Source organism: Aotus nancymaae, unplaced genomic scaffold (genome assembly GCF_030222135.1).
Source record: "Aotus nancymaae isolate 86718 unplaced genomic scaffold, 86718_ANA_hifiasm-v0.15.2.pri h1tg000124l, whole genome shotgun sequence".
In the NCBI taxonomy this organism is placed as follows: domain Eukaryota; kingdom Metazoa; phylum Chordata; class Mammalia; order Primates; family Aotidae; genus Aotus; species Aotus nancymaae.
This window is the reverse complement of record NW_026988539.1, coordinates 2,241,701-2,382,620: the sequence shown is the minus strand read 5'-3', so window position 1 is coordinate 2,382,620 and position 140,920 is coordinate 2,241,701. Positions and strand designations below refer to the sequence as shown.

Here is a 140,920-nt window from a genome sequence, read left to right as displayed (position 1 = left end):
GTTAAAAAATATACAAACTATATATATTTGTACTCTGTTATTAAAAATATACACTCTGTACTCTGTTATAAAAAATATACACAATCTGTTTGTACTCTGTTATGAAAAATACAGAAACTCTATTTGTGTTCTGTTATAAAAAATTACAAGCTCTCAAAATACTGTTATAAAAATATACAAACTCTCAAAATACTCTTTTATAAAAAATATCCAAACTCTCAAAATACTGTTATAAGAAATATACAAACTCTATTTGTACTCTGTTATAAAAAATACACAAACATTATCTGTACTCTGTTATAAAAAATATACAAACTCTCAAAATACTCTGTTATAAAAAATATAAAACTCTTTGTACTGTTATAAAAAATATACTAACTCTATTTGTACTCTGTTATAAAAATTACACAAACTCTCAAAATACCCTGTAAGAAAAAATATACAAACTCTCAAAATACTCTGTTATGAAAAATACACAAACTCTATTTGTACTCTGTTATAAAAAAATATAGATTTTTGTAGAAATTTGTCAGCTGATTCCAAAATTAGATGGAAAGTCAATAGACTAAGACTAGCCAAAAGAATTTTGAGAAGGCTGGGCATGGTGGCTCATGCCTGTCATCCCAGCACTTTGGGAGGCTGAGGTGGGTGGATCAGCAGGTCAAGAGATCGAGATCATCCTGGCCAACATGGTGAAACCCCATCTCTACTAAAAATACAAAAATTAGCTGGGTGTGGTGGCACATGCCTGTAGTCCCAGCTACTCGGGAGGCTGAGGCAGGAGAATTGCTTGAACCTGGGAGGCAGAGGTTGCGGTGAGCCGAGATCGCACCACTGCACTCCAGCCTGGCACCTGGTGACAGAGCAAGACTCTGTCTCAAAAAAAAAAAAAAAAGAATTTTGAGAAAGAATTATAATAGCAATGTTGAAGAATTCACAATACCCAATTTCAATACTACAGTAATTAAGATGGTGTACTGCTGATTAAAAAAATGCAGACACATAAATCAGAGACAGTCCAGATGTAGACCCAAAAATTTTAATATAATCAAATGGAGAAAGGGTAGTTTTTTACAAATACTGCTGGGATAATTGTAAATCCCTATTTTTAAAAAGCTAATCTTGATCCATATATCACACCATATAGAAAGTAATTTGACATTGTCTCATAAAGTTAGACACATACTTACAACAATCTAGGTAATTACCCAAACAAAGGGAAGATTGTGACAAACACAAAAGATGATATACTGTATTATTTCACTAATATGAAATTCTGGAAAAGGTAAACCCATCGTGGCTGAAACTAGATACATGGTTGCCTAGAACTGGGAACTGGAGGAAGGCACTCGCTGCACAGGGCCGTGAGGAACTCCTGGCCATGTTCTATATCTTGATCATGGTCACGGATACATGACTGCATGTAAATTCCAAAGCTTACTAAATGTTACACTTAAAATAGGTAAATTTACTGAATGTAAATTATTCCTCAATCAAACTAGGGAAAGTGAATTGGCTTAATTATTCATCAACCTTCCTTGAATCCAGTTTGACTTACGTGAGTCACTTCTGGCTAAGAGTCATCCATGTCCACCCTTCTTCATGCAGTACTGTTTCCTGTATCATCAACCGTTGTTCAGTGTTCATTAAGAGTGCACCACTTACACTGTTGGTGGGAGTGTAAATTAGTTCAACCACTGTGGAAGACAGTGTGGTGCTTCCTCAAGGACCTAGGAATAGAAATTCCTTTTGACCCAGCAATCCCATTACTGGGCATATATCCAAAGGATTATAAATCGTTCTACTATAAGGTCACATGCACATGAATGTTCATTGCAGCACTGTTTACAATAGCAAAGACTTGGAACCAACCCAAATGCCCATCGATGATAGACTGGACAGGGAAAATGTGGCACATATACACCATGGAATATTATGCAGCCATCAGAAACAATGAGTTCGTGTCCTTTGTACGGACATGGATGTACCTGGAAACCATCATTCTCAGCAAACTGACACAAGAACACAAAATCAAACATCGCATGTTCTCACTCATAGGCGGGTGTTGAACAATGAGAACACATGGACACAGGAAGGGGAGCACTATACACGGGGGTCTGTTGGGGGGAAATGGGGAGGACAGTGGGGGGTGGGGAGTTGGGGAGAGATAGCATGGGGAGAAATGCCACATATAGGTGAAGGGGAGGAAGGCAGCAAATCACACTGCCATGTGTGCACCTATGCAACAATCTTGCATGTTTTTCACATGTACCCCCAAACCTAAATGCAATTTTAAAAAATGCAAAAAAAAAGGAGTGCACCACTATTTTCTCCAGAATTTTCTCCCATGCCTCTCACACCCATTCCACAAGTTTTGATGTAAATGTTCAAGCAACTATGATCATATTACTTTTGCTGCTTACCTGACTATAAGATGCCTTCTGACTTCAGGTATATTAAGATGTGAAAAAAAAATGTACATCTTAGAATGGAAATGTGATAGAAGGAAACAAGGTTTAAATCTGGTGAAATGAACTTTTAATTATTATGTAATAATCTCTTTATCTTCAGTAATGCTTTTCGGTTGTCAATGTTACCTGATATAAATAAAACTAAGATGACATTCTTTTGACTTTGCTGGTATATCTTTTCCCCACCTTTTTACTTTGAGAGATCAACCTTGCCTTTACAATTAAGGGGCGCTAGAGAGCTAGTGCTGGTGGTCAGCAGTGTCTGTGATGTCCGGTGGAGGTAGACATTTGACAGAGCAGTAACAGTACCTTTACAATAAGACTTGTTTATAAGTAAACAGGATACACCTCCAGGGATCCCCAGAAATACTTGAGGAACATTGCAGAAGTGGCTAATGTCCTCTGCAAGCATGTGGAGCAAAAGCCACTGACATCTGAGTATTCATGTCATCATGATTCCCGTCTCTGTCCTCAGTTGACTTTATTCAGAATACATAAACATACAAAAATGTACTTAAAAGCCAGGAAAAATTCTACTAACATGTTAGCCTGGGTTATCACAAATCATCAAATCTGTATGCCCTATTTCACTACAAATAACACATATTACCTTTGGAATATTTATAACACTAAAAGTAAAATGAGAGAAATATAAGAGAACCCTTCTAAAATATAATGGAAAGACTGGGCAATAGGCAGACTGGATAAGAAGGCCTCTAAATCTGGCAAGAAAGAAGTCACTGATGGGCTCAGGAAAGACATTTATAGTAAAGTCCAAGGACCAGGAGCCATGTTAAAGGGAAATCAGTGAAAATCAATTACTCTCAACAATATGTTTGAGGACTTTGGGGCCAAAGGGTAGTTGCATGTTTCTTTTGAATCAGTCCATATCCAAAATCTAAGGCTTAGGACCGCCCAACTAAACGGCCTCATGCTGATTTCTTTCTGTATATCACGTTCAGTTTTTACATTGTCATCTCTTTTTATCAGATTGTTTTCACAATCTGATAAAGGGTCAAGAGAGTCCTATCAAACAACATGGTCCAGATACTCACTTTGACACCCACTGACCATGTGGCCTTAACTGCTCTGACCATCCATTTTCCCTGTCCTGGCCCCTGCCACCTCTCCAGCAACCTCAACACCCCGCTCTGGGTTCTTCCAGGAACATCATTCAGGCATTCACTCACTCATTCATTTTTTCAAGCAGTGAATATAACTGAGCACCTGCTGTGAGCCTGAGGTTGGAAAAACAGCAGTGACCACTGTATAACGTTATCTCTGTTTCTCCCGACAGCCTTGCTCGAGCAGCTCCTTGTGTCTGGAATGCTCTTTTCTGGCTAACTCCCACCAACCCTCAGGTACCATCTCTCCCAGGAAGGACACCTCCCCACCGCCATCCCCAGATGTGGCCAATAACTGAAGGCAGAGCTATAGAAGTTTAACCACAGACCTGTAAGCAAGAAATAACTGCTAGTGTAAGCTGCTGAGAGTTGGGGGGCTATTTGTTACACAGCATCATTGAGCAAAAGCTGACTGATACAAACAGGCAAGTTCTAGCTTCAAGCTTCAGAACTGGGACATTGTGAATCAACACTTAAGTGTTTTTAGCCAAGGTGGGCCAATGCTAAGCAGATGTTCTCAGAAGAGACAAAGTCTGAGATTGAGGGAGACCTGGGTGTGGGTCCCTGCTTTGTCATGCAGGGATAGTAAAAAACCTAGTTATTAAAAAAACACATTCTCTGGAATCAAGCTGTTTGGGTGCAAATCCCAGTGCTGCCACTTACAAACCATGTAACCTGGGACTAGTTCCTTAACTTTTGGGCCTCAGTTTCCTCATCTGTGAAATGGAAATGATTCTAGTACCAGCCTCACAGGCATTATGTTGAATCAGTGAGCTAATATATGTGGTGTGCTATGAGCTGCTACTTTTCAGTCATTGTAGGTGAGCTTGGCTTGGCAACTTTACTTCCAGAACCTTGTCAGGTATCCAGTCCACTTTGTGTCCTTTGGATTATTAGCAACTCTAGCTGGCATGTTGTAGCTTTCTAGGTACCAAAACCTTCTTGTGCTGTCTCCATAGCAACTGCAAGTGTAGACTCTGGAGTTGGACACACTCAAGTTCTAATCTGGTGACCTTGGGCAACTGATTTAACTCTTTGCTCATCTGTAAAATGACAGCAGTAACTTCACATGCCTGTGAGGGTATGGTGAAAATCGAATGAAATAGAGTATTTTTTACAGAAGCACTCAGCACAGCCTCTGGCTCATAGACAGTATTATTGGCTCTTCTTGGAGAGAGGTGACCTATTGGAGAGCCATCTGCTTCTGGGGATAAGCCTTCAGGGTGTGACCAGAGCACTCCACTCTTGCCACTAGGACCCTTTGAGCCTTTTTGCCCAAGGATGGCAAAAGCCAGGCACGGAGCATCAGCAAAGCCCACCTAGTACCTCCTTCTCCTCTATCTCCTGGCTGTCTGGCTTGATCCAGAAGACTCATGAGGGCCCCCTTCTTGTGCAGAAACTCCTGGTTAAAACCATCTGTACAATGGCCCCATCTGCCAGCACCGTGATCCAATCAGCCTGGGGCAGGATGTGGAGTGAGTGGGTCATGAGAATCTGTGTCTGGGCAGGGAAGGGTTAGATGTTAACACACATGTGGCCACGTTCCATGGCTCATGCCTGTAATCCCAGCACTTTGGGAGGCCAAGCCAGGTGCGAGTTCAAAACCAGCCAGGTCACCATGGCTAAGCCCTGTCTCTACTAAAAATACTAAAAGGAGCTCGGTATGGTGGCACACACCTGTAGTCACAGCTACTTGGGAAACTGAGGCATGAGAATACTTGAAACTGGGAGATGGAGGTTGCAGTGAGCTGAAATTGCACCACTGCATTCCATCCTAGGTGATGGAGCAAGACTCCATCAAAAAGAAGAAAAGAAGGGAGGGAGAGAGGGAGAGAGAGGAAAAGGGAGGGAGGGGAAGTGAAAGAGGAATGAAGGGAAGGGGAAAGAAAGTAAGAAAAGAAAATGTATACACATGTGCTTGGCCAGCCTCTGGAGCAGGGGGTAGGGTTGGAGTATTGTACCTGGACTCAGAGTAGGGAGAGCTCCCCTTCTTGCACTCCTGCCATCTTTCTTGAAAATAGCATTTTCAAATAGAGAAACAGAGGGGACTCCTTCAACCTATCTCAAGAAGACAAGGAGTCCATCTGACCCAGACCAATCATCCAAGGCAGAGCTGTAGTAGGTAAACCACAGACACAGAAGCAGGAAACAGCTGCTGTTGTAAGCTGATGGAATCTGAGGGGTTGTTTGTTATGTAGCATCATCACAGCAAAAGCTGACCAATACAAAGAGGAAAATTGGACTCAAGTGGAAGGGGGCGGTGAGAGAAACTTGGGTTAGGACTGGATGCTAAGGGCATCCTCTGCCTTTGTCCTGTGCCCTCTGACACATGTTCACAAACTTACTGTTCCGTGGAGTAGCCCACCAGGCCCAATGACCTGGATGAAGATGTGCTGGCCGATGTGGGTGCCCAAAGCCACCAGGGGGTCATCCAGCAGGTACACAGCTGCCTTTCTGTACACAACCCAGGTGAGGCTCAGCTGCTGCTTCTGGCCCCTGAGAGATTCATGCCTTGTGACCACAAAAGGAACAGTGTCCTGAGTCTGCATCTACAGGGTGAGACTGGGGAGCCCAGGCAGGAGCAGGTTGGGGTGAGGTGTAGCTCCCCATGTCTGTCCCCTGGGCACATGCTCAGCTTCAAAGGCACTCACACCCAAGCCAGCATCCCCTCCAACCTCCCCTTCCCAGCACACTTCCTGGAGGAGTTACCTGTGCTTCCCAAGCTACTCTGTCTCCTACTCGCTCTCTGTAACCATTTGAGTCCAACTTCTGTTCCTGTCTCCACTGAGACCACCTTTAATGAGGACACCATTCATTTCCCTATTCCATGATCCAGTGGCAACTTTTCAGTCCTTTTTTTATTTTAAATTTTAATTGATTTATTTTAGTTTTTATTGATATGTAATAGTTGTGCCTATCTGAGGGGCACAGGTGATATTTTGAGACCTGTAGAGCAGCGGCCCCCCCCAATATTTTTGGCACCAGGGATCGGTTTTGTAGAAGACAACTTCTCCATGGACCTGGGGCAGGGGGTTGGTTTTGGGTGATTCAAGCATATTACATTTATTGTGCACTTTGCTTCTATTATTATTACTTATTGAGATGGAGTTTTGCTCTTGTCACCCAGGCTGGAGTGGAATGGCATGATCTTGGCTCACTGCAACCTCTGCCTGCTGGGTTCAAGCAATTCTCCTGCCTCAGCCTCCCAAGTAGCTGGGATTACAGGGGCCTGCCACCACAACTGGCTGGTTTTTTGTATTTTTAGTAGAGATGGCTTTTCACCATGTTGGCCAGGCTGGTCTCTATCTCCTGACCTCAGGTTACCTGCCCATCTCACTGAAAGTGCTGGGATGATAGGCATGAGCCATTGTGCCTGGCCTGCTTCTATCATTATTACATTGTAAAATATCATGAAATACTTACACAACTCACCCTAATGTGGAATCAGTGAGAGCCTCAGCTAGTTTTGCTGAAACTAGATGGTCCCTCTGGCTGCAATGGGAGACTGTGATAGATCATCAGGCATTAGATTTTCATAAGAAACATGCAGCTGCAGGGCACGGTGGTTCACACTTGCAATCCCAGCACTTTGGGAGGCCAAAGCAGGTGGATCATGAGGTCAGGAGTTTGATACCAGCCTGGCCAACATGGTAAAACCCCGTCTTTACTAAAAAAATACAAAACTTAGCCATGCATGGTGGTATGTGTCTGTAATCCCAGCTGCTCAGGAGACTGAGGCAGGAGAATGGCTTCAACCCAAAAAGCAGAGATTGCAGTGAGCTGAGAACACACCACTGTACTCCAACCTGTCAAAGAGTGAGACTGCATCTCAAAAAAGAAGAAAAGAAGAAGAAGAAGAAGAAGAAGAAGAAGAAGAAGAAGAAGAAGAAGAAGAAGAAGAAGAAGAAGACGAAGAAGAAGGAAGAAGAAGAAGAAGAAGAAGAAGAAGAAGAAGAAGAAGAAGCCGCCGCCGAGATCCCTCGCATGTGCTGTTTACAGTAGGGTTTGCGCTCCTCTGAGAATCTAACACTGCCACTGATCTGGAGGTGGAGCTTAAGTGGTGATGTGAACAATAAGGAGTGGCTGTAAACACAGATGAAGCCTCACACGCCTGCCTGCTGCTCACCTGCTGTGCTGCCTGTCCAGGTCCTAACAGGCCTCAGACTGGTACTGATACATAGCCAGGGGGTGTGGGGATCCCTGATGCAGACAGTATGTAATGATCATATCAGGGTAACTGAGAGAGTCATCACCTCAAATATTTATCTTTTGTATTGAGAACACGACAATCCTTGTCTTCTAGCTATCTTGAAATTTACAAATAAATTCTCATTCACTATGATTTCCCTTGTGTACTGTTGATTACTATCACTTATTCCTTCTATCTAGGCCTTCTTGCCTTTCATGCATTCTTTTTTAAAATTATTTTTATTTATTTTTGAGACAGAGTCTCGCTCTTTCATCCAGGCTGGAGTGCAGTGGCATGATCTCGACTCACTCCAACCTCCACCTCCTGGGTTCAATCGATTCTCCTGCCTCAGCCTCCCGTGTAGCTGGGATTACAGGTGCACCACCATGCCTGGCTAATTTTTGTATTTTTAGTAGAGATCGAGTTTCACCATGTTGGCCAGGTTGGTCTCGAGCTTCTGACTTCAAGCAATCCACTCACCTTGGCCTCCCAAAGGGCTGGGACTAGAGGCATGAGCCACCGCACCCGGCCATTCATTCATTCTTTTTTTTTTTCTCTGTAATCTAGACTCAGATAATACATTCATTCATTCTTACATTAATTCATTCCACTAATAACTACTGCCTGGTTATCATATCCCCATCAGGATTCTAGGCTTTGGGGAGACAGCAATGAATGAAACAAAGTTTCTGCTATCTGAATGGATCTGTCATGCTAATGAGGGAGAGACAGGCAACCCATAAACAAACCAGTAACACACACAGCACATCGGGTGGAAAGCTCTATGAAGAATAAATACTAAAGCAGGTGCAGCCAGGTGCTGTGGCTCATGCCTGCAATCTCAGCACCTTGGGAGGCCGAGGTGAGTGGATCACTTGAGGTTAGGAGTTCGAGATCAGCCTGGCCAACATGGTGAAACTCCATTTTTACTAAAAGTACAAAAATGGTGGCACCTGCTTATAATCCTAGCTACTCAGAGGCTGAGGTGGGAGGATTGCTTGAACTTGGGAGGTGGAGGTTGAAGTGAGCTGAGATTGCACAACTGCACTCCAGCATGGGGAACACAGCAAGATTCTGTCTCGAGAGAAAAAAGGAAAAGAAAAAGGAAAGGAAAGGAAGGAAAAGCAGGTGTAGGTGGAAGGCACACTAGCATGAGCAGGGTTGTGGTGGTCGTGGTGGATAAAGTAATCAGGGAACGCTTCTCTGTGAATGTGACAGAAGTGAGGGATGAGCCCTGGGAACTACCGGGGAGAGATTTCCAACAGTGGGAACAGCAGGTGCAAAGGCCCTGGAGACAGTGTGTGCTCCGGGGGATCAGAGAACATCACAGAGACTCTGGAGGCTGGAGTGAAGCCAGGAGATGATGATGAGAGATGGGGATGATGGACACCAGAGCAAGGTGACAGGGACCTTGCCAGGGATCATCATGACTTGGGCTTCAACTCTGAGGGAAATGGGATGGCCTGAGGTCAGGAGCTCGAGATGAGCCTGGCCAACATGGTGAAACACTGTCTCTACTAAAAATATAAAAATTAGCCAGGTGTGGTGGCACATGCCTATAATCCCAGCTACTCAGGAGGCTGAGGAGGGAGAATTTCTTGAATTTGGGAGGGGAGGTTGCAGTGAGCCAATATTGCACCACTGCACTCCAGCCTGTGCAACAGAGTGAGACTCCATCTCAAACACACACACAAATGGAGGGATGGATTTGGCCTGGGGGTCACAGTTTGCAAGCTCCTGCCGAAGCCATAGCTCCAGATGTATATATCCTGTGTCTTGGACATCTCTGTCCAGACCTTTGGTGAGGCCCAGAGAGGGGAAGCAATTAGATCAATGTCACCCAGCAAGGCAGGACAGAGTAAGACAGGAGCCTAGTCATCTCACCCTCAGTTGTCAGACAGACCCTCACAGCCAATCCCTACCACAACTCCTTGCCTCTCTCTCTGTCTCCATTTCTATTTATTGGTTAATGATTATTTATTGAGCACCTCATATGTGCTTGACCCTGAGCTGAGCCCTTCTCCCCCACTTCCCTGACCAAGGGACCCAAATGACCCCCGACTGCAATGCCTCCCTGACCCAGAAGACCCAAGACTCTCACCTGCTCCCCAGTTGAAGTGTGGACTCCTGCAGGGAAGCTGTCCACATGTAGCCGCAGGGCACAGGCCTCTAGGACTCTCTCCGGCCAGGCTGGGTCCAGCTCCTGCCCGAGGCACACTTTCTCCACCACAGAGGTGTTCTGCACCCAGGCCTCCCGGAGCATGTAGGCCACCGAACACTTAAACACAACTTACTTTGGTCACAGAAGGATGAGGGGCACAGAGGTATGACAGGTTTAGAGGAGCAGTGGGAGCTGGGCTCTCGGTGGGTGGCGGGTGGAGAGAATGAATGAAAGTGAGCTTGGCTGGGATGGGGAGGGCTGGGAAGGCAGCGAGGAAGGGGGCTTTCAGGATGATGGGGACATCCTAGCAGGCAGAGGGTGGCCTCACTTTGATGCTCACAAACCCCTCCACATTTGACAGCTCCCCAAAGAGGACGGACAGCAGGGAGGATTCCCTGTCCCCACTGGACCGACTACAGCCAGGAAACAGCCCTGGGGCATGGTGAGGTTTATTCTTTTAATGCAAGAAAGGAGACATGACCTTGGTTAGGGCCCAGCCCCCATCTTTGGGAAGGGTGAGCCCCAGATGGAGCCGAGCGTTCCTGCTCCGGGAGTCTAAGGGCACCTGTGAGGCTGTTCTTTTCCCAGTCCTTGTCTGGCTATTTGAGCAACCATCCTCTGCACATCTGTGCATGTGCACACACATACACACACACAAAGCATGCACACACACATGCACATTTGCACACTCATACAAGCATGCTAGCGTGCACAGCAACACACAATGTGGGCACACAGCCACACACAAGCACATGCGCATACCCAAGCAATCCATGCTCACACACATACATGTGTGCACACACACACACACCATGCACACACATGCATGCATGTCCACCCACTTGCACACACAGAGTTGGCAGCAGCCTGAGGGTTTCACCAGCCTGGCCTCCTGCCTTGGCTCTTGCAATAAATAGGCTCTGTCCTCCCCTCCCTGCCCCTGCTCTTGGTCCCGCCCCACTCCTGTCCCTGTCCCACAGCCCATCCTCCAGCCCGTGACTGGAGGGATTTGTTAAAACCCAAATTGGCAGTGGCTCACACCTGTAATCCCAGTACTTTGGGAGGCTGTGGTGGGCGAATCACCTGAGGTTGGGAGTCCGAGACCAGCCTGACCAATATGGAGAAACTTCATCTCTATTAAAAATACAAAACTTAGCTAGGTGTGGTAACGGGTGCCTGTAGTCCCAGCTACTTGGGAGGCTGAGGCAGGAGGATCGCTTGAACTGGGAAGTGGAAGTTGCAGTGAGCTGAGATCGCAGCACTTCACTCCAGCCTGGCAACAGAGTGAGACTCCATCTCAAAAAACAAACAAACAAACAAAAAACCCAAGTCAGCTCTTAACGCTTCCCAGCTGAACCCGTCAGCACTCCCATTTCACTCAGGGTCAAAGCCTAAGTCCTGATGATCGTGACCGACATCCCGGCTCTGTCCACTCCGTGCCTCAGCTGCCCTTTCTTGGCCACACTCACCTCCTTGCTGTTTCTTGAACACAGTCGGCCAGTGGTTCTCAAATGGGGATGACTGCATCCCCCAAGAGTCATCTGGCAAGATCTAGAGATATTTTTGGATGTCACAACTGGTAGGGGGTGCTGCTGGCATCTAGTGGGTAGAGAATGGGGGTCCGCTAAACATCCCACAGTGCACAGGACAGAACCCGACAACGAAGTTTCAGCCCAAAATACCAACCATGCTGAGGTTGGAAAACCCAAGTCCAGGCATACCCCTGACCCAGGACCTTTGCATATGCCATTCCCACTGCCTAGAAGGCTCTTCTCCCACACCAGGCATGGTGGCTCATCCCTGTAATCCCAGCACTTTGGGAGATGAGGCAGGTGGATCACTTGAGGTTCGGAGTTGGAGACCAGCACGACCAACATAGTGAAACCCCATCTCTACTAAAAATACAAAAATGAGCTGGGTGTGGTGGTGTGAGCCTGTGATCCCAGCTACTGAGGAGGCTGAGGCAGGAGAATCGCTTGAACCTAGGAGGTGGAGGTTGCAGTGAGCCGAGATCACGCCACTGCACTCCAGCCTGGATGACAGAGTGAGACTCTGTTTCAAAAAAATAAAAAAGCTCTTCTGCCAGACACCTGCACGGCTCACTCTTTCCTTATGATCTCGGCTTGAATGCCAAGCCTTCCCTCACTAGGCATGCCATCACGCTCTGTCCCCCTGCCCTGGCTTCCTGTTTGGGCCTCACCTCTACCAGCACATCACCCCAAGAGAGCCAGGCCCTTGTCTGTTTCTTTCACCCAATCCCCAGTACCTAGAACAGAGCATGACCCACAGCAAGCGCTCCATCAATGACGTGAGTGAATGACGACCAATACAAATACTGCCCAGGACATATCCTCTCCCTCTTATGGAGTTTCAGGGCTGGCTGAGATTTTTGGCCACAAAGACCAAGCCGTGGAATTGGGGGCTGTAGACGATAATGATCTGGGACTGACATATGCGGCACACAAGTGAGCAAAGCCGACGAGGCTGAACCGTGGAGCTCCTCAGCCAGCCCCACCTTGGCAATGTCTTGGCCAGTCTGGGAGCAGAGGGGTGTCTCTCCCTGATGGGGGACACTCAGATGGCCTGGTCCCCATCTGCAGGAGGTACAGGAGCATCCTGGGAACCTTCCAGGCAGAGCCCCAGCCCAACCTAACCCCCCCATCCCAGGCTGGAAACCTGCCCCACCCCTCAGGTGGAAGGCGGCAGGAGCCCCAGGCAGCTTCTCCCTAAAAACATGAGGCTGGTTTCCATGGGTGTCATTCTGTACCTGTGGAGGCAGGGAGGGCTTTCCTGGAACCAGGCGAAGGTGGCACCGTGTATCATGATGCAATCCTTACCGGCAGCTGTGGGGCACAAGAGGCCAGTTTCAGGAGCCCCCTGACCTGGCCAGCCTCTGCATCAGAGAGGCCAGAGGCAGAAGCTGCAGCAGGAAATCTCTCCCACTGAACAAACTATCCTGCTACTCACTGGCTTGTGTGCGACCCTGCAGGGGTCTTGTTCTTTCCATGTCCCATGGCTAATAATCCAGGGGAAGGCAGACCGTGGCCCAGAGACCAAATCCTGCCTACTGCCTACTCTTACCAATAAAGTTTCATTGGAACACAGCCAAATCCATTCATTTCTATATTTCATGTTTTGAGCAGCTGTGACAGAAACTGGCCCATTCCTAAAATATGCACAATCTGGTCATTTATGAAAAAGTTAATGAACACCTAATCCCAGTCTTCCCAGAGAGTGAAGGGGGTGTGATTAATTTCACTGTGGCCGGGCGCGGTGTCTCACGCCTGTAATCCCAGCTCTCTGGGAAGCCAAGGTGGGTGGATCACTTGAGGTCAGGAGTTTCAGACCAGCCTGGCCAACATGGCAAAACCCCATCTCTACCAAAAAGTATGAAAATTAGCCAGGTGTGGTGGCAGGCGCCTGTAATCACAGCTATTTGAGAAGCTAAGGCAGGAGAATTGCTTGAACCTGGGAGGTTGCAGTGAGCCGGGATTGTGCCATTCACTGCACTCCAGCCTGGAAGACAGAGCGAGACTCCTTCTCAAATAATAGTAACTACTTATTAGAATATATATTATATATTTACTTTTAATTATATAACTATAATAATTATCATAACCATTATAATCAATATTAAATATTTCACTGTGACAAGTGTAATTAGATTAGTGGTTCTTGATCCTTAACACATAGTTAGAATCTCCTGAAAGATTTTCTAAAATCAAAGCTCTCATGGCTCAGCCCAGATCCATCACATCCATTCTCACAATCAGCTGCTGTGACGACGATACGCCCATTTTGCAGATGGAAACACGGAGGCTGAGATGATCTACTCGTCAGGATCAACCAGCTAGTCAGTGCTGGGGCTGGGATTTGCACCTGGGCAGTCCAACGCCATCGGCTGGCTTTTTACCACTAGGTGAGTGTTTTTCAGGTACACAGTTTTCCCAGGTTCTTCAGTACAGCAAGGGGGCGGGTGTCGTGGTCCGTGGGGTGACAAAAGCATGGGGTGGAGGGGCAAGCCCAGGTAACGAGTTTGGAGAGTCTCATCGTGCAGTAATGCTTGCAGTGATGCTATTTTCTTTTTTCCTTTCTTTTTTTTTCCTGAGATGGAATCTTACTCTGTAGCCCAGGCTGGAGTGTAGTGTCATGACCTTGGCTCAGTGCAACCTCCACTTCCCAGGTTCAAGTGATTCTCCTGCCTTAGCGTCCTGAGTAGCTGGGATTATAGCACACACTATCACACCTGGCTAATACTTGTATTTTAGTAGAGACGGTGTTTCACTATGTTGGCCAGGCTAGTCTCAAACTCCTGACCTCATGATCCACCCACCTCGGCCTCCCAAAGTGCTGGGATTACAGGAATGAGTCACCGTGCCCGGCTCGCAATGATACGTTTTTGTAGCTTGACCAAAATGTTGCCATGCTTATCATCTGGGCTTTCTGCATGAGGACAGGAACCTGGTCTGTTAGAGCAGGAGTCCCCACCCCCGCAGCTCACAGACCGGTACCAGTCTGCAGCCTCTCAGGACCTGGACCATACAGCAGGAGGTGAGAGGAGGACTGGCAAGCGTGGCGTCACCTGTGTTTATAGCCACTCCCCATCACGTGCATCACCGCTTGAACTCCGCCTCCTGTCAGACCAGCAGCGGCATTAGATCCTCACAGAAGCATGAACCCTACTGTGAACTGCACATGCGAGGGATCTGGGCTGCATGCTCCTTATGAGAATCTCATGTCTGGTGATCTGTCCCTGTCACCCATCACCCCCAGGTGGGACTATCTAGCTGCAGGAAGACAATCTGAAATCATTATTTCATTACATACCACAGTGTAATGATAATAAATGTACAATAAATGTAATGTGTTTCAATCATCCCAAATCCATGCACCCCACCCCGGGCCATAGAAAAACTGCCTTCCAGAAAACCAGTTCCCGGTGCCGAAAAGCTTGCAGACCACTGTGTTAGCATGTTCCCGACAGCACCTTGAGGTATTCAGCTCAACCACCAGCACCTCTAACTTTCACAGAGATGGGAGGGAGGCTGAAATTTCAAATCCTCTAATAACAAGGTTGGGGTTTCTTTGGCAACCAGCCCCACTGAGGCTGTCCATGTGCCTCCAGCCATCAGTCATCTCATTAGCACACAAAGACACAGCACTTCATACATTCCAAAGGCTTAGCGCTCTGCCTCAGGACACTGGGGCGGAGACCACACACAAACTCTTATTATATTCCAGTAACCCACAGAATGTAAGAAAAAATCTGCACAGTAGACACTCCGTAAGTGTCTGTTATCCAGAATGTATAAATCACTTTTACAACTCCACAACAAAACAACCCCATCTACAAACTAACAAAGCACTGTAACACACACTTCACCAGCAAGCACTTGAGAGATGCTGGACATCATTAGTCATCATTAAAACCAGAAAGAGACACCCCTTCACTCACACTAGAATAGTTACACTAAAACAAACAAGTGTTGACAAAGGTGTGCGGAAACTGGAACTGTTAAACACTGCTGCGACGATATGAAATGCTGCAGCATAGGTGTCAAATAACTTGGAGTTTTTCAAACAGTTACAAATAGATTTACCATGTGACTCAGTGATTCCATTCCTAGGTATATCCCCTAAAGACGTGAAAACAGGTGTTCAAACAAAAACTGGTATGCTCTTTAAATGTGTCAAGATCATAAATATGCAGGAAAGTCTTGGGAACAGCGCCAGGAAAACTGGATCAGAATGAGAAAACACATTACACTCCCAGGCGGGGCAGGAGGTAAAAGTGAAATGAGCTTGTGAACTGAATTATCACGTAGGAACCGTGCTGATTTCCCGATCGAGGGGTTATGCGGCGGTAACCTGGGAGAGTGTCCGCGATTTGGGTAAAATATACCGGAGTATTTTGTGGGACGCTGCAAATCTGGTGCAGCCATAAGTGCTGGGGACTCTAGGAAAAGAAACAGGTTCTATTTTGCACTGCTACTGGAAGGTTCCTAGAAGTATGACATTGTTACAAACTAAATTACTTTTTAAAACAACCATATCAATACTATGCCAGAAAAGCAGAGACATCACCAAAATCCACTATAGAGGCTACGCTTCGTTCAAAGCTGTGAACGCTTATAAAAGCCTCAATGTCAACAGACTCCCCTTAGTAGACACTGTTATATACATTAGTATTAGCGGCTACTGTGTGGACACATTAGTGTTACGGTACAGTGTGGTTATCAGTGTTAGGGCACGGTGCACATATCACACTGGTGTCGGAGAACAGTGAGGATACCACATTAGCATTAGGGCACCGTGTGGATAGCATCACATCAGTATTAGAAGCAACGGTGTGGATATCAGATTAGCGTTAGAGTACGGTGTGGATATCACACTGGTGTTAGGGCACGGTGCACATATCACACTGGTGTCGGAGAACAGTGCGGATACCACATTAGCATTAGGGCACCGTGTGGATAGCATCACATTAGTATTAGAAGCAACGGTGCGGATATCAGATTAGCGTTAGAGTACGGTGTGGATATCACACTGGTGTTAGGGCACGGTGCACATATCACACTGGTGTCGGAGAACAGTGCGGATACCACATTAGCATTAGGGCACCGTGTGGATAGCATCACATCAGTATTAGAAGCAACGGTGCGGATATCAGATTAGCGTTAGAGTACGGTGTGGATATCACACTGGTGTTAGGGCACGGTGCACATATCACACTGGTGTCGGAGAACAGTGAGGATATCACATTAGCATTAGGGCACCGTGTGGATAGTATTACATTAGTATTAGAAGCAACGGTGTGGATATCAGATTAGCGTTAGAGTATGCTGTGGATATCACACTGGTGTTAGGGCACGGCATGGATATCATAGTAACGTCAGTGCACGGTGTGATTATTACATCAGAGGCCACTGTGAGAACACATCTTAGCAGCCACCGTGTCTGGGACGTTGGCAATGACATCAGGGTGTAGTCGTAAGGATGGGATTTGGGGATTTCATTTTTCTAGATGACTTTCTTCCTTTGCTGAGTACTCTGAAGACTCTCTTCTCTGCACTCAGGCCCGTGGAAAGGAAGCTTTTTACTCACCAATGAACAACACCTAGTTGACACGACCCTCGTGCTGCCCTGAGGAAGTCGAAGCTCCTCGCTGCCTCTGGCACCTCAGAGGGAAGTTGGTCAGGGGTGGGTTCGCGCGCCCTCTGGTGGCGCCAGAGCGCAGCACACACGCTCTCGCTCAGTTTCTCGGGGACATGCACCCCCGCCTGGCTGTCCTGAAATAATACCTACAAAATTCAATATTCAGTTTATTCAGTGTAATAATTTTGGAAATTCAAACCAAAATGAAGCCCACTGTAGCCATATCCTTCCCAAAATGGTGATGGAAGACTTTGGAAGCCGTGTAGAGTGAAATGAATATATGCAGAAAATAAGAAAAACAAAAACCTACTCAAAATAGTCCAGAGACTGTAATTTGAAATGCGAAACTATAAAATATCTAAATCTGTGTGACATTGGGTTTGGTGTTGAGTTTTGACACACAGCATCAAACGCCAGTTAGTGAAAATACTGATAACAGACTTTATAAACTAAGTATTCTACTGTGAAAAACCGTATTCAGAGAACAAAAAAGACAGACGTGAGAACATATTTACACAATACATACGTGATTTTAAAACTGGGTAAATATCTGAACAGATACTCAAGCACAGCAAATACGCCGATAGCAGGCTGGGCATGGTGGACGCCCATCTCTACTCAAAATACAAAAATTAGCCGGGCGTGGCGGCGCATGCCTGTAATCCCAGCTCCTCGGGAGGCAGAGGCAGGAAAACCGCTTGAACCCGGGAGGCGCAGGTTGTGTGGGCCGAGATCACGCCATTCCTCTGCCCTACCGTATATGTTAAAATGCAGATTCACTGAACCAGACTAAATTGTATTCAGTGGAAGGCTGATCAAGGATTCTAAAGAATGCAAGCTTTTGCTTTATCTACTTCTGACCTAGAGGCACCCCCACTTCCCACTTCCCGTTGCTCCTCCTTACTGAACCAAACGACTGTACTCTTACACATACTGATTGGTGGCTCACGTCTCCCTGACATGCACAAAACCAAGCTGTGCTCCTACCACCTGGGACACATGTTGTCGGGGCCTCATGAGGACGCATCACGGGTGCGGGAATCCTCAAACTTGGCAAAATAAACTCCGTAAAACATCTGAGGCCTGTCTCAGCTTTTCGGGGTTCATACAGGAAACGTCGGATGTTAATGTTTGTAAAACAGACGCTGTTCTATCTACTATTTATACTGCCGATTAACCTGAGACTTTCTCCACAAAATAAAAAATGTTGATGAGGGACAAATAATACATTTAAACGTAAATAATGTTGCAAGTTGTAACATGCCTACTTTTCATTTTTTAATACTGTTTTGACTACTTTAACACTGTAAGAAAAATGAGTAATTAAAACATGAATAAAAGTGTTTATGGGGGTGGACATGTTTCCTCCAGCGTCAGGCTTGGGGTGACTTGAAAGACACCTGCCCATCCCCAGCTTTCATCCCAGCTGTCCTGGTGGTGGCTCTAAGCATTTGTCCTTTCTCTATACGAAGATCAAACTCCAGAAACAAACCCACATCTTACAGTATGTTATGACCCGCTATCATGATGAGCAGCCGAAGCCTCGAGCAAGGGACGCTTCTGAAAAGAAGACTTAGAATATAACGTGTGGAAGTCAAGCCAGTGTCGGAGCTCCTTCCTCTGCACACGGGGAGAGACAGGAAGCCTTTGCCTCACCTTCCTCGCATGGCCTGTAGCCACGTCTCCCCAGGTCAGACTTGAGGAGAACGAAACTCTGGTCTTCACTGTGGATGCGCTACCAGGTGCTCCAAAGCCAGGGCCTCTCCCCGGGTAGGTCCTGAGGAGAACGAAGCTCTGCTTCTAACCCTAAGCCTGTCCCTAGACTTTGACCCTGACCCTAAACCCTGGTCCATACCCTGGTCCCTCATTCTGACCCTGACTTTTTGATCTTGACCCCACCCCTAACCATCCTTCCAGCCCTGACCCTGGCCCTGACCCTAACCCTAACTCTATCATTATCACTACAATCTCTCTCTAATCTTACCCTCTAGGGCTAAACAGCTGTACCCAAAAGCGCTTCTGGATTATTTAACTTCTTTCCCTTGAATTCTCTAAGGACATCCTAAAGGAGATGTCATCACGTATTCTGCAGTCCCTCTGAGCAGTGTGGCTTCAGATAAGAAGTTCTAATACTCTGCAAGACAGAAGAAGCGTGAAGGGTGGCAGCACCGGGTTGTCAGGAACGCACGCTGGCATTCACGGTGGTCACTGGCGTGTTCTCCACACGGTTTCAGTTCATTTTCTATGAACACATTCTGACCGCTCCATCCCACCTACCTACGTTTTTGCATGGCCACATGACTTCTTCTTCTTCTCTTTTTTTTTTTTTTTGCCATTGAAGGTGAGAAGAAATAACACGTGACTTTTTCGGGAGAAATCGCCCAGAAACAGAGTTCCATCCAGCACGCTTTTCGTCTTTCCTATAGCAATGGGATCGTATTGACGGTACCTCCTTCAGCCTGGATTCCTGTCTTAGGATGACACAGCACAGAGCGACCTCTGGCCCGACCCATGATGAGACGCAAATCACTGAGGAAGAAGATTTTTGAGCCACTGAAACTTGGAGGTTGTTTGTCACCGTGGTTTAACCCAGCCCCCACCGACAGACGCAGGGCTGAAGAATGACTCAGAACCGGGTCTGGACACGTGAAGGGCACTCCTCCAGGCTAAGTAAAATTCAAGTCTTGTTGCAAAGATAACAGTGAGCCCGATGTGTTATTAGCGTGAGTGTGGGATAAATAAGGCATGTCAAGTGAGAGTAATGAGGAACTCAACTTTAAAAGACAGCGCTAACTTGGACTGTGGAGAGATTCCAATGTCCCACTTAGCACTTGAGACTGTGATGGCTGAACAAACCCATTAAGACCCCTAAATGAAGGTTTGGGATAAATATCTGAGAGTGTCTAATACCCCAATTATTCATCCTAGAATGGTCAGGGTCCTTCACCCCATTCTAGGGAGACTTCCAAAGGAAAAAAGACCTGCATTTCTCCAACAACCCACATCGAGAGACTTTCCTGCACTTCTGAGCTGTGGCTAACACTCCTCACCTTTCATTCTGTCCTCGGTGTTTTGGGGAAACACCTTTAACTCTCTATGACTTACAGGTTATCATGTGGCCCTTTTAATTCCCTCCAGAGACAGAGAAGACTAATGATGAGGAAGTCTGAGCTCACAGCAGCAAGCGGGCATGTGCGCTCAGCAGCCACGTGGCTCATCTGCTAGGAGATTCCTACATACGATGTTCTGCAACGTTGCTGTACACAAGGGGACACTCTCCTGACTCAGAGCGTTTAATTGCTCACCGACTTCTTTTTCTGCCCTCTTGGGCTCCTAAAATGAAAAGAACTCTGGGGTGATACAGTGAGTCAAAGCGGTGCCAACCGTATCACAGCAAAATAAGGATTCCTAAAAAATCCCTGGCCCAAGATGGCAGCCTCGGCTGGGGAAGTCTGAATGGGCTGACGGGAGACCTGGGAGCGTGAAGGTGGTGAAAATGTTCACATTAAAGAACTTCCACACAGATTGCAAGAAAAGAGGGAGGAGTGGAGATGGCAGCACGAGTCCCGACTATAAAAGCAGAGGTTTTGAGATCAGTTACATTCATTCCGACAAAAATTAGACCCAGAAACCAAAGTTTAGACTGAGGCGACAATTAACTGGGCAACGAGCCAGAGGCACACACGGCGTAGGCAGATTTAAACATTCTCCCTTATATTAATATAATACTAAAATAATATCATATAAACACTCAGGTCTACAGTAGTATTTAAAGGAGATCTCACACACAGGTTTGATTTTGAAGGTTAGTACTGATGGTCTAGAGAATTCATTTCGTTCCAGAGAGAGAAAGAGGAATTTCCCGGGTCCCTTCAGGAACGCGTCTGGCTTTGCCTCATCTTGTATGTTTGAACTATGCATACGGCAGAAGAAAACACGAGGATTTCACAGATTTAAGGTGTGAAAAGTCACTGGGTGCTTTAAGAAGCCTGGGATTCTTCTGCTGGAAAAGTAGGTTCATTGATAGAAAATGAGCTGGAGAAGGTTGTTACTGAAGCGAGGCAGAACTGCTTTTACGATCTGCTTATTACCCTCCCCCTCACCCCCACCCTACCCCCACCTTAACCTCTACCCCTAAACCCTAACCCCCGACCCTAACCCTACCCCTACCCCAATCCCTCATCCTACTCTTTAGCCCAGACCCTTGACCCTTGACCCCAACCCCCAAACCTCACCAACCCTAACCTTAACCCCTAACCCTAACCCTACTCCTAACCTTAATCCTTTACACCTGCCCAGATTCTCCAGCACAAGCAGGGACCCTTGGCTCCCAGCCGTGCACCACTGCATCTGGCACAGGGCTCCGCAGGAGTCCCCAAGTAGGCACCTGAATGCCCACTGTGCCAGCCATGCAGTGGAAGCACAGGGTGTATTCTCACCTCCAGAACCAGGGCCCAGTGCCTGCATCACGCTGCTCAGGGCTGAAGTGAGCCAGGGCACCCGAGGTCTTCATAAGACCAAGGCTATCTCGTGCCTCCTGTCACAGAGCGAGACGCGGACCCAGCAGCACCGCACTCTCCCTCTCCTCCGCGGCAGATCGGCAACCTTCCAAGTCAGGGCCCTTCCCTGATGACACTCCAAGCACAAAGCACCGGACTTTCACACAGTCAGGCTGCACACGTTGTTCTGTGTAGATGCCCACCTAGGCTTCTGGGAGGAAGGGTGGCAGAGGGACACTCGTGTTGCCCTGTGGTATGCATGCTCTGGTTTATACAACTGCAAGCCATTCACGAGAAACTCCAGCGGAAACACTATGTTTCCAACGTTTTGTCGGCCGAGGATCTTCAATGTACATTCCCAAACAAGCTAGCCACAGAGCACGCTGACCATCTCCCGCTTAAGTCGCTCTGAGGGCCTCCGCATCAGTCCTAGAATTGGAAGACTGGTGGAGAAGAACTGGGATGTCGATGGGGTACTGGATACTTGCTGGACACCAGCCTCCCCTTACCTGAGCTTACAGACAGCCCAGATCCCGCCTGACCAAATCGGACATTGTAACGCACACAGCTCTCGATAGCAGGACTTACAGATGCAAAACTCCACGGCAAAGGGTCGTCTCAACTCCTTGGTGTCTCAAGGAACAAAAACACTGCCTAGCACAGGTGCACCATCAACCTCATCACTAAATAAACCTCTATATTTTATTCATCTATGATGGTGGAAATGATGTGATAAACACCGTGGACTAAAGGCCTCTGAGATCTCTTCACAGGATCCTAGCTAGTGGACCCCAGATCTGCCAGCACAGAGAAGTCATCCACAAACATGTGCAGGACAGAGGCCAGACAAAACTGTCCCTCAGCCTCAAAGTGGCCTGGCAGTCACAGGAACGCCATGTGGGGTCTGGCCTGTACGATGAGTCAAGCTTCCGGCTTGAGGTACCCCACTGCACCGCAAAACCAAGCTGTGCCTAACAAGCAACAATCAGCCAGCCTGCTCTCCCTAATGAAAGGTTCTCCCCGGGGCCTGAAAGCTTGGGGGATAACTCCTCCCTCCTCAGGCCCACCCCAAGGTACAAGACCACGTGCACCTGCAGCGTGGGTCAGCAAGCGAGCAGACGCCAGAAGAGGGCAGGCCGGAAGACAAGGACCTCCCGAAGATCAGGAGAAAGGCCGTCTAGGTCCCACGGAGCAGTTACGTCAGACTGGAACACCCCATTTACAGGAGACTAGAAAACCCCTGCCTCGCCCTCACTTGGGGCCGACACCATTTTAGGCCTCAGCCCGGCTGCACCCAGGCACTCGTTAAAACAGCATGTGGCTCCACACTGCCCGAGCTGTTTGCTGGCACTCTCAGGGTTCGAACCCATAATACAGCCTTGCACCTAATATCCCAGGTGGTAATCCAGGAGTGATATCTGCATGACACCCTCCTCCTCCACCTCCATATCCAAGCGATCACCAAGGATACAAGCCGGCCAGGCAAGGTAGCTCACGCCTGTAAGCCCAGAACTTCAGGAGGCTGAGGCGTGTGGATCACCTGAGGTCAGGAGTTCGAGACGGGTCTGGCCAACATTGTATAACCCTGTCTCTACTAGAAATTCAAAAATTAGCCAGTGTGGTGGCAGGTGTTTGTAATCCCAGCTACTCGGGAGGCTGAGACAGGAGAATCGCTTGAACCTGACATGCAGACGATGCAGTGAGCCGAGATCACACCACTGCACTCCAGCCTGGGCAACAGAGCAAGACTCTGTCTCAAAAAAAAGAAAAGAAAAGAATTAGTATAGTTTTGTCTCCAGAAGAGGGGTCTTGTCCCAGACCCCAACAACAGGATTTTGGATCTCACACGAAATGGAATTTATGGCGAGCCGCAGAGTCTAGTGACATTAAGAGAGTTTATTAGCCACTACTAAGTGACAGAGCATGGAGTCCTCAGGAAGCAAGAGGAGGAACGCACCTGTATTAAAGAAAAAAAAATTTTTCTGAGACGGAGTTTTACTCTTGTCACAATGACATGATCTCGGCTCACTACAACCTCCGCTTCCTGGGTTTAAGGATTCTCCTGCCTCAACCTCCCAAGCAGCTGGGATTACAGGTGTGCACCACCACGTCCGGCTAATTTTTTTGTATTTCTTTTCCATTTTATTTTTTTATTTAATTTTTTTTATTCCATCCCCGTAGAGACTGCCAAAAATTGCCAATGCGAACTATATCTCCAGTCGTCATGGCGGGGTATTGGGATAAGTTTTCAATTAGCAATAATTGCGCCTCAGATAGACCTCATTGGCCATGATACTGCCCCTGTGCAAAGCTGTTTTTTTTATTATGTTTAGTAGAGACGGGCTTTCACCACGTTGGCCATGCTGGTGTCCAACTGCTGGCCTCAAGTTATCCGCCCTCCTCGGCCTCCCAAAGTACTGGGACATTAACGTACAAACAGGATTACTTAATGTTTGTTTATAGAGGTTATTAAGAACAGTGTGGTCTCTTATAAAGGCCTGCGATCAGCTGTGTCAGGCTATGAGTATTGTTACTTCTCTATGTTACAATAATGTACGAGTGTACTATTATCTTTAAAGCTTAGTTTTAAATTAAGAATGCTTTTGCTTCAAGTACTGGTGTATGTTTATACGTTTTGGGTCTTTAGTTATTAACTTGTTCCTGCAACCATAAATATTTTATAACCAAAGGTGCTCAATCCCTAAATATATAATCCAACAGATTTAACCTGTGTGTGTGTGTGTGTGTGTGAGAGAGAGAGAGAGACAGAGAGAGAGAGAGAGAGAGAGAGAGAGAGTCTCACTCTGTCGCCCAGGCTTGAGTGCAGTGGTGTGATCATGGCTGGCTCACTGTGGCCTCAAACTCCTGGCTCAAGCGATCCTCCCGCCTGAGCCTCCTGGGTAGCTGGGACCACAGGCACGAGCCACCACGGCAGTTGCTTTTTATATTTTTGGTAGACATGGGGTCTCGCTGTTTTCCCAGGCCGGTCTTGAACTCCTGATCTCAAGTGATCCTCCCGCCTTGGCCTTCCAGAGTGCTGGGATTACACTCGTGAGCCCTGCACCCTGCCCGGATTTAGCTTTTTCTAAAGCTTTTGTTTAAAATAAAGTCACTGCGGTTAAGATGCCTCTGACAGTTTTGCGTTTTAAGTGTGAAGACTATGTCGAGTGAATTTTTCCATAAATTGTAAAATGTGCATCCACGTTTATCTTATTCTTACGGTTTCCAATTAATTGTCCCTTCTTCCGTTCTAGAAACACGCGGGCCAGTGGGCTCCCTGTCAGCCTGCATTTCCATACGCACTCCGACTTCAGGCGGTGCAGCGGGACGGCCACCAGAGGGCGCGCGTCCCCTCCAGCGCTGTGAGCGCGAGGGCCCGGCAGTGCCCCCGGCCACCAGCAGAGGGCGCGCTGGAGCAGGGGGGCATCACTGCCTTATGGCCAAGCTCCTCCGACAATCAGAAGCCCCGCTTGACACAGGCTTGTAACTCCAGATGTGTCACGTGAAAGGGTCTCGGGGTTACAGGCTTAGAACTTACGGTGACGTCCACTCCTGGCCCCAGGCCAGCAGCGTCTCTTTCTCGCTGTCTCATTCTTTATCTTTTCCTTTCCTCCCCCTTTCGGCTTCATCGTTTTTCCACTGCAAAGACCAGGAAAATCAGGTAAACCAGGTTCTTCCGGGAGGTTCGGGACCAGAAAACCCCTGTGCAGGTCACGGATCCGGGGACCCAGTTTCCCCAGGGGCTGGACCACCGCGGAGACGGTCACCCGAGTCACTGGCCCACCAGGCTCAGGGCCCATGTTGGTGGCAGGTGGACACACAGACGCTCTCTCTGACCGCTCACAACGACGAGGTTCGGCCCAGGCTCGGCTGGGTTGCGCGCCTTCTCCCCGTCCCTGCTGCCCTTCCAGAACCTTGGGCAATCGTCCGTCCTCCGTCCCTCCCTCCTCTCCGCTGGCCTGTGTTCTAAACAACCTCAAACTGCTCCAACTGTCCCCCAACCTAAAACCCAAACGTCTCTGTAAACACCGCGTTTTTACTGGGCCACTGCATGGTCGCAATACCAGTTAAACAACGGCTCCAACCGGCCAGACACTGGCACCTTTCACCCTGTGTTATGAAATTAAGACAATTTTCGTCACAACGTGGGCAAATGGTCTGCAATTCCCTGGGTGCAGGCGTTTGTCTTACACACCAATCCCTCCTCCCTAATCCCTACCGCTCCTGTCCCTTCATCGCCCGTCCTTCCTCTGCGGGTAAGCCAGACTCCCCCGTGTCCACCAACCCTTCCGACCTTTCTCCTCCCCGCCTGTCGGAACCAGGCCCTAATCCAGGACTTAACCTCCCCAGAGCCGTCCTCCTCTTCCTCTGCCCACAACCCACCTCCTGATGCCCCTCCTCTCACCTCCCACCTCAGGTTTAGTCCTGCGGCTGCCTCCTCCGACCCTGCCCAACAATCCCCCTTCCAGAGTGGCTGGAGCCAAAGGCATGGTCAGGGTGCACGTTTCTTCCCTTTTTTCTTTTCTTTTTGAGACGGAGTTTCGCTCTTGTTACCCAGGCTGGAGTGCAGTGGCGCGATCTCGGCTCACCGCAACCTCCGCCTCCTGGGTTCAGGCAATTCTCCTGCCTCAGCCTCCTGAGTAGCTGGGATTACAGGCACGCGCCACCACGCCCAGCTAATTTTTTTTGTATTTTTAGTAGAGACGGGGTTTCACCATGTTGACCAGGATGGTCTCGATCTCTTGACCTCGTGATCCACCCGCCTCGGCCTCCCAAAGTGCTGGGATTACAGGCGTGAGCCACCGCGCCCGGCCCACGTTCCTTCCCTTTATCCAGCATTTCCCAAAGCGGCCACTGGTGAGGCTCCTTTTCATCAAATCCTCAAGTGCTTAACCCAGTCCCATAATCTCACCTGGAGTGACTTAAATGTCACCCTTACTTCCACTCTCACCCCTAAAAAACGCTTAATATGCATTTTATCACCCAATCAACCCCAACATTACAAAAAGGTACAGAAATTAGAATCTGGCCCTCGAACCCCACCACAGGAGTTAGGCAGTCACACCTTCGAGGTGTTGAGTAACAGGGAGAAACCTGCCCGGCGACACGTCTGAGAACCACAGATGCTGCCTCTGCCGTGAGACGAACCCCCGCCACAGCACTGGCTCACAGAGACGGCGGCACGTCCAGCCGCCCCGCCAAGACCTTGCTCCACGTGTCGGGAGCCTGGTCACTGGGCCGAGGAATGCCCACAGCCCGGGCCTTCTCCTGAGCCCTCCCATGTGTGCGGGGCCCCCACAGAAAGTCAACTGTCCAACAGGTCCCTGCTCCCAGAGCTCCTGAAGCCCCAACCCTTGGCTTGTGGCTCAAGACTGACGCTGCCCGAGCATCTCGGAAGCGCCCTGGACCATCACGGACGCCACATATCGGGTAGCTCTTACGTGGAGGGTGAGTCCATCCCCTTCCGAGTCAGCACAGAGGCACCCACCCACGCTGCCTTCTTTTCAAGGACCCATCTCCTCGGCCCCACACCTGTGGCGGGAATTGATGGCAAGGCCCCCAGGCCTCTCAAACTCCCCACGTCTGGTGTCAATCAGGCCAGCACTCCTCTCCACAGTCTTTCCTAATCATCCCCACGTGTCCAGGTCCCCCTTAGGCCGGGATATCCCAGCGAAACTGTCTGCCTCCCTCACCGTTCCAGGGCTACCCGCGCCTCATCGCCGCCCGCCTCCCCCGCAATGGCTCCCCTGTGTCCCCCTACCCTAACCCTAGGGTGTAAACCACCACCTTCCCATCCGTTGCTACAAGTCGCTCACCCTCCTCGTCCCCTTAGAACCCAACCCCCCTGACCCCGCCCGGCCCCGCACCCCATCCCACACAGGCTTTAAAAGTAAAGCCTGTTATCACCCGTCTATTGCAACATGGCCTTTTAACTCACCCTCCTGCTGCTTCAGCCTCTGTACTCTAAGGGATACCGTGTACCCGCTTCCGAAGCCCAAATTTCTTCCCATCTGTTACAATATTTCGCCAGCATACACGGGCTCTCCCTGCCAACGGTATCCAGTTAATTTCCCAAACCCCAACCCCCTGCTCCAAGCAGCAGCTTCTCCCCTTCCTGGGTGTGGTGGCCACCATACCTCGGGATACCACGTGTTGGTATTCTGACTAAGCCATTGTACAAACTCACTAAACAAAACTTCTCCAACCGTATTAATCCCAAATCCTTTCCTCACTCCTCCTCTCGCTCCTTAAAAGCGGCTCTAAAAGCCGCTCCCTCCCCAGCTCTCCCCAACCTGTCTCAACGCTTCTTCTTCATTATAAACTGTTAAAGTCCAGGGCTGTGCGCTCCAAACGACTTAACGTCACAGCCCTGGGCTGGCCCTCAGGACAACGCGCAGCAGCTGCTGTCCTGATACTCTTCGAATCCCTCAAAGTCACAGGCTGCGCCCCCCTGACCCTCTCACCGCCTCCAAAGCCTTCCCTTTACCCCTCCCACACCCGTTCAGCCCCTCGCCTCCTCCAGCTCTATGCAGCCGCCCCGACTCTTAAAGCACACCTCAGAAAGTCCGTTTCTATTATTTCCTGACTGTGCCCAAATTCACTGCAGGCGTGTGCCTTTACACTCTTCCTCCAGGGCTACAGCTGACACTTCACTCTTCATCCGGCCCCCATTCTCTGCTCAAACACAACCTTGGTAATGAAAGTGAGCGGTTGCTTCCTTGAAAATGAAAAGCTCTCCGTCCAGTTACCCCAGCAAGCCCTGGCACAGCCGCAGCCCTGGCTGGTTCCCTTGGCTGTCGGGCCCAAAGCTCCAGAAAAATGTTGTTTTTATGTAAAGCAGCCTGGCCTCGGACATAATGCCATCAATAAATTAAGAGACAGAGCCCAAAAGCGCACTGGTCAGGCAAATAGCTATTGTGGACCTGGCTGGACGGGCTGGGCGCTGTGTGACTGCAGGTCCCGGCTCCTTCCAGTCCTTACTCCTTTAATCCCCACCTTTCTTCTCCTATTTGGACCCTGTATCTTCGGCTTAGTCTCCCAATTCACACAGAACCGCATCCAGGCCGTCACACATTGGCAGGGGCCGCTCTGGACGACCCCACAGTCCCGCACGGTGCCTCTAATTCACACAGAACCGCATCCAGGCCGTCACACATTGGCAGGGGCCGCTCTGGACGACCCCACAGTCCCGCACGGTGCCTCTAATTCATACAGAACCGCATCCAGGCCGTCACACATTGGCAGGGGCCGCTCTGGACGACCCCACAGTCCCGCACGGTGCCTCTAATTCACACAGAACCGCATCCAGGCCGTCACACATTGGCAGGGGCCGCTCTGGACGACCCCACAGTCCCGCACGGTGCCTCTAATTCATACAGAACCGCATCCAGGCCGTCACACATTGGCAGGGGCCGCTGTGGACGACCCCACAGTCCTGCACGGTGCCTCTAATTCACACAGAACCGCATCCAGGCCGTCACACATTGGCAGGGGCCACTCTGGACGACCCCACAGTCCCGCACGGTGCCTCTAATTCACACAGAACCGCATCCAGGCCGTCACACATTGGCAGAGGCCACTCTGGACGACCCCACAGTCCCGCACGGTGCCTCTAATTCACACAGAACCGCATCCAGGCCGTCACACATTGGCAGGGGCCACTCTGGACGACCCCACAGTCCCGCACGGTGCCTCTAATTCACACAGAACCGCATCCAGGCCGTCACACATTGGCAGGGGCCGCTCTGGACGACCCCACAGTCCCGCACGGTGCCTCCAAGTCCCCCAGCAGCTTAAGCATTTGTGAGGCAGAACGTCCTGTCCAGACCTTCCTTATGTGCACAGCTGTCCTGTTCCCATTTCTACTGTCTCCCCTGCTCAAAATAAATAGTTTAGGTGCCCCCGCAGGTCCCCTGTGAGGCATGAAGTAACCTTAGGAAACTTCGCCCTCACCCCCAGAAACCTGTGCTCACCCCCTCTTCTCTAATTCTTTCTCTCCGTATATAAAAAGAGGTCAGGTCTCCATATGCAAGCCTGCAGCCTGGAAGTCCGAGGTCCTGCCTGCCCGGGCCGATCGTGTCCCACCCCCCGCCTGCGTTGGCCATTGTCCCTGAGCGCCCAGCGGAGCTTCCCCAGACAAGCCCCTCACCCAACGCTGCCATCTCAACTGTTCTTATGATAATGTGAATACCTCTCACCCTCCTGCCATCTTAACTGCTCTTCTGCCTCACCCCCAGCCGCCACTGTAACTGAACTTAGGGTAACATCCACTCCTGGCCCCAACCCCACCACTGTAACTGATGCTACTCTGTAACTTTCCACTGCCCACCCCAAACCTATAAAGCCAGCTCCTAGCCCACTGCCCTTTGCCAACACCCTTTTCGGCCTCAGCCGAGCTGCACCCAGGTGAATAAACAGCCACGTTGCCCACACAAAGCCTGTCTGGGGGGTCTCTTCATTCAAAGAGCAAATTTTCAACACCCGGGAGGCGGAAGTTGCAGTGAGCCAAGATCGCTCCACTGCACTCCAGCCTGGGCAACAGAGCGAGATTCCATCTCAAAAATAAAAATAAAAAACAAAGATTGTGAGGCTAGCGGAGGCTGTGACCAAGCACATGACCCAACCTTTGTCAGCAACAGCTGAATTAGAACTAGGTTCTCACGTTCACGAGGGCCTCCCGACTACAAGATCCAGAGTGTGACTGGCACTTCCATTAACATGTACGTATGTTGTCTGCAATCTATGTATGAGCATTTTCATGCCTCAAATTTTGCCAGGAGTCTCTCACATTATCTATCATAGTCACAAAATTCTGTGCTCTTCAGTATAAAAACTTGTCTTTTTATAGTTGAACGCTGGGAATGCAAGTGATTTTCCACACAGCCGGCACCTACATTTTCCGAACGCGGTTTTCACCGTGCGTTGGGATTTACTCGGGGTGGCTGGCAACATAGGAGGGAAATATTAGGGAAAGCTAGAAATTTACAGTCTCAAACCTTTTGGAAGGCTGCAAGGTTTTAATGGAATGGGCTAAAGGCAGCCGTTCAGTACGTTACAATTTTAAGTCGTAGGGTGAAGGACAGGGACGAGCAAGCCTCCCCCGTGGCCTGTTGACCCACATGCCTGTGCCTCTATAACCGCTCACTCATGTAAGCCCTGTGCTGAACGGTCCTCTCAGTGGGAGGTGGAAGGGGAATTACACGCAAATGGTGTTTTCTCTGGGCCCAAAACCAAAAGCTTTATCATTCAAAACCACTCTTTCAACTGTGTGAATTATCCACAAGTGTGGTAACTTAAAGCCTCTGTTATTCAATCTATACCAAATAAATGTAAGAAGGTACAGGGAGTCACGGCCGGGTTTGCTAAACCGCCCTCTAAAAGCAGTTAACAAACATCCCCACCCCGTTCAAAATCACTGCACTGGGAGTGAGTGCATTCAGTCATCTGCCACTCGGTCGGGTCCACAGCTGGTGCGGCTGTTTCATTGTTTGAATTCGTGTTGCATGACGTGAACATGCATCTCTCTCAGCTGCACGCCCACCTGAGAGGCAGCCGGGCTAACAATACCGCCGGGAGCAAGTCTCCTCGAAGGAGAAGAAAACTCCTGGCAGGATGTGACGTTCTGAAGTGCGAGGACTTTCCGGGGACTGAACTTTCTGAAGATGGCAGTTTGTCTCAGTCTCCATGGGGTCCAGAATTTGCTGCACAGCAGGAGGTGACAAGGAGCCGCTGGATTCTTGGGTGACATTAACACTGGACATGTGCCTGCTCTAAGCTCTGGAAGTCACACCCTCCCTGGGTTGTTTTTTTTTTTTTGAGACGGAGTCCTGCTCTGTTGCCCAGGCTGGAGTGTGGTGGTGCAATCTTGGCTCACTGCAAACTCCACCACCCGGGTTCAGATGATTCTCCCGCCTCAGCCCCCTGACTAGCTGGGATTACAGGGACTCGACACTGCACCAGCTAATTTTTGTATTTTTAGTAGAGATGGGGTTTCACCATGTTGGCCAGGCTGGTCTCGAACTCCTGACCTCAGGTGAACCACCTGCCTCAGCCTCCCAAAGTGCTGGGATTACAGGCATGAGCCACTGCGCCCAGCCCTTCCCTGCATCTCAATGTCCACAAATATTATAAATCACCTGCTTAACTGTCTAGGATTTTCAACTAATTGTCCAATGTCTAGACGAAGGTGCTTTCACATATTTATAATAGCTCAGGATGTGGACTAGGATGTTTTATCAATTAATTGGTTGATTCCAAAAATGTAAATCTTTGAAGCTGAAATAGGGCTGGAGAACTTAGCAAGGTAATATCAATTCCACACGAGCCTTTGAAGATCAATTGTGCCATCTGCCTCTCAGGAAGCACTGGCATGACGTTTCCTTACTGACATGGACTTTAATTTCATTTAGCTACTGTTCTTTTGATTCATGATTTGAAAACCATTTTGTCTTTAGGAAAACCATACTAGCCAGGCGCGGTGGCTCACGCCTGTGATCCCAGCACTTTGGGAGGCCGAGGCAGGTGGATCACAAAGTCAGGAATTCAAGACCAGCCTGGCCAACACAGTGAAACCCCACCTCTACTACAAATACAAAAATTAGCTGGACGTGGCGGTGGGTGCCTGTAATCCCAGCTACTCAGGAGGTTGAGGCAGGAGAATCGCTTGAACCCAGGAGGCAGAGGTTGCAGTGAGCCGAGATTGCACCACTGCACTCCAGCCTAGGTGACAGAGTGACACTCTGTCGCAAAAAAAAAAAAAAAAAAAAAAAGACAACCCATACTATTGGCCAGGTGCAGGGGCTCACGCTTGTAATTCCAGCACTCTGGGAGGCTGGCAGGAGGACTGCTTGAGACCAGGAATTCAAGACCAGCCTGGGCAACACAGCAGAATCCGTCTCTACAAAAAAAAACAAAAATGAGCCGGGTGTGGTGGCACACACCTCTACTTCCAGCTACTCGGGAGCTCGAGGCGGGAGGAGTCGAGGCTGCAGTGAGCAGTGACTGCACCACCGCACTCCAGCCTGGGCAGCAGAGTGAGACCCTGGCAAAAAAAAGGAAAACACCCAGACCCCTCCAAAGCACAGAGCTGCCTGTCCTATTAGACGTCTCCACTGCTGTACACATCACTCAGCTGTGATGAAACGTCCCTCATGTTCCGTTTCGGATTCCCTGAGGTGCGGCCTGTGGTGTGGCCCTGGACTCAGGAAGCCCCTGAAGGAGGGAAGTGCACCTGCTGCCCTGGCTGCATGGCCTGTCCACACGGGGGGTTTCCAGCCAGACAGGTGAGCACCTGCAGCGACGCCCTCCCGTCCACACCTGTCATCCTTCCTGCCCCACTCCAGGTGAGGGCAGAGGGCCGCAGAACTACAGGTAAGTCGTCGTCTTTTTTTTTTGAGATGGAGTTTCGCTCCTGTCACCCAGGCGGGAGTACAATGGCGTGACCTCGGCTCACCGCAACCTCCGCCTCCCTGGTTCAAGTGATTCTCCTGCCTCAGCCTCCCGAGTAGCTGGGATCACAGGAATGTACCACCACGCCTGGCTAATTTTGTATTTTTTTCTTAGTAGAGATGAGGTTTCTCCACGTTGGTCAGGCTGGTCTCAAACTCCTGACCTCAGGTGGTCCGCCCACCTGGGCCTCCCAAAGTGCTCGGATTAGACGCCTGAGTCACCGCACCCCGCCTCACGTAAGTCTTCTTTACTCAGTCATCTATTCACTCACTCGGCTAATTCATTCATAAATTCCATTGCTGTAACTTAGTAAACTCCCACCTGCCATGCAATGCCCTCACCACACACCTTGCCTGGTCCGCTAATTCTTCCCAGGGATTTCCCATCCCTGTTATGCTGTTAAAATGTCTAAACTAGGCCGCCTGCTTATAAAACAGCACGTCAGAGTAAAAACAAAACTGGGCTTACATCCAACAAATCACAACTGTCACAGAAGAAGCTCGGACAGGCGCAGCGGCTCACGCCTGTAATCCCAGCACTCAGGGAGGCTGAGGCGGGTGGATCACCTGAGGTCAGGAGTTTGAGACCAGCCTGGCCAACACGGTGAAACCCCGTCTCTACTAAAAATACAAAAAACTTAGCTGGGCGTGGTGGCAGGTGCCTGTAATCTCAGCTATTCGGGAGGCTGAGGCAGGAGAACTGCTTGAACCCGGAGGGCGGAGGTTGCAGTGAGCCAAGGTCGTGCCACTGCACTCCAGCCTGGGGGACAATCAGGCTTGGGGCTAAGAAGCCTCTGGGAAAGGGCCCAGACCGCACTGCTGAGCCAGTCCGGGGGCTCACACACCCCCAAATCCCCATCCCTAATGCTGTCCAGAAGGCCGCAGGCCACACCACTGCCGGGTGAGGTTGAGGAAACGCTGCCTTCTCTCATCGGGTTCTAGCAACTAACGTAAAAAATGCAAATAACGTTATCAAAATTAGGATTTTATGTTGTTTCAATTCAAACAGAAATTCAGTTAATGAATAAACAGCCAGGTGTGGTGGCTCACACCTGTAATCCCAGCGCTTTGGGAGACTGAGGCAGGTGGATCACCTGAGGTCAGGAGTTCGAGACCAGCCTGGCCAACATGGTGAAACCCCATCGCTACTAAAAATACAAAAATTAGCTGGGCGTGGTGGCACGTGCCTGTAATCCCACTTACTCGGGAGGCTGAGGCAGGAGAATTGCCTGAACCCGGGAAGCAGATGTTACAGTGAGCCAAGATCGCACCACTGCACTCTAGGCTAGGCAACAGGGCAAGACTCCTCAAAAAAAGAAAAAAAGAAAGAAAAAGAAGAAATATTGTCTCACTAAAAGGAAAGGTAATGACATTTTGAACTTAGGAAAATTTTCTCAGGCAGAGTTTTCCTTTTTAGACTCAAGATAAAATTTTTCAAAATGCAGTCCAGAGAGTGGCATAATGGCACCCACGTACACGAAACAGATTGAACGGTTGGTTACTAATACGTTGCCGTGTCTGCTTCATGTTTTTACATTATGAGATATTGTGATTTGCAGATCTCACAAAATTTCACTCCTAAATACTTCAGTCTGCACCTATTAAAAAAAGGAAGCATCAAAGTGGGTGGGGTGTGGTGGCGCGCGCCTGTAGTCCCAGCTGCTCAGGAGGCTGAGGCAGGAGCATCGCTTGAGCCTGGGAGGTTGAGGCTGCAGTGAGCAGCAATTGCAGCACTGCACTCCAGCCTGGGCAAGAGAACGAGACCCTGTGTCTAAAAAACAAAGTATGATAGACAAATGGGACCTAATCAAACTCCACAGTTTCTGCACGGCAAAAGAAACAGTCACTAGAGTGAATCGGCAACCAACAGAATGGGAAAAAATTTTTGCAGTTTACCCATCTGACAAAGGGCTGATATCCAGAATCTACAAAGAACTAAAACAGATTTACAAGAAAAAAACAAACAAGCCCATTCAAAAGTGGGCAAAGGATATGAACAGACACTTTACAAAAGAAGACATACATGAGGCCAACAAGCATATGAAAAAATGCTCATCATCACTGGTCATTAGAGAAATGAAAATCGAAACTACATTGAGATACCATCTCACGCCAGTTAGAACAGAGATCATTAAAAAATCTGGAGACAACAGATGCTGGAGAGGATGTGGAGAAATAGGAACACTTTTACACTGTTGGTGGGAGTGTAAATTAGTTCAACCACTGTGGAAAACAGTGTGGCGATTCCTCAAGGACCTAGAAATAGAAATTCCACTTGACCCAGCAATCCCATTACTGGGCATATATCCAAAGGATTATAAATCGTTCTACTATAAGGACACATGCACACGAATGTTCATTGCAGCACTGTTTACAATAGCAAAGACTTGGAACCAACCCAAATGCCCATCGATGATAGACTGGACAGGAAAAATGTGGCACATATACACCATGGATTATTATGCAGCCATCAAAAACGAAGAGTTCGCGTCCTTTGTAGGGACATGGATGAACCTGGAAACCATCATTCTCAGCAAACTGACACAAGAACACAAAATCAAACACCACATGTTCTCACTCATAGACGGGTGTTGAACAATGGGAACACATGGACACAGGGAGGGGAGCACTATACACTGGGGTCTGTTGGGGGGAAGTGGGGGAGACAGTGGGGGGTGGGGAGGTGGGGAGGGATAGCATGGGGAGAAATGCCAGATATAGGTGATGGGGAGGAAGGCAGCAAATCACACTGCCACGTGTGCACCTATGCAACAACCTTGCATGTTCTTCACATGTACCCCAAAACCTAAAATGCAATTTTAAAAAAAAAGTATGTATGATTTCCTAAAAAACCAGAATAATATATGGTAGCTGACATGTTCAAAAAAATCCTGCATATCATCAAATACTCAGGAGGAGTTTTCTTTTTTTTTTTTGAGACCTAGTCTCGCTCTGTCGCCAGGCCGGAGTGCAATGGCGCGATCTCAGCTCACTGCAACCTCCGCCTCCTGGGTTTGAGCGATTCTCCTGCCTCAGCCTCCCGAATAGTTGGGATTACAGGTGTCCGCCACCAGGCCCGGTTAAGTTTTGCATTTTTAGTAGAGACGGGGTTTCATCATGTTGGCCAGGATGGTCTCGATCTCGTGACCTTGTGATCCACCCGCCTCGGCCTCCCAATATGCTGGGATTACAGGCGTGAGCCACCGTGCCCGGCCAGGAGGAGGTCTTCAAAAACCAATTAACCTCAGAGGGTGGGAGAAATGCCGGGCCATGAGGTCACGGCCATGGGAAATGATATTTGCATGGCTAACAATCTGTTTCCTGTGAGAAACAACAGAAAAAAATACCCTCCTTGTACAATGAGAGAAAATACTATTTTTTTCCATGAAACCATAAGGGTGTGGGCAGTGTAAACCCAAAATTCCGCATGAGAGCTTCCCCGGAGCTCCGTGTGGGTGGAGAAATGTGTCCCAACTGCCGCCCTGCCTGCTATCTTGGTACCGGGAACCTGTGAGAATTTCCAAGCCCGACACCCTGCATCCCGGCTTTTCTCAACAGATGCAGAGCAGTGCGTGCGTAGACAGGCCACCGGCTCCCAAAGCTGGGCCCTTCTGGCTCCCGAGGACCCTAGGGGATGGCTCTGGTCAGTACAGCCCTTTCTCTGCTCTCACAGCCCCCAGCCAAGGCCAGCAGCTGGACTCAGCCACGTGCCCTCCCTCACTCCAAACGTCCTCCGCTCCTCAGTCTTCACTGCTCGTTCCAGCACGGCCACCTGTCCCCCAGCAGACCACACCAGAGTCCTGTGCACTGTAGCTGCTCCCGCAGACTCGCGCTCAACCCTCACTGTGGTCCCAGCTTTCAAGGCCATCGCGCCCGGGAGGAGACGGAGGTGTCGGCTGGTGTCAGGGCACCTGGGTCATTCCCATTTGCTCCTGATGCAGGCGACTCTGCCTGTGGGATCTGGCTGGGAACCGCTCTCCCACCCACTGCCAGAGACTCACATTCTGAGCCCAGACACAGCCTCCTTAGTCCTCGGGCGTCACTGCCTGCTGTGGCATCCTAGGATGCCTGGGAGGCTTCAGGGCGACTTTCCTGGCCAGGATCCCATCTGACACCTGCATGGAGGCAAGTCCCTGACGTTCAGCTGGGGTTCTGCAGCGTCTGGGTCACCTTCCCTGCCGTCCGCCAAGGGCAGGTCTCCATCGCCGCCCCTTGGGTGGGGCTCCCCCTCGGGGCCACACCACCCTTCCCGTAGGCTGAGGCCTCATAGGAACACCCCAAAGGGTGAGGGAATGAGAGAGGTTCCAGGTGCGAACAAAACATCGGCAGATACTTAAGTTACCGCCTGTGCAAAAAACAAACGTGCCCTTTACCCTCCTGTTGAAACAGTAAGCTCTGTGTGTTCTGCCATCACTTCGGGGAAGCCAGTCCCCGAATGACCCATTTCAGAAGCGTGGCCCCAGGTGCACGGGGGTGAGCATGAGCAGAGGGGAGGGGTACGCTGACCCATCTGAGCCTTGACCCCAGCGCCGTGCAGGGAGAAACGCAAGGGGCGGGCCTGGCTGCTGCCCCCCACCATCACAGCGGGTGAGCGCCACGGAGCCCTCTGACGGGAGGCGCCCCGTCCCAGAACGGCCGTAAGGACAGAGGCACTGACACCACTCGTCAAACCAACGCCCTGTTTTACTAAAAACCACACGTACATTACATTTTACAAAACAGCAACTATCTGATCTTCCAGTCCCTTCCTTAACTCCATAAAAGAAAGGGGATATCGGGGAGCTACGGGAACGGGTCCCCCTCCCAATGCTCAGGGCTACCTAGGCATCCCCACACCCCTGGTCCGGTGCAGGGCAGGGGGCAGCAGAGCCTGCTCACTGCTCCCGGTAGCCCAGGGTTCCAGGAGCCCGTCCGGAGCCCTCCGTGCCTACCCGGGGCCAGAGGGACCACCTGGGGGCCCGGCCTCAGCTGGACTCTCAGCCACTCCCTGCCTGGGCGGGTCCAGCCTCAGGAGGACGAGTGCGTGTACCCATAGTGGTTGTGGTCAGCCTCGCCCAGGGTCACTGTCAGTGACAGGCTGGGCTTCCGTTCCAGCTCCTCCTCCTTCGGGCAGTGCTGTGGGGGTCGGGCTTTGAAGAAGTCTGAGATGTAGCGGACCTGGCAGAGTTGGAGGAAGGTGAGACTGGGCAGGGGCTGGGCAGGCACCAGGGAGATGGGCATGAGCAGGAGGGGGAGGAACAGGGTCCCAGGTGGGAGCAATGAGAGGAAGAGAGCCTGTGGGGGGAAGAGAGCCCTCTTAGTGGGGGACCCGTGGAGAGCACTGGGGCGCTGCCGGGCCCAGGGAAGGACTGCAGTGTGCAGGCAGGAGACCCAGGGAAGGAAGTGGGGGAAGAGGGTGTCCAGGGAAAGACTGCGTTTGGGGAGAGGGGTCCCAGGGGAGAAATCGGGGGAGGAGGGTTCCCAGGGATGGACTGGAGTTGAGAGGAGGCGGCATCCCAGGGAAGCACTGGGGGGAAGGAGGGGTCCCAGGGATAGACTGAGGTTGGAGGATGGTGTACCAGGGGAGGAATGGGGGCAAGGGAGGGGCCCCCAGAAAGGACTGGGGTTGAGGGAAGGGGTCCCAGAGGAGGAATAGGGGAAGGAGGGGTCCCAGGGATGGACTGGGGTTGGGACAAGGGGTCCCAGGGTAGGATGTCGGGGGGGAAGGGAGGGGTCCAGGGAAGGACTGGGGTTGGGGGAAGGGGTCCCAGAGGAGGAATAGGGGAAGGAGGGGTCCCAGGGATGGACTGGGGTTGAGGAAAAGGGGTCCCAGGGTAGGATGTCGGGGGGAAGGGAGGGGTCCAGGGAAGGACTGGGGTTGGGGGAAGGGGTCCCAGAGGAGGAATAGGGGAAAGAGGGGTCCCAGGGATGGACTGGGGTTGGGACAAGGGGTCCCAGGGTAGGATGTCGGGGGGGAAGGGAGGGGTCCAGGGAAGGACTGGGGTTGGGGGAAGGGGTCCCAGAGGAGGAATAGGGGAAAGAGGGGTCCCAGGGATGGACTGGGGTTGGGACAAGGGGTCCCAGGGTAGGATGTCGGGGGGAAGGGAGGGGTCCCAGGGATGGACTGGGGTTGGGGGAAGGGGTCCCAGAGGAGGAATAGGGGAAGGAGGGGTCCAGGGAAGGACTGGGGTTGAGGAAAAGGGGTCCCAGGGTAGGATGTCGGGGGGAAGGGAGGGGTCCCAGGGATGGACTGGGGTTGGGGGAAGGGGTCCCAGAGGAGGAATAGGGGAAAGAGGGGTCCCAGGGATGGACTGGGGTTGGGACAAGGGGTCCCAGGGTAGGATGTCGGGGGGGAAGGGAGGGGTCCCAGGGATGGACTGGGGTTGGGGGAAGGGGTCCCAGAGGAGGAATAGGGGAAGGAGGGGTCCAGGGAAGGACTGGGGTTGAGGAAAAGGGGTCCCAGGGTAGGATGTCGGGGGGAAGGGAGGGGTCCCAGGGATGGACTGGGGTTGGGGGAAGGGGTCCCAGAGGAGGAATAGGGGAAGGAGGGGTCCAGGGAAGGACTGGGGTTGGGGGAAGGGGTCCCAGAGGAGGAATAGGGGAAGGAGGGGTCCAGGGAAGGACTGGGGTTGAGGAAAAGGGGTCCCAGGGTAGGATGTCGGGGGGAAGGGAGGGGTCCCAGGGATGGACTGGGGTTGAGGAAAAGGGTCCCAGGGAGAAATGGGGAGAAGGGAGGGGTCCAGGGAAGGACTGAGGTTGGGGGAAGGGGTCCCAGGGGAGGATCTGGTGGGGAAGGAGGGGTCCAGGGAAGGACTGGAGTTTGGGGTAGGGGTCCCAGGGGAGAAACGGGGGAAGGAAGGGTCCCAGAGAAGGAGGGATCCCAGGGAAGGCCCAGGGTTGGAGGAAGGGGTCCCAGGGGAGGACTCCGTGGGGCAGGAATGTGCAGGGCAGGACCAGGGTTGGGCAGGGAGTGGTCTCTGGACAGCACAGGGTGAGTCAGGGTCAGAGGCTCACAGTGAGGCCGGCCACCACTGCCCCCTGCAGGAGGCCAGCAAGGACGTCGCTCCAGTGGTGTTTGTGGTCAGACACGCGGGTGTAGCCCACATAGAGGGCAAAGGCCACCAGGAAGAACTGGACCGTGGGCCGCAGCAGCCGTGCCCACTTCCAGCAGAGCCGCGCCTGCACGTAGAGCTGGGACGGGAGAGGACGCCTCAGCCCGTGCCCTGCCAGGCACCCCCACGCCCACTGCACGGGTGGCAGCTCCGAGGCCAGCGGCACAAAACCGGCCAGCCCAGGGCCTCCTGTTTTCACAAACAAGTCAGTTAGCCACCCCCGTCACCACCACGACCCACCCATTTTACAGCTGGAAAAACCAAGGTCCAGGGAAGGGAGCGACCTGACGAGCGAGCCCCGGAGAAACGGACTCACCGCCAGGAACACCATGCAGTACATCCCGAAGGAGGCGTGTCCCGAGTAGAAGGACAACCTGAGGAGGGGAGGCAGCAGGTGAGAGCGGGTGGCTCACCCGCATCTCCCAACCTCCCCTCGCCCCCGCGCCCCCCGCAGAAGGGAGGGTTCCACACGGGAGCTGCCGACGTTACGTGCCACCAGATCCCGGGGGCAGAGGCTGCTCCCTCTGTCCCTTCCAGCTATCTGATGATGGAATCAGAGTCTCCAACCGGGGCTGTGGCATGAGATGCCTCACCCGTGAAGACCCTGAGGCCCGCACCCAACACCCAGGGCGGACGGTGGTGTCCAGCAAAGCGGGCGACACCCGTTTCGTTTTCACTGCGTTTCTTTTCAGGATTTTCTCCCATCTTTGGAACTGAGGGAAGATTTCTTTTTATATAAATTCGAGATTCCGTGAAGGACGTGAATGAAACGCAGAAAATAGGAAGTAAGAAGAAACTGGCAAAAAAGTCACAATCAACCTTTTTGAAACTAATCAAAAGCTTGCAGGAACCAGAGGAACAGTTGATTAATATAATCCAGTTGAGGCGGGGTGCGGTGGCTCACGCCTGTAATTCCTGCACTTTGGGAGGCTGAGGCAGGCGGATCACAAGGTCAGGAGATCGAGACCAGCCTGGCCAACAGGGCGAAACCCTGTCTCTACTAAAAGTACAAAGCTTGTCCAGGTGTGGTGGCGCATGCCTGTGATCCCAGCACTCAGAAAACTAAAGCAGGAGAAGTGTTTAAACCCAGGAGGCGGACGTCGCAGTGAGCAAAGATCACACCACTGCACTCCAGCCTGGGTGACGGAGTGAGACTCCGTCTCAAAAAAAACAAAGAAAATAGGTCAGTTAAGATTATTCAGCCTGGCCAGGCACAGTGGCTTAATCTGTAATCCCAGCACTTTGGGAGGCTAAGGTGGGTGGGTCATCTGAGATCAGGAGTTTGAGACCAGCCTGGCCAACATGATGAAACCCCATCTCTACTAAAAATACAAAAAATTAGCAGGATGTGGGGTACATGCCCATAGTCCCAGCTACTCGGGAGGCTGAGGCAGGAGAATCACTTGAACCCAGGAGGCAGAGGCTGCACTGAGCTGAGATCATGGCGCTGTACACTGCACTCCAGCCCGAGGGACAGAGTGAGAGTCTGTCTGAAAATATAAAATAAACAAAAATAATAAAAATGAAAATACAAAATTAGCCAGGTGTGGTGGTACACACCTGTAATTCCAGCTACTGGGGAGGCTGAGACAGGAGAATTGCTTGAACCCAGGAAGTGGAGGTTGCTGGGCAACAGAGCCAGACTCTGTCTCAAAAAAAAGAGAGAAAAAGATTATTTAGCCTGAATGGGCTTGGGGGCTCATGCCTGTAATCCCAGCACTTTGGGAGGCCGAGGCGGAAGGATTGCTTGAGCCCAGGCATTCTAGACCAGCCTAGGCAACATGGTGAGACCCTATTTCTAAAAAAAAAAAAAAAACATGTAAAAACCAGCCAGATGTGGTGATGTATGCCTGTAGTCCCAGCTACTTGGAAGGCAGAGATGGTTTGAGCCCAGGAGTTCAAGTCCTGGGCAAGATAGCAAGACCCTCATCACTAAAAGAAAAAAAAAATTAAAGGCAAAAAATAAAAAATAAAAAAAGACAGCAACGAGGAATTGAAAAAGGGAGACATAACCCAGGCAACCGTAAACAAAATGACAGAGTCCTTCCTTATCAGTAATTACGCTGACCATAAATAGGTTAGACACTCCAACTGACAGTCAGAGATTCGTTAAATGCCTTAATTCAATAAAAAGATCAGCATATGCTGGAAAAAATAAAAATAAAAAGTCAGAGATCGGGCTGGGCGTGGTGGCACACACCTGTAATCCCAGCAGTTTGGGAGGCCACAGAGGGTGGATCACTTGAGCTGAGGAGTTCAAGACCAGCCTGGGCAACATGGCAAAACGCTGTTTCTACAAAAAACATAAATAAACAGTCACTGAAGGCGGCTGCCAGTCCTGGCCACTCGGGAGGCTGAGGCGGGAAGATGGCTTGGCCGGGAGTCCAAGGCTGCGGTGAGCTGAGAGCACCGTACTCCAGCCTGGGCGACAAACTGAGCCTCTGTCTCGAAAAAATCAGAGACTGGACAATACAGAAAACACATGGCCCGATTTTATGCAGGTATAAGAGACTGACTTTAGAGTCAGAGACAGAAACAGGTGGAAACTACAAGATTGGAAAAAAAATATTCCATGCACACGGTAACGGAGAGAGAGCCCGAATGGCCGTGTTAATATCAGACAAAATGGACATCAAGACGGACACTGCTGACACGAAACTCCTGTGTGTCATTCTGTGATGACGAAAGGGTCAATCTATCAAAAAGACACAGCAGTTATAGAGGTAAATGTCCTAAACCACGGAACCCCAAAATACACGGAGCAAGAACGGTCAGAACGTTACAACGTGCACGCACTGTGTTCAATCAGTGAAAACATACAAAAACAATTTTGTTTTTATTCTATTTACTTATCCTCCTTTTTCTTTTTATTTATTTTTTTCCTATACCTTTGAGTGAAACAAAAACAATTGTTTTTTGAGACAGAGTCTCGTGTCTCCCGGGCTGGAGCACAGTCAGCGCACTGTGACCTCCGCCTCCCGGGTTCAAGCGATTCTCCCGCCTCGGCCTCCTGAGTAGCTGGGATTACAGGCATCCGTCACCAGGCCGGGCTAATTTTTGTATTTTTAGTAGAGATGGGATTTCTCCATGTTGATCAGGTTGGTCTCAAACTCCTGGCCTCAAGTGATCCGCCCACCTCGGCTTCCCAAAGCGCTGGGATTACAAGTGTGAACCACCACGTATGGCCAAATTTTTTTTTTTTTTTTTTTTTAGTCAGAGTCTCACTCTGTCACTCAGACTGGAGTGCAATGGCACCATCTTGGCTCACTGCGGTCTCTGCCTCCCAGGTTCAACCGATTCTCTGCCTCGGCCTGAGCATCTGGGATTACATGCATGCACCACCACACCCGGCTAATTTTTGTATTTTAAGTAGAGATGCGTTTTCACCATGTTGGCCGGGCTGGTCTCGAACTCCTGACCTCAGGCGATCCACCCGCCTCAGCCTCCCAAAGTGCGGGGATTACAGGTGTGAGCCGCCGAGCCCGGCCTAACTTTTTGATTTGTTGTAGAGATGGGGTTTTGCCATGTTACCCATGCTGCGGGGTTTCCTTCTGATGATGAAAATATTCTGGAATGAGGTAGAGGAGATGGCTGTGCAGCATTGTGAATGTACTAAAAATGAACTGTACACATTAAAATGGAAGAAACGATGACTTTTATCTTACACAATTTTGATTTTTTTTTTTTTTTGGTCTGACATTACCCCAGGCTTGTCAGTAAATATTTTGATTTTTTAAAAAGGACAGCGATGACTTGAAACGTTTAAGGACCTATCAGTAGGGACGGTAAGAAGACAGCGCAGAAGAGGGCAGGGCTGAGACTCGGGGAGACAGAGCAGGCACCCCCGGCCTCCTGCTGTCTGCGGGGCGCCTGGAGCCCTGAGGCCTCGCTCCTGCCTGACCACCTGCCTGCTGGCTCCTCACCATGTGGCTTCTGCAGCTCCCATTGTCCCCCAGAGCGAAGGCTGCTCGTCCACACCCACCTGGCCTCGGTGACGTCAGCAGCGTTTCCCCTGCACACCCTCTCCAGCTGCACGTAGACCGAGCAGTTGACCTGGCTCCACTCGGGGTCACAGACGGCCAGGAAGTTGGGGCGCAGGCGGCCGATCGTGTACTTGGCCAGGTCCGTCAGAGACTGGCTCACGGCCGCCCCGAAGAGGAAGGTCCCCAGCACCTTGTACACGGCTGCCACGTAGTTGTTGAAGTCAGAGCGGGAATAGAGCCGGTCCGTGTGCACCAGGTAGGCTTCTCCCGCCGAGACCTGCACGTGGGGCAGCCGCGGTGACCGGCGGGATCCCGGTCAGCCCATGGGCCCTCACTGGGCCTCAGTCCTCCCCACGGGCCTCCCCAAGGCTGCTGCAGAGCTGGGGACTCTAAATGGGGCCCTAGCCGGGCTCGGTGGCTCAGGCCTGTAATCCCAGCACTTTGGGAGTCTGAGGTGGGTGGATCGCTGGAGGTCAGGAGTTCAAGACCAGCCTGACCAACGTGGTGAAACCCGTCTCTACTAAAAATACAAAATCAGCCGGGTGTGGTGGCGCATGCCTTTGTCCCAGCTACTGGGGAGACTGAGGCAGGAGAAGCACTTGAACCCAGGAGGCGGAGGTTGCAGTGAGCGGAGATCCTGTCATTGCACTCCAGCCTGGGCAACAAGAGCGAAACTCCGTCTCAAAAAACGAAAGGGGGTTCCTATGACTCACAAGTACCACTCGGGGCAAGGCTGTGTCCCCCAGCCCCCCACAGACCTCCAGGCCACCCCCATCAGGAACCCAGGGTAAGGCTGAACCCCATCCCGCCCCCCTGCCCTGTCCCTCTGAACCCCTCCCGCCTTACAAGGATGACGGTGGCCGTGATGGTGACGCCAGCCATGAGCCCATGGGTGATGGTGTCCGGACGGTAGGGGTACCGGATGGAGTCATCCCCGCAGTAAAATCCTCGCTTATAAGGGGTGTTCAGCAGCGACAGGACGGCGAAGGGCAGGGCGGCTGGAGGGGGAGAAGAGCCCGGGAGCTGCGAGGTTCTCCAAGCAGCTGGGCCGCGGGGCGCCCACACCTGCCTGGCCTCGAGGCCTCGCACCGCTGCTCCCAGCGACAGCAGGAAAGAGCTTTTCTCACAGCACGTGGGAGGCCCAAGCGACACCCCTTTCCCATCGCCCTCAGATGAGCACGAACTCCCCAGGCCCTCTCCCCCTCACACCCTCCCCTCTGCTCCTCGAACAAACCCGGCAAACACTCACCTCACGGCCTTTGCACAGGCACTTCTCTCTGCCCAAAATATCTTATTTTTATTTTATTTTATTTATTTATTTATTTTGAGACGGAGTTTCGCTCTTGTTACCCAGGCTGGAGTGCAATGGCACGATCTCGGCTCACCGCAACCTCCGCCTCCTGGGTTCAGGCAATTCTCCTGCCTCAGCCTCCTGAGTAGCTGGGATTACAGGCACGCGCCACCGTGCCCGGCTAATTTTTGTATTTTTAGTAGAGACGGGGTTTCACCGTGTTGACCAGGATGGTCTCGATCTCTTGACCTTGTGATCCACCGGCCTCGGCCTCCCAAAGTGCTGGGATTATAGGCTTGAGCCACCGCGCCCGGCCATTTTTATTTTTAAAAGTAGAGACAGGGGTCTCACGTTGACCAGGCCGGTCACAAACTCCCGGGCTGGAGCGACCCCCCAGCCTCAGCCTCCCAAAGTGCTGAGATTACAGGTGTGAGACAATGTGCCGGGCACCAAAGTGACTCTCATTCCGCTCAGTGTCATCTCCCCTCCTGGCTGTCCACACAGGCGTCCGTCTCATAAAAGGAAAAGTCTGTTTAGCCGGGCATGGTGGTGCCTGCCTGTAATCCCAGCTACTCGGGAGGCTGAGGCAGAATTGCTTGAACCCGGAAAATGGAAGTTGCAGTGAGCCAGGATCGCGCCACTGCACTCCAGCCTGGCGACAGAGCGAGACTGTGTCTCAATTTACAAAAAGAAAATAAATAAATAAATAAAAATAAAAGGGAAGGTCTGCTCTTTCTCCCTCTTGTCCCATGTGGAATTATGCAGTCACCTGTGGGACACTGGACTTAATCTCCCTGCCTCCACCCGCCAGCACCAGGAGGGACCTATCGTGTTCAGGACAGAGACCCTGGAGGCTGCTCAGAGCCTGGCCAGGGCAGATGTTTAATAAACATCTGTTAAAACAGGCAGGACTTATTTCAACCTAAGAGCTGGCCAGAGAAGTCAGGAAAGGGCCAAAGCAGGGGCGCAGCGGAGGTGCCTTCATGGTCGCCCCTGCCCTTCACTCACCCTCATGCCAGGGCACATGCCAGCCACCCGGTGACTCAGGGATCAAAGGCACATTCTCCTGAATTCCACACTTACAAGGTGTCACATGGCACGGGGACTCCCGGGGCCCTGCTGAGCCGAGGGTGGCCGGGGAAGCCGGAGTCAGCTACGGAGGGCAGGGGCGGGGGCAGCTCCCCGTTCCATGCGGCAGGTGCACAGCAAAAGCGCGGGGTGTCTACCCCGGAGAGAAACGAAGGCAGGGCGTCCTTTGGCCCAGCAGGGACAGAAGAGTGTGGCTCTTCTGCACTCTGAGAGTCTGAGGAGGGGCGGGGAGCCTCACACTGCTCCCTGCACGCCAGCTGCAAGGGTCCTAGGCTGAGTCCGGGGAAATAACGCAGTGAAGACAGCAGGGGTCTGCCTCACAGGGCAGGAGAGGCGGGCACTGGGGCAGAGACGGCTGCGATGTGACAGCCCGGCTTCTGCTGGGGCGCAGGGGCCAAGGAGGAGGCTCCTGCCATCGCCGCGCGGTGGAAGGTCAGGGTCACAGGACGCTGACAACGGACCCCAGCCCCTCCCCGCGGCTCTCAGCAGGTGCAGGCTCACACTGGTTGGCCTCCGTTTCCGACCTCCCTGCCCCAGTGACTCCAGCTAGAGACTCAGACACCCCCATGACAACCGGCCCCGGGCTTCCCTCTGCCTGGAAAGTGCTCCCCGGGGTCCCCGGAACAGGCACCTTCTCATTGGACCCCCGGGAGCCTTCCCGGTGGACCGCACTGTGACGGGCCGGAGCTTCCAGAACGGAGGCGCCCTCGGCCTGGCCGCCGCCCCTGGCACACAGCAGCCACCCCCACCCCCACCCCCACCCCGCGGCACCTCCCGGCTCTGTGGCCTCCAGCAGGCGACTCCGCGGGGCTGCACCGCCCTCACAGGCCGTTGTAAGGGAAGCGTTTCGGAGCGCCTGGCATCCAGAAAGCGCCACACACACGTTTAAATAACTGGCACCACAGCTGCTCAGGGCACGGCACCCAGGGCCGGCAGACACTCAGGGCACGGCACCCAGGGCTGGCACTCAGGGCACGGCACCCAGGGCCGGCAGACACTCAGGGCATGGCACCCAGGGCTGGCACTCAGGGCACGGCACCCAGGGCCGGCAGACACTCAGGGCACGGCACCCAGGGCTGGCACTCAGGGCACGGCACCCAGGGCTGGCAGACACCCCCGGGGACTTCGTGCTGCCCCCCGGCCCACCTAACGAGGGGCTACTTCGGAGGTCAGAGGGCTTGGCCTCCGCCATCGGATGCCAGGGAACCAGGAAACGCGCTGGGGAGGAGCGCGCCCCCGCCCCCGCGGTGACAGAACCGCGGGGCCATTGTCCCTTCAGCCACAGAGCAAACACTCGGCCTTTGTTCCCGGGACCCTGGGGGGGCCTCGGGGCGCCGCTTCCCCCATCTGGCCCGAAAACCCGCAGGACAGGTTTGGGTCTCCCGAGGCCCGAAGCCTGGGGCCCAGCTTTTCTCTCCGTGTCTCCCCCGCCCGAGGCGCAGGGGTTCGAATCCCAGCGACGCGCCGGGCGCCAGGGCCGGGTCAGCCCCTCCGCGAGCACCCGGGGGCGGAGGCGCGGACGTCCCGGGAGATCCGCGGCCGCGTGAATCACCGCCCAGGCCGGGCGCGGCGGGAGGGAGGGAGGTGCGCGCGGCCCCTGCACGGCCACTTCCTGCTGCCGGGCGGGGAGGCGGCCCCGGAGCCCCGGGCGCCCCGACACCCCCCAGTCCCCGGGCCCGAGACGCGGGGACCCCGAGGCCCGGCAGGTGCGCGCGGCGCGTGGAGGGAGGTGCGGCCTCCGGGGTCCGCGGAGGGACGGGGCCGTGTCCGTCCCGGGAGGGTCCCCGCACCCGGGGCCCCGCGGCTCTTACCGACCAGCAAGCACAGCACGTCGAGCAGCACGAACACCCACCTCCGCTGCATGCCCGCGGCCCCCGACGCCGCTCCCTGCGCGTCCCAGCCCGGCCGCGGGTCACGTGTGGCCGCGGAGCCCGCCCCGCGCGGAGGGGAGGGAGGGGGGAGGGAGGGGGGAGGGAGGGGGGAGGGAGGGGGGAGGAGCAGAGGGGAGACGGGAGGGACGGAGAGGGCGGGGCGGGGCGGGGAGGGGTCGGAGAGTGGGAGAGGAGAGGTGGGGAGGGGAGCGGCGGCCCCGGGAGGAGCGGGTGGGGCGAGCGTGTGGGCCCCGCGGGACCGTCCGCCTGAAGTCCGGGCCCCTGACCCGGGCTGTGCGCGTTTCCCAGCTGCGCGCGGTGGTGCCGGGCTCGAGGGTCCCCGCGTGGAGAAGGAAGGCGGCGAACGGCAGGACCGCGGGGCCGCGGGGAGGGTGCGCTCCGGCTCCGCAGGACGGGTCCCCCCACTTTCCTCCCAGGAAGTGGCACCCGCGCTGCGCACCTTGAGACCTCAGAAAGGCCGGGCGCGGTGGCTCCCAGGTGTCATCCCAGCATTTCTGGAGGCCGAGACGGGCCGGTCACCTGTGGTCAGTAGTTCGAGACCAGCCTGGCCAACACGGTGAAACCCCGTCTGTGCTAAAAATACTAAAATTAGCGGGGCGTGGCGGCGCGCGCCTGTGGTCCCAGCTACTCGGGAGGCTGAGGCAGGAGGATCGCTTGAACCCGGGAGGCGGAGGTTGCACTGAGCCGAGATCGCGCCATTGCACTCCAGCCTGAGCAACGGAGCAAGAATCTGTCCCAAAAAAAAAATAATTAAAAAAAAAAAAAAAACCTCCGAGAACAGAAGGGGCCCGTGGCCTCATGACAGGGTGTGTCTTTTCTCCTAATACAAAATCTGGCGCACGCTTCGACCCCCCGCATGTCAGCAGCTCAGGTTCCTACGCACCCACCTTGCAGACGGTGTTGGGTGTCCCCGGCGTACCCCGTGCCCAGGAGCCGTTCCTGCCAGCACACTTGCAATCCCATTTCATGGAAGAGCACGGGGGCACGGGGAGGTGGGAACCCATGAAATGGCTCCGGGGTCTGTGCCCCCGCCAGGTCCTGGGGAGCCCTGAGCTGAGGGTGCCTGGGGGCTGAGGGCGCCCAAGCCAGGAAACGGAAGCCCAAGGGGCCCACACTGGGTCCTTTCAGCCGGGACCTGCCGGGAGGCGTCAGGAGTGTCGAACCCAGCCCTCCCGAGTCCAGCCTTGACCTCTGCCACTCCCGGTCACTTAATGGGACGTGGCCGGGCTGGGCCCCTGGGTCCACCGCCACCCTGAACCTTCAGCACCAGCATCAGCGCCCTGCCCCAGCAACACCAAAACAGGGTTCGTCTCAGCAAGTGGACTTGAGCCGGGAGCTCCTCAACCCTGCTTCCTGGATGGCCAGACACCTGCACCGGGGCAGGGGGTCCTGGGAGACAGCAGAGGCCACTGCGGTGCCGGGTGGGAGGAAGAGGTGCAGGCTGCCCTGTGGCTTCGAGTTCCCCTGCTGCGCTCCCGGTGGGGCTGGGCTGGGCTGGGCTGCCGCTTAAATAATTGCGACATAAATGACAGCTTCAGCGTCCCCGCTGCACTTTGCCCCACACTTCAGCCTGTCTGCAGATGAGCGACCGCTGCTGTCCGTGTAGTCTTCACAGCCCACACGCACTTTCTGCTACGATGTAGAGGGTGCAGCATCACACTGGAGCCCAGGAAAGGCAGGGTTCTTTATTGAGCACCTACTGTGTGCCGAGGGGCCAGGGAGAGGTCACTTGGAGGGGCTTGCCACGGTGGGAGGGGGGAAAACGGTGGGGGCTGTGGGATTGGGCCAAGCCAGGAGGGAGACGCCCAGGAGAGGGGAGGAGGTAAACCTGGGAGGACAGAGGGTGGGTGAGGCTGGAGGCTGTTCCCCCTTCTATCCTTCCCCTTGGGTCAGGATTTGGGTCAGCCCTTAAAATCCCTGGGCAGGGCAAGGATTAAAATCTGCTTGTGGAAGCAGGAATTAGGATTAGGGTCAGGATTGGGGTCGCCTCCTGCATTTGCTGACTGCATCCAGCACACTTCAAGGAACTTCCTGTCAGAGCTTTCCCAGCTGCCTGGTCCTCCCTTACAGGAAGAGCCTGAAGCCAGGGCACCTCCCAGCAGGGACAGAGCTGGCCAGGAGGCCAGGCCTCTGCGCCTTCCTCCTTCACCTGCAGCTGGCAGAGCTGGAAGTGGGTGGCGGTCCACGGCCCCACGCTGGGTCCCCTAGAGACACGACCGCCCCTGGGGGCCCGGCCGCCACCCACAGGCAAGCAAGCTCATCTCCGCAGGCGGTGCCACATCTCACCCTGGATGGCTCCAGGTCTGCTTCCAAATGGACGCTCCGGAGACTGAGACACCTGTGAAGGGGACAGAAGGGGGCCTGGCACACAGTAGGTGCCACCTCAGTGCAGCCAGCCGCTGCACCTGCCCTCACTTTCTGTGCTTCTCTGTGACTTGACAGGTGAAGTACCTCGCCCAAGGCCGAAATGGGAGTCGTCTGCCAGGTTTCCCGCATGGGGTACCAAGCAGGTACCCGTCGGTGGGTCTGACCTGCAGGCGGTGGGCAGGGAAGGCGGACTGGGTGGATCCCTCAGTCTCTCTGTCTGCGTAAAGGGGACAAGACAGTAGCTACCACCTGGGCTTGTAGAGATTAAACAGTTGGTGAAACGCTTGACCCAGGGACAAACACCAGGAAGCATCATTAAACAATACGGAGTGCGCGGGTATCGCCTGTCTGCTGGGTCAAGATGTCAAAGGTACTTCTTCCCAGGGTCAAGACGAAAAAGCGTTGGAAACCACTGCCTTCAGGGTCAGAATCCAGGACCCCTGAATTTAGAAGCCCGCTAGGACTTTGCAGTCCCTGGGGTGCCCCTTAATGCAGCATCGGGTAACCTGACACTCAGGGACAGGGCAGCCCGCGGGCTTCAGCACTGAGTCTGCTGTGCTCTGTGAGGAAGTTTGCACTGGGTCATACCAAAGAAAACCACACGGCAACAGCCCTGCATGCAGGAAACCCCGCCAGAACCCGACACCCCCGACCGCACGGCCTCATCTGTAAGCGCTGCGTGCCATCTCGGTGTGCCCGCGTGCTCACCGTCCGCGTCTCTGCCCCCGAGCTGGCACACAGTGGGTGCTCAGGCCGTGCATACTGGGATGACGTCACCCCCAGAGGATATGACAGCAGCAGGGAGCTCCCCGAGAAAGTAACTGGGCCACAGCATGACACCCGAGCAACAGTGGAGGGCAATGGTGCGTTGCCGAGGGGAGAGTTGGTTTCTGACTGCTGCTTTTTTTTTTTTTTTTTTTTTTAAACGGAGTTTTGTTTGTTTGTTTGAGATGGAGTCCCACTCTGTTACCCAGGCTGGAGTGCAATGGCGCGATCTCGGCTCACCACAACCTCCGCCTCCTGGGTTCAGGCAATTCTGCCTCAGCCTCCTGAGTAGCTGGGATTACAGGCACGTGCCACCGTGCCCAGCTAATTTTTGTATTTTTAGTAGAGACGGGGTTTCACCATGTTGACCAGGATGGTCTCGATCTCTTGACCTCGTGATACACCCGTCTCGGCCTCCCAAAGTGATGGGATTACAGGTGTGAGCCACCGCGCCCGGCCTTCCTGCTTCTTGTACAGCACGAGGGTGGGGAGACCGCAGGGTTCCCGCTGCGAAACAATGAAATCCGCGTTCAGAAGGCTTCTTGATGCAGGGCAGCCTCTACCGCTGCCCCCAAACCAGGATCCGGTGAAGGCACGCAGCCTGACATCGTCTGCAAAGCTTCTGAGCACCCAGACCCAGAGGACTCAGGGCTCCAAGGACTCGCCATGCCTCTGGTGACCACCGCAGTCCCCCAGCTCACTTCCCAGCTGCTCAGCAGGGGCCCTGCTTTTGGGCTCTCCCTGCACAGGCCGTGGGGCCTGGCTCCGGGTGAGGAAACATTTGTCCCCCAGCGACCACCACCCACCCCTCCCTCCGTGACCTGAAGCCAGAGGACCAGCGGGCGGGGCCGGGCTGCCTCCGGGGGGCACGGGCGCCCTCTGCTGGACACACGGAGGCGCCCCATGCCAGGGTCTCAGCATCCTCCTGAGAAAGGCCAGGAACGGGGCTGCCGGACGGAGCAAAGAACATCAAGGACCCCCTCGCTGAGTCCTGATGCCTGTGAAACAAGGACGGGACACCCAGTTACATCCAAATCCCAGAAGAGCAACAAACCAGTTTTCAGTTTGTGTCCCAGACACTGCACGGGATATACTTGCACGTTTGTTTTCTGTTTTTTGAGCCGGAGTTTCGCTCTTGTCACCCAGGCTGGAGTGCAGGGGCGCGATCTCGGCTCACCGCAACCTCCGCCTCCCGGGTTCAAGCAATTCTCCTGCCTCAGTCCCGATAGCTGGGATTACAGGCGTGCACCACCACGCCCGGCTAATTTTTTTGTATTTTTAGTAGAGACGGGGTTTCACCATGGTGGCCAGGATGGTCTTGATCTCCTGACTCGTGATCTGCCTGCCTTGACCTCCCAAAGTGCTGGGATTACAGGCGTGAGCCACCGCACCCGGCCCACACCTTTGTTTATCTGCAATTCGAATCTAAGTGGACATCCTGTATTTTATCTGGCCACCCTACACAGGAACCACAAGGCCCACCAGGGCGAGAGGAACAGCTGTGTCAGGTCAGTAGGGACCCAGACAGTCCCACTCCAGAGCCAGGCATCCTCAGCACAGCCTGGGCCTGGGAGGCTGAGGCTCTGGGGACAGTGGCCAGGCCAGGACCATCAGCTCTGGGCAACTTTCTCCCTCCCCTATTCCCTCCCCCACAGAAACTGTCTCAGGAGGTCTGATCTCCAGGGATGCCCTGGCTAAGGCCTGCTTCCTGGCATGGCCACTGACTCTGTCCAGAACAGATTTCCATATATAATTAGCAGGTAGGAGGTCACAAAAGACCTTCATTTCTGGGATTTTCCTGTCATCTGGGATTACAGGCACGTGCCACCATGCCCGGCTAATTTTGGTATTCTTTAGTAGAGACCGGGTTTCACCATGTTGGCCAGGCTGGTCTCAAACTCTTGATCTCATGAATACAAATTCTCGACCTTTCCGTAAAAGGAAAGCATTCAATAAACTAACACAAACAAATAATAACTTTTCCTTATGGCCGCCGAACAGCTGAGAACCATCAGTTTGCTCTAGAGAGGTACGGGCTCTCCTGAGGTTACTGAGACCAAGTAGGTGGAGGCCCGATTAGTCCTAGGAGCCTGGTGTGGGGCGAATGCAGAAGAGCCCCAGGGCAGAGCAGGTCCTTCAGATCCTCCTGCCTGGGTCTGCGCTGCAGGAAGGGCATGATTCCACCACTCCACGGCCAGCCCGGAGGCAAAGCTGCGCTATGCAAGCAGTGACCACGCCGACCCAGCCTGAGTCCCGCACATCAACCCAGCTGCTGACGGCCAGGGGCAGGGCCTTCCTGGGGCAAAACAGTATGCCCTCCACCCTTTACCTGCCTCACGCACATCTGGTGACCCGCAGAAACATGAGCCACCATGGACGGGAACGTGCTTAGTCAACCGACATCCACACAGGACGCCACGAACGGGAACGTGCTCAGTCAACCAGCAATGTCCACACAGGATGCCACAAACGGGAACATTCTTACTCAACAAGCGACATCCACGCAGGACACCACGAACAGGAACGTGCTCAGTCAACCAGCAACGTCCACGCAGGATACCACGAACAGGAACGTGCTCAGTCAACCAACGTCCACGCAGGACACCACCAACAGGAACGTTCTTTTTTTTTTCATTTTTTAATTTTTATTTTTTTTGAGATGGAGTTTCGCTCTTGTTACCCAGGCTGGAGTGCAATGGCGTGATCTCAGCTCACTACAACCTCTGCCTCCTGGGTTCAGGCAATTCTCCTGCCTCAGCCTCCTGAGTAGCTGGGATTACAGGCACGCGCCACTGTGCCCAGCTAATTTTTTGTATTTTTAGTAGAGACGTGATTTCACCATGTTGACCAGGATGGTCTCGATCTCTTGACCTCGTGATCCACCCGCCTCAGCCTCCCAAAGTGCTAGGATTACAGGCGTGAGCCACCGCGCCCGGCCTGGAACATTCTTAACCAATGACATCCACGCAGGACACCACGAACGGGAACATTCTTAACCAATGACATCCATGCAGGACACCACGAACAGGAACGTTCTTAACCAATGACATCCACGCAGGACACCACGAACGGGAACGTTCTTAACCAATGACATCCACGCGGGACACCACGAACGGGAACATGCTTAGTCAACCAGCGACATCCACGTGGGACACCACGAACAGGAACGTTCTTAACCAATGACATCCACGTGGGACACCATGAACGGGAATGTTGTTAACCATTGACATCCACGCGGGACACCACGAACGGGAACGTTCTTAACCAATGACATCCACGGGGGACACCACGAACGGGAACGTTCTTAACCAATGACATCCACGCGGGATACCACGAACGGGAACGTTCTTAACCAATGAGATCCACGTGGGACACCATGAACGGGAATGTTGTTAACCATTGACATCCACGCGGGACACCACGAACAGGAACGTTCTTAACCAATGACATCCACGCGGGACACCACGAACGGGAACATGCTTAGTCAACCAGCGACATCCACGCAGGACACCACGAACGGGAACGTTCTTAACCAATGACATCCACGCGGGACACCACAAACGGGAACGTTCTTAACCAATGACATCCACGCGGGACACCACGAACGGGAACGTTCTTAACCAATGACATCCACGCGGGATACCACGAACAGGAACATGCTCAGTCAACCAGTGACGTCCATACAGGACACCACGAACAGGAACGTTCTTAACCAATGACATCCACGCGGGACACCACGAACGGGAACGTTCTTAACCAATGAGATCCACGTGGGACACCATGAACGGGAATGTTGTTAACCATTGACATCCACGCGGGACACCACGAACAGGAACGTTCTTAACCAATGACATCCACGCGGGACACCACGAACGGGAACGTTCTTAACCAATGAGATCCACGTGGGACACCATGAACGGGAATGTTGTTAACCATTGACATCCACGCGGGACACCACGAACGGGAACATGCTTAGTCAACCAGCGACATCCACGCAGGACACCACGAACGGGAACGTTCTTAACCAATGACATCCACGCGGGACACCACAAACGGGAACGTTCTTAACCAATGACATCCACGCGGGACACCACAAACGGGAACGTTCTTAACCAATGACATCCACGCGGGATACCACGAACAGGAACATGCTCAGTCAACCAGTGACGTCCATACAGGACACCACGAACAGGAACGTTCTTAACCAATGACATCCACGCGGGACACCACGAACGGGAACGTTCTTAACCAATGACATCCACGCGGGACACCACGAACGGGAACGTTCTTAACCAATGACATCCACGCGGGACACCACGAACGGGAACGTTCTTAACCAATGACATCCACGCGGGATACCACGAACAGGAACATGCTCAGTCAAACAGTGACGTCCACACAGGACACCACGAACAGGAACGTTCTTAACCAATGACATCCACGCGGGACACTATGAACAGGAACGTTCTTAACCAATGACATCCACGCAGGACACCACGAACAGGAACGTTCTTAACCAATGACATCCACGCAGGACACCACGAACAGGAACGTTCTTAACCAATGACATCCACGCGGGACACCACGAACGGGAACATGCTTAGTCAACTAGCAACGTCCATGCAGGACACCATGAACAGGAACGTGCTTAACCAATGACATCCACGCGGGACACCACGAACAGGAACGTGCTTAACCAATGACATCCACGCGGGACACCACGAACAGGAACGTGCTCAGTCAACCAGCGACATCCACGCGGGACACCATGAATGGGAATGTTCTTAACCAATGACATCCACGTGGGACACCACGAACAGGAACGTGCTTAGTCAACCAGCAACGTCCACGCAGGACACCATGTACAGGAACATTCTTCACCAATGACATCGACCCAAGACACCACAAACGGGAACATTGTTAGTCAACACACGACATCCCCTAAGTGAACAATGCTATCTCCCGGCTCCAGCCTATCTTAGATATTCCAACCAAATCAAACCTCCCTGAAACATATCTCTACTCCAGCTAAAAAAAATGCTAAGGCTCCCCAGCTGCCACCCCCTGGTTTCAAATTCCTCAGCCTAAGAGGGAACGGCGTTCGCGCACTCCTGATGCAGGTGTGGGCACAAGACCCAGAGACCGGTTTTACCCAGGAGTTTTATTGGAACCATTGACCAAGAATCAAGCTTCCCACAGAAATCACAGGTGCCAGGTGTGTGCCTGGGGTTTCTGGTGCCACCTCAGTCACCACAGTGGGAACTGCACCTGAGAATAAGGTCAGTTTGGGTAGCAGGGAAAGAGAAGCATCAAAATATCATCATGTGGATCATGACGCCTGAATCCTGTTTCTAAAGGTCCAGGCACCCCTGAACTGGCTCTTAAGAGTATAACTTCTGGGCCGGGCGCAGTGGCTCACACCTGTAATCCCAGCACTTTGAGAGGACAAGGCAGGCGGATCACAAGGTCAAGAGTTTGAGACCAGCCTGGCCAACATGGTGAAATCCCATTTCTACTAAGAATTCAAAAATCATCCGAGTGTGGTGGCACGTGCCTGTAATCCCAGCTACTTGGGAGGCTGAGGCAGGAAAATCACTTGAGCCCAGGAAGTGGAGGTTGCAGTGAGCCGAGATCGCGCCACTGCACTCCAGCCTGGGTGACAGAGCAAGACTCTATCTCAGGGGAGCAGTGGGGAAGAGTATTACTTCCACCAGCACCTCAATTTCAGACTCTCGTACAGACAATAACGGGAAAATGATCTGATGACCAGCAGCCAGTGAAGAGGCATGCTGAGCAGCCCAGAACATGTGTCTAACCCAAATCAACCCTGCCAAACGACTGGCGTAAAAAACAGAATGGACTGGGTGCGGTGGCTTATGCCTGCAATCCCAGCACTCTAGGAGGCTGAGGTGGCTGGATTACCTGAGCTCATGAGTTCAAGACCAGCCTGGCCAACATGGAGAAACCCAGTCTCTACTAAAAATGCAATTAGCCGGGCGCGGTGGTGGGCGCCTGTAATCCCAACTACTCGGGAGGCTGAGGCAGGAGAACTGCTTGAACCCGGGAGACAGGGGTTGCAGTGAGCTGAGATCACCTCACTGCACTCCAGCCTGGGCAACAGAGCAAGACTCCATCTCAAAAAAAAAAAAAAAGGACACGGTGTCGTGGCTCACTCACGCCTGTAATCCCAACACTTTGGGAGGCTGAGGTGGGTGCATCACCTGAGGTCTGGAGTTCGAGACCAGCCCAGCCAACAAGGTGAAACCCCATCTCTATTAAAAATACAAAAAATTAGACTGGGCGCGGTGGCTCAAGCCTGTAATCCCAGCACTTTGGGAGGCCGAGGCGGGTGGATCACGAGGTCAAGAGATCGAGACCATCCTGGTCAACATGGTGAAACCCCGTCTCTACTAATACAAAAAAATTAGCTGGGCATGGTGGCGCATGCCTGTAATCCCAGCTACTCAGGAGGCTGAGGCAGGAGAATTGCCTGAACCCAGGAGGCGGAGGTTGCGGTGAGCCAAGATCGCGCCATTGCACTCCAGCCTGGGTAACAAGAGCAAAACTCTGTCTCAAAAAAAAAAAAAAAAATACAAAAAATTAGCCAGGCATGGTACAGGCACCTGTAATCCCAGCTACTCGGAAGGCTGAGGCAGGAGAAGCGCTCGAACTTGGGAAGTGGAGGTTGCAGTGAGCCGAGATCAAACCACTGCACTCCAGTCTGGGGAACAGAATCAGACCATCTCAAAAAAAAAAAAAAAAAAAAAAGACAAAAAAAAAAAAGCAAAGCAACAGAATGACAATTATTAGTAATCAATATTAAAAGGTTAAAGATTGCAGAAGATGGGGGGAAAAGGGAGGAAATGGAGAATTTCCGCAGAAAAATTAAAAACACCCAAGAGCAAATACTAAAAATAAAATGTACAATATGGCAATTAAAAAATTTGTGACACAGACTAAATAGCAATCTGGAATATCAGAAAAGAGGACTGGTAATGCCAAAGACATGTTGACAGAAATGATTCCAACAGGCCGGGCGTGGTGGCTCACACCTGTAATCCCAGCACTTTGGGAGGCCGAGAGGGTGGATCATGAGGTCAGGAGTTCGAGACCATCCTGGTCAACACAATGAAACCCCGACGCTACTAAAAATACAACAAAAATTAGCCGGGCGTCGGGGCAGGCGCCTGTAATCCCAGCTACTGGGGAGGCTGAGGCAGGAGAATCTCTTGAGCCCAGCAGGCAGAGGTTGCAGTGAGCTGAGATCGCACCACTGAACTCCAGCCTGGGCAACAAAGAGAGACTCCATTTCAAAAACAACAACAAAAAAGAAATTATTCAAACAGTAGCACACAGACAGAAAATAAGAGAACAGAGAGATCCGTACACCACCACCCAGGCCCATCACATGTGACTGCAGAGACCCGTGGGACACCATGGCCATGATACAGGTGAACACAGAGACCCGTGGGTCACCATGGCCCTGATACAGGTGACTGCAGAGACCCGTGGGTCACCATGGCCGTGACACAGGCCCGTGGGTCACCATGGCTGTGATACAGGTGAACACAGGGACCCGTGGGTCACCATGGCCGTGATACAGGTGAACACAGAGACCCGTGGGTCACCATGGCCGTGATACAGGTGAACACAGGGACCCGTGGGTCACCATGGCCGTGATACAGGTGAACACAGGGACCCGTGGATCACCATGGCCGTGATACAGGTGACTGCAGAGACACGTGGGTCACCATGGCCGTGATACAGGTGAACACAGGGACCCGTGGGTCACCATGGCCGTGATACAGGTGAACACAGAGACCCGTGGGTCACCATGGCCGTGATACAGGTGAACACAGAGACCCGTGGGTCACAATGGCCGTGATACAGGTGAACACAGAGACCCGTGGGTCACCATGGCTGTGATACAGGTGAACACAGAGACCCGTGGGTCACCATGGCCGTGATACAGGTGAACACAGGGACCCGTGGGTCACAATGGCCGTGATACAGGTGAACACAGAGACCCGTGGGTCACCATGGCCGTGATACAGGTGACTGCAGAGACTCGTGGGTCACCATGGCCGTGATACAGGTGAACACAGAGACCCGTGGGTCACCATGGCCGTGATACAGGTGAACACAGAGACCCGTGGGTCACCATGGCCGTGATACAGGTGAACACAGAGACCCGTGGGTCACCATGGCCGTGATACAGGTGAAGACAGAGACCCGTGGGTCACCATGGCCGTGATACAGGTGAACACAGAGACCCGTGGGTCACCATGGCCGTGATACAGGTGAACACAGGGACCCGTGGGTCACCATGGGCGTGATACAGGTGAACGCAGAGACCCGTGGGTCACCATGGCCGTGATACAGGTGAACGCAGAGACCCGTGGGTCACCATGGCCGTGATACAGGTGAACGCAGAGACCCGTGGGTCACCATGGCCGTGATACAGGTGAACGCAGGGACCCGTGGGTCACCATGGCCGTGATACAGGTGAACGCAGAGACCCGTGGGTCACCATGGCCGTGATACAGGTGAACGCAGAGACCCGTGGGTCACCATGGCCGTGATACAGGTGAACGCAGGGACCCGTGGGTCACCATGGCCGTGATACAGGTGACTGCAGAGACCCGTGGGTCACCATGGCCGTGATACAGGTGAACACAGAGACCCGTGGGTCACCATGGCCGTGATACAGGTGAACACAGAGACCCGTGGGTCACCATGGCCGTGATACAGGTGACTGCAGACACCCGTGGGTCACCATGGCCGTGATACAGGTGAACACAGAGACCCGTGGGTCACCATGGCCGTGATACAGGTGAACACAGAGACCCGTGGGTCACCATGGCTGTGATACAGGTGAACACAGAGACCCGTGGGTCACCATGGCCGTGATACAGGTGAACACAGAGACCCGTGGGTCACCATGGCCGTGATACAGGTGAACACAGGGACCCGTGGGTCACCATGGCTGTGATACAGGTGACTGCAGAGACCCGTGGGTCACCATGGCCGTGATACAGGTGAACACAGAGACCCGTGGGTCACCATGGCCGTGATACAGGTGAACACAGAGACCCGTGGGTCACCATGGCCGTGATACAGGTGAACACAGAGACCCGTGGGTCACCATGGCCGTGATACAGGTGAACACAGAGACCCGTGGGTCACCATGGCCGTGATACAGGTGAACACAGAGACCCGTGGGTCACCATGGCTGTGATACAGGTGAACACAGGGACCCGTGGGTCACCATGGCTGTGATACAGGTGACTGCAGAGACCCGTGGGTCACCATGGCCGTGATACAGGTGAACACAGAGACCCGTGGGTCACCATGGCTGTGATACAGGTGAACACAGAGACCCGTGGGTCACCATGGCCGTGATACAGGTGAACACAGAGACCCGTGGGTCACCATGGCTGTGATACAGGTGAACACAGAGACCCGTGGGTCACCATGGCCGTGATACAGGTGAACACAGAGACCCGTGGGTCACCATGGCCGTGATACAGGTGAACACAGGGACCCGTGGGTCACCATGGCTGTGATACAGGTGACTGCAGAGACCCGTGGGTCACCATGGCCGTGATACAGGTGAACACAGAGACCCGTGGGTCACCATGGCCGTGATACAGGTGAACACAGAGACCCGTGGGTCACCATGGCCGTGATACAGGTGAACACAGAGACCCGTGGGTCACCATGGCCGTGATACAGGTGACTGCAGACACCCGTGGGTCACCATGGCCGTGATACAGGTGACTGCAGAGACCCGTGGGTCACCATGGCCGTGATACAGGTGAACACAGAGACCCGTGGGTCACCATGGCCGTGATACAGGTGACTGCAGAGACCCGTGGGTCACCATGGCCGTGATACAGGTGACTGCAGACACCCGTGGGTCACCATGGCCGTGATACAGGTCAACACAGAGACCCGTGGGTCACCATGGCCGTGATACAGGTGAACACAGAGACCCGTGGGTCACCATGGCTGTGATACAGGTGAACACAGAGACCCGTGGGTCACCATGGCCGTGATACAGGTGAACAGAGACCCGTGGGTCACCATGGCCGTGATACAGGTGAACACAGAGACCCGTGGGTCACCATGGCCGTGATACAGGTGACTGCAGACACCCGTGGGTCACCATGGCCGTGATACAGGTGAACACAGAGACCCGTGGGTCACCATGGCTGTGATACAGGTGAACACAGAGACCCGTGGGTCACCATGGCCGTGATACAGGTGACTGCAGACACCCGTGGGTCACCATGGCCGTGATACAGGTGAACACAGAGACCCGTGGGACACCATGGCCGTGATACAGGTGAACACAGAGACCCGTGGGTCACCATGGCCGTGATACAGGTGAACACAGAGACCCGTGGGTCACCATGGCCGTGATACAGGTGAACACAGAGACCCGTGGGTCACCATGGCCGTGATACAGGTGACTGCAGACACCCGTGGGTCACCATGGTCGTGATACAGGTGACTGCAGAGACCTGCGGGATAACACCCAGCACATGGCACATGTACCAGAGACCCAAATGGAAGACAAGAGAGTGGGAAATCAGAAAAATCTGAGAAACATTCTCCTAGAAACTGAACTCTAAGGAAGAAAAAGAAAACAAACATTTTCTGAAATAACAGTCAAGATTTCAAAATCTGTTAAAATGCACCCACCCTCAGGCCGATGTCACTCAGTTCAGAAAACTAGACCCAGGTACATCACAAACTGTCAAAGTCCAAAAAATACAAGAAAATCATGTATATGGTCCAAAGAGGTTTCATATTTATAGGGTCCAGCCCTATAGGGCTCTGTGAGCCCCTCCCTGCAGGTGCAGAGACGAGACACTAGAAATAAAAGACACAGACACAGGGATGGAGAAGAGAGTCTGGGCTCGGGGTCCACTTCGAGCCGAAGCGCGGAGACCCGCAGTGGCCCCGAGTGCCCGGACGCTCCCACTTCATTTACTGAGTACAAAGCAGGTGGCGGGGAAGGTCGGGGGAGGTGGTGGTGGTCGGCGATGGGGTCAGGGACATCTCGTGTCTTGGAGACGGGGGGCCCAGGACGTCCACGTAGCCGAGGCCAGGAGAAAACCTAATTCGTCAGCGCTCTTCCCATATTTGTCGGAAATATCCAGGACATTAAGATTATGTTACTGTTATTATCTTGTGAGAAGAATAGAAACCAGGTGCAGAAGCGGAGCGTGAGAGTGGACGTGGAACGTGACCGCTGAAGCCAGCATCCCATGGAGACGGTTGAGCCCCCGGGTGTCCGCGGGCCTCCCTGACAGCCGTCAGGCCCACCGCAGGAGCCCGGAGGAGCGGAGTTTTCTCCCGACTTCCCCAGGAAGGCGACGTCTCGGCCATTTCGGACACCTCCCGCCCTAGCTGGCTAAACAGCGGGCGCTTCCCCGGCGTGGGCGCTGCCGCACAGCCGGGCGCCCTCCAGCAGCCCTTAGCGGGCGTGACAGAGGGCTTAGGGCATCATGACTTAGGGTCACTTTGTTCAGTGTCACCTCAGTTCCATGCTTCATAACCCAGCAGTCATTAGTAAGATTAAAGGTTATACTGAGTACATATCTTGATAAGTAACTGTAAGATTATATACGATTATGTGAAGGAATAACTATGTGCCTACATTTCTAATTCTCTTCTAAATCAGTATTTATATTGGAACAGGCTGCGGCTCCAGACCCCGGCCAGGGCACTCGCGGGTCCCCCTACAAATATTAAGGAAAACAGAAGAATGAGAAAATTCCTCATCAGAAACAATAGAGATCAGGCGTAAATAGAACTTTAACAGCCAAAAGGAAAAAGTGTCCACTCAGAATTCTATACCGTCCCAAGAGGAGGAGCCGGGTGTGTCGGCTCAGGCCTGCAACCCCAGCAGTTCAAGACCAGCCTGACCAACATGGAGAAAACTCGTCTCTACTTAAAAGTACAAAAATCAGCCGGGTGTGGTGGCGCGCGCCTGTAGTCCCAGCTACTCGGGAGGCTGAGGCAGGAGAATGGCTTGAACCCGGGAGGCAGACGCCACGGTGAGCCGAGATCGCGCCGCTGCAACTCCAGCCTGGGCAACAAGAGGGAGACTCCATCTCAAAAGAAAGAAAGAAAGAAAGAAAGAAATAGGCCGTTGAGCCACAAAAAGATATGGAGGGGCCTGAAATGAATATGGAAGCAGCCAGTCTCAAAGGCCACACAATGTCCGTGTCCACCACAGAACGTCCTCACCAAACTGCTCAAAACCAGCGGTAGCAAACGTCGTCAAAGCTGGCAGAGGAAAAAACCGAGAGAGGACTGAAGATTTCCCGCAGGAGGCAGGGCGAGCCAGCAGGCACCCCACCTTCCCAGTCTGAAGGAAAATGCGAAGCGGACCACAGCACTCCAGTGGAAACTGCTCTACAGGCCGGGCGCGGTGGCTCACGCCTGTAATCCCAGCACTTTAGGAGGCCGAGGTGGGTGGATCATGAGGTCAGGAGTTCAAGACCAGACTGGCCAACATGATGAAACCCCATCTCTACTAAAAAAAAAATACAAAAACTAGCTGGGCACGGTGGCTCGTGCCTGTAATCCCAGCTGCTTGGCAGGCTGAGGTAGGAGAATCGCTGGAACCTGGGAGGCGGAAGTTGCAGTGAGCCGACACTGGGCCACTGCACCCCAGCCTGGGCTACAGAGTGAGGCTCCATCTCAAAAAAAAAAAAAGAAAACAAAAGAAAACCGCTCCACAGCCCATCCCCACGCCCCCAGGCTGCCCAGCAGCTGGCACTGGTTCTCACAGCTCAGGGCCCTGGCTCACAAGAGACCGACTCTCCCATACCCATCACGCAAGTGGTCCCTCAGGCCAACCCAATCACCTCCCGACGGGGGGCCGGCCCCTCACATGGCTCACACAGGCTTCCGCACACGCCATCAGCATGCCCGCGTCTCCCTCACTGACGTGGAGAAGATGCCACCGACACGGTCTGAACAGCCCCCGCAGAGCTGTGAACGACGCTTCCACACCAAGAACAAAACTCGGCCTCCTGACCCGCGGTGCCCACTCCGCCCTCTGCCCGCAGCCTCTGGGAGCCCATGCCTGTCGCCTCCGTGTCTGCCGCCGTAACTGCCAGAACTCTGCTGAATTTCGGCAAAGCAGGCCCACGCTCCTTCAGGCTCAGCTCAAATGTCACTTCCAGGGCGCTGCCCTGACCACCTCTAGGCAGACGCGGGCCCTCCTCACACACACCCCGGCGTCGTGCCCACACTCCCCTTACCGAGCGGCCGACCTGCGGCCCACCACGCCGTCCCCTCACGGGACCCCCTGCCTGCGTTGGTCACGACTTACCCCAGATCGTCAAACAGACACGCAGGCCCCGAGACAGGACGAGGACACCCGCATCCCAGCCCCACCCAGTCCACCACACGGCGCCCTGGGCTTCAAATCAAGTTTAATAAATAAAACAGCGAGGGGGCTCAAGGCAGTTATCACTTCACAGTGTGGTCCTCGGTGGGGTGAGGGATGGTCGAGTCCACTCGGAAAGGTGCTCGGGCACAACGGGCCGACGGCACCGCCCACGGAGGACCCCACTCCAACGTGTAAACAGACAGACGGGGGCGGGGAGGACGGGACTCCGAGCCAGCGTGCTGGGACGCACCCACAGAAGAAAAGCCTGCAGGGCTGGGCAGACGGGCTGGAGTCGGGCCCGCGTGGCGGCGAGGGCGGCCGGCTCCTCTGGGGGCCCCTGCCTGGGTACCGGGGGAGGGAAGCAAAGGGGGTGTACGTCACCTGTCTCCTCAAACCCACGTCTGGGTTGCTGAGGGGCCCCCACCCCAACCGCTCTGGATCGGGGAGCAGGGATGGCGGGGAGGAGGCAGGTGGGGGTGTAAAGTGCGGCTTTTCCTGAAGTGGAGACGACGGGGAGGGTGGGCAAGGCTGGGGGGCGCCGGACAGCGAGGTATATGGCTCTGTGCCCCACGGGGTTGGCACTGAGAAACAGCTGCCCACGACTCCCCGGCTGGGGCAGCCCGCGGCCCTGCCAGGTGTGGAGAGACAGAGCCGAGCAGGGAGCTGAGGGCGCCCCGGCGGGGGCTGCTGGTGCGGGGCGGGGTGTCCTGCCATCTCCCCGCCGGGGCAGCGACCCCTTCCCTCGCCTCTGCTGGCTGGAAGGGACTAGGGGCCGGCTCTGCCCGGTGTCCCCAGGGCCGGGTCTTTCTGTCCCTGGCCACCCGATGGACCCCACGTGCAGGCAGCAGCCTGGACCCGGGCGGCAGTGCCGGGCGCTGACGGTGCTGGGTGTGGCCCTGGGTCCAGTCTGTGTGGTCGGGGGCAGGGGCTCACGGCCCAGCCCCCTCACCCCAGTCCCGACGTGTTCTGAAGCAGAGGAGGTGCTGCCCCAAGGCCTGAGACGGGGGAAGGGGTCAGAAGACCGACCGAGGCGGGCCAGCGGCAGCGCCAAGTCCAGTCTGGGCCACACACGCCCACCCACGGCCAGGAATCAACAGGTCATCACGTTACAGCTGCAGGGGAGACCGAGAGAGAGGCAGAGAGTCAGCGACACCCACATGTCCACACGGCCTGCTGCCGGGGACTGAGTCGAGCCTTGCCCCCCAAGAACCTACGCTGGTGCGAGCAGCCTCAACAAGCCCCTACAACAGCAGGGCCCCGTGCTCTGGGGGAGCTGGTGGCTGGGGCAGGGGTGGGAGAGCCCGGCGCCCGCCCTATTTGTGGAGAATGTGGACCACAGGAACGTATTCTCCAGCGGGAAATGCAGAAATCAGATCAGAGGTAGAGAAGAACCCTAACGAAACGCCGAGAGCCTGGCGCAGCCACCCCGTCCTCGGGCCCTCGGGGCAAATCCGCCCCTTCCTCAGCTCAGCCTGAGGGCTGGGGGGACCTCAGCTGGGGTGCTGGGCGGCACTCACTGTGACAGGGGCTCCGAGTGTAGCCCGGGGGCCGGGCACGTGGGGTGGGCGGCCAGGAAGGGGTTCACATCCCCAATGCCGATGAGTCCAAACTCGGTGACCGACAAAGCCACCTGGGCAGGGGCCACCGTCTCCTCCGGGTCCCCGCCCAGGTCCACGTGGCTGGGGATGAGGGGCAGCTCCTCGGGCAGGGCGAAGTCCACGGCCAGCCTCGGGCTGGCGTCTGGCTCTGGAGCAGCGACAGCAGGCAGGTACGAGGCTGGGTCGGCCGGGGCTGGGGGCAGACGGGGCAGGGGCACAGCGGGGGGCTCATCTAGCTGTTGTTGGAAGGAACAGGGCCCCGGCTCCGAGGACGGGGGGCCACCAGAGGCTACTCCAGGCTCACCGAGACCACCGGCTGTGCCATCCACGCTCAGGGGCTCTGTGAAAGAGAAGGCAGCAGAGGGTGGGGCCTGCCCACAGACACGGGGCCGCAGCCACGCCGCCTCAGTCGCCTTGCACGGCAGGCTATGGACCGGGCGGGCGCCCACCTAACCTGGCTGAGTCCAGCAAAGCCCGTGGACCTCAAGAAAGCCTCTGCACAAACACAAACCAGTTACACTGACGTCTGTGAGACCCCAGCTTTAAAAGGTCATAAAATCACTGAATGGGTCATAACCCACATCTTTAAAACCAGAGCAAAACACAACAGACTTGGGTATAAACGATGCTTGGGGCGGTGAATTCGGGGCAGTGAACTAGGGAGCAGGGAGATGTGGGCAAACAAGCCACAAAGACAACTGCATTCTGGAAATGGGGCGACCCTCCCGAGACTCAACCACCTCAAGGCAGGGCCAGAAAGCGAAGGATCCCCGTCTGCACCCCGCCCGCCCCCGCAGGTCTCCACCCTCGGACATAGTGAGAACCCTCCAGGCCTCAGCGTGCTCCGTGGTGGCCTCTGGTGCAAGATGCCGGCGAGGGCTCCGACACCCTGTCCCCTTCCTGAGTGTCCCGGTGACTGGGGCTACGTCCCCAGAGAGGGGCAGGCAGGCCCTCCCAGGACACCAAGGCCTGGAAAGCACCCCCTGACCATGTGGGGCTCCCCGGGGGTGGGCCAGAGGCACCCTTTCAGCAAGCCCAGGTAAGCCCCGTCCATGCCCTCCCCTCTCCTGGCCAGGTGTGCAGAGTCGCATCCACACCACGTGGCGGGCTCTCAACCACCCAGACGCCCACCTCTCCCGGGCGCCAGGGACGGGGGGCTCCACCTGGCCTGGCAGCTCCAGACCAACGGCCACCCCCAAGGCAGGAGACGCTCCCCACGCCTCACCTGTGTGCATCCCAGCCAGGGCGTCCTGCTCAGGGCGGGGGCGACCTGGGCCGTCAGGGTCACTGCCATCCAGATCCTGGTCTGTGTCCCTGTGGGGAGAGGGCACCATGAAGGGCAGGGGCAGCTGAGAGAAGGGACGCCCTCACCCGGGGGTGCCGCCCAGGCGCCCACGTGCCCACCCCCGGCGGGGTGGCCTCCCATGTTGCTGCCGAGGAGCAGCGCTGCACGCACGTGGTTCCAGACGGGACGTACTTCCTCCGGCCCAGCCGCGTCTGCTGGGCAAAGTAGTCGTAGCGCTCCGACTTCTTCCACAGGTAGTAGTACTCCACACACTCGCCCACCGACCGCGTGCGCACCTGCGGGGAGGCATCGGGGCTCACCTCCGTCCCCAGCTGCCGGCCCCCGCACCCCCACCCCGGGATGGCTCCTGGGACGGCACAGAAGGGGCACGGCACCCACTGTGCTCAGACGATCCAAGACCCCCCGTGACCCTACTCAGGCCCACGGGCTATGCCCACCATGAGCGAACGGGGATTTGCAGCACGTGGCACTGACTCCTGTTTCAAGCCCCTGCAGAGCCCCCCAGCTCCCGGCTTGAGACCCCTTTTTCCTTTCTGTAGCCTCAGCCACACACACGGGCCCTCCAGGGTCCACAGACTCCGGAACAGGGTCCCCGCCCGGGAGGAGGACGCACAAGCCCGCGGCGCCTGCTTTCCCGCCAAACACATCCCTCCAGCGCCGAGTGAGTGCTTCCCAAGTGCGCACGAGACACCACGGAAGGACACACGGGTTCTGTGAACCTGATTCAAATCCACAACGCAGCACGCAAAGGCCAAAACACACGCACGTAAGGCGTCTGGAGAGACGAGAAGGGGCACGGGGCAAGCGTGTTCCGCGCAGCACCTGGCACGGAGCTGGACGCACACCTGCCAACACCTCCTGCCTCTCCGCCCAGGAGGCTCGTCCCACAGCGAGCTTGAGGCCGAGGCCCCTGCTGGGGAGGCGGAAAAGACCCCCTCACCTGTACATGCCCTGGTTAACTAACCCGCCGCCACCTGAACCAGGACACCCAGTGCCCCCCCTGCAAGCACAGCGTGGGGTCCTGCCCGGGAGTGAGACCGAGACAACCTCTCCAGAGGGCAAACCTTACATGCCCGTCATGAGGGAGCTGCCGGGAAAAGGCCAGGCTGAAATAAGCACCGGCTCCCAGTCCCGTTCCAGACACAGCAAACCATCGTGTGCTGGCTACACACAGCCCCCGCCCGGAGCTACAGAAACACAGCCAGCAACCCTGCTGCCCTGCAGTCACACCCGTCCCAGCTGCCTCCAATCCAAGCACCACGTGGCGCTGAAGTCCGACGAGGACGGTCCACGGCTGCCGCGAGTCACAAAGGAACGCCCTGTGCTGCGCAACCAGCCCGCGGCAGGCGCCTCCTCCCTTCAGGGGAAGGCATCAGGCCCCGGGACACAAGGCGCAAGCGGCCTCAGTGTAACAAGGCCACAGCCCGCTGGTCCTGAGGGGACTGACTGCCCAAGATGGGCATGGACAGAGGCGGAGAAGCCACGGGTCAGCCATGGGAAGGTTTCCGGCCAGAGATGTCTGACTCTGGGAAGAGGCTGTGTAATAACCCACCCCGGACCAGCACCACTGAGCCCACCTTAGCTGTAAACTCCGAGCTTCCCCTCCCGACCACGGCCCCTCTGGGTGCAGAGCCGGGCCACGCTGACCGTGCTCATGCCACCATCTAACAATGTGACTGCGCCCTGCCTGGCAGGCACACCTGCTATTGTGTGTAACTCTTCGGAGCCCCGTTGGTGACTGTCGGAAATACCCTTAGCAACCAACAGTCCCGGGAACCTCCTCCCCGCTGGTCACCAGCTAACTCGCCTGCTCTGCTTCTGTCAGATCTGCTTCAGCTAGGCTCCCCCTCCCCTACCTAAATCAAGGTATACAGGGAACTCAAGCCCCTTCCTCAGGGCCAGGAGATTTTGAGTGAGCTGAGGACTCTTGATTTGGAACTTGGATCGTGGCACGTTTCCTTCTAAGTCGCTCGGTTATTACAGCTGGACCTTATCACTCCAGAAGCCACAGGACAGAGGGCGTTCCTGCAGGACGTGCAGACACCCATAGAGGATGAGGCCAAAATCTAGGGAGAGGCAGAGGCCTCGGCACCCAGCAGCACCCGCCTGTCGTGAGGCTTTTCCCTGGGTGGCAGAAGGACCTGGGTCCCTGGAGGAGGGAACCCCGAGACCCCTGGTCCCCAGGTGTCAGGGTCAGGGTCCTGCTGTGGGGTCCGTGCTGGGCACAGAGCCAGCGGGCTCCTCTCTGAGAACATGGAAATGGAAACAAGGTGCCCATCGTGCTGGGGTGGAACGTGAGACAGAAACGACTATCAGAATTCCGCTTCTGGCACAGTCCTTCCCAAAACCAGAGCCTTGTTCTTTTGGGGACTGGAAAGGGGCCCAGAGCAGTCAGTAGAGCAACCTACAGAAGACAGCAATGGACACGCGGTGAGGAGGTGGACACGGGCTTCAGCCTGCAGTCAGCCGTGTGCTGTGGGCCTGCTGACCCTCAGCCCCTCCCCAGACTGAGGGGCCCCTCCCCTGATGCAGACGCCCCTCCCCAGACCGAGGAGCCCCCCCTCAGACTGAGGAGTCCCTTCCCAGACAGAGAAACCCCCCCAGATCAAGAAGCCACCGCCAAGACCAAGAAGCCCCTTCCCAGATGGAGAATGCCCTCAGATGGAGAACCCCACCAGATCAAGAAGCCCCATCCCAGATGGAGAACCCCCTCAGATGGAGAACCCCCACCAGATCAAGAAGCCCCATCCCAGATGGAGAATCCCCTCAGATGGAGAACCCCACCAGATCAAGAAGCCCCTTCCCAGATGGAGAACCCCCTTAGATGGAAAACCCCACCAGATCAAGAAGCCCCATCCCAGATGGAGAACCCCCTCAGATGGAGAACCCCACCAGATCAAGAAGCCCCATCCCAGATGGAGAACCCCCTCAGATGGAGAACCCCACCAATCAAGAAGCCCCTTCTCAGATGGAGAACCCCCTCAGATGGAGAACCCCACCAGACCAAGAAGCCCCATCCCAGATGGAGAACCCCCTCAGATGGAGAACCCCCACCAGATCAAGAAGCCCCTTCCCAGATGGAGAATCCCCTCAGATGGAGAACCCCCACCAGATCAAGAAGCCCCTTCCCAGATGGAGAACCCCCTCAGATGGAGAACCCCACCAATCAAGAAGCCCCTTCTCAGATGGAGAACCCCACCAGACCAAGAAGCCCCATCCCAGATGGAGAACCCCCTCAGATGGAGAACCCCACCAATCAAGAAGCCCCTTCCCAGATGGAGAATCCCCTCAGATGGAGAACCCCACCAGACCAAGAAGCCCCTTCCCAGATGGAGAATCCCCTCAGATGGAGAACCCCACCAGATCAAGAAGCCCCTTCCCAGATGGAGAACCCCCTCAGATGGAGAACCCCACCAGATCAAGAAGCCCCATCCCAGATGGAGAACCCCCTCAGATGGAGAACCCCACCAATCAAGAAGCCCCTTCTCAGATGGAGAACCCCCTCAGATGGAGAACCCCACCAGATCAAGAAGCCCCATCCCAGATGGAGAACCCCCTCAGATGGAGAACCCCACCAATCAAGAAGCCCCTTCTCAGATGGAGAATCCCCTCAGATGGAGAACCCCACCAGACCAAGAAGCCCCTTCCCAGATGGAGAATCCCCTCAGATGGAGAACCCCCACCAGATCAAGAAGCCCCTTCCCAGATGGAGAACCCCCTCAGATGGAGAACCCCACCAGATCAAGAAGCCCCATCCCAGATGGAGAACCCCCTCAGATGGAGAACCCCCACCAGATCAAGAAGCCCCTTCTCAGATGGAGAACCCCACCAGACCAAGAAGCCCCATCCCAGATGGAGAACCCCCTCAGATGGAGAACCCCACCAATCAAGAAGCCCCTTCTCAGATGGAGAACCCCACCAGACCAAGAAGCCCCATCCCAGATGGAGAACCCCCTCAGATGGAGAACCCCACCAATCAAGAAGCCCCATCCCAGATGGAGAACCCCCTCAGATGGAGAACCCCACCAGACCAAGAAGCCCCATCCCAGATGGAGAACCCCCTCAGATGGAGAACCCCACCAATCAAGAAGCCCCTTCTCAGATGGAGAACCCCACCAGATCAAGAAGCCCCATCCCAGATGGAGAACCCCCTCAGATGGAGAACCCCACCAATCAAGAAGCCCCATCCCAGATGGAGAATCCCCTCAGATGGAGAACCCCACCAATCAAGAAGCCCCTTCTCAGATGGAGAACCCCACCAGACCAAGAAGCCCCATCCCAGATGGAGAACCCCCTCAGATGGAGAACCCCCACCAGATCAAGAAGCCCCATCCCAGATGGAGAATCCCCTCAGATGGAGAACCCCCACCAGATTAAGAAGCCCCTTCCCAGATGGAGAACCCCACCAGACCAAGAAGCCCCTTCCCAGATGGAGAATCCCCTCAGATGGAGAACCCCACCAGATCAAGAAGCCCCATCCCAGATGGAGAACCCCCTCAGATGGAGAACCCCACCAGACCAAGAAGCCCCATCCCAGATGGAGAACCCCCTCAGATGGAGAACCCCACCAGATCAAGAAGCCCCTTCCCAGATGGAGAATCCCCTCAGATGGAGAACCCCACCAGATCAAGAAGCCCCTTCCCAGATGGAGAATCCCCTCAGATGGAGAACCCCACCAGATCAAGAAGCCCCTTCCCAGATGGAGAATCCCCTCAGATGGAGAACCCCACCAGATCAAGAAGCCCCTTCCCAGATGGAGAACCCCCACCAGATCAAGAAGCCCCTTCCCAGATGGAGAACCCCCTCAGATGGAGAACCCCCACCAGATTAAGAAGCCCCTTCCCAGATGGAGAATCCCCTCAGATGGAGAACCCCCACCAGATTAAGAAGCCCCTTCCCAGATGGAGAACCCCCACCAGATCAAGAAGCCCCTTCCCAGATGGAGAATCCCCTCAGATGGAGAACCCCCACCAGATTAAGAAGCCCCTTCCCAGATGGAGAACCCCACCAGATTAAGAAGCCCCTTCTCAGATGGAGAACCCCACCAGATCAAGAAGCCCCTTCCCAGATGGAGAATCCCCTCAGATGGAGAACCCCCACCAGATTAAGAAGCCCCTTCCCAGATGGAGAACTCCCTCAGATGGAGAACCCCCACCAGATTAAGAAGCCCCTTCCCAGATGGAGAACCCCCCCTCCACCCCAGACGGAGGAGCGCCCAACCCACACAGGGCCTGGAGGGAGGAGGGCAGGCGCCCGCACCTTGTTGGCCTGGATCAGGTGGAAGTTCTTCCCGTGCACACGAAAGCCGTGCTCAAAGTTCCTGCGCTCCTCTTCACTCCAAGCACAGAGCCCATCTGCAAACACGGCCGGGAGACGGGTCAGCCGCGCCCGGGGCAGGGCGGTGGAGGAACACGCCCGGGCGCCGCTCACCTCGGATCACCTTCACGTTGAACCGCAGCCTCCGCAGGGCCTCCTCCACGTTGAAGTTGCATTTTACCAACTCGTACAGCGCCTGGGGAGAAGACATGTAGACTGTTCCCACGGGCTCTCCCCAGGAGCTGACAGCAAGCACCGTCTATACCCTCCAGGGAGCGGCATCAAGGGCGGCCCACACCACTCATCCCCAGTGACGTTGGGCCGTCTACACCTCTATCCAGGGAGAGACATCAGGGGTGACGTCGGGGGGCCGTCTACATCTCTATCCAGGGAGAGACGTCAGGGGTGACGTCAGGGGCCGTCTACACCTCTATCCAGGGAGAGATCTCAGGGGTGACGTCAGGGGCCATCTACACCTCCATCCAGGGAGAGACGTCAGGGGTGACGTCAGGGGCCGTCTACACCTCTATCAGGGAGAGACGTCGGGGTGACGTCGGGGGCCATCTACACCTCTATCCAGGGAGAGATCTCAGGGGTGACGTCGGGGGGCCGTCTACATCTCTATCCAGGGAGAGACGTCAGGGGTGACGTCGGGGGCCATCTACACCTCTATCCAGGGAGAGATCTCAGGGGTGACGTGGGGCCGTCTACACCTCTATCCAGGGAGAGATCTCAGGGGTGACGTGGGGCCGTCTACACCTCTATCCAGGGAGAGATCTCAGGGGTGACGTGGGGCCGTCTACACCTCTATCCAGGGAGAGATCTCAGGGGTGACGTGGGGCCGTCTACACCTCTATCCAGGGAGAGATCTCAGGGGTGACGTGGGGCCGTCTACACCTCTATCCAGGGAGAGATCTCAGGGGTGACGTCGGGGGCCGTCTACACCTCTCTCTCCAGGGAGAGATCTCAGGGGTGATGTCGGGGGCCGTCTACACCTCTATCCAGGGAGAGACATCAGGGGTGACGTAGGGGCCATCTACACCTCTATCCAGGGAGAGATCTCAGGGGTGACGTCGGGGGCCGTCTACACCTCCATCCAGGAAGAGACGTCAGGGGTGACGTCGGGGGCCGTCTACACCTCTATCCAGGGAGAGACGTCAGGGGTGACGTCGGGGGCCGTCTACACCTCTATCCAGGGAGAGATCTCAGGGGTGACGTCGGGGGCCGTCTACACCTCTATCCAGGGAGAGACGTCAGGGGTGACGTCGGGGGCCGTCTACACCTCTATCCAGGGAGAGACGTCAGGGGTGACGTAGGGGCCGTCTACACCTCTATCCAGGGAGAGATCTCAGGGGTGACGTCGGGGGCCGTCTACACCTCCATCCAGGAAGAGACGTCAGGGGTGACGTCGGGGGCCGTCTACACCTCTATCCAGGGAGAGACGTCAGGGGTGACGTCGGGGGCCGTCTACACCTCTATCCAGGGAGAGGTATCGGGGTGTCTACATCCCCCTGCAGAGGTATCAGGAGGCGTGTGCACCTTCTCCCTGATACGTGGTTTTAACTGGCCACCTCCCGACCTGAGTGGCTGTTCCGACGCCCAGGCCCCCACACGCCTGACCCGTGGCCTCCTTCTTGCCCTGCCTGGCCCCTCAGCCCCCGTCCCGAGCACGGCAGCGCCCACCTGCTCACTGTCCTTCACGGTCTCTCCCTCCGGGAGCTGAGGCCCGGCCGTCTCGTGCCACTGTCTCTTCACGGCCCTGTACAGGAACTCCTCCACCTCCCTCTCTGGGAGGACGCTGGGGTCCCACAGCAGTTGGTCTTCGTTCTCGTAGACTGCACAAGCAGAGGGCAAGGGTCACGCTGCAGGAACCCACTCTGCACCCACACACGCCGGGACAGGGAAGAGGCACTGTCCCGCCCCCCCTTTCCCTGGGGGCGCTGTCGCTCGCTCCTCCTGGGCTTGGTGAGGTTGGGTCCAGGGCAGGCTCCGGGCGCCAGACACAGGCCTGTATCCTCATGACCAAACGCAGGCAGCCACGAGCGGTCGGCAGGGGCGCCTGATCCAGCCAAGGGGTCAGAGGAAGCTGCGGGCAGCCTAGATCTGGGGCAGGGCAGGTCCCAGCGAGGACTCTGCAGAGGGGGATGTAAGGAGTGACCCCAGTGAGGTGAGGCTGGCTTCAGGCTGCACGGCTACAAGACGCGGGGACTGAGGGAGCAGGAAGCAGACCCCAGAGTCTGGATGAAGGCAGCTGGGGCCTGCGGACCCCAGAGTCTGGATGAAGGCAGCTGGGGCCTGCGGACCCCAGAGTCTGGATGAAGGCAGCTGGGGCCTGCGGACCCCAGAGTCTGGATGAAGGCAGCTGGGGCCTGCGGACCCCAGAGTCTGGATGAAGGCAGCTGGGGCGTGCGGACCCCAGAGTCTGGATGATGGCAGCTGGGGCCTGTGGACCCCAGACAGAGGATGAAGGCAGCTGGGGCCTGCGGATCCCAGAGTCTGGATGAAGGCAGCCGGGGCCTGTGGACCCCAGACAGAGGATGAAGGCAGCTGGGGCCTGGGGACCCCAGAGTCTGGATGAAGGCAGCCGGGGCCTGTGGACCCCAGACAGAGGATGAAGGCAGCTGGGGCCTGGGGACCCCAGAGTCTGGATGAAGGCAGCCGGGGCCTGTGGACCCCAGACAGAGGATGAAGGCAGCTGGGGCCTGGGGACCCCAGAGTCTGGATGAAGGCAGCCGGGGCCTGTGGACCCCAGACAGAGGATGAAGGCAGCTGGGGCCTGTGGACCCCAGACAGAGGATGAAGGCAGCTGGGGCCTGCGGACCCCAGAGTCTGGATGAAGGCAGCTGGGGCCTGTGGACCCCAGACAGAGGATGAAGGCAGCTGGGGCCTGGGGACCCCAGAGTCTGGATGAAGGCAGCCGGGGCCTGTGGACCCCAGACAGAGGATGAAGGCAGCTGGGGCCTGGGGACCCCAGAGTCTGGATGAAGGCAGCCGGGGCCTGTGGACCCCAGACAGAGGATGAAGGCATCTGGGGCCTGGGGACCTCAGAGTCTGGATGAAGGCAGCTGGGGCCTGGGGACCTCAGAGTCTGGATGAAGGCAGCTAGGGCCTGTGGACCCCAGACAGAGGATGAAGGCAGCTGGGGCCTGCGGACCCCAGACAGAGGATGAAGGCAGCTGGGGCCTGTGGACCCCAGAGGATGAAGGCAGCTGGGGCCTGTGTCCCGTGGACAAGCGGGAGCCCGCACAGGCACCATCGCACTCTAACTGCAAGAAGAGCCACGGCCAGAATGTGCACCACCGCTGGGGAGACACCCTGCCCAGGCAGCTGCTGCAGGTGACGGACGGGCTAACAGGGAGAGAAGGTCGACAACTTCAGATGCAGTCAGCTTTCAGCAAAGGGAGGGGCACAGCCTCCAGCTGTGAGGAGCGACGTGGCCGGGGACGAGGCAGGGGAGAGCTCAGGGTCGGGTCTGGGACAAGTGCCAGCACCTCTCGATTATCCGGGAAAGAGGCACAGGAACCCAAACAAAGCAAACCAACGAATAACAGACGCCATCAGTGCCAAGGGAAGCCGTGAGAAATGCACGCGGGAAAACCGCTCCCGCGGGAAACTCTCTACCGCCGGCAGCTGACGCGCAACCAGCTCCCGGGCTGGTGCTGTGCCCACAAGGCGGGCCTCTCCTAGTCCCCGCGGCCCCCAAGAGGAAAGCGGGCAGACCCCGCAGCCACCTCTCTCCAACCCTACAGGCACCGTGAGTCCTGCCTGGACCGAGGTGGTCTCCAAGAAAAGAGGCCATCTCTGGAGAAAGGCAGCGCCACGTGCAGCGTAGCACGTGAAGAGTGGGGAAACACGAGGGAAAAACGTGAGCCAGATGTGACGGCTCACGCCTGCAATCCCAGCACTCGGGGAGGCTGAGGTGGGAGGATCGGTTGAGGCCAGAGCTTGAGACCAGCACACTCCATCTCTACAGAAACTTTCAAAAGTGGCCAGGCCTGGTGGTACCTGCCTGTAGTCCCAGCCACGTGGGAGGCTAAGGTGGGAGAAGCGCTCGAGCCCAGGAGGTCGCAGCTGCAATGCGCCACGAATGCGCCACTGCGCTCCACCCCGGGCAGCAGAGCAAGACCCTGTCTCCAAATAAAACAGGAAAACATCAGACAAGAAAGCAGGCCTACACACGGCCGATACTAAGCATCAGCGGACGAAGACATCTATCTTGGATCAGCATGTTAAGAAAGCGGACAAGGCCGGGCGCGGCGGCTCACGCCTGTAATCCCAGCACTTCCGGGGGCCGGGCGCGGTGGCTCACGCCTGTAATCCCAGCACTTTGGGAGGCCAAGGCGGGTGGATCACGAGGTCAAGAGATCGAGACCATCCTGGTCAACATGGTGAAACCCCGTCTCTACTAAAAATACAAAAATTAGCCGGGCATGGTGGCTCACGCCTGTAATCCCAGCACTTCCGGGGGCCGGGCGCGGTGGCTCACACCTGCAATCCCAGCACTTTGGGAGGCCAAGGCGGGTGGATCATGAGGTCAAGAGATCGAGACCATCCTGGTGAACATGGTGAAACCCCGTCTCTACTAAAAATACAAAAATTAGCCGGGCATGGTGGTGCGCGCCTGTAGTCCCAGCTACTCGGGAGGCTGAGGCAGGAGAATTGCCTGAACCCAGGAGGCAGAGGTTACGGTGAGCTGAGATCGTGCCATTGCACTCCAGCCTGGGTGACAAGAGCGAAATTCTATCTCAGAAAAAAGAAAGCGGACAAAAAGCCGGAGAGTCTCTAGGGACTTGAAATTTATACAGAAGAATCTCGAGGACCTTCCAGGATTGGAAAGTGCAGCACCCGAATGCACGGACCCAGGGAGTAGTTTACCAGCAGCCTGAGCGCAGCACGAGACCAAGCGAGTGGAATCAGAAAGAAACCGAGAGCCTACAAAGAAAGAGCAGAGTGCAGGACGGGCTAAGACGGCCAAGCGACCTCAGAGGCCTGCAGAGGAGTCACAGAAAAGGCGGAGAATGAGGCGGCAGCACAAAATCGGAAGAAATTAGAGCCAAGAATTCTTCAAAACTGACGGCTGATGCCGACCCCCCGAGCCGGGACACTCAGGGCAAACACGAGGACACACAAAGGCACGTGTGCACACGTACATCACAGTCAAACTGGTTTAAAAAAAAAAAAAGGAAGGAAAAAAATCTTAGGAGAGGCAACGGCACAATGATTTCAAAGGAAACAGTAAGACAGGCTCTGAGTTGTTTTTTTGTTTGTTTTTTTTAAATAGAGACGGGGTTTCACCATGTTGGCCAGGCTGGTCTCGAACTCCTGACCTTGTGATCCACCCGCCTCGGCCTCCCAAAGTGCTGGGATTACAGGCGTGAGCCACCACACCCGGCCAAGGCTCTGATTTTTAACAGAGACAGCGGCAGCCAAGCAGCAATGGAAGGGGCCGGGTGTGGTGGCTCACGCCTGTAATCCCAGCACTTTGGAGGTCGAGGCAGGCAGATCACCTGAGGTCGGGAGTTCAAGACCAGCCTGACCAACATGGTGAAACCCCGTCTTTAAAAACAAAAGAAGCAATGGAAGGAAATTGCTCAAGTGCTGAAAGGAAAAACCCTGCAAACCTAGAAAAATATGACCATGAAAATATTCTTTAGGGAACGAAAGCAAAATCAAGGCTTTTCAGACAAAATAATACTGGAAGAAAGCATAAGGCCGGGTGAAAAGAAGTTCAGGCTGAAGGACATGATCCCAACTGGAAGTTGGAGGATCCATGTGGGTCAATACAGAGAACGTTCACTGTTTAAAACAGCAACGTTATATCTTGTGATACGTAGTTTTGGGTTTTGTTTTTTTTGAGACGGAGTCTCACTCTGTCGCTAGGCTGGAGTGCAGTGGCGCCATATCGGCTCACCGCAACCTCCGCCTCCAGGGTTTAAGTGATTCTTTGCCAAGTAGCTGGGATTACAGGCACCCGCCACCACCATGCCCAGCTAATTTTTTTATTTTTAGTAGAGACGGGGTTTCACCATGTTGGCCATGCAGGTCTTGAATTTTGACTCCAGAGACCTCAGCCTCCCAAAGTGCTGAGATTACAGGTGTGAGCCACCGCACAGAGCCTCACAGTCCACTTTAAATGAGTATATTCTACTTCAAAGTAGACTGTGATAAGAACTCATATTGTAACCTCTAAGGTAAGCACTGAACTAAAATTAGAAGCTGAAACAGGAGGACAAAACAAAGCTACTTAATTAATCCAAAAGAAGATACAAAAAAAATTAAAAAGAAAAACAGGCTGGGCGTAGTAGATCACGCCTGTCATCCCAGCACTCAGGGAGCCCAAGGCGGGCAGATCACCTGACATCAGGAGTTTGAGACCAGCCTGATCAACATGGAGAAACCCCGTCTCTATTAAAAATACAAAAATTAGCCGGGCGTGGTGGCGCACGCCTATAATCCCAGCTACTTGGGATGCTTAGGCAGGAGAGTCGCTTGGACCCAGGAGGCGGAGGTTGCAGTGAGCTGAGATCACGGCATTGCACTCCAGCCTGGGCAACAAGAGTGAAACTCCGTCTCAAAAAAACAGGAGCAAAGAGCAGATGAAACACACAGAAAGCAAAGGCAAGATGGTGGCATTACACACTTGTTTTCACAATTACATGACATACAAGTAACCTAAAAAATGCAAGCGAACTAAAAACTCTATTAAAAGACAATGACTATCAGACTGAATTAAAAACAAAATCTAGTTGGGCACGGTGGCTCGCGCGTACACTGGGAGGCTGAGGTGCGCAGGTCACTTGAGGTCTAGATTTTGGAGACCAGCCTGGTCAGCATGGTGAAACCCCATCTCTACTAAAAACACAAACCTCAGCTGGGCGTGGTGGCGGGCACCTGTAATCACAGCTACTCTGGAGGCTTACGTGGGAGAATTGCTAGAACTGGGAGGCGGAGGTTGCAGTGAGTGGAGATTGCACCACTGGACTCGAGAGACTCCATCTCAAAAAAAAAAAAAAGGATCTAAACGTGCCATTTACAGACAATACATTTCAAATAAAAAAATACAGAATGGTAAAAAGCATGGGAAAAGCCACGCAAACGCTGAGGAAACCTACAAAAAGCTGCCGAGTCACACGTACGGCAGGTCAAGTACTGACTGTAAGAGGAGGATTGCTACAGAAAGACATTTCACAACGACAGAAGAAACAATTCACCATGAAGACAGAGCAGTCTTAACGTCTGTGCACCTAATAACACGGCTGCGACGTGAAGAAGAAATGGACAGAATTACAAGGGGAAACAGACGATCCACAGTCGGAGGAGGTCATCACAAATCTCTCGGTAAATACAAAAGGCAGCCAAACACCTGAGTGAGAACACAGACGATTACCCAACTCGCCGAGGGAAACATACGGAGAACTCCACCCAACAACCGCACAACACACATTCTTTTCAAACACGTAGAACAGTGACCAAAACAGATTAAGTATCGGTCATGACGCGGGGCACAACTAACTGCAAAGAACTGAAATTAGAGTGTTTTCTGACCACACTGTAATTCAATTAAACATCAGTAAGAGGGCCGGGCGCGGTGGCTCAGGCCTGTCATCCCAGCACTTTGGGAGACCGAGGCGGGTGAATTCCCTGAGGTCAGGAGTCCAAGACCAGCCTGGTCAACATGGGGAAACCCCATCTCTACTAAAAACACAAAAATTAGCCAGGCGTGGTAGCGCACGCCTGTAATAGCAGCTACTCGGGAGGCTGAAGCGGGAGAATCACTTGAACCAGGAGGCGAAGGTTGCAGTGAGTCAAGATCGCACCGCTGCACTCCAGCCTGGGCAACGGAGCAAGACTCTGTCACCAAAAAAAGAAAAGAAAAGAAAAGAAAAAAGTAAAACATGTCAGGCCTTTTAGGCTGGCTGACTGCAGCATGGACCCGCAGGGTAACCCCTGTGACCCACACGTACACTCCAGGCGAGTTCTGAAATAACTGGAAAACCACAAAAACGAGAACGATCCACCCCTGGGGGGGGCCTCATTAACTTGAGACGTTCTTCTACGGTTCCTTATTCCCGCCTCAGCTGATGAGGCAACCGGACTTTGTAACTGACCGAGGCCAACCTCGTGACTCCAGCCCCTCCCAGCTTGCAAAAGCCGCCCTGAACTGTAACTTCTGCAGTTTCCACCGTCCACCCCGAACCTACAAAACCAACTCCCATTCTGCCGCCCTGTGCTGACTCTTCGGACTCAGCACGCCCGCACCCGGGTGAAGAGGCAGCCACGTTGCTCACACAAAGCCGGTTTGGGGGTCTCTTCATTCAGAGCGCACGTTTAACGAAAAACAGAAATCCCACAATAGAGGGACGTGAGCAAGGCTACGGTGAGCTTTTCATACAGAGAAATACAACTGATAAAACTCCTACGAAGGCTGATCGGGGAAACAGGAAAAAGGAGGAAATGCAAATCACCAGTATCAGGAATCAAAAAGGGGACGCCCTACAGGTCCCAGGATGCCAGGAAGGATGCGAAAGGGTCTGATGACAGCCTGATGCCGACAGAGTCAACGACGCACACACGGTAAACCCCTCCTACACACGACCCATCGAAACAGAAACTACGTACGTTAAATAAAATGAACTTGGCCGGTGGCTTGCGCCTGTAATCCCAGCACTTTGGGAGGCCGAAGCAGGAGCATCACCTGACGTCAAGAGTTTGAGACCAGCCTGGCCAATGTGGTGAAACCTCGTCTCTACCTAAAATGCAAAAATTAGCCCGGTGTGGTGGCGGGCACCTGTAGTCCCAGCTACTCGGGAGGCTGAGGCAGGAGAATTGCTTGAACCCGGGAGGCGGAGGCTGCAGTGAGCGGAGATCGCGCCACGGCACTCCAGCCTGGGCGAGAGAGGCCAGACTCCGTCTCTAAACAAATAAATAAATTGAACTTATAATTCAAAATCTTCCACAGAAATAAAACTAAATCCCAGGCCCAGATGACTCCACTGAAGAACCACGGAAGGAAATAGTGATCCTCCACAGGTCAGGAAAAAGGCCACTTCCAAATACATTCATGACAGCGGCACAACCCTGGGATCAAGACCAGACTCGGACAAATAAAAACAGAAGGGCAGCTGAGTACCTCCACGAACGTACGCGCAAAAATCATCAGCGTGAGCTAATCAAACTGAGGAAGGAAGGGATCAAACACGGATGTGTAAATGTCCGTTAACTCAGTGCTCACGGGGAGCATGACTCACTGCCCCAGGGAAATTCAGCATTTTCGTCGACCATTCAAGATGCCTTGCTGCAAGCCGGGCGCTGCGGCTCACGCCTGTGATCCCAGCGCTTTGGGAGGCTGACGGGGATGAATCATGCTAGAGGTCAGGAGTTCAAGACCAGCCTGGGCAACAAGGTGAAACCTGGTCTCTACAAAATACACACACAAAAAAAAATTAGCCGGTGTGTGGTGGCGCACATCTGTAGTCCCAGCCACTTGGGAGACTGTAGCATGGGAATCGCTTGAGCCCGGGAGGCGGAGGCTGCAGTGAGCCGAGATCTGGCCACGGCACTCCAGCCTGGGCCACAGAGCAAGACTTTGTCTCCAAAAAAAAAGGAAAAAACAACTTAAGTTTAATTTTTTTTTTTGAGACAGAGTCTTGCTCTGTGGCCCAGGCTGGAGTGCCGTGGCCAGATCTCGGCTCACTGCAGCCTCCGCCTCCCGGGCTCAAGCTATTTTCCTGCCTCAGCCTCCCAAGTAGCTGGGATTACAGGCATGTGCCACCATGCCCAAATAATTTTTGTATTTTTAGCAGATACAGGGTTTCACCATGTTGGCCAGGATGGTCTCGATCTCCTGACCTAGTGATCTCCCCACCTCGGCCTCCCAAAGTGCTGGAATTTGAGCCACTGCACCCGGTCAAATTTAAGTTTTTAAAAATGTGTGATTGCAGGGGCTCCCGACCCGCTGGTCCGTGGCCTGTCAGGAACTGGCCGCGCAGCGGGAGGCGAGTGGCTGGCGAGCCAGCATCACTGCCTGAGCGCCGCCTCCCGCCAGGTCGGAGGTGGCCTTAGGTTCTCACAGGAGCGCAAATCCCACCGTGAATGGCACCTGCGAGGGATCCAGGCTGCATGGTCCTTATGAGACGCTCATTCCTGATGATCTGAGGCAGAAAGGGTTCATCGTGAACCACACCCCTTACCCCACCACCCGCGGAAAAACCGTCGTCCATGAAACCAGTCCCTGGTGCCAGAGAGGGCTGGGGACCGCCGCCGCATTCAATCTACTTGCTGATTCATCAACACGGAACTCACAGCCAGCAGCGCAAGAGCTCACCCGAGAGCAGCTTCTTGAGCTCTCGTATTTCTCTGGAAGGCACACCGTAGCCTTCTTCCACTTAGGAACACCGGACAGAAACTTACCACTACCTTTAGAGGCCATTTCAAACAGTCAAGTCGCCAACACGAAGCACAGAGACGTGAAACGGCATGACGTGCACCGTGGAGAGCTGAGACGGGCAGAGCGGCGTCGCCCACCTCGCCGGGAGCCGCACGTCAGGCAGTTCACCTTCCCGGCCGCCCCACACATCCGCCGGCGACTGACCACAAAGGTGCTGCCAGCATTGATCTGGGGTTACAATAAATTTTAGCAAGTAGGCAATTCACCAATACAGGATCCAGAAATAACGAGGACTGACTGCATGTGACACACAAACACGGAGAATACTTCCCGACCAGGCAGCGTTTACTCCACAACACGCAGTTAATTTAACGTCTGAAAAATCAACTATGGGCCAGGCACAGTGGCTCACGGCTGTAATCCCAGCATTTTGGGAGGCCGAGGCGGGAGGATCATCTGAGGTTGGGAGTTCGAGACCAGCTTGGCCAACATGGAGAACCCTCATCTCTAATAAAAAATACAAAATTAGCCGGGCATGGTGGCGGATGCCTGCAATCCCAGCTACTCAGAAGGCTGAGGCGGGAGAATCGCTTGAACCCAGGAGGCGGAGGTTGCAGTGAGCCGAGATGGCACCGTTGCACCCTAGCCTGGGCAACAAGAGCAAAACTCCGTCTCAGAAAAATAAATAAATAAAATAAAGAAAGTCAATTTATGTAATGAACTGCATTAGCACAATAAAAGAGAACAAGACTATCTCGATCCACACAGAAAGAGCATCTGAAACAATCCAACACACATTCATGAAAAAACCTGTCAGCTACGAGGAGCAGAGGGGGCGCTTTCATCTGACGGAGCATCCACGAACATCTCACAGCCAACATCGTACTTAACAGGGGAAACGCTGACCACTTTTTCCAAGCCTGAGACCAAGACAGGGACGTCCTCCGTCAGTACATCTTTTCACGCCTGCACTGGACTAGCCAGCACAAATCTAGAAAATGAAGCAGCCGGCCGGGGCGGGGGCTCACGCCGGTAATCCCAGCACTTTGGGAGGCCAAGCCAGGTCAATCACCTGAGGTCAGGAGTTCCACACCAGCCTGGCCAACGTGGTGAAACCCTGTCTCTACTAAAAATACAAAAATTAGCTGGGCGTGGTGGCACGCACCTGTCATTCCAGCTACTCCAGAGGCTGAGGCAGGAGAACTGCTTGAACCTGGGGGGCGGAGGTTGCAGTGAGTTGGGATCGTGCCATTGCACTTGGGCCTGGGCGACGAAGGGAGACTCCATTTCAAAAAAAGATGCTATACTGAAAACCACAACATTGCTACGATTAAAGGTCTTAGCAGAGAGGTAAAAATGCAGAGTGGAATATCAACTCTCCCCAAATTAAAGATTCAATGCAAGCCTAATCAAAACCCTAGCAAATATTTTCGAGGCGACTGACAAGTTGTGTATCTACCTAAGTTTTAAGATTAAAACTTGTCAGGGCTGGAGGCGGTGGCTCACACCTGTAATCCCAGCACTTTAGGAGGCCGAGGCGGGAGGATCACTTGAGATCAGAAGTTCGAGACCAGCCTGGCTAACATGGTGAAACACCAACTCTGCTAAAAATAAAAAAATTAGCTGGGCGTGGTGGCGCACGCCTGTAATCCCAGCTACTCGGGAGGCTGAGGCAGAAGAATCACTTGAACCCGGGGGGTGCAGGTCACGGTAAGCTGAGATCGCGCCCCTGCACTCCAGCCTGGGCAACAAGAGAGAAACTCCGTCTCTAAAATAAATAAATAATAATAAAACCTGTCAGTTGCCGAAAAAGTAAGTTTTACTCTTAAACTTATATACACACACAATGAACACTTAGAAACCTGAAGACCTGCACCACCTCGGCCTTACGCGTAACGTGTTAACAACTGCGACAGTGTGGCAATGACTCAGGGTGAGAGCAGGGAGACACTTCACAGACGCCTGACATCACAAAGGCATCGCTGCGACTCAGTGGGGGAGAGAATGGGCTTTTCTTTTCTTTTCTTTTGCAGACGGGGCCACCGCGCCTGGCCACAGTGTCTTCGATGTGTGGTGCTGGGGCAGCTGCATATCCGTATGGGAAACAGTTCCCTAACCCGCACCTCACACCGTCTAACACCATACACCAAAATTTATTTATTTTTTATTTTTCTGAGTCTCGCTCTGTGGCCCAGGCTGGAGTGCAGTGGTGCGATCTCAGCTCACCGCAAGCTCCGCCTTGTGGTCCAAGCGATTCTCCTGCCTCAGCCTCCCACGTATCTGGGACCACAGGCAGCGCCATCACGCCTGGCTAATTTTTGTATTTGTACTAGAGACAGGGTTTCCCATGTTGGACAGGCTCGTCTCAAACTCCCGACCTCAAGAGATCCACTCGCCTCGGCCTCCCAAAGTGATGGGATTACAGGGTGAGCCACAGCCCTGGCCACCATACACCAAAATTTAAATGAAGTTGGATCACAGCCTTAAACGTGAAAGGAAAACAATAAAGCTTCCAGAATGAAACGTGCAAGAATACCTTCAAGAGCCTGAAGGTAAGCAAAGACTCTTAAACAGGACACAAACACGTTACTTTTAAAATCAAGATTGGTGAGCTGGACTCTACTGAAGACACGCCGAGAGTCAGCGGGCAAGCCACAGGCTGGAGCAGACGGCAGCAGCGCGCAAAGCCCACAGGACGCGCTTCCAGAACGCGGAAGCCACTCCACAAACCAGAGAAAGACCGCCCAAGTCAGAAGCGGGGAAAGCTTTGGGCACGCACAGAGAGAATATGCAAATGGCGAGCACACTCTCCAGGGAAACGCCAGTGAAAGACACGATGCCACAAGAGTCCATCTCAGGCAAACTCACCCTCGGGGTCACACGCCGAGAATGTGAGCAGCTCGCACAGGCCGAGTGAGAAACTCGGGCAGCACCGCGACCCCGGCACACGCCTGCCGTGAGACTCCCTGCTGTCCATCGAGAACCGAGCGCTCTATCCACGAACCAGACACAAGGGCATCCACGGCCCACAAACGGACCCAACCGTGACAGCAGCCCACGGCAGGAAGGGTGGGAGAACGTGGCACCCAAACCAAGCACCAGACGGTTCCACCAGCACAGACGTCACCCGGAGTGGGAAAGGCCGGCGGCGTCCCACGGCACCCTCATGGGGTGAGTCAGGGTTGGGAAAGGGCCCTGATGACAGGCTCCGAGGCCAGGCTTCCACGCGGAGTTTGACAGCAGGTGCCTTTTCTGGGTGAGGGTCCCGTGCCCCCTCTGACCCTGCCTTCTGGAGGTCCCAGCTTGGCTGCACCTGCCGGCCTCCGGCCTCCTCTCACACGGGTCCATCCCAGCCACGGAATCACCTTGGAGAAGGCTCCTGAGCTAGGAGTACTGGCCCAGGGCCTACGAGGGCTCCAGGGAAAGACAAGACCCAAGTCAGTGGGCACGTGAGTCCGTGCCCAGAAGGGGCCAGAGCGGCTTGGCTCTGAGCTCTAGTGGGAAAGAGACGAAGATCAGGTCCAGGACAGGGAGTGCCCTGCAGAGCGGGGAGCTAGGCAGGGGAAGCCGCAGGACATGCAGCAGGTCTCTCCGGAGAACCCAACTGACCTAGGGCTCCTGAGGAGGGGCCTCAGGGCAGAGAGCGGAGTCAAGGGCGGGGCAGCATGGACTGCCGAGGGTCTGGCGGCACGGGCTGACAGGAGCAGACCCCAAGAGACGGACAGAGCTGGGCAGAGTGGGCAGGGGCAGACATCGACAGGCCCAGCGCAGTCAAGAGAGCCCCCACTTCCTGCAGCCACAGGCTCGGCTGCCCAGCGAGCTACAGAGGGCGGGCGCCAACCAGGCTGGGCCCCTCAGACTGTCCAAAGATCTGCCGTCCAACTGGGCCACTCCCCGGCAGAATGAGTTCCCTGCCCCGGGCCCCACTTACTCTTCTCACAGTGCCGGTTCAAGTGCAGGCTGCTGAGGTCAGCTTGGAACTGAGGTCCCACCATGATCTCCTGCAAACAAGGGCCTGGGAATCAGGACACTGAGGAAGCGTCCAGCACAGAAGGGAGGCTGGCTGCCGCGTGCTGTGGCGGGCTCGGGCGGAGGGGCTGCCATTCGGACCCCAGACCCACGTGTGCAGTCGACCTGCTGATGCCAGCTCTGCGGTCTGAGGACGGGAGGCAGAGGCCTGGGTGTGTGAGGGGAGGCTGTGCCCTGACACCGGCCTGGCAAGCCCAGACGGGATGTCGGAGGATGTGAGGGGAGGCTGTGCCCTGACACCAGCCTGGCAGGCCCAGACGGGATGTCGGAGGATGTGAGGGGAGGCTGTGCCCTGACACCGGCCTGGCAGGCCCAGACGGGATGTCGGAGGAGAGACACTCTGGGTCAGCAGCAGGATCCGGGGCCCCGGTCCCGGCCCACCCCGGGGTCGAGCAGCACGTCCCGCCTCTGAGAAGGGGCACACGCCCAGGGAGAGAGCTCAGCAGGACCCCGCCGCGGTGACTGCAGCCGATACGAGGTTGGGGAGAACAGAGCCACGTACCTTCTTACATTTGTTGGCGGGAAGGGAGTCCTCCTCGGTGTCGGAGGAGGCAGAAGAGCCAGGCTCTTTGACTTCATCAGCCAGGAAACGAGCTTTGGGAAAATGGAGGCAGGTCCCCCGGGGTCTCCACTGCCGGCAGCCTACACAGCCCCTTCTCCGGGCAAAGACCCTCCACTCCCACTCTCCATCCACCTGATCCCCAGGCTGTGACCCCCTCCCTGGCCAGACACCGGGATGTGGATGGGCACAGAACCCAGGGCCCGGGATGCACTTTCAAGAAAGAGGCCTCCCCTTCCCTTCCACGCGGCTGCCGCACCGCTGGGCCCGAGCCCTCAGCTCCCAGGAAAGCCAGCGCACAGGCTTGTCGGGGAGGACGGCTATGGGGATGCCGTCTCTAGCTTTGCTACGGGAACCAGCAAGCTCCCTGCTTGTTTAAACTGAATCACTCCGAGAGACCCTGCTGGCTGGCCAGGGTGGGGGAGAACGAGGCACCCCCGGGCTACGAGCGCTTCCCACCAGGCAGACGCCTTCATCTGTGATGAGTTCTTGGCCCGCACCAGCCCCAGGACCCTTCATCAGCATCACCCCTGCCTGGCACGTGCCTGGGCGCGGTAGAGGATTGCAACAGAGTCACCTACATCCACTCCGGTTTGGGAAGAGGTCGGAGGCCTCGTGGGAGGTCACGGACGGGGTGAGGTCGTCGGCAGATGACTGCGTCTCTTCCTCTTCTTCCCCTGAAAGCAAATCCTTCGCTATTTGTTCCTTTTAACAAAAAAGTAAAGAACGTTTTACAGTTTAGCAGTCTCGGGATGACACTAACGATAACAGCAGTGAAGGTGCTGGGGCTCCCTGAGCTCAGTGGGGCCCACACCCGCTCTGCAGAAAAGGAAACAGAGGTGGCCAAGGGTGCAGTGTTGGGGGTAGGGAAGCGGGGACGGAACTGGACACGTGGGGCGCTGTTCCCATTACACAGATGAGGAAGTGGAGGCACAGTGCGGCGGCGGGGGGCGGGGGGGAGCCCACACCCAGCCGCCAGAGCCGGGAACAGTCAGAGACGCCACTGGGCACCGCCCAGAGCGCGTGGCTCTTTCTTGGCCGTGCATGTGGTGTTAGCCTTCTGCAATGCAGCCTTCCCCTGCTCCAAACGCCCAGCCCTCGAGCGGTGACCTCTGGGTACCTAACGTCAGAGAGCCCAGTCCTGGGGAGGCGGCCAGGTCACGGTTCCTCTGCCTTCTCAGGTGCACTTCTCCAGGACAGGCCCCGATTGTCCCTCCACCCGCCCACGTCAGAAGGACATGTGGCCCAGGGTTAAGGCCAGGGTCCAGCCTCGTGCCCACGGCCATTCCAACCCTGGCGGAGTGCTACAGGTGGCCACCTTCTACTTGTTCTGGGGGCCTCGGTGCTCCTCTCACTGAACGCCCCCTGCTGAGAGGCAGCACCGGGTCCCTGCACCTCTGCTGGGGGCCAGTTCCAGGAAGGGCACTCACTCACCTTGTCCAGGGTCATGTCCGGGAGGTTGGGGGCCACGTCGCCACCCTCACTCTCCTGCTCTGAGATGGGGTCTGAGGCCTCGTAGCCATAGAGTGCCAGCAGCTCGTCGAAGGGCATGTCGCTGCTCTGAGTTGGGGAGGGGAACAGGGCCATCAGGAGGGACTACCCAGGGGGCTCCTGCCCCCCTTCCTTACCTGAGCCTTGCTGGCCACAACCAGGGCTACTGTGACACACCCACAAGCAGCATCCCCAGCCAGACCTCAGGCCCAGCCCTTCATCCGAGAGCTCCTTCGCAATCCCTCAGAGAGGCACTGGAACACAGGGGCCACGGCCGGGGAAGAGTGCACCACCCTGCCCACAGTGCCTCCTCACACAGGGTGAACGGCAGGAATGCAAGCACGGTGTGACACCTGGCAACCTACTATTCTAACTCAGCATCAGTTTATCAAAGGGGAAAAAAGTAACCCGAAAACCCTCAGCAAACTACATAAACAGGCCAGACACAGGGACTCACACCTGTAAGCCCAGCATTTTGGAAGGCCAAGGAGGGTGGATCACGTGAGGCCAGGAGTTCAAGAGCAGCCTGGGCAACATGGCAAAACCCCGTCTCCACTGAAAACAAGCTGTGTGCCTCCTGTCGTCCCAGCCACTCGGGAGGATGAGGCACGAGAATCACTTGAACCCGGGAGGCAGAGGTTGCAGTGAGCCGAGACCGCACCACTCACTCCAGCCTGGGCCACACAGCGAGACTCTACCTCAAAATAAAAAGTTAAAAAAGAAGAAGAAAACTACGCAGACAGATGGATGCTTCACAAATACGACGGAGAAGCTGTCAATTCACACTGGGTCAAAAATGAGTAACCAGAGAAATCGCCGTCACGAACTGGAACAAGAGCGCCGTGATGAACACACGGTTGATGCTGAGCCGATGCAGCATGCCGGGAAGTAGAACAGGGCACGTAACTCCCAGGAAGGAGGAGACATCATCCTCTCCAGCACTGCTCTCAAATCCCCACGCTCCCCCTCACGGGAGCCTCTACACCACTGAGGTTACATCTGCCTGCTGCTCAGAGTCCACCCGGCCCTGGGCTCACTCTCAGCGTCCACCTTCCTGAACCCTCCCTCTCATTCACTCAGGACATCAGCACTGGCCTTCCCTCCACCCCAGCTCCTGCCCAGACTCATCCTGGGGCTTCAAGTCCACAAAGAACCTCCCAGCCCATCCCCAGCCCTTCCCCAGGTGGAACGTCCATACCGAGTTCCCCTTTAGTTCTCACGGGACCCGGCGGACAGAACAGATTCTGTGTGCCCATGACCGCCAGGAGCATGCAGGTGGGAGGGCTGACACGGCGGTCCCAGGGTCCCCCAGTGCCCCAGGTGAAGCCCTGTCCGAAGAGCACTAAGCCGTGGTTTCCGTGCTAGGCCTCACTAACACCCGCCTGATGGTGCCGCCCTGGCAGCCACAAGAGTCCAGCGCCCGTGGAAGCCGCAGCCGGGGCACCACTACCCATCCCTCGCAGACCAAAAGCAGACACCTCCATGTTCTGCGTGAGGGCGTGGGAAGCAGAGAGGCTGCTGCCTACCAGAGTGAGGGGCTCCTTCAAGGGAGCGCGCGTGGAATGGGTGGTGAGGCGAGGGGGCCCTTCCCGAGGCGGATCCTTCAAGGGAGCGCGCGTGGAATGGGTGGTGAGGCGAAGGGGCCCTTCCCGAGGCGGATCCTTCGAGGGAGCGCGCGTGGAACGGGTGGTGAGGCGAAGGGGCCCTTCCAGTGGAGCGCTGGCCGACTACAGCCGCTCAGACGGGAGCCTCGCAGGCTCTGCCTTGTAGGCAGGCGAGGGAGGCTGACCTAACTGCTGCAACCCTAGAACTCAGGACTTTGACAAACTTGGGTTTGACAACACGAACTTGCCAAATTTCCAACATTTACAAAACTTGTGATGAGGCCGGCGGTGACATTAACTGTTACAGTCAACCCTAACACCCAACGCGACTGTATTTGGAGACGAGGCGTTTACAGAAGTAACTAAGGTCCAGTGAGGCCATGAGGGTGGGGCCCTGATCCAGCAGGATCAGTAACCTTTTAAGAAAAACACCAAAGGGCTCCCTCAGGTTCTCTGTCCACCATGTGAGGACACGCGAGCCAGGAGAGGGCCAGCACCGGAAGCCACTCTGCGGGACCCTGTTCACGGCCTTCTCTGCCTCTGCAACTGTGAGGTTCACTGGTAACGGCCTCAGACTCCACCCCACAACTACTCTACAAAACTACCACTCGCTGAGTTTTGCTGTGGCATCAAAGAACACCCACCATTATCTGAAAAACTGTTAAATACGCCTTCCTTTTCCAACAACAGATCTGTATGAGGCTGTATTTGTACTTCAACCAGAAGACCTTATCACAACAGACTCACATCTCCCTTAAAAGACAGAAGCGGGCCTGGCGTGGCTCACGCCGGTAATCCAAACATAAGAGGCCGAGGTGGGAGGATCACTTTGAGGTCAGGAGTTTTAAGACCAGCCTGGCCAACATGGTGAAACTCCATCTCTACTAAAAACACAAAAATTAGCTGGGCACGGTGGCGGGCGCCTGTAGTCCCAGCTACTCAGGAGGCTGAGGCAGGGGAATCACTTGAACCCGGGAAGTGGAGGTTGCAGTGAGCCAAGAACGCGCCACTGCACTCCAGTCTGGGCAAAAGGGCTCACTCTGTCTCAAAACAAAAAAGAAAGAACGAACTTGAGTCACGCACGGTGGCTCACACCTATACTCCCAGCACTTTGGGAGGCCCAGGCAGAAAAACTGCTTGAGGTCAAGAGTTCGAGACCAGACCTAGCAAAACAGGAAGACCGCTACAAAAAAAATAAAATCAAAAGGTTAGGCCAGGCGCGGTGGCTCACGCCTGTAATCCCAGCACTTTGGGAGGCTGAGGCGGGTGGATCACGAGGTCAAGAGATCGAGACCATCCTGGTCAACACGGTGAAACCCCGTCTCTACTAAAAATACAAAAAAAATATTAGCCGGGCATGGTGGCACGTGCCTGTAATCCCAGCTACTTAGGAGGCTGAGGCAGGAGAATTGCCTGAACCCAGGAGGCGGAGGTTGCAGTGAGCCGAGATCACACAAGTGCACGCCAGTCTGGGCGACAGAGCAAGACTCTGTCAAAAAAAGAAAAAAAAAAGACAGAAGCTGGACTTTCATATATGCTTCTACATTCAAAGAGATTTGGAGAACTAAAAATTCATTCTTCTAATCGTTTTTCCTTTTGGAACACAGAGGTTTTCTTTCATTTTCAAAAAAAATTTACATTAACACGTAACTGACTTGTTCAAGCTATTTTACTTTTATTTTTTGAGATGGAGTCTCCTCTGTTACCCAGGCTGGAGTGCAATGGCGCAATCTCTGCTCACTGCAACCTCCACCTCCTGGGTTCAAACAATTCTCCTGCCTCAGCCTCCCAAGTAGCTGGGATTACAGGCGTGCACCACCATGCCTGGCGAATTTTTTTTTGCATTTTTAGTAGAGACGGGGTTTCGCCATGTTGGTCACGCTGGTCTTGAACTCCTGACCTCGTGATTCTCCCGCCTTGGCCTCCCAAAGTGCTGGAATTACAGGCATGAGCCACCACACCCAGCCTATTCATGTCATTTTAAAATGAGTTAGTAAATAAGTATTCCTACATGTCAATTCTAACTTTTTAGTAAAAAAGCAATAAATAAATCACATTAACAAAGCTCCTTAAAACTCTCAAAAAATTTTTTTTTGAGACGGTCTCACTCTGTCAACTCAGGCTGGAGCACAGTGGCGCCATCTCAGCTCACTGCAACCTCTGCCTCCCAGGTTCAAGTGATTCTCCTGCTTCAGCCCCCTGAATAGCTGGGACTACAGGCGTGTGTCACCACGCCCAGCTAATTTTTGTATTTTTAGTAGCGGTGAGGTTTTACTGTGTTGGCCAGGCTGGTCTCGAACTCCTGACCTCAGGTGATCTACCCGCCTCGGCCTCCCAAAGTGCTGAGATTAAGGTGTGAGCCACCGTGCCCGGCCAAAACTCTCAATAATTTTTTTTCCCCAGTCTACACTATCTCGGAACGCTCAATAATTTTTAAGAGTACAAACAGGGTTCTGAGAGCAGAGGGTTTGAGAGCAGCTGGCTTAATGCCCGGCCACCATGCTGCTCAGAGAGCCCCATAAGAGACCTGGTCACCACTGAATTCAGCTCCTAGGATGGTGCCTGGCACTTTGCAGAAAGATGCACCATTTAGCACTTGCCAACATGAATCCGACTGCACAGAAACTGTGAGGCTGACCCCAGAGGGCTCCACCCAACACGGGGCGGGATCACCTCGGGCGAGTACCTGGGAGATGAAGTCCTTCTCCAGCTCCTCCTTGGGCTTGTCTGAGCACCTCGAAGGCTCCTCGCACTCCCCCTCAACACTGTGGTTCTGTGACAGGATCTCCGCGAGGTGGAACTGATGGTCTCCAGAGCCCATAGACGCCGCTGGGGAGAAGACAGCAGCACAGGTGAGCGCCTTGCCCGCCTGTCCCAACCACCCTGCAGAGACCGTGGACGCCTGGGGCACGGTCAGCCTCCCACATGGGTCCCCGCCGGGACACCCTACAACTCAAGCACGCAGGGGCACAGCTGGTGAGCCGCACACACTAATTCCAAGGGTTTTTTTTAAGGGGGAGTGTCTTTCTGAGGGACTGCTTGTCTTCCTGAACAGGGAAGTCTGTGAGGATTTGGAGAGCGCGAACTAGGAGACAGACACCCATCTCGTTAGGGTGGGGGGAGCAGCAGGACTCATCGGAGCTGGGTGCACGCCGGGCTCCACGGCTCCCGAAACGGGTGATGCCAAACCCTCACCTGCGTGAGTCAGCACAGCATCAAGGACCATGCAGGGGCAGTGCCGGCGGGACCTGGACAACGCAAGTCCCTCACGCTCCGCCTGCAGGGCCACGTGAAGCCGGGTGCGACACACACAGCCCAATAGACGGCGGCAGGCATCAGACCCAGGGTTTCCCCGAGAGAACTGGGGTGTGTCACCATTTCTCTCAATCTTTAGTCTCCAATTAGTCAAACTTTAAAACAAAAGGCAATAGCCAGGGTTCAATCAATCCAGACGGGGAGCAGTGTAGCCCAAGGCTGGGGGCCCGAGGGCCGGGGGTCCAGGGCAGGTAGCCTCTAGGAGGGCAGCCACAGAGCCTGCGTGGCTGGACACACAGGGGCGCACCACGCACAGCCCATGCACAGAACAGGCAGCTGCGGAACGTGGAAGACCCCTGGTGGCAGGCACCTCATTGAGTGAGGGAATGACGGAGCTGCCTGGGTGCGCCTGGACCTTCAGTGACCATGGCACCCCTGGAGGAGCCATGTAGGGAAAATAGGGACGGCAATGCCGTCTTTGGAGACTGGGGGGTGGACGAGTTTTACGCCGTGAAGAGATGCAGCCCTACACCTGGCCCACGGGAGCGCAGCAAGGGAAGAAGGTACAGTCACCGGGACACTCCGCCCTGTGGGCCCAGACAGGGGCCAGCAGGCGGCCTGGGGCCTCGATGCCCCTCGGGCAAGCAGCATCGGCGCAGGGAGGTGCAGGGAACCAGGGTCTGCCTGTCTCCCCCGCTCCACCTTCTCCAGCCTGCATCCCTCAGCAAGCCCCTCCTTCCCAGCACCCCGGCAAGATGAGGTGGCCCTCAGCTTGGTGCAGGCCCACGCCTGGGTCCTCTGCTGGGGGTCCGGGCTCTGACGATGGTCTCGGGTGGCTTGGGCTCCCTGCCTCTGCTAGAGAACAGGAAGACGGAGTCCTGACCATGCCCCACAGCTCCATCTGAGTGGGTGGGAGCTGGAACACCCTGGACTCTGGAAGCCAGTGTGCCGGTCAGGGCTCAGCCAGGCCCGGCGGGCATTCTGTCTCTCACAGCCACAAAGGCCTTGGCAGACCTGGTTGGGGGGAGGAGGGAGGAAGGTACCTGCTGTTGTCTGCAAGCCAGGCTCCCCGGGGCACAGGCCGTGTGCAAGGCAGGAGACCACGCGAGGGCTCTGCCTCCCCGGCGAGGAGGCCTGCGGAGGAAGAGAAGCAGGGTTAGCTCGGCCGGTCCAAGTCCTGCTGCTGGAAGTCACAGGGCACAGCCAAGAGCAAGCACTGCTCAGAGCCCGTTCAGTGAGCAGGGAAGGGGCTTTGTCTCCGCCTCTGAGGGCTGGAGGGCACTGGGCGCAGCACACGCGTGGGGCCGCCACTGGTGCCACCTCCCACCCAGGATCGCTTGCAGGGTGAAGGCTGTCTCGCCCCAGGCAGGACATGCATCGTGTGACACTGAAAACCGCCCACAAACAGGCCTCTGTCCTGACCCATGCTGCAACCAGACGAAGCTCAAGAACAGCATGCGCTGGGGGAGAAGCCAGACACCAAAGGCCACGGCGGAGGGTCCACTGACACAGAACGTCCAGAACAGACCAGAGGCCACGGCGGAGGGTCCACTGACACAGAACGTCCAGAACAGACCAGAGGCCACGGCGGAGGGTCCACTGACACAGAACGTCCAGAACAGACCAGAGGCCACGGCGGAGGGTCCACAGACACAGAACGTCCAGAACAGACCAGAGGCCACGGCGGAGGGTCCACTGATACAGAACGTCCAGAACAGACCAATCCACAGACAGAAAGGGGCTCGGGGGGCCGGGGGCCAGGGAAAGGGACGGTGGGAGAGTGACTGTAATGGGGATGACAGAATGTTTTGGATTAGAGTCAAAAGCTGCGTGACCGTGGATACACTAAAAATCAATGAATTATAAACTTTAAAGTAGGCGTATTTTATGTTTTATAAATTACCTCAATTTTTTTTATAAAAAGGCCAACAAAACCATAAGTTACCACTATTACAATGCTCGCTCTCTCTCTCTCTCTCTCTCTCTCTCTCTCTCTCTCTCTCTCTCTCTCTCTCTCTCTCTCTCCCCCTCTCTCTCTCTCTCTTTTTGAGACAGAGCCTTGCTCTGTCACCCAGGCTGGAGTGCAGTGGCACAGTCTCGGCTCACTGCAACCTCCGCCTCCCTGGTTCAAGTGATTCTCCTGCCTCAGCCTCCCGAGTAGCTGGGACTGCAGGCGCGCACCACCACGCCTGGGTAATTTCTGTATTTTCAGTAGAGACGGGGTTTTACCAAGTTGTCCCAGGCGGGTCTCGAACTGTTGACCTCAAGTGATCCGCCCACCTCGGCCTCTCAAAGTGTTGCGTGAACCGCCGCAGGAACCCACAACGTCGCTCATTACATAAACACAAAACCCCTCAACAAAAGACTGGCAAACTGAATCCAGCAACATATAAAGATGATCATAAGCCACGAACAGCAAAGATTTATCGCATGGATGCAAGGTTGATTCAACACCAAAACTCAATTACTATAATACACCACATCAATAAAATAAAAAACCAAAACATAGAATCATCTCAACACGTCCAATTCACCAAAATCCAACACCCTTTCATAACGAATAATACCCAACAAACTCGGAACAGAAGGGAACGTCTCAACCTGACAGAGCATCTAGGGAAAACCATGCTCAGCACTGCCCTCAACGGTGAAAGGCTGGACGCACGCCCTAAGCCACCACGCATACAACGTGTACTCTCGCCTCTCAGCACTGCCCTCAACAGTGAAAGGCTGGACGCACGTCCTAAGCCACCACGCATACAACGTGTACTCTCGCCTCTCACGCGCCACGGAGAGCTGCAGGATGCAGTCAGTGCAAGAACACGAAATAAAAAGAACCAAGACTGGTAAGGAAGCCGGGCACGGGGGCTCACGCCTGTAATCCCAACACTTTGGGAGGCCAAGGTGGGTGGATCACCTGAGGTCAGGAGTTCAAGACCAGCCTGGCCAACGTGGTGAAACCCTGTGTCTATTAAAAATACCAAAAAATTAGGTGGGCATTGTGGCATGTGCCTGGTAATCCCAGGTATTTAGGAGGCTGAGGCAGGAGAATTGATTGAAAGACAGAGGTTGTAGTAAGCCAATCTGTGCGACTGCACTCCAGCCTGGGCAACAGAGCAAGACTCCATTTCAAAAAAAAAAAAAGGCCAGACACGGTGGCTCATGCCTGTAATCCTAGCACCCTGGGAGACCGAGGCAGGCAGATCACGAGGTCAAGAGATCAAGACCATCCTGACCAACATGCTGAAATCCCGTCTCTACTAAAAATACAAAAATTAGCTGGGCATGGTGGCGCGCGCCTGTAGTCCCAGCTACTCGGGAGGCTGAGGCAGGAGAATCGCTTGAATCCAGGAGGCAAAGGTTGGAGTGAGCCAAGATCGCGCCACTGCACTCCAGCCTGGTGACAGAGCAAGACTCTGACTCAAAATAAAAAGAAAGATTGGTAAGGAAGAAGTAAAACTATCTCTGTGCTGGTGCTGGTGACACGATCTAAAAAACTATTCAAACTAAAGTGAGTTCAGCAAGGTTGCAGTAGACAAAATCAATACATAAAAATCTATTTTATTGGCCGGGCGCGGTGGCTCAAGCCTGTAATCCCAGCACTTTGGGAGGCCGAGGCGGGTGGATCACGAGGTCAAGAGATCGAGACCATCCTGGTCAACATTGTGAAACCCCGTCTCTACTAATACAAAAAAATTAGCTGGGCACGGTGGCGCGTGCCTGTAATCCCAGCTACTCAGGAGGCTGAGGCAGGAGAATTGCCTGAACCCAGGAGGCGGAGGTTGCGGTGAGCCGAGATCGCGCCATTGCACTCCAGCCTGGGTAACAAGAGCGAGACTCCGTCTCAAAAAAAAAAAAAAAAAAAAAAAAAATCTATTTTATTTCTACGTAAAAGCAATGAACAATACAAAAAGAAAATTAAAAGAACAATTCCGTTTACAATAGCATCAAGAGAAGGATGAAAGGCGTACAGGCCTCTGAGTGGACCAAACATGTTGAAGGAAAGATCTGGGTGAACGAAAAGACATCCCGTGTGCACGGCTGAGAAGACAACATCAAGATGGCGTCACACCCGATCGATTCACAGACTCAGCACAGTCCCCATCAGAGCCCTGGCTGGCTTCATCGCAGAAAGCCACAAGCCGATTCCAAAAAGCATGCGGAAGCTCAAGATACCCAAAACAGCCCAAAGAATCTTGAAACAGAATACCTCCTGATTTCAAAACTCACCACAAAGCCACAGCAATCAAAACAGTGTGGCGCTGCCATAAGGATAGCGCAAAGACCAATGAAACACAACTGAGAACCCAGAAACAAACTCACACATTCACAATCAACAGGCGTCAAAGCAGTTCCACGGGGGAATGAACAGTCTTTAACAAACGGTGCCGGGACAGTTGATATCCACATACAACAGAATGGAGCTGGACCCCTACCTCACACCATATGTGAAAATTACCTCAAAATGGATCAAAGGTCTTAGATAGAGGAGCTAAAACCATACAACTTTTAGGAGAAAATATAGGAATAAATATTTGTAAGCTTTTGATTGAACCTGCAGATGTGGGGGAAAAGAAATTGTGACCTAGGATTTGAACGGTTTCCTAGACAAGACACCAAGATGAAAAGTGACCAAAAAACAAAACACCAAACAGACAAACGACTTCACCAAAATTAAAAACTTCTGTGATTCAAAGGCCATCGAGAAAGTAAAAGGACAACCCATAACATCAGAGAGAACATCTGAAAAACCATCTATGTGCTAAGGACCTTGTTCTGAGAACATATAGAGAACTTTTACAACTCGATAAGGAAAGGACAATCCAACCGAGAAATGGGCAAAGGATCTGAACAGACATTTCTCCCAAGAGGACACACAAACGGGCAATGGCACAGGAGGAGATGCTCAGTGCATCATCAGGGAAAAGCAAGAAAATCCGCACTGGGACCCCACTTCCTCCTCAGAGAACAACGACACTCAGACAAATAGCGACGAGTGCGGACAGGAACGCGGACAAATCGGAAGTCCCCTGCCCCACTGGTGGGAACATAAACTGCTGCAGCCACTCTGGAAAACGGTCCAGCAATTCCTCCAAAAGGTAAACGGTATTTAACCACACGACCAAGATTAGGGTCCGAAAATCCAACAGCTGACAAACACCAAACAAGGGACTTGCGATCGGACAAAGGAAGGAAGCGCTGACATTACCACGTGGACGGACCCTGAAGGCGCCACGCTCCCGAAAGCAGCCAGACACCAAAGGCCACGTATCGTATGACTCATTTCATTTCTAATGTCCAGGGCAGGCAAATCGTGGACACAGAAAGTAGATTCCTGGTCGATAGGGGTTGCGGGTAGATGTGGGGTCGGGGAGTGACCACTAAGGGGTGTGGGGTTCCTTTTGGGGTGATGAAAATGTCCTAGAATTGACTGTGATGGTGGCCATACAACTTGGGGGATGCACGAACAACCACTGAACTGCACGCATTTGAATGGCTGAACTGCACGGGAAATGAATTATACCTCAGCAAAGCTGCTGCCAAAAAGCGTAGATTAAAATATTTAATGAAGTTTAAACACCTATTCAGTAAGATTTTCAACACCGATTTCTTCACGGGTCCTCAAGTAACACCTCAGAGGTGGCACGCTCATTCCCCGCCTAAGAAAAACAAGGCAAGACGCTCAAGGAGACAGTGAGCCACCCGAGCTCACACGGCAAGTGCACCGTCAGGCTCAGGCCGGCGGCCCGCACACCCTTCCAGCCCGGCACTTCTGGGGGCACGAAGGGTGGCACAGTCGACCCCTGAACAACGCGGGGGCTGTGGGTGCCAGCCCGGCACACAGGTAAAAACCCACGCGTCAACTTCCGCCTCCCCAAAGCCCCACTGACAGCCTCCTGCTGTCATACACAGCTGACACACATGTATTTCCTATGTTGTATGATGTTCTGTTTTCTTACCAAGAAAGGCAACTACAGAAAAGGTGGAGACAACTGTGAGGAAGAGAAAGTGTATTTCCTATTCAGTGAGTGAAAGGGGATCATCCTAAAGGTCTTCGTCCTGGTCACCTTCACGTTGAGGAGGCTGAGGAGGAGGGGGGGAGGGGTTGGCCTTGCTGTCTCGGAGTGGCAGAGGTGGAAGGAAATCCGCGTGTAAGTGACCCATGCAGTTCAAACCCGTGAAGTTCAAGGGCCAAGTATATAGCAGTGTGTATCGGAGCCGTGAAGGGGGCTGGGGCGGCCACCGGCCCTGGGCTGACCGCAGCAACGAGGCTGGCGAGGACCAAGGAGAACCTCAGCCTCTAAGCGGACAGTGACATGCCCCATCCAGCTGCAGAAAGGCTAGCTCCACGGTGGCAGAGGGCAACCAGAAGACAGAGGGAAGGAAGAGCCACAGCAGGCCCCGGTGGGAAGGGGCATGGGGACGGGAACAGACAGGCGGGCAGAGCGCCTGGCGGTTGCAGGAACAACTCACACCTCCTGCCCTAGGGTCGGTCGGGTCTGGCAGAGATGGCCTCACGTCTTTCCAGGAAACGGCAGGGGGCTACCAGCCCACGACCACTCTGCACAGCCACATGCGGCGTGACGCCCCAGGGAGAGCACCCTAAGCGACCTCTGAAGTCACCCTCGGCCCTCTCTACTACCCTCTGGGTAGGGGTCAAGGGGAGGCTCTCTGGGCAGTGGTTCCCGCCTCAGTCGGGGGCTGGCTTTCCATTCCGGCAACCAGGAGCCCAGCAAGGGGAGGGCAGGCAACGACATCGGATGAGGCCCAGTCTGGATGGTGAGCTGACATCAGCCCCCCAGGCTGGAGGTCCACACAAGAGTGAAATCACATCTGGCCCCAGGAGAGGTGGTCCGCGGGGTCTGAGGAGGATCTGGCCCTTATCTGACTTGCCATTTAACAGGGGAGCTGAGGCAGAGCGGGGCAAAGAGGGAAGCAGCTGGGGACAGCAGAAAGAGCTACCAACAGCGAGGCCGTGAGCAGCCTGGGAGTCCCAAGTTCACTTCCAGGTGACTCCGAGTTCCTTGAACTTACCGTGGAATACAGACCTCGCGGACCTTCTTCCCTCCCGCTGCCCTGAGGGCGTCCAGGGGCCGCACTTCCCTCCCCAAGAACACACTGAGGTTTCCCTGAGTTCACTCCCAGGAGAGCCAAAGGCCTCTGTTTTGTCAAAGTGGACGCAGGAAAAAGATGGGGAGCAGGCCAAGGGTATCCCAGGTAACAAAAAAGAGAAGGGAGTACAAGCGGCACCCTAGAAACGAGGTCCAGAGGCGAGCAGGCCACAGACCAGGGCGGCCACCAGGGTCCTCAGCATGAAGACTGCGCCAGAGGCCCGGGTGCGGAGCACAGGACGGCCCTTCCGCGAGGGCAGCCTCCGATTCCTTGGCAGCCCCCAAAGCTGTAGAGTGTGCCAGAAAACAGAAGGGGCCACCCTTCGAAGCTTAACCCAAAATCACACGGCAGCAGGTTTCATTCGCCAAGATGGCTGCACCCACACCTCCCATGCCACAAGCTCTCCTCCGGGGGCGACTGGGACAACCTCCTTCCAAGAGCCATCCTTGACCTTCTCCCCACCCACACCAACTACAGAGCCAGGCCCTTGCTGGACCGCCCAGCAGCCACTCCTCCACCTGACCAACGCTCCCAGAGCGCCCACTCCGCTAACCCGAGAAACAAGTTCCACCTGCCTCCACCCACACGGAGCTACCAGTTTTGGACACAGATAAACAAGTGGATGCCTACGGGACCGAGAGGAGAAAACAGGGCCAGGGGCTCCGCAAGTGGGGGTCGGGGAAGGCCAGGGGGCCTGAGGAGGGGTGGAACCACTCGCTGGCACCCCCACAAGGGGCAGAGTGCTCCAGCAAACGAAGGAGCCCAGGGCCCTAGAGAGGGGGCGGCTCGGTGGGGACCACCCCACAGGGCTGGGGGTCTCAGCAAAAGGAGCACTGTCCCAGGGACCACAGAAAGTCACGGAGGCCTTCAGGCGGGAGCGACAGACCGCGCTCTTAGGTTTCTACGAGATCAATCTGGCGTCTCTGAGAACAGCACGCAGAGTTCCCGCCTGCCACTGTGGCACTTACCATTATTCCGAGATAATGACACCAGGATGAAGCAGCTAATACTGATCACTTGCTACTGAGTTACAAACTGCCATTCTTACGGGTGAAAAACAGTGGAGCGCTGTCAACTCCACAAGGCTCAACTTCCATGCACGAGCCACTATGGCAGGACCTCATCAGACCTCCGAGCCCTGAAGGTCGACCATGGGCTTCCCCTGTCAGAGATGAGGACGAGGAAGTTCTGGGCCGTCCGGCGACCCGCCCAGGCCCCCGCAGAACAAGCCCGGTGGTCAAGGGGCCGCCATGGCTCCCCACACTCAGCGCCGTCATGCCTGCTGGTCCCAACCCATCCACGTCTCTCTCTGACCAGACTCTGCATCACTGTAGGACAGGCTCTGTCTGCTCCATTCACTCCCGGATCCTCAAGGCCGAGGACAGAGCGAGACCTCCTTAGAAAATCAAATCAAGCTGGCGCGGTAGCTCACGCTGGTAATCGCAGCACTTTGGGAGACCGAGGCGGGTGGATCACGAGCTCAGGAGTTCAAGACCAGCCTGGCCAACACGGTGAAACAAAATACAAAAATCAGCCAGGTGTGGTGGCGGGCACATGTAATCCCAGCTAGTCAGGAGGCTGAGGCAGAGGAGGTTGCAGTGAGCCGAGATCAAGCCACTGCACTTCAGCCTGGGCGACAAAGCAACACTCCATCTCAAAAAATAAATAAATAAGATCAAATCCACTCAACAGGGCACCACCCGAAACTGTAAGACAGGGTTGCCAGGAGCACCCAGACAACGAACCGCTGTGCGCACCTGAGGAGGAGCGCAGTCCGAGGAGGGCAGAACCAACGGCCGCACGCAGCTCGGGGGAGGCTGGCTGGGGAGGCTGACTTGCGCCGTCCCGGACACACAGCCACCTGCGAGGCCGTGTGCTGCCCAACGCCACCTCACTCCCAGGAGAGATGCCAGGAGCACACACTCACTCGGCCACCACGTCTCTGAAGGGCCACTGGGAGATGGAGTTTCCGCCTCCGACGCTGGAGGACAGCCACCACCCGAGCGGGGACTCGGCCTCCGTAACCATCTCAAGGAGAACTAGCTCTCCACGAAGGAACTGGCTGGGGACGCCTGGCCGGGCATCGACACAGCTACACCGTCCCTGGCACAAACACAGGGCCTGTTACTGCCCCTTGAGGAGGTCACCAGGGGCAGACAACGCCCACCCGCGTGCCGCCCAGACACAAACACGCAGCGCGGCCCCACGGCCAGGCCGCATGTCCCACCCCGGCTTCCCACGAGGTGGCTGTGCCCGGCTGGGTGGGCACCTCCTCCCCTGCGCCCTGCGGCCCAGAGACAGGGCCCAGCTCCTAAACCCGCCTGCCCGTCGTCACTTCTGCGCACAGAGCAGTCAGGGATGGAGCCCCGTTTGCGGAGGCCCTCGCCGCCGCCGTACCTTCTTCGCCCACGTTATCTCATTCTGTCTCCACCGGGACCCTGTAGGGCGAAGGCGAGTCCGCACACGCTCATCCACGCCGCAGAGTCAAAAAACGCTCCGAAGGCGGACGTTTCTTCGTTGTGGTCTGACCCGACGCCAAGCTCTTATCCTAGACGGTCCTAGGTGGGCTCGATCCGACATCACCGTCCGACACCGCACAGATCCTCAGATCGCAAAAGTCCCGGACTCCAATACAGGCTGGCCCCGGAGATTCCGGGCGAAGGGTCCTGGACGAGGGCGGAGGCTCCAGAAGTTACTTCGCGGCCGGGCCAGGCTGCTCCAACTCCGCCGAGATCGGCCCCGGCGCCGCCTAGGCCCCGGCAGACCCACCCACCCCGCGCGCGAGCTGCGCCGGGCGGGTACGCGTCGGGAGTTCGAGTCCCGCCCGGGGTCGGACCCGGCCCCGCCGGGGGCACTGGCGGCGGCGGAAGCGCGGCGGGTCCGCGGGGATCCCGGCGGGGAGCGCGGGGCGCCCGGCGGCCCCGGCACTCGGCGAAGTTGGCAAACGCGCAGGGAACGGAGGCCTGCGCTCCGCGGGGCCGGGCCGGGAACGGGAGCAGGACGCCGGAGCGGGGCCGCGCGCCCCCCGGACCCCGCCCCCGCCCCCGCCCCGCGTCCCTCCCCTCCCCCACCGCGGCCCCCGCCCGCCCCGCGCCGCCGCGCATGCGCACTGCAGCCCGCGATGTGGCAGCCGAGGGGGGGGCCGGGCCGGGGGCGGCCGCCGACGGAGCCCCGCGCCCCTCAGGCCCCGGACGGGCCAGGCGCCCCGGCCGGCCACAGAGCTCCAGAGCGGTGCTCTCCACCCCCGGGGCCCACGGCGAGGCCCAGCCACGGCGGCGGGGGACGCGGGCGCGCGGGGGCGGGGGGCCGGCTCCCCCGGCCCGCTCACTCACCTCCGCCATGGCCGTGTGTGCGCGGGAGGCGGCGGCCGCTCCGGGATCCCCGGATGCGGGTCCGCGCGCTGATTGGCTACGGCGCCGGGAGGGCGGGGTCGGGGCGGAGCCTGGAGGGGGCGGAGAGCGGTCCGGGCGCGTAGTAGGGGCGCGGGCGCGCAGCCGAGCGTGTCCTCCCGGCGGTGCTCGCTGGACGCTGGGCTCGGCCTTGGCCCTGGCCGTGGCGGAGAACGATGCACTCCATAAAAATACAAGTTCCTGACGCCACCCCTGCGCGGGGGTCACGTGGTTCCGTGTGACCTCGCCAGTCCCACGGCTGCTCGCCGTTAACACCGCGCGTGGCAGACGGGGAAACTGAGGCCCAGGGCGACTGACCACCCGGAGCGTCAGTGACACAGCCGGAACTGGAGCCCGGGCGGCGTGGTTCTGGAACTTTCTGCACTTTTGCCCCCGTGATGAGCAAAGTAGCCCGTCGAGGAACGAGTTGGGGAGCTGGCGAATCGGAGGGCTTTTAGACCCTGCAGTCCGGGCCGGGCGCGGGGGCTCACGCCTGTGATCCCAGCACCTGGGGAGGCCGAGGCGGGCGGATCCCCTGAGGTCAGGAGTTCAAGACCAGCCTGACCAACATGGTGAAACCCCGTCTCTTATTATTTTACTTATTTATTATCTTTTTTTTTTTTTTTTTGAGATGGAGTTTCGCTCTTGTTACCCAGGCTGGAGTGCAATGGCGCGATCTCGGCTCACCACACCCTCCGCCTCCTGGGTTCAGGCAATTCTCCTGCCTCAGCCTCCCTAGTAGCTGGGATTACAGGCATGTGCCACCATGCCCAGCTAATTTTTTGTATTTTTAGTAGAGACGGGGTTTCACCATGTTGACCAGGATGGTCTCGATCTCTTGACCTCGTGATCCACCTGCCTCGGCCTCCCAAAGTGCTGGGATTACAGGCGTGAGCCACCGCGCCCGGCTATTTTTTGTATTTAAAAAAAAAAACCTGCAGTCCGTCGTTGTTCGCTGATTGAACATGTCTAGAACACGTGCACGTTCTGATCCTGTGCCAGGCTCCCGGGGAAGGGTCTGAGGGAGACAGAACTAACGCCTGTCTTCAGGGCGCTTAGAGTGGAGGATGGGAAGGCAAGGACTCACCACACTTTAAATTTGAGACAGATTAAGTGTCGTGAATCTTCAGGGCACACGATGCACAGAGAGGGGAGGAAGCAGGGGGGTCTGTGACGAGGCAGGGGCCAGGTGGGAGATGCGGGGCCTGGACCAGAGTGCAGAGAGACTTGGGAACGTGGACAGCACGGGACTCGGTGATGGAGGGAAGCTGGAGAAAGAGTGAAGCATGACCTCCAGATGTGTGGCCTGCACAGAGGCGTGGAGGGCCGTTCCACCTGAGACCCAAAGTAGGGACATGGTGACAGAAAGACTCAATCGCGTTTCCCAGTGATCAGCCAATGAAAAGTGAGGACTTGACATGCACCACCCTGGATGCCTGATACAAAAGCATCACTCAGTCCTCTGAGAGTTCAACTGGGAGAGAGAAGAACCACTCTGGAGGGGTCTATCCTCACTCCGTTTCGGGGGTTGATGTCATTCTGGCCCTCGTGTTCAAGAGTCCTCCCTGATTTGTGCGACAGTTGGTTCATTCATCTATTACCCGTTTATTATTATTCATTCGGTGGACTAAACATGCATCTTATGCAGTCCTCACCTGGGTGCCGAGTAGCCAGAGGTCAGTGAAGCAGGAAGATGCATGAACAGGTGTCAGAGTGGGGTGCTGTGCTGTCACAGGCGGAGGGCTGGAAGACAAGGGCTTGAGTCTGCCTGGAGCAACCAGAGAAGATTGCTAAGAGACAGCTTGGCAAGAGTCATCACACAGATGTTAAATGAGGGCCTGGGTGAACAGAAGGTATTGTGGCCTGGCACGGTGGCTCACACCTGTAATCCTAACACTTTGGGAGGCAGAGTTGGGAGGATCACTTGAGTTCAGGAGTTCAAGACCAGCCTGGGCAACATGGTGAAACCCTGTCTCTACTAAAAATGCAAAAATTAGGGGCCGGGCATGATGGCTGGAGCCCGACATGGTAGCTCATGCCTGTAATCCCAGCATTTTGGGAGGCCGAGGCAGGCAGGTCACAAGATCAGATCAAGAACATCCTGGCTAACACGTTGAAACCCTGTCTACTGAAAATGAAAACGATTCGCTGGATGTGGTGGCGTGTGCCTCTAATCCCAGCTACTCAGGAGGCTGACGCAGGAGAATCTCTCAGACCTGGGAGATGGAGGTTGCAGTGAGCTGAGATGACACCACTGCCCAGGCAACAGAGCAAGATTCTGTCTCAAAAAAAAAAAAAAATTAGCCAGGTGTGGTGGTGGGCGCCCGTAATCCCAGCTACTTGGGAGGCAGAACTAATGCCTGAGGGAGGCTGAGGCAAGAGAATCGCTTGAACCCGGAAGGTGGAGGTTGCAGTGAGCTGAGATCACGCCACTGCACTGCAGCCTGAACAAAAGAGTGAAACTCCATCTCAAAAAAAAGCACACAGAAAACTGATGAAGTGAACAAGGCAGTGAGTGTTAGCAGCTAGTTTGGACATGGGTATGGAGGTTTTTTGGGTTTTTTTCCTTTTTTGAGATAGAGTGTTGCTCTGTTGCCCAGGCTGGTGTGCACTGGCGTGATCTTGGTTCACTGCAACCTCTATCTCCTGTGTTCAAGCAATTCTCCTGCCTCAGCCTCCTGAGTAGCTGGGACTACAGGTGTGCGCCACCATGCCTGGACGACTTTTGTATTTTTAGTGGAGACGGGGTTTCACCATGTTGACCAGGATGGTCTCGATCTCTTGGCTGCAAGTGATCCGCCCACTTCGGCCTCCCAAAGTGCTGGGATTACAGGCGTGAGCCACTGCGCCCGGCCTACTGCTGTTTATTTTCTGAGTGTTACTTCATGTTTTATGCTCATAGAATAATTGCAAGAATCAGTATAGTAGAAACCCTCCATACTGGCCGGGCGCGGTGGCTCACGCCTGTAATCACAGCACTTTGGGAGGCCGAGGCGGGTGGATCACGAGGTCAAGAGATCGAGACCATCCTGGCCAACATAATGAAACTCATCTCTACTCAAAAATACAAAAATTAGGCTGGGCGCGGTGGCTCACGCCTTTAATCCCAGCACTTTGGGAGGCCGAGGCGGGTGGATCACGAGGTCAAGAGATCGAGACCATCCTGGCCAACATGGTGAAACCCCATCTCTACTAAAAATACAAACATTAGCTGGGCATAGTGGCGCGCGCCTGTAGTCCCAGCTACTTGGGAGGCCGAGGCAGGAGAATTGCTTGAACTTGGGAGGCGGAGGTTGCAGTGAGCCGAGATGGCGCCAGTGCACTCCAGCCTGGTACCTGGTGACAGAACGAGACTCTGTCTCAAAAAGAAAAAGAGAGAAAGAGAGAAGGAAAGAAAGGAAAGAAAGAAGAAGAAAGAAAAAGAGAAAGAAAGAAAATAAAGAGCAGTGAGCCTTGAGCGGAGACCTTAGGAGGAGAGGCAGGGGAGGGAGCCCCGGCACTGGCGCAGCAGTTTGACCGGACGCATCGTTGGAGGAGATGCCCCGTGTGCGCCTCCACTCCAGGATCCCTGTTCCTTCTCCGCCTGGTTTTCACGGTCGGCGGGCAGCTTTCACATTTGACGGAGGCGTGGTATCCCCGGGACTTCTAGCAATGACTGTTGCTGAAATAAATTCTAGGGAGAGGTTTTTCCCATTTAAGCCACTTGGCCTTATGATGTTGATGTGCTCAGGTGCAAGCCATTGAGTGTCACGTTTCTTGGGACGTGATGAACTATTCCAAGCTATACAGGAAAATCATCTTGTATTTCTGGGAAGTTTTCTTAAATTATAAATTTAAATATTTGCTTGTTCAATTATTTTGTTTCTCTTCTTTGAGACTACCGTTTTTATGTATGTAGTGTGGCCTTTTTCTAGTTTTCAGATGTACTGTCTTCTCCCAGGCGCTTTATGACGACCTGTTATTTTCATGTTGTATTGGGCTAGCTTCTGTCAACCCTGCCTTCCATTACATCTTCTGATGTCTGTTCTCCTTAAGGCAGTTTAGACTTCATTTTAACCAATTTAAGCTTTTATTTTTCCTTCCCTTTCTTTCCTGACTTCTGCAACCTCATGTTTACCTCCTCGTTTCCTTTCCATATATTCCATGAACTCCTGTATTCCTGCTTTTAACAATTTATTTACATATTTGGTAAGTTTTATTTTTTATTATTATTTTTTTTGAGACAGATTGCAGTGGCGCAGTCTCAGCTCACTGCAACCTCTGCCTCCTGGGTTCAGGTGATTCTCCTGCCTCACCCTCCCAAATAGCTGGAATTACAGGCACCCACCATCATGCCAGGCTAATTTTTGTATTTTTAGTAGAGACGGGGTTTCACCGTGTTGGTCAGGCTGGTCTTGAATTCCCAACCTTGTGATCCGCCCACCTCAGCCTCCCGAAGTGCTGGGATGACAGACATGAGCCACTGCACCTGGCCTACATTTGGTGATTTTTAAACAACGCTTATTTTTTCTGTGACATCTTTATTTCAATCCTTTCCTTTCCTTTCTCGTCTTTGAATAAGGGTGATCTCCCTAAACCGGCCTTTATTAAGAGGTGATGGGATGAGCAAGCCAGGGCCCTGCTCCTGTTAAGAGGAGTTCTCCTGTGACACAGGGTGTGTGACTGAGCTCCTTCAGCCTCTGTTGGCCCGTAAGGAAGGCTGGCACGAGTTGTTCGGAGGGCAACTTCATGCCAGCGCCCAGTTTACTGAAAGGTCCTTCCTCCTGCAAATACGATTTCCCGTGGCAGTTGCTCATTCAGCCTGCATTCCTTTCTGCCTGCGGTTTCATGCCACACCGAACCTACAGAAAGTCCTCCTGCCAGCCTGTGCAGCTGCGACTAATACTCTGAGAAGGAGTTATCGGTGTTGCCTCCAGAGCGTGGACGTATTTTGGAAAAGTGTCCTACCAGCTTTGCCTGAGATCTGAGCCCACAGACACCCTTGCCCAGGATTTCCCACACCCTTAGTAACCTGCCCTTGATTGTCCATTTGTTTTATTATTAGTTCAAGGTCGCAGATGTCATCACGCTTCTCCCGAGGTGGGTGTGGCCATCTCCCTTTCTCATTCTCGTAGTTTCTTTTGGACCACGACACCTGTCGGACCCCGCCAGTGTGTTTCTTCATTCCCTGGTTGGTGGACGTTCTGGCTGCCTCGTTTTTCGCAGCAGCTGTCACTGCCTCGGTATCATATCTATCTCCCTGTCTGTCTATGGAGACTGAATTTTGGTTAATGTATTTGTGTTTTTCCTAAACAAGAGCAAAGCAATTTTTTCCAGTACGAAGCCGACTAATCTTGTTGCCAAAAGTCAAGATGAGTCCAACGGTGTAGAAGCGTCATTTGAAGCTGTGCTGCCCGTGGTGAATCCAGGAACAAACTGGTCCGTTGAAAAGAAGCCGTGAAATTCAACACGAAGTTATTTCTCAAAGATACATGTAGACCGGAACAGTGGCTCACGCCCAGAATCCCAGCACTTTGGGAGGCTGAGGCGGGCGGATCGCAAGGTCGGGAATTCAAGACCAGCCTGACCAACATGGTGAAACCCCGTCTCTACTAAAAATACAAAAATTAGCTGGGCATGGTGGTGCATGCATGTAATCCCAGCTACTCAGGAGGCTGAGGCAGGAGAATCACTTGAACCCAGGAGGTGGAGGTTGAGTGAGCCGAGATCCCAGCACTGCACTCCAGCCTGGGTGACAGAGCGAGACTCCATCTCAAAAAATATGTGTTTGTGTATGTGTGAAATGTATCCCTAAGGCTGAATCAGAATATCAGAATGCTGCTGATCTTTCACAAGACTTTGGACACTTCAACTGATTTAAAATATGTGTTTTGTTTTGAAGGTTACTAGTGCCGGAAGTCCCAGTCCAGCTATCATTTACTCATGGAATTGTGTAATTTGAGCTACCTGGTGGGTGGCTAGCTACACAGCACTCGCTATGCGCCTTAGGAAGAGCCAAGCTCTAAGAGTGCTAATCCGCCTCGGTCTCTTCCTGGTGCTGTAACAAATCACCACAGATCCCAGGGCTGGAAAGAGCATGTTTATTATCTGGAAGTCAGAATTTCCACTGTGCAGACACCAAGGCATGGTCAGAGCCTCCAGAGGCTCTAGGGGGACGATCTTCCTCCCTCTTCACAGACAGCAGCTGGTCATTTTGCTTTGGCATCACTGTGCCTTCCACTCCCAAAGACAAATTTCTCTCTACCTTCCTCTCAGAAGGATGTGCAATTACACTGCACCCATCCAGGTCCCCACGATCATCCCCCGAGGTCAGCACCCTGGATCACATCTGAAAAGTCCCTTTTGCCATATAAAAGAACATATTCACAGGCTTCAGAACTAGAACCTGGATATCTCTGTGGGCTGTTATTCAGCCCAACACGTAACGGAGCCAGCCTAATTTGGAAAACGCTGTCCGGCATGGTCACTGCTTTGCACACTTCCGGGGATGGAAACTCATCACCTCAACAGAGTTCGATTCTTGCTGGGTCCACCTGAGCATGTCCTTACAACTGCCTCTCCTGAAGATCTTCCCTCTGTTCCCAGCTGCAGTCACTAGAGCGACATGGAAAATGATGGTGTCCATCACGCAGCAGGTGCACTGTGGCCATTTCCCTCCCCACCGTCAGCACGGTTTACTCAGCGGTCTGTTGCCACATGCTCTGAGCGAGGTGGCCCAGCCTCCCTGAACCTCACTCTGTTCACATGCTTCATCCTCTTAGTGTTCAGAGTGATGAGGCTCTTTTTATTTTTTGAGACAGAGTCTTGCTTCGTTGCCAGGCGCCAGGCTGGAGTGCAATGGTGTGATCTTGGCTCACTGCAACCTCAGCCTCCCAGGTTCAAGTGATTCTCCTGCCTCAGCCTTCCGAGTAGCTGGGACTACAGGGGGCGCGCCACCATGACTTGCTAATTTTTGTATTTTTAGTAGAGACGGGGTTTCACCATGTTGGCCAGGATGGTCTCGATCTCTTGACCTCGTGATCCGCCCCCCTCGGCCTCCCAAAGTGCTGGGATTACAGGCGTGAGCCACCGCGCCCAGCAATGAGGCTCTTTTAACCTTTCCTTCTAACACCGTCCAGGTCTGGACCTCTAAGCACTCAATATATTTTCTTTACATTTTTTTCTTTTTAAAATGTGAATTTTAATTTCTTTCTTTTCTTTCTTTCTTTTTTTTTTTGAAACACAGTCTCACTCTGTCACCCAGGCTGGAGTGCAGTGGCACGATCTCGAGTCACTGCAACCTCCGCCTCCCGTGTTGTTCAAGAGATTCTCCCGCCTCAGCCTCCCAGTAGCTGGGATTACAGGCACCTGTCACCTGGCTAATTTTTGCACTTTTAGTAGAGACAGGGTTTCACCATGTTGGCCACACTGGTCTCAAACTCCTGACCTCAAGTGATCTGCTCACCACAACCTCCCAAAGTGCTGGGATTATAGGCAAGAGTCACCGTACCTGGCCCTTTAATTTCATTTATTTTTAATATTTTTTTTTGAGACAGAGTCTCACTCCATCACCCAGGTTGGAGTGCAGAGGTGCGATCTTGGCTTACCGCAACCTCTGCCTCCTGGGCTCAAGCGATTCTCATGCCTCCCCGAGTAGTTGGGATTATAGGCACGTACCACCACGTCCAGCTAATTTTCTTTTTTGTATTTTTAGTAGAGACGGGGTTTCACCATGTTGCCCAGGCTGTTCTCAAACTCCTGACCTCAAGTGATCTGCCCGCCTCAGCCTCCAAAAGTCCTGGGGTTACAGGCGTGAGCCACCGTGCCCGGCATAATTATTATTCTAATTCAGTGAAGCTGACACCTGGAATTATTTTTCTCAGCAGCAGCAAAGGTAAATGGCAGCTACCAGGAGGCACCACAGTGCAGAGGAGGTGTCCTGGCTGTGGGAAGGGGCGCTTAGGAAAGCTGGGAATCAGGGCTCCTGCATACCTCTGACCGCCCAGGAAGCCCACCTAGGCTCTCGACGTCACCGGTGCCGGCATGGGTCTGCAACAGCTAGCTCAGCTTGGCCGGCGGTCCTTCCGGTTCCGGCCAAGTTTGATTCTTCCTGTGAAGTCTTCGGTGAGCTCCCGCACTGACGATCTAACTCCTTCAGGAACAGTGCTTCAGATTATTTCCAAGAAAATCTCTGCCAGTGTAGACTCGCACTGCTGATCTGAACACTCACTCATGGGTGTAATGACCGAGTGTGGGAGCATTTTGCTGCCTTGGTCCTGCAGCCACAACACCGCCATCCATGGTTTTGGTGGCATCACCCATCCTTGGCCATGATGGAAAGATGGTTGCAGAGATGGGAGTAGGTGCAGGTTTAGGTGCAGGCACAGGTGTAGGTGCAGGCACAGGTGTAGGTGTGGACAGGTGTAGGTGTACGCACAGGTGTAGGTGCGGGCACAGGTGTAGGTGCGGGCACAGGTGTAGGTGCGGGCACAGGTGTAGGTGCGGGCACAGGTGTAGGTATGGCACAGGTGTAGGTGCGGACACAGGTGTAGGTGCGGGCACAGGTGTAGGTATGGCACAGGTGTAGGTGTAGGCACAGGTGTAGGTGTAGGCACAGGTGTAGGTGTAGGCACAGGTGTAGGTGCAGGCACAGGTGTAGGTATGGCACAGGTGTAGGTGCAGGCACAGGTGTAGGTATGGCACAGGTGTAGGTGTAGGCACAGGTGTAGGTGCAGGCACAGGTGTAGGTATGGCACAGGTGTAGGTGTAGGTGCAGGCACAGGTGTAGGTGCAGGCACAGGTGTAGGTGCAGGCACAGGTGTAGGTGCAGGCACAGGTGTAGGTGCAGGGACAGGTGTAGGTGCAGGCACAGGTGTAGGTGCGGGCACAGGTGTAGGTGTGGACAGGTGTAGGTGTAGGCACAGGTGTAGGTATGGCACAGGTGTAGGTATGGCACAGGTGTAGGTATGGCACAGGTGTAGGTGCAGGCACAGGTGTAGGTATGGCACAGGTGTAGGTATGGCACAGGTGTAGGTGTAGGCACAGGTGTAGGTGTAGGCACAGGTGTAGGTGCAGGGACAGGTGTAGGTGCAGGCACAGGTGTAGGTGCAGGCACTGGTGTAGGTGCGGGCACAGGTGTAGGTGCAGGGACAGGTGTAGGTGCGGGCACAGGTGTAGGTGCGGGCACAGGTGTAGGTGTGGACAGGTGTAGGTGTAGGCACAGGTGTAGGTATGGCACAGGTGTAGGTATGGCACAGGTGTAGGTGCAGGCACAGGTGTAGGTATGGCACAGGTGTGGGTATGGCACAGGTGTGGGTATGGCACAGGTGTAGGTGTAGGCACAGGTGTAGGTGCAGGCACAGGTGTAGGTGCAGGGACAGGTGTAGGTGCAGGGACAGGTGTAGGTGCAGGCACAGGTGTAGGTGTGGACAGGTGTAGGTGTAGGCACAGGTGTAGGTATGGCACAGGTGTAGGTATGGCACAGGTGTAGGTATGGCACAGGTGTAGGTGCAGGCACAGGTGTAGGTATGGCACAGGTGTGGGTATGGCACAGGTGTGGGTATGGCACAGGTGTAGGTGCAGGCACAGGTGTAGGTGCAGGCACAGGTGTAGGTGCAGGGACAGGTGTAGGTGCAGGCACAGGTGTAGGTGCAGGCACAGGTGTAGGTGCAGGCACAGGTGTAGGTGCAGGGACAGGTGTAGGTGCAGGCACAGGTGTAGGTGCGGGCACAGGTGTAGGTGCGGGCACTGGTGTAGGTGCGGGCACAGGTGTAGGTGCGGGCACAGGTGTAGGTGCGGGCACAGGTGTAGGTGCGGGCACAGGTGTAGGTGCGGCACAGGTGTAGGTGCGGGCACAGGTGTAGGTGCGGGCACAGGTGTAGGTGCGGGCACAGGTGTAGGTGCGGGCACAGGTGTAGGTGCAGGGACAGGTGTAGGTGCGGGCACAGGTGTAGGTGCGGGCACAGGTGTAGGTGCGGGCACAGGTGTAGGTGCAGGGACAGGTGTAGGTGCGGGCACTGGTGTAGGTGCGGGCACAGGTGTAGGTGCGGCACAGGTGTAGGTGCAGGCACAGGTGTAGGTGTAGGTGTAGGTATACATTTTCTCCTGGAAATATCTAAGCCCTGGCCAGGCATGGTGGCTCACATCTTTAATCCCAGCACTTTAGGAAATGGAGGCTGGAAGATCCCCTGAGGTCAGGAGTTTGATACCAGCCTGGCCAACATGGTGAAACGCTGTGTCTACAAAAAATACAATAATTATGCGGGACGTGGTGGCTCATGCCCCTAATCCCAGCTACTCGGGAGGCTGAGGCAGGAGAATCGCCTGAACCAGGGAGGTGGAGGTTGCGGTGAGCCGAGATGGCACCATTGGATTTCAGCTTAGGCAACAAGAGCAAAACTCCGTCTCAAAACAAACAAAATTAGCCAGACATGGTGGTACATACCTCTAATCCCAGCCACCCAGGAGGCTGAGGCAAGAGAATTGCTGGAACCCAGGAGTTGGAGGCCGCAGTGAGCGAAGACCACACCCCTGCACTCCAGCATGCGTGACGGGGCGACACTCCGTCTCACAAATATCAAAGCACCTTCACACTCTACAGTTTCAAAACCGGAATTCGTTACCCACTCCCGTATTTAAAAGAAAGCTCCTCTCCCACTGTTCCCTATCTTGGTAAGTGGTGACAGCACACTCTCCGCTTCCTTCACAAACCCCGCTATCTGATTATTTATTTTGAGACACAGTCTCACTCTGTCGCCCAGGCTGGAGTGCAGTGGCGCAATCTCAGCTCATTGCAACCTCCACCTCCCGAGTTCAAATGATTCTCCTGCCTCAGCCTCCCAAGTAGCTGGGATTACAGGCACCCACCACCACACCCGGCTAATTTTTGTATTTTTAGTAGAGATCGGGTTTCACCACATTGGCCGGGCTGGTCTGGAACTCCTGACCTCATGATCCACCCGCCTCGGCCTCCCAAAGTGCTGGAATCACAGGCGTGAGCCACCGCGCCCGGCCCCGATCCTTTATTTCACCCGGTCCTGACACTGTGCTTCCTGAAGCTCGCTGCACTCCAGCCACGTCACCCACCTCCAGGCTACAGAGTCACTGAGAGCACCACGGAAGCCGTCAGACCGTCTGTGGTTGGCAGAAGCGTGTCCAAGGCCATCCCCATCCTAGTCCCCAGGCCCGTGAGTAAGTCACCCTAGATGGAAAGAGACTTGCAGACGGATTACGGGTGCTGAGTTGGGAGTTGGCCTGATCGCCCCGGTGGCCCAGGGTCGTTACAGCGTTCTGGAGAGAGGGCGTGGGAGGGTGAGGGTCAGAGACTGGAAGAGGCTGTGCTGCGGGTTCTGAAGACGAAAGACCCCACCCCCCAGCCCCTTACCAGGGAGGCAAGTGCCTCCAGATGCCAGAAAAGGTGCGAAAGGGATTCTCCCCGGGGCCTCTGGAAGAACCAGCCCTGCTGATGATTTGAATTCAGCCCAGTGAGACTCACTGGGGACTCCAGCCTCCTGGGCGATAAGGGAATAAACGCGCATTATTCTTTGGTTTCTGTTGTTGTTTCTGAGACTGAGTCTCGCAGTCTCTGTTGCCCAGGCTAGAGTGTACACGTGCGGTCTCAGCTTTCCGCAGCCTCAACCTCCCAGGCTGAAGAGAGCCTCCTGCCTCGGCCTCCCGAGCAGCTGGGATCACAGGCACGCGCCCCACCACGCCCAGTTAATTTTTAGTAGAGATGGGGTTTTGCCATGTCGGCCAGATCTCAAACTCCTGACCTCAGGTGATCCACCCGCCTTGGCCTCCCAGAGTGCTGGGATCACACAGGTGTGAGCCACCACACCCGGCCTGTGCGGTGTTTTAAGTCACCCCGTTTGTGGGCGTCTGTTACAGCAGCTACCGGATGCTAATGTGGGAGCTGTCTCTGTCCATCTGCCCTCCTGTAACAAAGTACCACAGACCGGGGGTTCCACACAATGCAAGCTTATGTCCCAGTCCTGGAGGCTGCAAGGCTGTGATCAGGGTGCCAGCACGGTCAGGTGCCGGTGACGGAGGGCTGGGGAGAATCAGCACGGTCAGGTGCCGGTGTCGGGGGCTGGGGGGGTGAGCACGGTCAGGTGCCGGTGTCGGGGGCTGCGGGGGTGAGCACGGTCAGGTGCCGGTGACGAGGGCTGCGGGGGTGAGCACGGTCAGGTGCCGGTGACGAGGGCTGGGGGGGGTGAGCACGGTCAGGTGCCGGTGACGAGGGCTGCGGGGGTGAGCACGGTCAGGTGCCAGTGACGAGGGCTGGGGGGGTGAGCACGGTCAGGTGCTGGTGATGGGGGGCTGCGGGGGTGAGCACGGTCAGGTGCCGGTGATGGGGGCTTGGGGGGTGAGCACTGTCAGGTGCCGATGACGGGGGCTGGGGGGGTGAGCACGGTCAGGTGCCGGTGACGAGGGCTGCGGGGGTGAGCACGGTCAGGTGCCGGTGATGGGGGCTTGGGGGGTGAGCACTGTCAGGTGCCGATGACGGGGGCTGGGGGGGTGAGCACGGTCAGGTGCCAGTGACGAGGGCTGGGGGGGTGAGCACGGTCAGGTGCTGGTGATGGGGGGCTGCGGGGGTGAGCACGGTCAGGTGCCGGTGATGGGGGCTTGGGGGGTGAGCACTGTCAGGTGCCGATGACGGGGGCTGGGGGGGTGAGCACGGTCAGGTGCCGGTGACGAGGGCTGGGGGGGTGAGCACGGTCAGGTGCCGGTGACGGGGGCTGCGGGGGTGAGCACGGTCAGGTGCCAGTGATGGGGGGCTGCGGGGGTGAGCACGGTCAGGTGCCGATGATGGGGGGCTGGGGGGGTGAGCACGGTCAGGTGCCGGTGACGGGGGCTGCGGGGGTGAGCACGGTCAGGTGCCGGTGACGGGGGGCTGGGGGGTGAGCACGGTCAGGTGCCAGTGACGGGGGCTGCGGGGGTGAGCATGGTCGGGTGCCGGTGATAGGGGGCTGGGGAGAATCAGCACAGTCAGGTGCTGGTGACGGGGGTCCTCCTGGTCACACACTGTCTGCTCTCCGTGTCCTAACATGGCAGACATGGCCCAGTGGTGTCTCTGGGCCTCTTTCCTAAGGACACCAACCCCACACATGACAGCTCTGCTCCATAACCTCACCGCCTCCCGGAGGCCTCACCTCCTGATACCATCACCTCGAGGGTGGGAATTTCAACACGTGAATTTGGGGGAGACACAGATGTTCAGGCCATAGCAGGGACTGTGGGCCTTTTCCTAACCTCTCGGAGCCTCAGTCTCCACGTCTGTGGAATGGGGACAGGGACGATCCCCCCATCATTAGGTTGCTGTACAGATCAGTAAGTTGGTCGGCGCAGCGGCTCTCGCCTGTAATCCCAGCACTCTGGGAGGCCAAGGTGGGTGGATCACCTGAGGTTGGGAGTTCAAGACCAGCCTGATCAAGATGGAGAAACCCTGTCTCTACCAAAATTACAAAAAAATTAGCTGGGCTTGGCAGTGGGCATCTGTAATCCGAGCTACTCAGGAGGCTGAGGTAGGAGAATTGCCTGAACCCAGGAGGCAGAGGTTGTGGTGAGCCGAGATCACGCCATTGCACTCCAGCCTGGGTAACAAGAGCAAAACTCCGTCTCAAAATAAAATAAAATAAAAAATAAAAGATCCGTAAGTTGTGCAGCAGCTGTCAGCTGGTTTCCCTGTGGCCCATTCTGGCTCCGAAGCGCCTGTGGGCCCTCAGGAGGAGCAGATGAGCAGGTCTGGATTTAAGAGCTTCCAAGGGCACGCGAGACGGTCAAAGTGCTCGGAAAATAAACAGCTCTACAAATCGCAGGTTGGATGCAAAAATAAATATTCTTGTCCTCCTCATCCTTCCCTCGGCCTTCCAGCCCGCCCTCCCTTCTCCAGGCCAAAAGGCTCAGAACAACCACATACGCGGGGTGAGGATGCCTGAGGGTGTTTACTGGGAGCCGACATCTCAGACGCTGGGCCCGGGGGGCTCACACTTTTCTGGTGATGCTTTTGGGGGTGGCGAGCTCAGAGAGGCGAGGAGATGCCCGGGCCACCAGTGCGGCCGGGGAGATGTAATAGGGGTCGTAGCCCTCATTGAGGCCCTTGCGCACTTTGGGCCTGGCCAGGGAGATGATCCGGGGGCTGGCCACCGCCTTCTTGGTGACATCCAGCACCACCCAGCGAGGATCTCGGTCAGGAACGCACTTGTCCGACTGAGCTCTGGGCACTAGAGGGGGCAGAAGAGAAGGATGGCGCTGGAGCTCAGACCTCATAAAAGCTCCACGTTCGGGCCGGGCATGGGGGCTCACGCCTGGAATCCCAGCACTTTGGAGGCCAAGGCAGGCGGATCACCTGAGGTCGGGAGTTCGAGACCAGCCTGGCCAACATGGAGAAACCCCAACTCTACTAAAAATAAAAAATTAACTGGGTGTGGTGTCACATGCCTGTAGTCCCAGCTACTTGGGAGGCTGAGGCAGGAGAATCGCTTGAACCCGGGAGGCGGAGGTTGCAGTGAGCTGAGATTGCGCCACTGCACTCCAGCCTGGGCAACCAGAATGAAGCTCCATCTCAAAAAAAAAAAAAAGGGGGGGTGTTTTATACAGAAAAAATATATCAAATGGCCATGGGTGGCCAGGCTCCGTGACACCTGCCTGTAACTCCAGCACTTTTGGAGGCGGAGGCAGGAGGATCACTTGAGCCCTAGAGTTTGAGGCCGGACTGAGAAACAGGAAGACCCCATCTCTGAAGAAAAAAAAACGGCCACAGGTACCTGAAAGGGGGACTCGGGGAACCACAGCCAAGAGAGCTCAAGTCTCCTCATAATGCAGCCAACCCGGGTGACCCTGGTGGCCAGGGGGGCCTCAGTCTGCCCTTCCACCCTCCTCTGCACCTGCTAATGTCACGGTAGCAGGTGGATCGGGCAGGGGGCATCTCCTCCTGAGGGAAGGTGTCATGTCCTGGTCCTGGTGGCTGTCCCTCAGGCACCCGTGTCCCCGCCTCCTGGTACCCCTACCTCCCCATCTCTCCCCCACCCCTTCCGTTACAGCAGGGAGCAGCAGCAGACTGCTTGGACACTAGGAAAGGGGCCACCCAAGCCTGCCACAGTAGCTGGGGCCGTTCTCCACCTTGTCTCTTGGGGCCTCAGGGCCTTGGACTTCTGGGGGAGCTACCACCTTCTCTCGGAATCCCTCTTTGCTGGGAGCAGGTGAATAAGGGCTACCCACTTCGTGGCCGACCAGCCCCAGCACCGGGAACTGGCCCCTGGGGAAGAGTGTGGTCTCTTCCACAAGGCAGGAGAACCCCATGAGGAATGTGTTTGGGCAGGGTCATCTGAACAGAAACAGGAGTGTGGACGCAGTGACAGACACGGAAACGTGGGTACACGGCACCGCCTTAGCCTGTGCTCACACATACACTCACACACAGACTCACACACTCACACACAGTGAATATAAACATGGGTACACGGCACCGCCATAGCCCGTGCTCTCACACACACACTCTCTCACACACACACACACTCACACACAGTGAATATAAATGTGGGTATACGGCACCACTTTAGCCCGTGCTCACACACATTCACACACACACACACTCACACACAGTGAATATAAACATGGGTACACGGCACCGCCTTAGCCCGTGCTCACACACACTCACACACACACACTCACACACAGTGAATATAAACGGGTACACGGCACCGCCTTAGCCCGTGCTCACACACACTCACACACACACACACACAGTGAATATAAACATGGGTACACGGCACCGCCTTAGCCCGTGCTCACACACACTCACACACACACACACACACAGTGAATATAAACATGGGTACACGGCACTGCCTTAGCCCGTGCTCACACACACTCACACACACACACACTCACACACAGTGAATATAAACATGGGTACACGGCACCGCCTTAGCCCGTGCTCACACACACTCACACACACACACACTCACACACAGTGAATATAAACATGGGTACACGGCACTGCCTTAGCCCGTGCTCACACACACTCACACACACACACTCACACACAGTGAATATAAACATGGGTACACGGCACTGCCTTAGCCCGTGCTCACACACACACACACTCACACACAGTGAATATAAACATGGGTACACGGCACCGCCTTAGCCCGTGCTCACACACACTCACACACACACACACTCACACACAGTGAATATAAACATGGGTACACGGCAACGCCTTAGCCCGTGCTCACACACACTCACACACACACACACACACACAGTGAATATAAACATGGGTACGCGGCCCCGCCATAGCCCGTGCTCTCACACACTCACACACACACACACTCACACACAGTGAATATAAACATGGGTACACGGCACCGCCTTAGCCCGTGCTCACACACACTCACACACACACACACACACAGTGAATATAAACATGGGTACACGGCACCACCTTAGCCCGTGCTCACACACACTCACACACACACACTCACACACAGTGAATATAAACGGGTACACGGCACCGCCTTAGCCCGTGCTCACACACACTCACACACACACACACACACACAGTGAATATAAACATGGGTACGCGGCCCCGCCATAGCCCGTGCTCACACACACTCACACACACACACACTCACACACAGTGAATATAAACATGGGTACACGGCACTGCCTTAGCCCGTGCTCACACACACTCACACACACACACACTCACACACAGTGAATATAAACATGGGTACACGGCACCGCCTTAGCCCGTGCTCACACACACTCACACACACACACACACACACACACACAGTGAATATAAACATGGGTACGCGGCCCCGCCATAGCCCGTGCTCTCACACACTCACACACACACACTCACACACAGTGAATATAAACATGGGTACACGGCACTGCCTTAGCCCGTGCTCACACACACTCACACACACACACACTCACACACAGTGAATATAAACATGGGTACACGGCACTGCCTTAGCCCGTGCTCACACACGCTCACACACAGTGAATATAAATGTGGGTATACGGCACCACTTTAGCCCGTGCTCACACACACACTCTCACACACACACTAACACACAGTGAATATAAACATGGGTACGCGGCCCCGCCATAGCCCGTGCTCACACACACACACACACACACTCACACACAGTGAATATAAACATGGGTACACGGCACTGCCTTAGCCCGTGCTCACACACACTCACACACACACACTCACACACAGTGAATATAAACATGGGTACACGGCACCTCTTTAGCCCGTGCTCACACACACACTCTCACACACACACTAACACACAGTGAATATAAACATGGGTACATGGCACCGCCATAGCCCGTGCTCACACACACTCACACACACACACTCACACACAGTGAATATAAACATGGGTACACGGCACCGCCTTAGCCCGTGCTCACACACACTCACACACACACACACACACACGATGAATATGAACACCACCACCCTGGCACGGCTATGACTGTTTCTCTGGCCGCTGCTCTTCACCCCAAGTGTCTCTCCTGCACCTTCTGGGCGGACGGCAGCCCTGCCTGGGCGACAGCCGTGTGCAGGGTAAGGGGCCGAGCAGGGTGGCCGTGGTGGCCCTAAGGGGGCTGGAAGGGCCGTGCCCAGAACCCGGCCTCCTTTGAACTCCTCTGTGAGACTTCAGGAAGCATCTGGGCTTCGGCAGCCTGCTGGGTTTCTGGCACTCTCTCGCGGCGGTGACTGAGCCCGCACGGCAAGTGTGAACAGACACAGAGAGAGGCAGCCCAGCCACAAACTCGCTCTCACCCCACAGTTCAGCACCTTTCATTTGCTCCTCTGCTGCACGTTTTCAAAATGCTGTATCCGTGACGTGTGTGTCTGCGGTGAGCGCGTGTGTGCGGGACGGCTGGGGCAGTGCTACGGTGGCACTCAGCTGTGTCCGTTCATTTCACTCATCATTTCACAGATGTCAAGGGGATGGATGAAATGAACGAATAAACAAGAAAAGGCCCCACAAGCGAAGTTAAAAGACAAGACACAGCCAGGAAGAAGTTGTGGCGCCTGTGTTCACCGAGGGATTAGTAGCCACGTGACATAAAGAGCTGCCACGTTATACAAAGAGCTGCTCCCAATCTACAACCCAAAACACCAGGCCGCAGGAACCTGGGAAAAGGATGCCAAAGGGTAAACCTAAATGGCCAAGCAACTTCTCCGCGGCAGCGTGCAGGCGTTACTCCTGTCGTTAGGGAAGTGCGTGTTCAACTTGTTCTAAAGGACAGGAAGGGAGTCAGGCCAACACCTATTTCTCTTTGCTTTTTTTTTGAGACGTTGTTTCAGTCTTGTTGTCCAGGCTGGAGTGCAATGGCGCGATCTCGGCTCACCGCAACCTCCGCCTCCTGGGTTCAGGCAATTCTCCTGCTCAGCTCCTGAGTAGCTAGGATTACAGGCACGCGCCACCATGCCCAGCTAATTTTTTGTATCTTTAGTAGAGACGGGGTTTCACCATGTTGACCAGGATGGTCTCGATCTCTTGACCTCGTGATCCACCCACCTCGGCCTCCCAAAGTGCTGGGATTACAGGCGTGAGCCACCGCGCCCGGCCTAATTTTGTATTTTTAATAGAGACAGGGTTTCCCCATGTTGGTCAGGCTGGTCTCAAACTCCTGACCTCAGGTGATCCACCCGCCTCGGCCTCCCAAAATGCTGGGATTACAGGCGTGAGCCACCGCACCTGGCCACGTCAACACCCATTTTAAAGCTGCCTTTGTACCGTAGCGTGGCTCTCTGGCCCCTGCTCTGCACCCTAACTTTCTCCTGTACACCTTCTTTCCCTGCTACGAAACCCACTCAGACAACACTCTGTGCTTCCGGACGACACTCCCAGTGATTTCTGCTTCTCTTTCCTGGAGGAGAGCTTCCCGCTGCCTGCTCTAGGCAGAGGTATAGGGTGTCCCCAGGATTTGGACGGGACATCGGAGGCGCCTCGCCTGAGGCACTCACTTACTGGCCAAATGAAGGAGGCGGTTATAGTCTGACACACGTGGCTTGGGTTTCGGCATGGGGTCCCACTCTTCCAGCAGGGTGGCCGGGGCCTTCGGCTTTGACAGCTGGAGGATCCGGGAGCTGGGGACTGCCATTTGGGCCGCCCTGGATACCCGGGACACCTGCAAACAGAGAGAGAGAGAAGGAGTAAAACAGTCCACAACTCCTCACGGGCCGTGGGGCAAAAGGACCCCACGGCCGACACTAAAAGCCAAGAGACAGACTGGGGAGAACTTAGTTTGTAACGTGTTCATCAAAGGATTAGGAACTATCATATATAAAGAGCTCCACCAAACCAATAACCAAAAAACCCCAAAGGGCCGAGCAAATGCTACAGGACCCTAAAGCGTCAACAACCCTGTCTTCTGACCCACGTGAAGTCAACAGCTGTTGGCAAATGTAAATTAAAACAGAATGTCACTCCACGTTCACAGCTCTGGCAACAACAAAGAAGTCTGCCATTATCAAGCCCTGGGGAGAATGTGGGAGGGGAGAGACTCCCGTGCAGGGCTGGTGGGAGAGTGAGTTCGTACAAGCGACTCAGGGAGCTCCCGGTCCACTCGGCCCTGGCGAACACGCATCGGCTAGGTGACCGCCGGATACGGGGACTCCTGCCCTCGCCCAGGGACTGGCGTGCGGGGAGGTGCCGTGAGCTGTCGCCACCCACACACCCCACAGGGAGCAGGCCCCGCAGGTGAGTGACCGCCCACACCCCCAGGGAGCTGGGCGCGGCCGCCTGGGTCAGCACGGGCTGACTGTGGCACGTTCCCAAGACGGGGCAACCCAGCAGTGGGGCCACTTTTTCTCCACAAATCACCACGAATTGCTCTAGAACACAATAGTGAGGGAAAGCAAGACAGGCGCCTTTTACGGTCACGAAATCCACGGCACGGGACAGAGGGAACGAGGTGTGACAGCGGTGGCCGTGGGGGGAGGCCACACAGACGCTTCACCCAGAACCCTGGCACGCCAGCTCACAGGTAAATTCTCGGCCGTGGCCGGCGCGGTGGCAGCACTCTGGGAGGTCCAAGTGGGTGGATCCCTTGAGCCCAGGAGTTCAAGATCAGCCTGGACAACATAGCAAGACCCCATCTCCACACACGTGCTCGGCATTTTCCAGAAAATCCGCGGTCCACCGAAAGCGTGTTCTTTGATCCTTCGCCCCAGTCCCCCCAAAGACAAGCATCTGACACCTGAGACTGGAGCCAGCCTCCCCACCTCTCCTCACGGGCACCCCGCTTCCCCTTCGCCGGCTGGCTCCCGACGGGTGTGTAGGAGTCCGCCTGCAAAATAAGTAAGGAGTAGGCAGGGACCCTTCACACATCTCCCACTTATGCTTTGCTGGGAGAGGAGCTGGCCGCGCCTGACGCCTCTGGGAGGGAGGAGGGAAGGAGGGCAGCTGCTGAAATGTTGTCTCCCCTAAAAGGGAAGACGCAGAGTCCGACCCATGCCTCCCAGATGCTCCCGTCCGTCCGTTCTCCCAGCGTTACCTGAGAGTCTCAGCTGGAGGCAGAGGAAGAAATGAAACAACCCCCAAGGGTCACTGTGAAATTTCAGTCCCCTTTCTTCCTCCGTAAAAATCACAGACACATCTCTCAGCGAAGACGTCGTGGTGTTTGCGATCTAAGCTCCCACTCCGCGGTCCTCCCCTCTGTCCCCTCCTTCCCCCTCCCTCCTCTCTCTCCCCGCCAGCCCCGAGGCCTCCACACACACAGATCAGGCCTGAGTCGGGCCTTGGAGAAGCGCAGGCCTGGAGGGGCGGGAAGGAGGTGAACAGTTTATGCATCCATGCCACTACCCATCTGTGCCATGCCCAGGGCAAAGCCATCTCTGGAAAGGCCACAGCAAACCAAGAAGGCACGTCCCTGCACTGAGGGAGGCCCTGTGCAGGTGGGCAGGAGCTACGGACAGGCTCAGGTGGGGGACTCCGGGTTCGGCCCCGCTCAGACTGGCCCAGCGGTGGCCTGGGAAAGGAACAGGGGCAGCCGGGCACAGAGGATTCGCTATAGACAGGTAGGCTGTTCCAGGCAGCGGGTAGGCTGAACTGCCAGGGCAAAGGCCTGGAGGCTTGCTGAGGAATTTGCACTTATTTCGGTGACAGACCACACCCTGAGGGTGGGGGCGGAGAGAGGAGAGGTCAAGGGCTAGTTTTGTATTTTTAGTAGACATGGGGTTTCTCCAAGTTGGTCAGAACTCCCGACCTCAGGGGATCCACCCGCCTCGGCCTCCCAAAGCGCTGGGATGACAGGCCTGAGCCGCGGCATGGCTTATCGTTTATTTTTTAGCGTTATCAGTGTTACTGTGATTGTGTTTTAAAATGAAAAAATAAAATAAAATGTCCTTGTCTGTCTGATGGGCTGGGCGGTGGCTCACACCTGTAATCCCAGCACTCTGTGAGGCTTAGGCGGGCGGATCCCCCGAGGTCAGGAGTTCCAGACCAGCCTGGCCAACGTGGTGAAACCCGCCTCTATTAAAAATACGAAAAAATAAAAAAATTAGCTGGGCGTGGTGGCGCGCACCTGTACTCCCAGCTACTCAGGAGGCCAAGGCGGGAGGATCACTTGACCCCGGGAGGCGGAGGCTGCAGTGAGCTGAGATCGCGCCGCTGCGCTCCAGCCCGGGCGACAGAGCCAGACTGTCCCTCCCAAACGGAAGCAGCCACCTGGGTCGCTCTGGAGCCGGCTCCCCTACTCATCTCTGACCCCGAAGGCCAAGTGACTCTCACCGTCTGCCCCTTCCCAGCCCGCTGGGTGGGGTGAGGCCCGGGGGGCACGGGGCACCCACCTCAGACGTGTTCATGCTGCAGACGTTGCTACGAACCTTCGGGGCGGCCAGTTCCTTCAGGCGACGTGACGCTCGGTATTCCAGGGAGGACCGAGGAATGGGCCAGACGGGAGTCGTCCTGAGGGACGTCCCCACTTTAGACCGGCAGCCTGGCCGGCCTCGGGGAGGGGGGTGTGTGTGTGTGAGTGTGTGTGTGAGCAGCCTGGCCACCCTCAGGGAGGGGTGTGTCTGTGTACATGCATGCAGTGTGGCCGGCCTCAGGGAGGGGTGTGTGTGTGTGTGTGTGTGTGTGTGCGCGCGCACGCGCGAGCAGCCTGGCCGGCCTCTGAGGGGGTGCATGTGTGGGTGTGGGTGTGAGAGCAGCCTGGCCAGCCTCGGGGAGGGGTATGTGTCTGTGTGTGTGTGTGTGTCTGTGTGTGTGTGTGTCTGTGTGTGTGTGAGCAGCCTGGCCAGCCTCGGGGAGGGGTATGTGTCTGTGTGTGTGTGTGTCTGTGTGTGTGTGTGTCTGTGTGTGTGTGAGCAGCCTGGCCAGCCTCGGGGAGGGGTATGTGTCTGTGTGTGTGGGTGTGTGTGAGCAGCCTGGCCGACCTCAGGGTGTGTGTGTGAGAGAGAGCAGCCTGGCCGGCCTCGGGGACGGGTGTGCGCACGTGTGTTTCCCAGCTCCTCTGTTTCCGGGGTTAAGCGAACCTGGGCAGTGGGGGGTTTTGAAAGCGTCTCCCAGAAGCGATTCATAAAGAACCCCTAAGAGTTCTCAAGCACAGAGCTACCATCCCTAGGTTGCCTCCGTCCACGCGCAGGCCCAGGCCCCCTCCACTCCCTGCTGTGACGGCAGCTCCTCCCGGGCCTTCTCCACACACCCGTCATCAAGAGCTGGGTGACGACTTGGACCCAGGGGACCGAAGTCCTGAGCTTGCCATGCAAAGCTGGGGAAAGTGAAGCACGCTCAGCTCACGGGGCCTGCGCCTTCTAAAACCGGGTCTCAGTTCTGCCTCTGCCCAGAAATAATGCCGCATTTCACGGATTCTGAGGCAGGCTGTCCACACGGGGACAGGTGTGAGGTCGGGAGGCCGCTGATGAGTGCTGCCGGCCACATGGCAGGGTGTCACGGCTGCATCTGGCTGCCTGTCACCTCCATCGAGTTACGTGCTCTGCTGCTTCTACAGGAGTTAAGTGTTCGGTTTTTTTTTTTAGACGGAGTCTCGCTCTGTCACCAGGCCAGAGGGCAGTGGTGCGATCTCAGCTCACTGAAACCTCCGCCTCCTGGGTTCAAGCGATTATCCTGCCTCACCCTCCTGAGTAGCTGGGACTACAGGTGCCCGCCACCATGCCCGGCTAACTTTTTATATTTTAGTAGAGATGGGGTTTCACCATGTTGACCGGGATGGTTTCGATCTCCTGACCTCGTGATCCGCCCGCCTCGGCCTCCCAAAGCGCTGGGATTACAGGCATGAGCCACCGGGCCCGGCCAGGAGTTAAATTTAATTGCATTTTAAATAGTCTTCAGATTACAAAGTGATTTGGAGTTAAAAAGTTACTGTGCACAAATACAGGGGTGAAGCAGTGTGTGAGACTCCCCCATCAGCATCTCTGAGTGAAAAGTGGTTACACAGCTGGACACACTTCCGCCGCATCGTTCAGTGGCATTCCTTTATACACGGCGTAAAGACTGGTGATTCTACGTCGGGCCTAAAAAACTAAAGATCACTTCTAGGCCGGGCGCGGTGGCTCACGCCTGTAATCCCAGCACTTTGGGAGGCCGAGGCGGGCGGATCAAGAGGTCAACAGATCGAGACCATCCTGGACAACATGGTGAAACCCCGTCTCTACTAAAAATACAAAAACTAGGTGGCGTGGTGGCGCGTGCCTGTAATCCCAGCTACTCGGGAGGCTGAGGCAGGAGAATCACTTGAACCGGGAGGCGGAGGTTGCGGTGAGCCGAGATCGCAACACTGCACTCCAGCCTGGGCGGCAGAGCTCTGTCCCCAGACTGAGATACTGTCTCAAAAAAAAAAACAGAACATTTTTAACAAGCACAGGGGCTCTAAGTGATAAGAATTTTGTATGTAGAATAATAACATGTCTTACAATTTCTACGTTTTTTGAGTAAACAACATACAGTCACCACGGTGATAACAGCATCTGAGCACGTGCTGCACTGTGCACTGTGTGTGTATGTGTGTGTGTGTGTGTGTGTGTGTGTGAGAGACCGTTCACGGGAGGCCTCCGCACCAGGGGCCCAGCAGCCTGGGGGCGGGAAGACGGCCAGTCCCATCCGAATGCAGGCTGTCCAGGGCTAGACCTGGACCCTCCCCACCTCTGCGCCCTGACGGGAGAATAAGGCATTTCTGCCAAGCTCTGCCCTGAAAGTCTCACCCGGCCTCCTTCCCCAGCTGCCGAGCTCTGCCCTCAGACCCTCACCCGGCCTCCTTCCACCCTCAGAGTCTCACCCGGCCTCCTTCCACCCTCAGACCCTCACCCGGCCTCCTTCCACCCTGAGAGTCTCACTCGGCCTCCTTCCCCACCTGTTGCTATTATATTCCAGGTAGAATCTCCGGGGCCGAGACAGCTCCTCCATTCGCCGGGACACCTCTGTGCAAATGGGAAACGGAGTTGGTGAACCCCGGCGTAAACTCCCCGCGGTGCCCAGGGGCCTCTGCCCGCGGAATTCAGCTTTTCATGGGCTGCGGCAGGAGGCTCAACTGGAAGAACTATGACCAGAGACAACTGGGGACCAGGCTCCCTGCAGAGAGAGCGTCTGCTGTCCCTGTTTTAGGGACCACGGGCTCAGAGGCCTGAAGCTCCTTGCTCAGACAGTGGGATGTGAGTGGCAGGGGTGGGGCAGCAGCTTGGCCCACGGCCCCTCCACGGGGCTCGAGCCAGATCCAGCAGCCAGCAGGCTGGGCAAGTGGGTTTTGTTCTGAAGTCAGCACGAGCCTTGGGTTTCCAGAGCCTGAGTGATGACAGAGGGTGAGGGGTGCAGAGAGAGCTTTCTTTAAACGTCTCATTCAAAGGTGTCTATGATACCTCAATACCAGATTCCTCTCAAAAAAAAATGCGTGGACACGTTGTGGACGGTGAAGGGTCTTTCGGTGAAGTGAACTCCTACCCTGCAGAGTGCGCCCCACGCCCCTCGCCCCCAGGACCACCTCCGCCAGCTCTGGCTCCTCAGGGGACCGACTGCAGAGCAGGACCCCAGAGAGAAGTGGGGAGGTCAGAAGCATCTGGATGCAGCAGCTGGGCAGGGGCCTCAGCGGGCACGGCTGCACCTACCGGGCACTGTGATGGTGAGGCTGGTGTCCTCCAGGAACCGCTCGGTCCAGTACACAGGCGGCCTAGAATAAGCGGGTGGCTCAGGGAAGGGGGCAGAGAGCCCAGGCCCCGCCGGAAAGAAGCCCGGGTCTCTGCCGGGAGGGCGGCCGAGGGGAGGCGTGGAGTTGCGGGGAGAGGGGGAGGCCAGAGGAGGCCACTGCAGGGCCACTGGGACGCACGGATTGTTGTGTCCACGGGAGGGGGCAGCTGGGGGAAGCAGAACGACCAGGGTCCAGGCCCCTCCCGGGAGCAGACCCAGGTCGTAGCTGGTGCCTGAGTCCAGAGCACGAGGCTGAACCCAGGAACAGCCCTGGGGGCGGAGAGCCCCCCATCCTTCTCCCTGGAGAGAAGGGGGTGGCCGAGTGAAGGGTCCCCTGGAACCTGCAGCGTGTCCCCAGCACAGACGGGGGGTGGGAGACGGCCCTGGACTTACCAGTAGAGACAGAAGTGCAGGCTCGTCTGGCGTGGGGAAATCCAGGCGTAGCCCCGACAACGGCAGCCCTTCCTGCGAGGAGACAGGCCGGGCCTCCACTGCCTTCGCCCCGGGTCTCCCGTTTGCTCCCAGACGCCTCACTCTCCTCTGGCCACCACCCCGAGGGCAGAGTTCCCAGAGAGTCCCGGTGTGTGGCGGTAGCCAGCTGACCCCTAAGTTCGTCCGACTTGGTGGCGGTTTGGGGAGGGGAGCCAGCAGAGGGGACAGGGGAGCCTGGGAGGGTGCAGAGGAAGCCCCAGCCGCGCCCCAGCCCCACCGCGGCCAGCGTGTCCTCACCTGTCTTTCAGGACTTGCCCATGTCTCTTGGGCTCTGCCAGCTCACGGGGCCTCCGCCGCCGCCTCTTCTTCCTCGCTCTGGCCACGGCGGGGCCGGGGATCTTCTGGCTGATGGACAGCCGGCTTCGGGAGAATTCCACGTCTAAGCCGGAGCTGGTTTTCCACCACGACGCATTTGGGAGCCAGAGGGGCGTGGGCCTTGCTCAAGCACCTTTCATTTGCTGCCCCCCCACCCCCCACACCTCCCCCACCCCCTCACTGCTCACACCTCCCCACCCGCCACCATGCTTCCCACTCCACCCCCCACCCCACCCCACCCCTCCCCTGCCAGCACACATCTCCTTTCCCGCCAGGGGTCTCCAGCGGGAGGACTTGGGCCTCACGAAGGCCTGGACTGAACCCCAGCTCCACAGCGTGCGGGAGGGAAGGCCCTGGCCAGGTCTCCTGACTCCCTCAGCGTCCTCCTCTGTGAACCAGGGATGAGACCGGTCCCCATCCGGTGGGGCTGGCTCAGTGACTACTGAGGTGACGTTTACTCAGCCCGCAAGCATTTATCGAGGAACTACTGTGTGCCAGGCGCCAGAGGGGCACCCAGCCGACAAAGAGCCCAGCTCCTGCCTCCCAGGAAGCTCACAGACGGCGGGAGGACGAGGCAGCCCAGGACGGTGTGGAGTGCCAGGCCCTCTGCCCACCTCCCTGCCCGTGTCCTTCCTCGACGCAGCCCTGGGCTCCCACGTCCTCCCCACGGCCCCTCACACCCCGCCGTGTTCTCTGAGTTCTCGGCCAGCCAACGGCCCTCTATGGCACGGGACGTCGCTGGGGAACAGGCCTAACTAACAAGAGGGCCCACGTGAGAAGGGGCAGCTGGGCGTGGACGCGTGCCGAGACCACACGCCGCGCAGGGGACGAGCGAGCCCGGAGGCGCGAGGCGGGCGCTCCTTGCTGGGGTCACTCGGGCAGTTTGCCCCAGATCATTGAATCGCCGCCCCTGGTGCCAATTCGCCAAATCATTAGTTCACCCAGAACATCTTTCTCCAACCTTTTAAAACGTTTTAGCCACCTGTGGTGCTTGGGATGGTTTCAGCTTTTGAGTTGGGAGACTTATTTTGTTTTTTTAAGAGGGCGTCTCGCTCCGTCGCCCAGGCTGGAGTGCAGGGGTGCCATCTCGGCTCACTGCGACCTCCGCCTCCCAGGTTCAAGCGATTCTCCTGCCTCAGCCTCCTCGGCAGCTGGGATCACAGGCGCCTGCCACCATGCTTGTCTAATTTTTGTGATCTTAGTAGGGAGGGGGTTTCACCATGTTGGTCAGGCTGGTCTCGAACTCCTGACCTTGTGATCCGCCCGCCTCGGCCTCCCAAAGTGCTGGGATGACTGGCCCAAGCCACTTCCCCCCGGCCAAATCGGGAGATTCTTTTTCCCATGTCTTTTTCTCTCTGTCTGACGTGAGGCCATCACTTGTAAACTCTGAACTCTGGGTGCCTGAGCTCAGTGTGCCTGACTCCAAAATCAGTTTACTCCACCTCCTGCCACTGAACGGGAGTGTTCGCTGGCATTTGCCTCGGAGCCCAGGGAGGGGTGCTGGCCACCCTGTGACCCGGCCCACGCCCAGGCCGCCCTCTGACCCGGCCCACGCCCAGGTCGCCCTCTGACCCACCCACGCCCAGGCCGCCCTCTGACCCGGCCAACACCTGCGCTGCCTCAGCAGGGCCCCTTGGGAGCAGCAAGCCAGGGAGAGGCTGGGAACAAGCATTTCATGTGCCCGGGACACTGCCCTGGGGACTGGCGGGTGTGGGGGCTGCTGCCTCCCCCATGGCCAGAGGCTAAGCCCTACCCCCACCCCATGCCTGGGCAGGTCCCTGCCCCCCTGTGCCCACCTCATCTCAGGAATGTCCTCCTCTGCGTCCAGGTCCAGAGCTCTCTCCAATTCAGACAGGTCGTCTTTGGGGTCCAGGGTCTCCGGGAGCTCCTCCCCGGCCCCCTCCTCGGGGCGAAGCTCCTCTTCTGGGTCTTCAGGGCCCAGCTCTGCATGGCCCAGGTCCTGGAGTCTGGGGTCTGTGACCCGCCGGCTCCCGTACACAGAGCTCCGGAGGCCGCGGGGGTCGCCGTCCGGCTCCTTCTCCGACCCACCCCCAGCCCCGGAGTGCTGGCTGCCGAGCGAACCCCGCCCTCGCCTGGCGTTCCCCATACACAGGTCACTCCCCCACCCGCCCACGGCCTCACTCCTTCACCCAAATGTGTCTGTGGTCACCGTGGCGACAGGAGAACGCCCCCTACACTCCCCACGCCCACATTCTAACCCCGTGCTGTCCGTAATGCCGGTCACCTGGGCTTGTGCTCGGATCCAGGGTGAGTCCTGGATTGGTTTAGGAAGGACACCTGAGGGGGTCTGCAGAGGCTTCCCTCTATTAAAACACACACAAGGGGCCGGGTGCCGTGGCTTACACCTGTCATCCCAGCACTTTGGGAGGCCGAGGCGGGCAGATTGCCTGAGCTCAGGAGTTTGAGACCAGCCTGGGCAACTCAGTGAAACCTCATCTTTACTAAAATACAAAAAATTAACCAGGCGTGGTGGCGTAAACCTGTAGTCCCAACAGGTGGATCACGAGGTCAGGAGTTCGAGACCAGCCTGGCCAAGATGAAGCCTCATCTCTACCAAGAATACAAAAATTAGCCGGGCGTGATGGTGGGCACCTGTAATCCCAGCTACTTGGGAGGCTGAGGCAGGAGAATTGCAAGAACCAGGTAGGCGGAGGTTACACTGAGCCAAGATCCCACCACTGCACTCCAGCCTGGGTGACAAAGCGAGATTCCGTCGCAAAAAATAAATAAAATAAAACAAGGAGATGCAAGGAAGAGGCCAAGTCTCCTGTTCCTGGTTCCCACTGGACCCGTCTGTAATGTCCGGAGCCCAGGCAGCCTTGTTGTGACCATGAGGTCCACAGCTTGAGGGCAGGTGAACTGAAGGACAGGCCTTTGACGCCATTGCTGAGCCTCTGAACTTAGCAGCCCAGGAATCCACACTGTGTCCAGGCTTCTCGCTGCTTTAAACAATCCATTTCCTTAGTTTTAGTAGGTTCCCAATGCCTTGCAGCTAAAAGCCCCCTACACAGACCCAGCCCCAACATCTCATGAGATGTAACTTCAAAACAGGCTGTCCTAATCCTCACCATAAAATCATTGTTGATGAGCCGGGCGCGGTGGCTCACACCTGTCATCCCAGCACTTTGGGAGGCCGAGGCAGGTGGATCACCTGAGGTCGGGAGTTCAAGATCAGCCTGGCCAACATGGTGAAACCCCGTCTCTACTAAAAGTACAAAAATTAGTCAGGAGTGGTGGCAGGTGCCTGTAATCCCAGCGACTCAGGAGGCTGAGGCAGGAGAATCCCTTGAACACGGAAAGCGGAGGTTGCAGTGAGCAGAGATGGTGCCATTGCACTCCAGCCTGGGCAACACAGCAAGACTCCATCTCAAAATTTAAAAAAAAATTAGCCAGTTGTGGCGGCATGCGCCTGTAACCTCAGCTACTGAGGAGGCTGAGGAAGGAGAATCCCTTGAACACAGGAGGTGGAGTTTGCAGTGAGCTGAAATCATGCCATTGCACTCCAGCCTGGGTGACACTGAGACTCTGTCCAAAAAAAAAAAAGTGGGGGGGGGCGGGGCGCGGTGGCTCCTGCCTGTAATCCCTGCGCTTTGGGAGGCCCTGAGGTCAGGAGTTCGAGACCATCCTGACCAACATGGTGAAACCCCGGCTCTACCAAAAATACAAAAATTAGCCGGGCATGGTGGTGCGTGTCCATAATCCCAGCTACTCAGGAGGTAGAGGCGGGAGAATGGCTTAAACCCGGGAGGTGGAGGTTGCAGTGAGCCAAGATCGCACCGCTGCACCCCAGCCTGTGACGGAGTGAGACTCGGTCACAAAAAGAACAAAGGCCGGGCGCGGCAACTCACGGCTGTGAACTTTGGGAGGCTGAGGCAGGCAGAGCACAAGGTCAAGAGATTGAGACCATGGTGAAACCCTGCCTCTAAAAAAAAAAAAAAAAAAAAAAAGAAAGAAAGAAAAAGAAAGCAAGAAATCAAGGCCAGAACAGCCGTGACACGCAGCTGTAGGAGGTGCTGCTGTTCCGGGGCTGCGGCAGGAAGTCGCGGGGGACATTCTTACTCTCTGGTGGGGAATGAGCTCGCGAATGGGTCAATGACTGGGTGGATGGACGTAAGCCATTACCATTCACCTAATTCTGGGCTCCTCAGGTCCTCGCAAAAGAAAACGGCAGGAGGAGAGAGAGGAGAAAGTGAAGGGGTTTGCCGTCAAACCCACCCCTGCCAGTCTCTGAGACGCCCCCCACCCGACTCATTTTGAGACAGCTCCTGTCACGCAGGCCTACAGAGGGAGGGCAGGGCTGATTTCATTAAGCACGTGTCACAGAGACGCCGCATAGCAACGTTTCAATCCAAACAGTTGTGAGAGATTGTCTCGGAGCTGAAAACGTCCTGTTCCCTAGAGAGGAAACGTCCAGCGCAGAACGCAGGATCCCCAGGAGTGGCCAGTGGCCCCCGTCAGCTGTGACGTCCAGCGCAGAACACAGGATCCCCAGGAGTGGCCAGTGGCCCCCGTCAGCTGTGACGTCCAGCGCAGAACGCAGAATCCCCAGGAGTGGCCAGTGGCCCCCGTCAGCTGTGACGTCCAGCGCAGAACACAGAATCCCCAGGAGTGGCCAGTGGCCCCATCAGCTGTGACGTCCAGCGCAGAACACAGAATCCCCCGGAGTGGCCAGTGGCCCCCGTCAGCTGTGACGTCCAGCGCAGAACGCAGAATCCCCAGGAGTGGCCAGTGGCCCCCGTCAGCTGTGACGTCCAGCGCAGAACGCAGAATCCCCAGGAGTGGCCAGTGGCCCCCGTCAGCTGTGACGTCCAGCGCAGAACGCAGAATCCCCAGGAGTGGCCAGTGGCCCCCGTCAGCTGTGACGTCCAGCGCAGAACGCAGAATCCCCAGGAGTGGCCAGTGGCCCCCGTCAGCTGTGACGTCCAGCGCAGAACGCAGAATCCCCAGGAGTGGCCAGTGGCCCCCGTCAGCTGTGACGTCCAGCGCAGAACGCAGAATCCCCAGGAGTGGCCAGTGGCCCCCGTCAGCTGTGACGTCCAGCGCAGAACGCAGAATCCCCAGGAGTGGCCAGTGGCCCCCGTCAGCTGTGACGTCCAGCGCAGAACGCAGAATCCCCAGGAGTGGCCAGTGGCCCCTGTCAGCTGTGACGTCCAGCGCAGAACGCAGAATCCCCAGGAGTGGCCAGTGGCCCCTGTCAGCTGTGACGTCCAGCGCAGAACGCAGAATCCCCAGGAGTGGCCAGTGGCCCCCGTCAGCTGTGACGTCCAGCGCAGAACGCAGGATCCCCAGGAGTGGCCAGTGGCCCCCGTCAGCTGTGACGTCCAGCGCAGAACACAGGATCCCCAGGAGTGGCCAGTGGCCCCCGTCAGCTGTGACGTCCAGCGCAGAATGCAGAATCCCCAGGAGTGGCCAGTGGCCCCCGTCAGCTGTGACGTCCAGCGCAGAACGCAGAATCCCCAGGAGTGGCCAGTGGCCCCCGTCAGCTGTGACATCCAGCGCAGAACACAGAATCCCCAGGAGTGGCCAGTGGCCCCCGTCAGCTGTGACGTCCAGCGCAGAACGCAGAATCCCCAGGAGTGGCCAGTGGCCCCCGTCAGCTGTGACGTCCAGCGCAGAACGCAGAATCCCCAGGAGTGGCCAGTGGCCCCCGTCAGCTGTGGCGTCCAGCGCAGAATGCAGAATCCCCAGGAGTGGCCAGTGGCCCTCGTCAGCTGTGACGTCCAGCGCAGAACGCAGAATCCCCAGGAGTGGCCAGTGGCCCCCGTCAGCTGTGACGTCCAGCGCAGAACGCAGAATCCCCAGGAGTGGCCAGTGGCCCCCGTCAGCTGTGACGTCCAGCGCAGAACGCAGAATCCCCAGGAGTGGCCAGTGGCCCCCGTCAGCTGTGACGTCCAGCGCAGAACACAGAATCCCCAGGAGTGGCCAGTGGCCCCCGTCAGCTGTGACGTCCAGCGCAGAACGCAGAATCCCCAGGAGTGGCCAGTGGCCCCCGTCAGCTGTGACGTCCAGCGCAGAACGCAGAATCCCCAGGAGTGGCGAGTGCCCCCATTAGTTGCTACCAGGGCTGCCGGTCATGCAGCCACACGCCACTGAAGCACACCCCTCTCCTGTACCCAGTGGCACCGTCAGAGCCACCCAGGTGGGGCTGTCGGTCCCCAGAGCTTCTGCTTTCAGGATGGAAACTCCCTGCCACCCAGTCCCCGTCCTGAGCTCACCAGGCTGGTCCCCTGCCCGTCCCTCCCTCACGCCCACGCTCGTGACCACACGGCCTTTCCGCTGCACACTCCTGCTCGGTGCTGGGCTCAGTAACCCCCTCCCAATTCACATACATGCCGCCTTCAAGATTCCCCTCAAATATCACCTCGTCTAAAGCAGGGCTTCCTTCTTTACCCACCTAAACCTACGGGGCGTGTTTGTTTACTCACATTGACCATGACCTTGCTCTGTGTTGCTTTTTTTTTTTTTTTTTTTAGATGCAGTCTCACTGTGTCACCCAGGCTGGAATGCTGTGGTGCAATCTCGGCTCACCGCAACCTCTGCCCCCGGGTTCAAGCGATCCTCCTGCCTCAGCCTCCTGAGTAGCTGGGACTACAGGCGGCCACCACCAGGATAATTTTTGTATTTTTAGTAGCGATGGGGTTTCACCGTGTTGGCCAGGCTGGTCTCGAACTTCTGACCCCAGGTGATCCGCCCGCCTCAGCCTCCCAAAGCGCTGGGATGACAGGCGTGAGCCACCGCGCCCGGCCTCTGTGCTGCCTTTTTACCGCATTAGCACAAGTGCTCCGACGGGACGGAGACTGTGACGATCTCACGCCTGTTCTTCCCGGAGCGTCCAGAACAGTTTCAATAACCGTCCTGAGCGAGTGACATCCCCGGTGTCCCCAGTGTCCGGGGAGGATCAGCAATACCACAGGTGGCCACCAGATGCCGCCACACGCACGGGCAATGGGCCTCTGCTCGGCCGGGGCAAACACGGGACCCAGGGCTGGACGGCGTCTTCCCAATCATCCCCCAAAGTCTGTCCTGCCAGGGGCTTTCCGTATTACCACCCCCGTCTCACCAGGGAGAAAACGAGCCCAGAGAGGCAGCGCATTGGCACGGGACTGTACCGGGCACGCACCCAGGCCGGCTCCCTGCAGAGTGCAAAGCACCCAGTGCCACCCTCCTCCGGGCGGGCTCGTGCGTTCAGCAGTGAGGACAGAGAACAGCCTGGGTCTCGGCTGAGAACGGGGAGGACAGACTGGCAAAGCGGGTGGAGCAGGGCTTTCCCTGGGGCCAGGCACAACCACGCCCTCCCCTCACACGGTGACCCGCGGCGGCCCGCACGATCCCCGCGGGCTTCCCGGAGGGGGCACTCGGGGGGGAGGTGCCTTGGAGGTGACTTTCGGCGACAACGGGCCAAGGCTACATAGCACCAAATACCGGGATGAGGATGCTTTCCTTTCCCTTGAACACCAGTCCCGGTGACCTCAAGGACAAAGTCGCAGCTTGGTGCTAATAAAAGTTCCACTGTCCCCACTATTGTCAATTTAAAAAAAAAAAAAAAACAGAGTCTCGGCCGGGCGCGGTGGCTCACGCCTGTAATCCCAGCACTTTGGGAGGCCGAGGCGGGTGGATCACAATATCAAGAGATCGAGACCATCCTGGTCAACATGGTGAAACCCCGTCTCTACTAAAAATACAAAAATCAGCTGGGCATGGTGATGGGCACCTGTAATCCCAGCTACTCAGAAGGCTGAGGCAGGAGAATTGCTTGAACCCGGGAGGTGGAGGTTGGAGTGAGCCGAGATCGTGCCATTGCACTCCAGCCTGGGTAACAAGAGCGAAACTCCGTCTCAAAAAAAAAAAAAAAAAAGGTCTCATTCTGTCGTCCAGGCTGGAGTGCAATGGCGTGATCTCAGCTCACCACAACCTCCACCTCCTGGGAACAAGCGATTCTCCTGCCTCAGCCTCCCCAGTAACTGGGACTACAGGCCCGCACCACCATGCCCAGCTAATTTTTGTATTTTTAGTAGAACAGGATTTCACCATGTTGGCCAGGCTGGTCTAGAACTCCTGACCCTTTGATCTGCTCGCCTCGGCCTCCCAAAGTGCTGGGATTACAGGTGTGAGCCACCGCACACGGCCTTGCCAATTATTTTTAAGACAGAGACGGCAGGCCCAAGCCTGGGGCAGAGCATAAAAGCTGCTTCGTAACTCGGTTTTCTCCCCGGTGTTGGTTTGCACACCTCTCTCTCTTTGCTCTGTTGTTCTTATTCTGAAATAAATGCAAACGTTGAAGAAAAGTTGAATTTTTTTGGTGGCCAGCAAGGCGTGGAAGTGTGTTCTTCATAAGCTCGTGGCCACTGAAGTTCTTCCGTTTGTAACTCGCTCCTTCCACTTCTCACTCACCTGCCTTTCAGGGTTCTCCGCTGTTACTGCTTTGCATGAGTTCATCGTACGACAAGGGTACACGGCTGAGGCTGAGGATGAGAGCCTGCTGCACAAACACACACACACGGGCAAGGCTCACACCCTGCTGTGTACACACACACACACACACAGACACGGGCAAGGCCCAGACCCTGCTGTGTACACACACACACACTCACACACAGACACGGGCAAGGCCCAGACCCTGCTGTGTACACACACACACACTCACACACAGACACGGGCAAGGCTCACACCCTGCTGTGTACACACACACACACACAGACACGGGCAAGGCCCAGACCCTGCTGTGTACACACACACACTCACACACAGACACGGGCAAGGCTCACACCCTGCTGTGTACACACACACACACACACAGACACGGGCAAGGCTCACACCCTGCTGTGTACACACACACACACACACACACAGACACGGGCAAGGCCCAGACCCTGCTGTGTACACACACACACACACACACTCACACACAGACACGGGCAAGGCCCAGACCCTGCTGTGTACACACACACTCACACACACTCACACACAGACACAGGCAAGGCTCACACCCTGCTGTGTACACACACACACACTCACACACAGACACGGGCAAGGCCCAGACCCTGCTGTGTACACACACACACACACTCACACACAGGCACTGGCAAGGCTCACACCCTGCTGTGTACACACACACACACTCACACACAGACACGGGCAAGGCTCACACCCTGCTGTGTACACACACACACACACACGGGCAAGGCTCACACCCTGCTGTGTACACACACACACACACAGGCAAGGCTCACACCCTGCTGTGTACACACACACACACACACGGGCAAGGCTCACACCCTGCTGTGTACACACACACACACACAGACACGGGCAAGGCTCACACCCTGCTGTGTACACACACACACACACACGGGCAAGGCTCAGATCTTGCTGTGTACACACACTCACACACACGGGCAAGGCTCACACCCTGCTGTGTATGCACACACACACACAGACACGGGCAAGGCTCACACCCTGCTGTGTACACACACACACACACAGACACGGGCAAGGCTCCGACCCTGCTGTGTAGACACACACACACACACACGGGCAAAGCTCAGACCCTGCTGTGTAGACACACACACACGGGCAAGGCTCAGACCCTGCTGTGTAGACACACACACACACACACGGGCAAGGCTCAGACCCTGCTGTGTAGACACACTCACACACACACACGCAAGGCTAAGACCCTGCTGTGTAGACACACACACACACACACACGGGCAAGGCTCAGACCCTGCTGTGTAGACACACACACACACGGGCAAGGTTCAGACCCTGCTGTGTACACACACACACACACGGGCAAGGCTCACACCCTGCTGTGTACACACACACACACACGGGCAAGGCTCCGACCCTGCTGTGTAGACACACTCACACACACACACGCAAGGCTAAGACCCTGCTGTGTAGACACACACACACACACGGGCAAGGCTCAGACCCTGCTGTGTAGA

The 140,920-nt window shown here is 55.3% G+C and overlaps 4 protein-coding genes and 1 non-coding gene across 16 annotated transcripts in view; all 5 read right to left on the bottom strand.

Moving 5' to 3' along the window:
- The window catches only part of LOC135272682 (ATP-binding cassette sub-family C member 6-like), an 11,503-nt gene extending 645 nt beyond the window's left edge, over nt 1-10,858 (bottom strand). The window contains exons 1-3 of one of the 3 annotated variants that reach the window (XR_010340684.1): nt 6,305-7,474; nt 5,941-6,157; nt 1,559-1,730 (exon numbers count right to left, since the gene is read on the bottom strand). Coding sequence is in view for 1 of the 3 variants with exons in the window: in XM_064371184.1 (XP_064227254.1) it covers nt 1,686-1,730; nt 5,941-6,106; nt 9,886-9,932 (258 nt within the window). In the remaining 2 variants the exon portion in view is untranslated. The other 2 variants (XM_064371184.1, XR_010340683.1) reach the window with 2 other exon arrangements.
- Nucleotides 10,859-23,771: 12,913 nt separating this feature from the next.
- On the bottom strand, nt 23,772-23,912 carry LOC135272699 (U4 spliceosomal RNA). Its single transcript, XR_010340694.1, has one exon. It is a non-coding gene; the product is annotated as a U4 spliceosomal RNA (small nuclear RNA).
- Nucleotides 23,913-37,711: 13,799 nt separating this feature from the next.
- On the bottom strand, nt 37,712-50,076 carry PLPP2 (phospholipid phosphatase 2). 3 transcript variants are annotated; one of them, XM_012441217.2, is made up of 6 exons: nt 49,280-50,076; nt 44,967-45,118; nt 44,120-44,397; nt 40,454-40,511; nt 40,040-40,216; nt 37,712-38,203 (listed from the first exon to the last, which is right to left on the bottom strand). In XM_012441217.2, exons 1-6 carry the CDS (start codon nt 49,353-49,355, stop codon nt 38,054-38,056), a joined length of 891 nt encoding a protein of 296 aa, XP_012296640.2. In that variant the 5' UTR covers nt 49,356-50,076; the 3' UTR covers nt 37,712-38,053. The 3 variants fall into 3 exon arrangements, with proteins under 3 accessions (XP_012296640.2, XP_064227308.1, XP_012296641.2); XM_064371238.1 differs by lacking the exon at nt 49,280-50,076 and adding an exon at nt 48,312-48,416; XM_012441218.3 differs by lacking the exon at nt 49,280-50,076 and adding an exon at nt 45,370-47,235.
- A 14,889-nt stretch (nt 50,077-64,965) lies between these two features.
- Nucleotides 64,966-104,951, bottom strand: MIER2 (MIER family member 2). Of its 4 annotated transcripts, none has more exons than XM_064371205.1 (14): nt 104,929-104,951; nt 95,527-95,617; nt 93,915-94,057; nt 89,568-89,693; nt 88,715-88,838; nt 88,077-88,168; nt 87,477-87,546; nt 74,842-74,993; nt 73,273-73,354; nt 73,102-73,196; nt 67,993-68,117; nt 67,762-67,850; nt 66,456-66,876; nt 64,966-66,050 (listed from the first exon to the last, which is right to left on the bottom strand). In XM_064371205.1, the coding sequence occupies exons 1-14, from the start codon at nt 104,935-104,937 to the stop codon at nt 66,029-66,031; spliced, it is 1,641 nt and encodes a 546-aa protein (XP_064227275.1). In that variant the 5' UTR covers nt 104,938-104,951; the 3' UTR covers nt 64,966-66,028. The 4 variants fall into 4 exon arrangements, with proteins under 4 accessions (XP_064227275.1, XP_064227276.1, XP_064227278.1 ...); XM_064371206.1 differs by having other exon boundaries at nt 68,014-68,117; XM_064371208.1 differs by lacking the exon at nt 104,929-104,951 and adding an exon at nt 103,994-104,058.
- Nucleotides 104,952-118,888: 13,937 nt separating this feature from the next.
- Nucleotides 118,889-133,102, bottom strand: SPMAP2 (sperm microtubule associated protein 2). Of its 5 annotated transcripts, XM_064371217.1 has the most exons (9): nt 132,749-133,102; nt 130,875-130,997; nt 130,539-130,610; nt 130,067-130,128; nt 129,319-129,385; nt 126,797-126,914; nt 123,975-124,134; nt 119,040-119,186; nt 118,889-119,005 (listed from the first exon to the last, which is right to left on the bottom strand). In XM_064371217.1, the coding sequence occupies exons 1-9, from the start codon at nt 133,057-133,059 to the stop codon at nt 118,926-118,928; spliced, it is 1,140 nt and encodes a 379-aa protein (XP_064227287.1). In that variant the 5' UTR covers nt 133,060-133,102; the 3' UTR covers nt 118,889-118,925. The 5 variants fall into 5 exon arrangements, with proteins under 5 accessions (XP_064227287.1, XP_064227283.1, XP_021531893.2 ...); XM_064371213.1 differs by having other exon boundaries at nt 118,889-119,186; nt 126,833-126,914; nt 132,749-133,101; XM_021676218.2 differs by having other exon boundaries at nt 118,889-119,186; nt 132,749-133,100.
- Nucleotides 133,103-140,920: the final 7,818 nt, after the last annotated feature.

Bases quoted from the DNA above. Each gene is read 5' to 3' on its own strand.
- PLPP2 (XM_012441217.2), bottom strand. From the start codon at position 49,355: ATGGGATTGCAAGTGTGCTGGCAGGAACGGCTCCTGGGCACGGGGTAC. The intron at 45,119-49,279 runs GTGGGTGCGTAG...CTCCCCCTCCAG, and splicing joins CACCCAACACCGTCTGCAAG to CCGCCCTGCCCTTCGCCGTC. The intron at 44,398-44,966 runs GTAAGGCGGGAG...CCCCACGTGCAG, and splicing joins TCACGGCCACCGTCATCCTT to GTCTCGGCGGGAGAAGCCTA.
- MIER2 (XM_064371205.1), bottom strand. The intron at 87,547-88,076 runs GTACGTGGCTCT...CCTTGTTTGCAG, and splicing joins CCGCCAACAAATGTAAGAAG to GAGATCATGGTGGGACCTCA. The intron at 73,355-74,841 runs GTGGGCGCTGCC...TCTTCTCCCCAG, and splicing joins CCGTGAAGGACAGTGAGCAG to GCGCTGTACGAGTTGGTAAA.
- SPMAP2 (XM_021676218.2), bottom strand. From the start codon at position 133,059: ATGGGGAACGCCAGGCGAGGGCGGGGTTCGCTCGGCAGCCAGCACTCC. The intron at 130,611-130,874 runs GTGAGGACACGC...GTCTCCTCGCAG, and splicing joins GGGCAAGTCCTGAAAGACAG to GAAGGGCTGCCGTTGTCGGG. The intron at 119,187-123,974 runs GTAAGTGAGTGC...TGCCCCCTCTAG, and splicing joins CCGCCTCCTTCATTTGGCCA to TGCCCAGAGCTCAGTCGGAC.